At 41.2% G+C, this 143,515-nt stretch overlaps 10 protein-coding genes and 1 pseudogene across 13 annotated transcripts in view; 4 read left to right on the forward strand and 7 right to left on the reverse strand.

The window, feature by feature from the left end:
- Positions 1-15,113: 15,113 nt before the first annotated feature.
- On the forward strand, positions 15,114-34,012 carry LOC306780494 (chemokine-like protein TAFA-1; the record flags this gene model as incomplete). Its single annotated transcript, XM_079272892.1, has 5 exons — positions 15,114-15,244; positions 16,447-16,588; positions 32,691-32,831; positions 33,665-33,789; positions 33,980-34,012. The coding sequence occupies exons 2-5, from the start codon at positions 16,447-16,449 to the stop codon at positions 34,010-34,012; spliced, it is 441 nt and encodes a 146-aa protein (XP_079129018.1). The 5' UTR covers positions 15,114-15,244.
- A 3,800-nt stretch (positions 34,013-37,812) lies between these two features.
- On the reverse strand, positions 37,813-48,154 carry LOC306781173 (chemokine-like protein TAFA-4; the record flags this gene model as incomplete). The annotated part of the gene is made up of 4 exons (XM_079273917.1): positions 37,813-37,863; positions 46,525-46,649; positions 46,888-47,043; positions 48,040-48,154. The coding sequence occupies 4 exons, from the start codon at positions 48,152-48,154 to the stop codon at positions 37,813-37,815; spliced, it is 447 nt and encodes a 148-aa protein (XP_079130043.1).
- Positions 48,155-49,727: 1,573 nt separating this feature from the next.
- On the reverse strand, positions 49,728-55,909 carry LOC306781571 (NEDD8-activating enzyme E1 catalytic subunit-like). Of its 2 annotated transcripts, none has more exons than XM_079274472.1 (18): positions 55,873-55,909; positions 55,739-55,777; positions 54,231-54,354; positions 53,977-54,057; positions 53,786-53,868; positions 53,472-53,552; positions 53,326-53,369; positions 53,175-53,239; positions 52,928-53,083; positions 52,322-52,424; positions 52,109-52,219; positions 51,894-51,947; positions 51,156-51,192; positions 50,988-51,069; positions 50,782-50,882; positions 50,633-50,696; positions 50,480-50,534; positions 49,728-50,372 (listed from the first exon to the last, which is right to left on the reverse strand). In XM_079274472.1, exons 1-18 carry the CDS (start codon positions 55,890-55,892, stop codon positions 50,284-50,286), a joined length of 1,389 nt encoding a protein of 462 aa, XP_079130598.1. In that variant the 5' UTR covers positions 55,893-55,909; the 3' UTR covers positions 49,728-50,283. The 2 variants fall into 2 exon arrangements, with proteins under 2 accessions (XP_079130598.1, XP_079130599.1); XM_079274473.1 differs by having other exon boundaries at positions 55,715-55,777; positions 55,873-55,906.
- Positions 55,910-56,487: 578 nt separating this feature from the next.
- Positions 56,488-60,380, forward strand: LOC306781310 (PRA1 family protein 3-like). The gene is made up of 3 exons (XM_079274108.1): positions 56,488-56,752; positions 57,417-57,634; positions 58,581-60,380. Exons 1-3 carry the CDS (start codon positions 56,571-56,573, stop codon positions 58,754-58,756), a joined length of 576 nt encoding a protein of 191 aa, XP_079130234.1. The 5' UTR covers positions 56,488-56,570; the 3' UTR covers positions 58,757-60,380.
- Positions 60,381-60,489: 109 nt separating this feature from the next.
- lmod3 (leiomodin 3 (fetal)) lies at positions 60,490-63,230 on the reverse strand. The gene is made up of 3 exons (XM_079274107.1): positions 62,803-63,230; positions 61,046-62,629; positions 60,490-60,786 (listed from the first exon to the last, which is right to left on the reverse strand). The coding sequence occupies exons 1-3, from the start codon at positions 63,088-63,090 to the stop codon at positions 60,739-60,741; spliced, it is 1,920 nt and encodes a 639-aa protein (XP_079130233.1). The 5' UTR covers positions 63,091-63,230; the 3' UTR covers positions 60,490-60,738.
- A 798-nt stretch (positions 63,231-64,028) lies between these two features.
- Positions 64,029-84,483, reverse strand: frmd4bb (FERM domain containing 4Bb). Its single transcript, XM_079273406.1, has 24 exons — positions 84,347-84,483; positions 75,912-75,977; positions 75,104-75,198; positions 74,895-74,987; positions 74,489-74,573; positions 74,101-74,157; positions 73,979-74,001; positions 72,972-73,055; positions 72,729-72,794; positions 72,380-72,437; positions 72,207-72,293; positions 70,612-70,688; positions 70,258-70,396; positions 70,027-70,168; positions 69,688-69,821; positions 69,371-69,487; positions 68,410-68,638; positions 68,270-68,323; positions 68,007-68,154; positions 67,631-67,798; positions 66,675-67,453; positions 66,178-66,316; positions 65,690-65,809; positions 64,029-64,819 (listed from the first exon to the last, which is right to left on the reverse strand). The coding sequence occupies exons 2-23, from the start codon at positions 75,975-75,977 to the stop codon at positions 65,692-65,694; spliced, it is 2,958 nt and encodes a 985-aa protein (XP_079129532.1). The 5' UTR covers positions 84,347-84,483; the 3' UTR covers positions 64,029-64,819; positions 65,690-65,691.
- A 5,812-nt stretch (positions 84,484-90,295) lies between these two features.
- Positions 90,296-112,265, forward strand: mitfb (melanocyte inducing transcription factor b; the record flags this gene model as incomplete). The annotated part of the gene is made up of 10 exons (XM_079274300.1): positions 90,296-90,399; positions 99,765-99,993; positions 108,107-108,322; positions 108,433-108,528; positions 108,883-108,991; positions 109,177-109,260; positions 109,346-109,399; positions 109,607-109,682; positions 111,117-111,264; positions 111,820-112,265. The coding sequence occupies 10 exons, from the start codon at positions 90,296-90,298 to the stop codon at positions 112,228-112,230; spliced, it is 1,527 nt and encodes a 508-aa protein (XP_079130426.1). The 3' UTR covers positions 112,231-112,265.
- Positions 112,266-118,814: 6,549 nt separating this feature from the next.
- On the reverse strand, positions 118,815-120,298 carry LOC306781174 (annotated as a pseudogene). Its single transcript has 4 exons — positions 120,256-120,298; positions 119,937-120,015; positions 119,255-119,500; positions 118,815-119,071 (listed from the first exon to the last, which is right to left on the reverse strand). The product of its transcript is annotated as an uncharacterized misc_RNA (transcript).
- Positions 120,299-120,864: 566 nt separating this feature from the next.
- Positions 120,865-134,263, reverse strand: LOC306780808 (forkhead box protein P1-B-like). 2 transcript variants are annotated; one of them, XM_079273305.1, is made up of 16 exons: positions 134,166-134,263; positions 131,711-131,851; positions 128,392-128,529; positions 128,200-128,289; positions 127,179-127,299; positions 126,012-126,117; positions 125,808-125,915; positions 125,611-125,698; positions 124,737-124,811; positions 124,428-124,623; positions 124,118-124,194; positions 123,894-123,995; positions 123,655-123,782; positions 122,905-122,959; positions 122,654-122,820; positions 120,865-121,825 (listed from the first exon to the last, which is right to left on the reverse strand). In XM_079273305.1, exons 2-16 carry the CDS (start codon positions 131,834-131,836, stop codon positions 121,663-121,665), a joined length of 1,740 nt encoding a protein of 579 aa, XP_079129431.1. In that variant the 5' UTR covers positions 131,837-131,851; positions 134,166-134,263; the 3' UTR covers positions 120,865-121,662. The 2 variants fall into 2 exon arrangements, with proteins under 2 accessions (XP_079129431.1, XP_079129430.1); XM_079273304.1 differs by having other exon boundaries at positions 124,422-124,623.
- A 1,060-nt stretch (positions 134,264-135,323) lies between these two features.
- LOC306780905 (eukaryotic translation initiation factor 4E type 3-like) lies at positions 135,324-140,774 on the reverse strand. The gene is made up of 7 exons (XM_079273436.1): positions 140,328-140,774; positions 139,313-139,385; positions 138,370-138,464; positions 138,221-138,281; positions 138,072-138,138; positions 137,795-137,950; positions 135,324-137,693 (listed from the first exon to the last, which is right to left on the reverse strand). Exons 1-7 carry the CDS (start codon positions 140,486-140,488, stop codon positions 137,650-137,652), a joined length of 657 nt encoding a protein of 218 aa, XP_079129562.1. The 5' UTR covers positions 140,489-140,774; the 3' UTR covers positions 135,324-137,649.
- An 896-nt stretch (positions 140,775-141,670) lies between these two features.
- Positions 141,671-143,515, forward strand: part of LOC306780865 (serine/threonine-protein phosphatase 4 regulatory subunit 2-A-like) — a 4,730-nt gene continuing 2,885 nt past the window's right edge. Inside the window, exons 1-6 of the mRNA XM_079273377.1 lie at positions 141,671-141,753; positions 141,960-142,130; positions 142,563-142,656; positions 142,790-142,827; positions 143,000-143,074; positions 143,309-143,458. Of these exons, the coding sequence (XP_079129503.1) occupies positions 141,752-141,753; positions 141,960-142,130; positions 142,563-142,656; positions 142,790-142,827; positions 143,000-143,074; positions 143,309-143,458 (530 nt within the window). The 5' untranslated portion in view covers positions 141,671-141,751. The remainder of the gene's footprint in view (positions 141,754-141,959; positions 142,131-142,562; positions 142,657-142,789; positions 142,828-142,999; positions 143,075-143,308; positions 143,459-143,515) is intronic.

Consider the following 143,515-nt stretch of genomic DNA (forward strand, 5'->3'; position numbering starts at 1 on the left):
AAGTGAAATGTTCGGTGACATTAAAAGTATTGTGCATGTAACACCCGCACATTTATCATACTGTAGCTACAGGCCAGGCCTTGACATATTTCAGTATTTCACAGCTGCTGTTCTCAGTTGTTTCTCAGCTGATACACATTTATCTTACATGTTGTGAAGAACCTGACGATACATGATCAGGGATTCTCCCTGATCCAACAACCCACGGGGAAAGTATCTGAGAGGCAGAATTTGCGTCCTTTCCCGGCTCCCATCAACACATTACAGGTCAGACTTTATATTCTGACATACTGCCTTAGCCTATTACAGCCTCTCCGTGCCACACCTTCAGCACCTGCAGTACAAAGATACACAGTGGAGCCATTGAGGGAAAAAACGATGCCATTATTTGAGATGTATGCTTAAATGATCCATTGTCATCATGTCCCTGCTAGGTGCATATTGATTCCCTTTTTCAGATGGATGAAAATTGCTTAAGTAAGGGAATCAATACATTTATTTATAACATTATCTGAAAATCAGATAAACAGTGTGAGTCCATGTCTAATGTCTTCTCTGTGGATGCTGATTTCAGTTCAATAAAATAAGTGGTTATTTTGATCCAGTGTTACACACAAAAAGCTTAAGTTTTGCCACAAAAGTATATTTCGTTGTGCTCTATTACAAGTAATAGTTCTGCAATCAAAATGTTACTCTCGTAAAAGTACGTATAATCAGCAGTAATTGCAATCAAACAATATTTTAGTTTAGTGAAGCATGATAACATTATTTAAATCTGTCTTTTAAGCAAATATAGGTACAAACGTGGTTATGCAGATGTGACACATTTTTCATCGATTCCAATATTGGAAACAAATAATGAGTGGACACAAAGTGAGATCTCCAATTAGTGGCAGTTCCCATAAACTCTGCATCATCTCTTTACTGAACAGCTTGAGCATAATCACTGTGATAAACTGTGACTGATGTCAGTAAATCTGACTTTAATTGGGACCAAGACGATTAAATCCAGGCAGCGCTGCATCCAATCCCTGTGATGACTGCTACCATGCTGAGACGTAATGTTTTAACCATGCTGCTGGTTGAAGCAGTTGATCGCAAAGTTCTGTTTTAACCACACAGTTGGGATATCTGTAAAGAGGGATACTGTCATTTGAATCCAGCATGTTTGTTAATAATCTCTGCTAATCTTCTTTACAGCATCAGCAGCACTAATCTGTCTTCACAATGTTTGCACTCGGAGGGAAGGCCAGGTCATGAGAATACCAGAGACTTGAGAGTTTATTCATCAGTCCTGTGGACGGAGCTATTAATGACACATCGCTGGTCTAAAATAAACATGGATAGCCAGGGCAGCTAACATGGATACACATGTTGACAGAGGGAGCTCAAGGACTCAATCACACCTTCCGGAGACGAGAGACGCCATGTTTTGCAGTGTGCCTTAACTGACTGTCGGCCCTGATGAAGCACAAGATTTACTGAGATCATTTGGTGAAAACGAGGCACGGAGAACCCTACTCTCAAAATCAATCCTCTTTGCAAACAGCTGCCGTGACACTGATCGTGGTCACCTTGATATTTATGTAGCGTAAAATCGTCCGTATTTATCAGATATTTTTGAAAAATAGATTTCCTCTTGCACATGTGGTCAACATCTGAATGTGTAGAGGGAGAAAACAGAGGAAGTCTAGATTTTGTTTCAGAGCCTGAATCAGATGAGAGATTTCTGTTCTATAAAAACACCCAGATAGCTGATTATACTTGTTAATGTTCACCTTGAAAGAACAATTGTAAACAGAGGCTTTGTTCTACAGTGGTGGTCACTACCTATACTCAAGTAACTGTTCAGTTTTTGAGGTAAATTATCGAATTTGCTGCTAATTTATACTTCTACTCCATTCAATTTCAGAGGAAATGTACTTTTTACTTTATTTATCGAGCAGCTGTATAAGACTAAAGAGCAAATCGAGAAATTATAGAAGCTGAAAGTTTTGATCATTGATTAATTATTAGATCAATCAATTTATTGGTTCCGCCCAGAATTTAATTACCCACGATTATATTTATTATTATCGTATACTTTGCTCCACCTCAACCATCGGCAATATTACAATGATGCTTAACATGTTAATGGATCTATAATGATAAACAATGACATCATAATATAACATTCTAAAGTGGCCATGTCTGCATTATGATCTACTGGCTGAAGTTGAATATCATTTTAATGTTTTCTTTAATATATAAATACATGAAAATAAGAATAATTGTGTTTTTATTAAATTTGAATGAGCCATTCTTAAAAGGGATTTCGGGGGATTTATTGGCATAAGGGAGAAGTTTTCAGAAGTCGGTTCAACAGTGAGTCACCTCATTTCACTTGATATATTTCTGTTCTAAAATATTGATTATAGCTTTAAGTAAAGGATCTGATCACCTCCAACACCACTGGTGTATTGTACCGAGAATCAATATGAAGTTTAAAACACGCCAAAACTGAATGTTTATGTCTTTACCAGACCGAGACGGTTTGATATTGTATACAAACTGTGCCGTTGCTGCTGCTGGACATTAGGAATCCTCGTGGAATACAAATTGGGCAAAACAGGCCCTTCTGAAGACGGCCATTTTTTGAACTCAAACAAAAGAGGAACTTAAAACCCTAAACTACTCAATCATGACGAATGCTTGTAAAAGAAATTGAGTCGCAAAGCAAAAGGACTTAATGAGATTATATTACCCATAATTAACAAATCTGTGAACACACATTTCCCAAAACCGAGAACACTACGCCTTCTTTGTCCCTCGTTGAGCCTATGAATGTGTGAATTATCATCCGAACACACATTTACCCCACTTTTCAGAGTTGACAATGCAAAACCCCTGACCAATATCCTTAATCTGCCACTCAAAATACATTTAGCCTTTGTGGGAACAAATGTGCGCTGGTTGTGGAGACTCTGCTGCTTATTAGAACCATTCTTCCTCTTTATCTGGTGAACACAGACAACCACGAAAGCTTGCCTGGCTGGGGACGGTGGTGCCGTTTGCATGCATATTACAGGGAAGAATATGAGGATTGTCCTGTGTATTATAATCTATCCTTTGAATACCACACTGAATTGCATCGCTACATGTACACAATTTTGATTGAAGAGCTAAAGGACTGGATGACATAAACCATCCGCAGGCACTTCACTATTTACACATTGTGCACACACACACGCAGTCTCTAATGCAATCTGTGGCATGTGGAAGATAAAAAGTAAGTGGCTTGTGTTTTCAGTCTATCAGGGCAGCACACTTGAGTGACCAATTTGACCTGAGATAACGTTGTAAGATTTCATTTAATTCCTCAGGCTTGATTCGGAAAACAGTATTGAATCTAAGATTGTTCCCAATCCCCACATGCAGAGGCCTGAAATAGGCATTCAGCGTCATGCCCTCGGGGATCGACACCCAGGCCTCGGCTGAGACTGAGAGCATGACAGAGAGACTGGGCACAGAAAAGAGAGAGGAGCAGAAATAATTATAACAGCAACTGAGGCGTATCGGCTTGTCCTTGCCTCGGAATGAAAAGCAGGATGAAACATGATGCCGCAAATCAACCGCAAGCCTTTATTCAGTACCTGATTCACTGATAACGTCTGCGTAATTACACATCAGCAACCTTGTAATGCTGAGATTCTGTTACCGAATTGTGTCATCTGCACATTTCTTTCCCAGGACCTGGAATAATTAAACGTGTCATTGCTCTGAAACCAAACTGTTGATGAGCAAAGAGCAGTGATGACAGTCGCTCTCCCTGGGAATGTGGGATGCATTAATGAATAGCTTATTTTGATACGCAGAGTGCAGACATTTTAGTGTCGCTTGTCTGAGCTGAAAAGGGTTTGAACATGCTGGCCTTTGTAACTGCGAATGAGTGCGACAGTAGCTGAAGTGAATCAATGTCATCGGGGGTTCTTTGTGTTTCAAGGACAGTCTCTCCTGAGTCTGAGGCTGACATGACGAGGTTGTTGACAGTCACAGCTGCCTCGCTAACCCCCCCCCCCCAAAGGTGTGTGATTAAATGCCAATTCTTTTCCTAAAGAGTAGTGAAGCCATTTAGAAACCTATAAACCATATGGACAAGCCAATAAAGAGTCTTCAAAGCAGAGCCTATACGGGTTCTCTCAGAAGGAAATGACAATAGAAACTGGATGCATTTGTGTGCAGCACATGTTATAGACGAACATACGTCTTCTTTTTTCTGATATCATGTGGTTGAGCAACAGTTTTTAAAATGAGTTGTCAATAGCTGCACAGGTGGGGAAAAAGTCATTTAAAAGCTCATTTTCCTCTTTGTAGGTTTTAAAAGTATTATTTAGTCATTTTGAAAAACAGTTTCAAGGACGAGTGAAACTAAACGACTGAAATGAAACCACTCTTACAGGATAACGCTGTTGATGTTGCTGTCGCTAACAGTGCAAAGATTTAAGCACCCAGTCTTCCTGTCCTTCACCCAGTAAATTAGGTAAAGTTTGATATAATAGTTTCTGTTACCAAGGCAGACTACGTGCTAGGTGAAGGGCAATGTTCACAAAAAATACATTATAACCTGAATTCTTCCAACAGAATCTCATGTCAGTCGTACATGACATACATACTGACATCATGGAAAAACCAAACCATGCTAAATCTGCTGTGACATCCAGGGGGGGGGGGGATTTCCAACCTCTCTTTGTCAGTCATACTTTGATTGAACTTCATAACAGCATGACCTATTACACATACAGTAGCTCTGCATCTGCATCAGTGTGATGAGATATTATGCATTCATTAAACAGTGAAATGTTTGCAAAAAACGACATTAATGTTTATCAGTTTGCAAAACTAAACCAGCTAATGTTTTACTGTGTTTAATTTGTTTTTTTTAAATAATACATCTAATAAAATGCAGTCCTCGTGGCTGCCATTCAGTTGTTATGGTATCTGAGGTCTATTGGACCCTTTAACTAACAACCAAATATCAAAATATCCCAGTTTGTGTGGATGCATCTAAGGCTGAAGCATTACTGAATGTTTTCTTGATACTGGATCTTCTTTACCACGAACTGCATTCAGTGGCAGCTCAAATGCAGCAGTTTGGGTTTCTAAACCTCTCGGTTAACAGTAATGATTAGAGATCATTGCTGCTTTCGTCGCTGCTTTTGATGCTTTGGTTCATTTAATAACCGATATGTATATTTTCCACATAATTTCAACAGTTGTATTGTTTGCTTTTCTTCCCCTAAAATGTGTCCAATCATTCCTGTTCCTGCCAGGCAACCCAAATCAATGATCAACCTTTTAGTCAAGTATTTGTTAGTTCTGCAATACATGTATAGGCTCCATTGAAGCCAAAGGTAAGAATTAGAATACACAGCCTTTATTTCTCTCATGTGGAAAATTACGCCTCAAACAATTATGTGACATGATTTTCAGCGATTTCAGCAAGCAGTTGCAGCAATATCTATCTTTGTAATGGAGAAGAGTTAACAGCTAATGCAACAGAATGACAAACCCCATAACTCACAAACTGACTCCTGTGCAGCCAATCAGCTTTAATGTATTGTAATGTACGGTATTCATAAGGTCGTTCAGTGGTGATGGATCGGCTGAGCTTCAGAAAGTGGGAAGCTAATAAACTAATTTGTAAAGTCTTTATCCTCCTTTACTGTTGCAGCTCCAGATGCACAGCAACATAAACTGTTTTAAATATGTCAATCAAACATCATTTTACTTATAAATCGAGAAAAAAAAGCAAATCAAATATGGTGTGTATGATATGTAAGAATGATTCGTACAGCACGCTGTGGCAACGAAAAAAAGCATGAAAACCTAAATAAAAAACAAGTTCAATGTGATCTATTTTGCAGTTGAATTACACTGCTTATATAAAACAACCAAATAATAATAATAAGCAAAATATACACAAAAGACCGAAATTAACCTCAGCATTGCAGAGTGAAGTGCATGATTGCAAGCATTATACAATACCATGTTTCCAACAGCAGCTCTTTCAGCTGTCTAAACAGGATGATTGCTGCTGGTCTGAAGGGTCCTTCAGTGAGAGGAGCTTTGCAGGGAAGAGAACGAGAGGAAGAGGCAGCACATGCACATAATAAAACATCACTGATTAACTTGTTTAGTACTGTGCAATGATTTCGATGTACGAGCGTGTGTGTGTGGTTGCACTTGTTGTAGCCTGAACAAACAGCTACATTTTCTGTGCGTCCACATGTCTAAAGATGGCAGATTTACTGGCGGTTTTGATGAAGGGAAATGAAAGATGTCTGAGGCGCTCTTTGTTTTTTTCTGCCTTCTCTTTGAACAGCATTCACGGCCAGGTGAAGGACAGAGTCAAAGGAGGGCATCCTTTGTGCAAGATGCTGATCCTTATTATCTTTTAACAGCATGATGATCTAATTATCTCCCCATGTAACTGCTGAGTATAAAGCTAATAGCAACCATTTATCAGGACACATTAATTGAAGCAGACATTCACGATTAATCAGTTATTCTGGCTGCTGTCATGCGACACATTACTTTTGCACAGAACGGTAATGCACACGGAACCACATCGTACACAGTGGTAATCAAATATAAATAAATATATTTCTGTTTGTATAATTCAAAGGAGTGCTCTAACAACTATAACTTTTTTCAGTTTTTTTTAGACGAGTTCACCTGCATTATGAAAACGAGAGACCACTCAGGTCCTTTGTGTCTGATCCAGAGCTTCTTGTTGTGGATTATCATGCTCATTACAGCCCACGTCTATTCTGTTTTAGGCCATCGTCTGTGTCTCGTCAACCTTCATCTGAACCCAAGCGTCAAACCATGAAACCTGGTTCACGACACTGACTTTAATTTGATTATCCCATCATTATCATTTTTATATTTTTTTGCACATGACAATTCTGCAAGGGAATTGTTATTTAAAGTATGTGTGTGTTAAAGCTGTCCTCTGAAGTTTCCAGTCTTGAATGCAAAAAAATATCTAATTTTGTGTTATAAAACAAGAGTTGATATTTTCTTTAAATGTGCAAGATCCGAGATTGGGATCATTTTCATTGCCTCTCAACGGCTCTCAACATGGTGACAGTAAGACAGCTGCTCACAGCTAATGGTGCTAAAAACGCAAAAATTGCAATCTATGACAAAAGTGCTGGCAGAGCTAACAATGTTTAACTTAGGGGGACCGGAGGGTGGGTGCGAGGATTCGCCAGACGGCGCTTTCGGTCGGGGCGTCGTTATCAGCTGTATCAGCCCCATGAGAGCAGGGAAAGCAGCCGCCGTGAGCTAACGAGTGGGGCGCGCTCACATGCGCTCACATGTGCTCACATGCACTAAAAGCACGCAGCCGGCCCGGCTATGTCAACAAAGCAAATGCAGCTTCTTTAAGAGGGGTCAGAGTTGTTGGTACCATGCTTGGTACCGTCATAACTTCTGTTTAACAGGTGAAAGTCCTCGTAAAAAAAGTGGTGTAAAATACAGTAGAGGGAACAAAAGAGAGACTCACTCTATACATCTACAGTATACTGTATATGTTGTTTTCTGCTGTTGAGTTATGGCAACAGCACACAATAGATGATAGGACCATAGACTTATCAATAATGCATAAGCTAGTAAGAGAAATGACAGGCACTCTGCTGGTAGGCTCTCTCCAGAAGCAAGCCATAAATTTGCAGGGCAATAACAATGACTCTTCTCAGGGGAATAAAGGCCACCCTCTGCTCCCCATAATCATAAACCTGACTCACTCTTCCATTGGTTGGAAGAAAAATGATTCCTTTCCCACCACACAGGAGTCATACACAGTAGGTACTTCAACCAGCCAACTTGATATGCAATCATCTCTCTTTACAGAGGAAAGAATACAATTTCAGGTTTTATATTAGCTATTTTCCTATTATGCCTGTGAAGGTGGAGGGAACTAGTGAGCACAGTAATGGTGAAATGAAGTTGAACACCACGTGAAAATATTCAAAACAGACTTCCAGTAATTCTTTCACTTCGACCATCGTCTAATCGTGTTGTGCAGTCTGCTTCTTGCTTTGTGGTGGATCTTTCTGCATGTTGTTTATACCTTCTTTTTTCTTCCTGTGCAAGAAAACATTGATTTCTCTCCACATTTACAAAAAGTCAGGATGTTTCTCTCACTTTTAGCAAAGTCATATTCTAGAAATATCCTTAGTTTTTTGTCGAGGGTGAGAAGATCGATACCACTCTCGTATATTATGTCGGTTAAATATAAAGCAAGAGCCAGGGGACACTTAGCTTAGCGAAGCATAAATGCTAGAAGTATTTCCAGTCTTTGTGCTAAGCTAAGCCAACCAGCTACAGACCATATCTTCATACTTACAGTCCAGATATAAGAAGGGTATCAATTATCTCCACTAACTGTTGGTAAGAAAGCAAATAAGCAAAATGTCAAACTGCAAATCAGGAAATTGGTCCCTTTTACAAAAACATTAAAACGGGCACGAGCTTCTTTAACTGCACATGGGCAGCTTCCCCACTTCCTACCCCCTTGCTTGGACCACACCCATCTTCACACTCTGCATCCGTTTTGATCTTTACTAAAGAGCTGTACATTTTCATGACTGCATCTTGCACGGTTGTGACACTGTTGCAAAGACAAAATCTGTTCACAGACGGAAAAATAAACACCTGGGGAAGTACTCGAAACGGCTGGTATTCCTGCCACAGTGCGTGTCTGCAGGACCACAGTTTGTCATGAGGACTCACACACAGAATAACAAGGTGTAAACAATACCAGCCGCACGCTGTTACGCGGCTGGTAAATATTGCCGTTATAAAGAATACTGTTATAAGTATGAGATTTTTTTTACCATACTTATAAAAAAATATAGAGTGAAGCACACAACGTACTGTGAAGGGTAAGGCTTGATGTTTTGGTGATTTGTGATTTTTATTGAGTTGGAGTGTATTCATGAAATGGAAGTACTGACTGTTCCTCCTGAAGAACACAAATATACGAAGCTAATGACGCGAATACTGCAGAAAAATACAAAAACTTTGCTCTCGGAGGTATTTACAGTTTTGACCAACCAAGTCCACAAGTCAAAACACAGAGTAAATAAATGAATTTCTTTCGAATACAATTAAAAAATACATTTAAATTCAAGGTTGACTTTAAATGCAGGCTGCTCTTTGACTTTACTTGTCTTCACAGCCACAGCACACAGTTCGTCCTTCTCATCTGTAGCAGAGTTGCCAAATACCATCTATCAATTGTTGACCACCCAACCATCAGATAACAGACATAACATTATCACGTATAGAACAGCTGAGGTTTCTCCAGCTGTTCAAGTCATATTCAGCCAACAGTGGCCCAGAACAAATACTCTTCTGGGATGGAGAGCGTCGGGGTGGGTATCCACAGTCAACCCAAGTGAGCCGCCTTTAGAGTGCAAACAGCAGGTTTCAACCCATTTGGGCTTCATTTATTGTGCTGAGTGCTTTCCATAAAAGGTTGCATGAGGCACTCTGACCTTGTCAGGTTAGACTGAGAGTTCTGCTGAAATTCCTTCAAGTCTGCAGAGGAGATCGGCAGAGATTTGACATGTTTCTCACTGGTTTCATCCTGAATTATGGCTCTGTATTACGCCCATTTTATGACTAGTTTTTGGTATTTGGCAGTAGCAGCAAAAGAAAAGAGGATGTATTTATACAATCCGGCATCAAGTATAACATAAAAAGACACAACTCTTTGCATGAATGATCTGGTGTGTGCATTCCTGACGTACAACATACGGCAGTTACAGGAACATGAGCAAATTATTATGTCCGTGTCATTCAGGTGCTAATGTAAACATCCGGACGGCAAACGTAGTTTCATCTCAGGCGATGAATAAAGGCCTCAGAGGAAGACTGGCAAATTCAATTACATGAACAACCACAATTTCGGGGTTGTCATGTGTGATGAGATGGAGCCAACAGGACTTCAATGTGCCATGTCAACCGTATGAGAGGAGGACACTAAAGGCAATGACGATGATTGATTGTATGACTTTCAGGAGAACAAATGTCAAAGATATAATCTCCCTGTTTAACGTTTGTATCCGATTCTTCAATCTTAAAAAAATACAGAATGCACATGACACCTGGCATATACATTCAATCTCTATTATTAATACAGCCCCAGGCCGGACACTTAACCCAGATAATAAATAGGAATAAAAGCCACCTATGGTATCAGTGTTTTTTCGTCACCTATATGCCGGAGAGGCAGCAGGTTTTACAGTAGAAAATCTCAGGAGGCACAGAGGCGGTTACTGGAATGGAACGGTGAAGCCCAGAGCCAGAAGGCAACAGCATCTGCTCTCTCTGGAGACTGTCATCAGCAGTTTGAACTAAAAGAATGGCTACTTATGTTGAAATGCTCTATTTTTGACTTCCCGACACTGCAATACTGTACCCCTCTTTGTTAATTTGAAATTTTCATAATGTGCATGCAATGACATTTAGCTTAATGGTAAGATCAAATAGTGTAGCATTCAGTAAATGTCAATCGGTCCAAGGAACTAATGAAGAGAATTTCCAGTTTTAAATTATATGCTTTGAAATAAAACAGAACTAGGCATGCATTACGTTGGCAAACCTTTTACCTGAGTTTTCTCATATCAGGTGGAGAAACGTTTGTGTCTGGGAAATGAATGACGTGTTTGGCCTGAGAGAAATATGCATCACTCTTATCCACGGCAAAGATACAATGGAAAAGATTAATATCCTTAAAATAATCTATTAAATGTTAAGATCAACTGATGTAAAAGGCGAGACACTCAATTTCCATTAAAACATGAGGGGTTCAGTGAATTGAAAAAAAAAAAAAAATTCCGCTCAAGACTTCAGTTACTCTAATAACAGTTTGGGCTGATTCTACCCACTAAGAGATTAATACTGCTGAATAAGATTCAAAGGCCAGCTTCTCACACTGCCTTCTAAAGATGATCTTATTTCTTACTTGGCTGAACTTGTGAGTTGGCTCATGCAGATAAAGTAGACACCAACTTTTTCCCATTGACCTTTCCAGAGAGGAGCAGCGAATGCTTCAGAAAACAAAAACACTCAATGAAAATGCAAATGAAAGGGGTCCCTCACTTTTTCACTCGAGGTACTTTTCTGGCAGTGATTTATTGATCTCACGGAGAAGATATTTGAATTTTCAAACCAACAGCAAGATAACATTATCTTATTTTGTTGAATGTTTTCGCACCACTTGTCACAGCAATGCAATCAAACAGCCTGTAAGGCAAATGTGAGGATTTGTGTGAAATTACTGCAGGAATGCCTGTGGAAAGATATGACTTTTATCTACAAGAACTCCCCCCTCCTCCTTTCTTGTTCCGAATGCATTGCGTGGCGATGCATGACATGATCTACAGTATGTTATATATGCCTAATTGCAATTGGCCTCCTGGGAAAGGAGTTATTGTAATCAACATTCATTTCATCGTAAAATGTCACATGTTTTGTGGGGCGGCTCAACCTTCAGTGATTCCTGTTGTGACTCGATTAGGCACTGCTGAGGGGGAAGCGAAATAGAAATGCTAAATAGTTTTTCCCGAGACATCCCCTGCTCTCCCACCTTGAGCAAAACACAATGATTTATTGACATTTTTACTCTGCTTAGCCACCCTCGGCATAAAGTAGCAACAAACACCTTATCTTGTGGGCATGCCATTTGGAAAGGAAATTTGACATGGAATCAGACAGGCGTTAAGAGTAAACCCATATTGCTGCCATTATTTGTAAAATACATGACTTTATATTGTCTTTCTGGAGATGTAAGAAGAAGCACGATGTCCCTGAGAATCTCATCACTGTAGGTATGTAACATTCAGGCCAGAAGCCCGTGGGAGCTTATGGGCCTGTCCATGCTTCCTGGCCATATCTGTGCCGACCGTTTTAGATTTAGGAGACAACTCTTGTGAACATTCTTACAAAAACTGTCTCTTTTTTTTCATAGTTACTGTTCAGAGAGCAGCCGTCAGAACCTTTCAGGGAGGAGTCCATTGAATTAGCAGTGCATGAACCTTCTTCAGACAGAAACTGGTGGTCTGCGGGTCGGGAAAAAGTCAGTTTGATTTGTTTGTTGCACTGCAAGAATGACAGATCAAGATTCCTTTTTTTCCCAGAAATGGAATAATTTCAGTATAAAGTTAGCATTTTGTGTTTTAGAATTTAAAGTAAACAGGAAAGCACAATGCAGTTCAACACACTTCAAGGGCAGAGTCAGATTTGTAAAGTTTGCTTGTGCTTCTCCTGTATGAGTACTGAATGTCAAACATTTATCTGTATAGACATAATTTAGCTTCAACAAACAAGCATGACGGATCAAGAGGTATTTATTATCTTAATGTACATGGTCATTTTACCACTGAAGTTAAAGGATTGATATCTTATGTAAAGACAAAAAACAATGAATTGATCCTAACACATATTGCCTGAGAAGCCAAAGTCTCATATTAAATATTCCTCTGTGTCACATTGTTGTCTAAAATACAGCTTTGCACTGAATGCATCCTTCAATATGTGCGCTACAATTTATTTTAAGTCAATCCCTCCCACATAAACCGTCCTGCTGCCTGTAAAAGCCAGAAATATACTTACTTAGGTAGCTCACCACCAGTGGGCCGTGTAGGTACTGCAAAATGGTTCGATTAAATAAAAAATGTAATCATTTTGTAATGTTAAAAAAGCATGATTTTATGGGATGCAGAAATGTTTGAAAACCCGGTAAAAGTATTTGTAGATGTAATGCATGACTAGTTACGTTGAATATCATCACGCCAATCAAGACACAACCAGGTACAGAAAAACGTGTTTTGCTACTGTTAGCTAGCTAACGCTCCCTCGGATACAGTGACACAGAATGGATGGCTTTTAAAATAAAAACGTGATGGGGGAGACAACCCTGCGCATGTAAAAGCTCCTGGTGAAGAAATTTGACCCTGAATTTATAAAACTTGGATTGATAATGGCAGGCAGTAACGCTGAGCCGACAGCACAATGTTTTAAATGAATTCCTGTCAAATGAGACGTTAAAACCATCGAAGCTCCAGAAGCTCCTAAAGAACAGGGACAGTCTTCAGGCACAACAGAAAGTCATCACAACATCAACAACTCAGTCAAGAGTCAATTTAAAAGCTCGCTATATGGTCGCTGCAGCTTGTAGCAAGAAACAGAAACCCAGTGTATTTTTTCTCATTTTTTGGGGGTTTCGGCTTTACTGTTTTCAACATGGCGGCCGGGTCATAAACGTTCTCATTTTAAAGCTAAACAGTACACTGAAATATGTTTCAGGAAACATTTGAGGCAAGAAATAGGCAATGCAGAATCTTGATTCATGTTTCAGCGCTGCCTAGTCCGACAGTTTGATCGGTATTGGTAAGCCATTGACAGCTGTGTTAGAGACTCCTTGGCTCTGATTGGTTGTTGTTCTTCGGGCACGGTGGAATCTAGAAACTTTTCTAGACGCTTCTAAGGATTTTCCGCCATAGCTTTCGTTGTACTCTTAGCTGCTGCTCCGTCGCTATGGTCTCTCCCATATGGCCAACCAGAGGGGGGAGCCACTCCAGCTTTAACGGCTCCGTTACCTCCGATGTGCGCCAACAATTCTTTATATTTCTTAACAAACTCCCTGAGAAACAGATGGCTTGAATGAAATGCAGTCCTGTGTCAAAGCACAGTGTCAACATGGGAAAATCTCTATGAACAATTAATGACCCTATCTTCAGAAACCATTGTTCTGCACAGAACAACTCAGCAATTTATGCTATTTGGCTTCCTCCTATATGTCCCAAATCCCCTATGCACAGAGTAGATTATGCCAAAACCTCAGACGTTAATGCCGCATTGTAGTGTGCCTCCACCTCAAGCAGTTTCTTGCTGTTCCTCTCATTTCTTCTTCACTCCTTCCTGAGCAAGCATCAAAATAAAATGTGATGTCTTTATGCCATAGAGATGGCAGTGTGAGCTGCAGGCCTTGGGCATGTTCTGCATGCCAGCGATAAAAAAAAATCCAGACACAATGCAAAAGTAGAGCTCATGTCGTGAAGGCGGCGAGGAATGGGGAGGATCGAGTTGTTTCCCACACATACAGATCGCAACTGATTTACTCAAAAGAACAGCGCTCACTCCCCTTCTTTGTTACAACACCATTACATCTCCATCATAAGAACCCCCCCCCCCCCACACACACACACACACACACTGTAGGTGAAGATTACCTTCGGCTGAATGCACATTATTATTTCTTTTCACAATTCGCTTCCAACTTCCTCTTCTGCTCAGCTTGCTAAAGCATGTTCTTTCCTAATCTTCTTTTTTGCACCTTCCTCTAACGACACAAAGGTAAGCTAGGGACCGAAGTTTCCTTCTTTCCCTCCTCAAGCGCTTGCATCTAATATAACACCCTGACTCTCTCGTTAAGTTTCTTGGAATAACTTTTACTCACTTAAAATGATGAATTATGTTCTTGATTCTCTTTATGTGGGGCAGAGTAAATAACTTACAACAACAAAAAGGAAAAGGAAAAAAAGGGAAATGTTCCCTCGGGAGCAAAATAAAGCCATTCTAAATGTGTAAATAATCGTTAATCGTGTGGTCACATGGTGACGTGAGTGGTGCCAGTTTCCATGATTTGCATTTGTCAGAAGCATATCTGATCAGGTGGAGTCCCATCTAATCCAGAGGCAGTCTGGCTTTAAGACATGTGATACAATCTTTACACACAGCGAGGCTGTACGGGAACATTTGTTTCTTAGTGCTCGCGGAGGGGGGACTCGCAGAGAGAGTCGCTGCTCAGAGGCTGCCTCTCACTGGAAGGATGCAGATGGTGAATGGAGAGATTCCACTACAGTTAATTAAGGAGCACTCGGCACGTGCCTGTAAATGCGAAGGGGCAAATGAATTCAGTGTCAGTGGGAGCAGCTCCTCAAGGGGATGCAGTGATATTTCAAAGGTGGAATTGAAAGAGCTGTAAATCTATTTCCTGACTCCGGCTTGACGGTCATTTCTGAATCACTGGACTGTTGCTATCAAAGTGTGGAGCAGAGAGGCAGAGGCACTGGAGTTCCCTTCTCGAGCTAAATTCAGAGTTATTGGATGGGATCAACATGAGCAGTATTTTGGATGGATTTATGTCATTCTGTTGAGATATTTACATACTCTTTGTTGGGTTGCTAAGGTAAGATTTCTTTCTTTCTACTCTGGCCAAAAATAATAAAGCATGCCATTGTCAAGAGATTTAGCTTTTTTTGCAGAAAACTGGCAAATCATACATTTACCTTGAACATCTGTTTGTATTTTAATGCAAAATATTCACACATAATTATATTACATGGCACATTGTTGAGATAGACAGAAAGCAATTTTTTCTGGTATTTTATTCCAAGATATGATTTAATTTTGATGATACAGAGAATTGAAATCTCCTTCGTGATGTTTATTCAGCAATTTTGCAATTGTCTGCACTCTGCCATTGTTACTTTAGATGATTAAAGCACAGTGAAAATGTGAAAGGGCTGAAAAGTATTCTGCACTCCTGAGTAGAGTCTGGAGAATGCACTTATTTTATGAATAGTGTAATGGATGCAATTCATCATTTTGATCAAAGTTTGTATGCACTTAAAACAATTCAATATCATGCTGAACTCATATCCTGAATAATTAAATACAAAAATATCAAAAGGCTATAATAAGAATTAATACATTTAAAAAGATGGTTACTAATCTAATGCTTGTTGGCCATTTGTTGCTGTCAATATAAAACCGCTGAAACATTTTGTATTTTCACCTTCATAGATTTCCTTCATATCCACCCATCTCCTATGACCAGGAGCATATACCTCGCTGTTGTTCTACACGTCCTTTCCCTTTTTTAATTTCTAAACAGCCTGGTGAAACATTACAAGGCTTTTGATTCCTATTACTGCTGTGTCACTGTCACGTTATTCTGACAGATACAGAAAAGCCTTGGCAGCCAGCTGCTTGCAAAATCTTGTCTTTCTTTAAATTTGATTTAGGTGTTGAGGCAGGAGCACAGCTCAGGAGTTGAAGGGAGTCAGCCTGTCAGGGGAAATCTCTGCTGCATGGGAAAAACTCCCCAGGGATCACTCCACATTTGCAGCGTTGTGGCTCAGGGACAAGACAGGGCGAACTAGGAAGACGAAACAGTGAAGAAGTCATACTTATATAATCACGCTAATGATGAATTCCAATGACTAAAAGACTGAGGAGCGTTAAGGCCAATTATAGACCAGAGTGCTTGTACAAATATTATATTTTGTATACAAGTGTGTGCGTGTGCTTGTTGGGGGGGGGGCGGAGGTTTAAGGTTGAGAACATGATGTATTTTGCTTTGACTCCACCTCTGCCGGTCCTCAGCAGATGTGTCCTGTCATGTCCTGGCTGCTCTGTCTGTGCCTCTGGGTCAGTGTGACTGCCATTCAGCTGGGTCAGGCCACTTTCTACGACACCATCCAGCAGCATCATGGGACGAGGCCTGGACGAACCACCATCCACATGATCGGTGAGTCCTTTCTCTCCTGCTGTGGGTTCTACGGATCTCTTAATTAACAGCATCAAAATGAGAAGCAAATGTTTTCTTTAAATGTCATCTTTTCAGTTCCTGCCACTGGCCCTCGTTATGTTACTGTCGCATCCCGGGTGCGGTTGCTCCGAGATAATAACAACATCTTGACTTCATTACACTCATTGATATATTATCGGGTGAGCTTGGACTGACAACCACTTATTCAGCGAGCACATTTTACAGGGGCTATTTTTTCATTACGATTTGATCTTGATAGCATGAGAATTTCTCGACTAAAGATCACAAAGACAGACAAAGAATGCCTTTGCGCTTTCCTTCTTGAGCTATTACAGTTGATATTCATGCTACACTGCTCCTTCTCAATTTGATCTGTGCGATTGTGGTCCCTGTGAAATTGAACTGAATAGAATATCACCAAATCATTGCGGTCAAACTTTTTTTTTTCATCAGGCGGATGCGTGCCGTGGTTATGGTAAATAATTATGATCTCAGGACTCAACAGAGGAGAGGAAGCCGAATGCTGTCAGAACTTCAAAGGGAGAAGTGGCTGCTTGAGCGTGCTGGTCCTTGGTGTCTGTTATTTCCTCTATGTGCCGGTGCACCTCAAGCATATCAGCAAGGGGTCTTTTCAATACTCTCAATATTGTGAGTCAGACGACTTTCTGTTCCAACACCTACATTTCATTACCCACGTATGCACATGTGTATTGGAGGAGAAAAAAAATTAAGAAGAAAAACTACACTCGCAAATATCTTCTAAAAAGTGGTCTCATGTCAACAAAAGGGAAATGGAATTAATATTTCAAATGTGCATTCAGGTACATCTTTGGAGACAACAAGATCAAAGCGAAGAATTTGAATCCTTCAGGACCCTCTGCCACTAAAGGTGTAAATGCACTGTCATTCCGTTTAGCATAGTATGGCTAGTCCTCACTCCTGGATAAATGAGATGCCAGTTTTATGAGAGGAAGATGGGAAGCCTGTCTGGATTGATTCTGACACTGGGCCATTTGTTCTGTGCTGTGTGCCGTGTGCCTGTTGGATTGGTGGGAGGATTGGGGTTGACGGGTCATGAATTGGTGGCAAGAAGGCCATTGGTTGCAGACCATTGGGCCAATCATTAAAGGCAGCGAAACGCCACAAGTTCACGGAGACTGGTATTACCAGCGGAAATCGAGATTACAGAGGCCAGCGGGATCACTTTTGTCCTTGCCAATAGAAATTTAGATCGATTGGAGGATGTTGTTTCGAAAACTAAGTCAATCACGCGTAGCTACTTTGGAAACAGCCAAAGTGTGACCTGATGTCAACATACACAAACTCTACAAATTTTTAGGTGTAAATAAAAACACCTGTCGTGTGAAAAGGCATTCGAGAAAGTAAGATTACAGATTAATGAGCGGCATCCAAATGTGTTCTCAGTGATAATTACTTTTGACAGCATATAAGCAACTGTTCCACTCGTGCACTCAGATATTGACAGCCTTATTGCAAAGAATATGTGTCCAGAAGTCCATTAGCTGGATGACCCTTGAGGGGGTGCTTGTGTGTGCTCAGTGATTCGGACAAGGCAGCCGGTTTCCCAGGTCTACTTACAGATTGCTGCCTGCCACTCTCGTAGATATGCTTACGGCTGTTCTCTGCCTTCCTGGTAGAGACAGTGTTGCTTTCTGCGGTATGATTCATGAGGGGCTGTATTTATTTGGTGCAAAGAGCGTGAACTGCGCACGAAAGAGAAAATATTGTGTTTGTTGTGCGTCGGCGGAGATGTTTCTTTAGGGGTCATGCATTTCTCAACCCCTGGACATTGCCAGAGGAAACCACAGAAGAAGAATTCTCCTTACATCGGTCATTGACTTGCTAAACAGAAAAATAAAGTCCCACTTGCATCGATTTTGAAACTTAATCCAGCATGAAAATGTGCTTTGCAGGTGTGACAAATCACACTGTCAGGAGTAACATCTCAGCTCTTGTATGCTATTTGGTAAAGACTGAAATGTATACTGACTGCAGAGGGAACAAAGGTGCATTGAATGTGTGGAGCAGCAGTCTATTTCCCACAAGAAATCCTGCCATTAGTGATGCAGTGCATCATGTGCAGGTGATAACGGAGACAAAAAGTATAGCGGCTGCCAGCGGCGGCCTTGCTCTGCTTCTTGCTTACTCCCACCAACAGTCGGCTTTGTGGGGTCAACCTGTTCATAAATGGAAGGTCATCTCTTCTCAACACTGTGCGGATAATCTCTTGCTCGGTGGTTGCTGTAAAATGTGTAGCTGCGAGTGAACAAGCATAACGAGATAAGCTGTTCAGAGCAGCAGAACCAGGGATAAAAGCAGAAGTATCTCACTTGTAAATATCCACAGTAGCTTATAATTTATTCAGCCTTAAGTCATAAATACTTTACTCTGTGTGATATCCGTCTCACTGTCTTCCTCTCGCATCACACTACTATGATAGTCCGCTATAGCCGCTGAGTTATCCTCCCTCCTTAGTCCCGTCAGTGCCTCTTAAAGATTTACCTTTTCAACACAGATGTAATTTCCAATGTTTTCAACAGTTTTCAGATTTCTTTCCAGAGTGAAAATACCATTAAAATCCCTCAAGTCTCCCCTTCAGGAGCTTTAATGAGGAGTAGAGGATCAGGGCTTCCAATGCACTCAAACAAAAGAAACCACTCGCTGGTAAAGCTCACAATGAAACAAACATGAAAAATGTATTCCTGGGCTGTCACAAACAAAGGTTGTATCCTCTGTGCACGGTTTTAGACACTGACGATATAATAGCCTTATATAATGCATCCTGGAGGCACATTATTTTGACATGCATCTTCCTCCACCCCCTCCCGTAGACCTCCTCTCAACCATGCTCTCACTAGTGTCATTGCTGCTCCACTGCAGTGTCAATGGGAAGTGGCGTGCAGCCTCAGCCGGAGGCCTCTCCACATCTGGAGCTCTGCAAACCCACTTTGTCCTGATGTTGTTACACATGCAACTGAGACGCCGAAGGACCCCTGACCACTCTGTAAAACACGAGAAACTTCCTCTGGAGCCTTCAAAGTGGATTTCATTTGCTTTATTGGATCTGTAGTAAGAAGAGACAAGGCTGGTATATTTCACCAGAAATAAACGATTTATGTAATTTCCTCGGTTAGCCCGAAAAGAAAAATACATATTTAAGTAAATGAATCTAAGGACAATCAGTGGCCTAATTATTACTGTATGCTCACAGCTACAAATCTGTTTTACATATTTCAGTATTTCTCATTTATTTCCTCTTTCAGACTATGAATTATTCATAAGAGAGAGCTCCTCTAAGCTTGTGGATATTTGTTTAAACGGCATGTTTAATTGAGGTCTTTCAGCCAATTCTGTGCAGGGGCTGTGGTTTGTGGTCACAACGCTTATATGCAAAATTAATTCATCTGGCCCACAGCTTAATTAATGAGCCAGCTTTTTCTCTTAAGACGACGCCAGCTGACTACAGCAGCTGTTTCTTCTCTCGAATCCCTAAGCATTAATAAGAGGGGTGTTAACTGCAGGCAAAGTCCACAGCTCGATACAGGGTCACGGTTCTTTTTTCAAACCAAATTAAAATTGCCTGTAAACTCCTGAACATACAATTAACAATAGAAACCTTCACCCAAAAACACATTTTTTACAATTTATGCCGAGATATAAAATCAGTGAAGTAAATAGAGACAGTGCAGGCGATGCGGTTCTACTTGGGCCCTTGGGGTGGGGTGGGGTGGGGTGGGGGGACTACGGAGAGAGCAGGCCCTCTAACAATGTATTGAGTGAAGAAGCAAGTGATTCTGATTGCCATCCTGGAAATATACCTCTGTTCAAAGAAGTAGTCCATTTATAGTACTGTAGAAAGGTGCACTCTGCAGAGTACAGGTTTTCTCCAGGTGCGTCTTCAACGATCACTGCTGTATGGTGTGATTGAATGAATACAACCCACTGTTTCCACCCCGATGGGTCTCTAGGCACAGAGTGTAGCGGCTGGGGGTTGGCGATGCCCTCAGCTGTGTTATCACTAGCGGCCCCTACCGGCCGGGGGGCTGTTAAGAGTGTGAGTGAGGATGCCAGCAGGCAGTCAACGGCAGTATAAAAGAGGCAATAAAAGGTGTTTTGAGAAAGTGTGGGTCACCGCAAACAAGAGAGGCACATGGCTGGACACATTATGTGTTTGGGTAGTCTGTCCATCCGGTCAATTCTTGTGAATGCAATATGTCTGGAATCCACTGGAGGGAATTTCTTCAGATTTGGCACAAACATCGTGCTGGACTTGGGGTTGAACCTAATTATTACGATTTCACACACATGTCTTAGCGGATAAAAGGATTATAAGTGATGGTATTTTGGACAGACATGGATGTAAAGTGTAACTTGACAGGTTGGCGGAGGCATAAAACCGCAAGGCAGTAATTCTAGTTTTAGTAAATAAGACAATAGAGACAACAAAATGAATTCCTATTCCACATTAACTATAAAATAAAAATAAACAGTTAAAAACTAGAATGAAACAATAGTTTCCTTTTTTGATATTTTGTCAAATGTAGATATGTAATGATTGCTGGGTAATATGTATATTTCCATTGTCCAATGTCAAGTCTCCTTTGGGCGAGATTATTTGACAAAAGATACGATGGTGTGTGAGTGGTTGTGTGTGTGGGTGTTATTCAAAATAATAAAAAATAAGTAACTAGCATGCACTAGGGCCAATCGTAATAATGATTGGGGCCCATCTACCTTACGCCACTGTATAAGATAATATATATTAGAAGAATAATCTAAAGCAATGCTAGCAGCTCTGAGAGACTGCACAGCTGTGCTTTGAGCTAAATGCTAACATCAGCAACATGTTCACCATCTTTGTTGCCAATTAGCAGGAAACACAAAGAGACCCGTTGCAGGGTTAAAGAATATCAACATTGAACAGCAGTACAGGAGCTGGGCTATAGTCAACCACTGTTCCAATTTTTCATTCTGGAACTCAGACTTTTAAGTCCTGTAATTTGTAGGATGTAAGCTGTGAGTAGGGGGTATTATACTAAAACGATTATTTGAATCAGGATAGAGTGAACTGGAATAAACCAAATGTCCTGTTCCAAACGGCTAATGGGGAATATACTGTTCCAACTGAAATCATGGGGTACATATATGTTACAGCACTGCCACCATGAATGCCTCTGGCCAAAAAACGAAAAAGCATCAGTGCATATAAAAGAGTTTGCTTTTTAATAACTGCAGACCACATTTTGCCTCAGAACGGCATTATTAGTTGATCTTTTGTAAACCACTTTGCTCCGTTGGGTAGAAGAAGCGGAACATGATCTTGGGATCATTAGCAAGATTTTAAGACCCCTGTTTTGTTTCGTAGTTGGCAGCAGTTTTCTAAATATGTTGTTGTGACAGCCGACATAGCTGAAGGATACTTGACTCCGAAACCGTGAGTCCTGATAAAAGCGTTCAGCTTGCTTTAATCCAGAAATAGTCCAAAACAAAGCTCAGCTATCACAGACACTATTGTGTAACCAAATAAGTGTTTTTGCCCGTATTAGACAATGTTCTGGAAACTGATTGTACCTGCAGAACATTTAGAACTTTACGAGTAAATAAATCAGTGGCTTCTAAACAGAGTTTATGTCTTACATTAATCTTTCATATTGATAAATGTGTAATGATGGTGTCAGGTGTAATTGGTTTTAAACGGCCACTACTGTGAATCGTGTCTCTGCATTAGAACAGGGTTGTAGAAACCTTTGAAAAGGGATAGAGTTTTAAAGAAGGGGTACATTATATATTCATTGTAATTAATTAAAATGTAAACATTGTGGGAAATAATATTGATAAATAGCTGGTATGTTTAAGTCCAAATAGCTCACAGCCATAATGACAGGTAATGAAACAATGGGCCCTTTGCTTCACTTTGGGGTGTTTGTACTTTTCTTTTTTGTCGTTTCACATCTCTTGGAGTCTGTTTTCCTTCTCTTTGTGGCTTCACAGATACAGAAAAGGACCAGACCGTCTTTGCATTGAGTTTGAGTGACTTTCCAATGGGAAATATTACAGTCCCTTCATACAGAGGTTCTGGTCCAGGGACTCAGAGCCCGTTCCCGTTAGGCCCGTTCAGTAATACATGCGTGATACTTTGCTGATGCACGTGCAGTACACCCTGACCTCAATGCTCAATGCGTCCTCCGTTGCAGTATTCTCTGAACAACTGGGGGTGTGCAAAACACATCGCCTGTGCAGAAGCAAAATGTCATCGAGTGTTAATGAAGGAACGTCTGTTCATTAAACAATGACAGGAAAGTGAACGCCACAAATCTGAAGCACTTTATCGCACCGTACCGGGACTCTTGTCAAATTTCAATCTTGGGTTAAGCTTATTTGAAGTCACACCCTTAAAGCCACTGAGTTACAGGGTAACAGACTATTGTACACGCCGTGCCCGGCACAATGATAGCACTTCAAATTTCTCTTGATGAATAACACACACACAAAAAATCAATCCAAGCTCTTTTATCTTTTGTTCCCATGCCAGAGAATCAAAACAAGCCCTCACAATGGAAAGAATCCCATCATCACCACACTTCACAGTAATTGCTGATGTCAGCGGTTGCACAAGCCTGGGTTCATGTGTGAGCACTGCTCCTCTTTAATTCAACATTTTTTCCCATGAAACAAAATCTACTGCTAAACTAATGATAGCTTCGTGTCCCCACTGTTTGTAAATATTATATCAGGGAGCTCAGACCTTCTTGTCTTATGTGTACTGAGGATTGTTCCTGCCAAGGTGAAACGCTACTCTGCTGCCTATTTTCCTGTGAACCCACATTAAATGGAGAGTAACACGTTTGTCACGGGGCGTTTTTGTCCCTTTTTCCCTTTGTGGATGATGTTCAAGGTGTGGCAGTCGTCAGGCTCTCCCTGCTCTTTAGAAGGTGAAAAGGGTTATTGTCACTTCACTGATGGCCGTTCGTGGTGAGATTCAGATGATTTGGCGACACACTTGTGAGACGCCTCGTTTATTACAAAGTAGTTAAAATTGGGTCTGTAAATTCCGAGTAATCGCATGTGACTAATATCCTACCATCCCAAATGGGCTCAGTGTGAAGAAAAAGTACTTCTATTAATTCACCCTCTGTATTTGTGGTGGTGAAAAGGGGATCTTATATCCTAATTTCTTTCTTTTTTCTTGTTGAAAGAATTACTTCTTGCCGATTTGGAAAAATGCTTGAGAGATCATTTCATATGGCATTGCCTTTGTGATTCCACAAGCCTATTTTAAATGCTTGGCAGGAATATGAAATTCATTATCAGTACTTAGACCTCATTAAACTGAAAAGAGGCATCTCAACTTACTAATTGGTTCCAAGGGGGAGGATAGTGTGAGAAATAAGCAAAGTAATTAATATTGGCTTTATCAGGCTCTATTGCAGATTTTAGGGTTTTTTTCTGCTCTAATATCTCCACAGTGTGTCATAAGTCATCTGGCATCTTTACACTAAAGATCCAATTACCTTTCCTGGAGAGACTGGAGTGTGCATGTGTGAAAGTTGGGGACAAAAGTCGGGAATATATTTTGTCCAATATGAACAACACAATGGCAGGATAGACTGAAACGTTTCATGTCCTGCCTCCGTAGATGAAATTACAATGTAAAAGCAGGTAAATGTCGTACTTTTTTAAAAGGATCATATTATGATCTGATACTGTGTCTTGTAATCTAGCTAAATGTAATGAAGCAGTCAGTAAAATATACATAACTACAATTTAAAACGTGTTCTATCGGTGCTGAAAATATTACACCGTACAGCAACACATCTTCTATACCTCCCTTAACTGCAGATGTGATCAAAATGTTGATCATGTGACACAGCCGGCGCCGTTGCATCAGACCGAATAAGTACAGAACCCTCTCCGCCAATTTCTCCCTCTATCAGCTCGCAGGTGTTGCGTAATCGTCACAGCCGACCCTTCAGAGTACATCATACAGCACGAAAGGTCATTTAGCTGTGTATCATGCATTAATACACGGTTTACATGTTGCAGGCACATTGGTACACTGCGTAAATTGTCTGTCCGGCAGTGAGAAGGCCAGCAGTCACATCAGAGACTAGCAGCTGTTCTCTAAAGGTTCTCTGACTCGACTCTCTCTCTTTTTCCTTTTCTTCCTTCTGAATGTAACCCTTTCATCAGCACAGGCGATCAAAAAATATGAAATACCAGTTCGGGACATTTGCCAGTTGGGGAAAAGGGCTAGAGCGAAGGACAGGAACAGCTTGACATTTAAAAATGAGTGACATCTCACTGACAGAAGACGTGTTTTTACATTATTATTTTTCTATTTCAAAAAGCTCAGATGTGAATGTGAGTTAGAGGAGGATAGCTTAGATAGAGTGCCTTTGTTTATGTGTTTAATGGACGTGAAAGCTGCTGTGCAATTGCTGTTGTACAGTGAATTTCTGGCATGCTCAACAAGCCACACATCACCATAAAAGCCAAATAACCACAGGTGTTTTTTTTTTTGTGCAAATCAAAATAGCATTTAATGCCCTTGATCAGGACCAGACTTGCAGTGTCCTGGGCCTGTGTTGAGTGTGACAACAGAGAGGACAGACTTTAAAGCTCATATGCAAATGCCAAATCCATTCCCTATACCACTCACTGCTTCCTCTGTTCCATGCAGTTTTCATGCATCTTGAAAGAACAGCAGCTCTTCTCTGTGTGTAGTCAATTTTGCATTTCAATAGTGTCACCCATCTTTGGCCCACTGCACAGGACCAATCTTACGGCCTCCTTGTGTGACACGCTGTCAAAACCGCCAGCCGTATTTCAAGACTTTCTATGCTTTCATTGTCATGGACAGTGATTTTTTTTTTGTTATGGTAGCAAATAGTAGTTTTGTATGCCTTGTAAATTGTTCTGATTCTCTCCAGCAAACCCATGCAATCTCTCCCATAAACAAACATGCACACACACACACACACACACACACACACACTCACGTGTAAACAAAAACAAACAATGTGCATTAAAAAAAAGAAATCCAGCTCGTTCAGAAAAAAATATCCTCAAGTGTTGACACCTTTGCTATCTGAAGCTTTTTCGCTGTTAATTCTCAAAACATTTAGAATTCTCAAGTTTGCCGGAGCGTTTGGTTTACACTAACACACAAGTGCTCTGCATTTTCTTCAGCCTCAAAACTAATTTGCCTCGCAGTTTATCGAGCAACATGTCACTCACTTTCACCCCAGCGTTTGTGTAGAATAACAACAGCAGCTTCAGATGTATTCACAGAAGGAAAGGTAAAAATAGTCACTCAATTTGTCACCATGCAGTCATATGTTTTGTACCTCTCACTGTCTTCCATCTGCATTCATTTGACATTCTCTAATCTGGCGCTCCCTTTTCCTGTCAGCGACAGAACTGCTGTAGCCTGCTGGCTTGGATGTCTGCAGAGAGCATGCACAGAGAAAGTGGAGACTATTATGGGTCACCTTGGATGCATTTCCCATTAAAAGGTGACAGGCATGCTGCTCTAAAACACGGACTGCCGTGGTTTGGAAATCCGGACCTGCTGTCATTTGGAAATTACTTTTAAGCTATTAAAAACAAATTACCGCAGGTCGCACAGACCCGGAATTTGCAGGGACTTACATGGACTCGGCGCTTGGAGGGAGCTACCGGTATTCAGATGCCACACAGTTATCAGTTATATCATCATGTGGCACTAAGAAGTGTGAGCCGAGTGTGCGTATTCAGTCCAGGGTGTACAAATGGTGCCGTTGGCTGCCAATCACCGGAATCCAAAGCCCTAGAGAGACAATAAATGAAATTGAATTGAGTCCCTTGGGCTATCCATTTGGCTTGTATATGGAGTGTAACAGTGACTGCTCGCACAGCTATCCTTTCGATCATACACTAAATCCATATTTCACTTGGATTATTCGGTTTTACTCCAATGATTAATGTTCAGAATCCCTCTATAAATTGCCCATATAGTACATTTTCATGTACACACAGTGTCGGACGCCTGGAACAGATGGCAGAGAGTGTTGCCATTCAGACCATATACTTGCTATCAGGATGTCCAGAGACAAACCACAGTCTGGGCTCATTACAGTGGACAGCGAGTCATTGCATACTTATTGCACACTGACGTTTCTATTGAGATAGACTGACCATTTTCCTCTGTGCAATGGCTGTTACATCACATTTGAAGACCCATTTACTGGTCCCACAAGAACTCTGCTCACATTCATTAGGCAGGACCGCAGATCCGCAGACATTCAGGATCGGCCCGACGCGTTCATGTCATGCATGATTTGACAGCGTTTGCCTTCATCGAGGCTTTGCTGTCCATAACTCATCTGATTTTGATGCGGCGTTGTTGGCTTCCAGCGTGACTCATTGTGCCAGAGACCGTCGGCTCGATGGCATCTGAGACCCTGCTGCTGCCAGGTGTTGTTATTTGTGTCGATAATAGCATTAGGGTTAAATGCTCTGACAAATTTCCACGTGGTAGACTTGAACAAAGCAGATCCCTCTGTGAGAAGTTGTGTAGCATGTCAGAGGGGTTGTTATGTTTCGCAAGTCCTTTTACTTTCACCATTCAATTTATTTACTGGCAACACACTGTGCATCTTGATTTGCAGACATAAAAGGAGCCATACTGTGATCGGCAAAGAATAGAAAATAATTGAATACATTTGAATTGAAGACCCAGAAATACTGAAAAATGGGGTCAAGATGTGTCCAGAATCTATTTTAATCTAGCTTTTTTTCTTTTGGTGTCATATTTGTATGTATATGTGACAAGGCAATCAATCGTTTGACGTGAAATTCGATTATGTTTTTCGAACACTGAAAAAGCTCCAGAGTTGCTACAGTTGGACTGGAGAGTCTGACAGCCTGCTATAGAGTCGGATGATAGAAAATCATGAGGCAGGCCCGCTATTGAGGCAAGTTATTTATTCTTGACCTTGGAAACAGCAGTTAACAAAAGAATCTCATCTCACCACCAGGTTTATTTGCGATGTTTCTTCTTTAACGTAAGGCTGAGTGCTTCTTCTTGCATTGACAGTTCAAATGATTCTCTATAAGTTAAAGTAAACAAATGTCTGTCAAGTCACTATCTGTCACCGAAAGAAGGCCCTTATGTTCTTAACTTTATTCTATTTTATTCTATTATATGTTATATGTTCATGTCTATATTACACTGTGGGACTGCGAGAAACGGCATTTCGAATTTTCTGTATGCATAACACATGTGGAAACTTTGACAATAAAGTGAACTTTGAACTTTGAACTTTGAACTTGAAGAAGTACCACAATGGTGGCTGAGCCTGTGGCTCGCTGATGAAAGCCCTTGCAATTGTAGTATTACTGTGTCTGAACGAGTGTCTGTGGTGACTGGTGTTCAATCGCCCCAAGTTCTCCCACACAACTTCCCTTCTCCGTTCTCTACACTGGCTCCCTGTAAGAGTTCGCATCCAGTTTAAGTCCAGTGAAAGGAGCAGCTCCTTCCTATCTCCAGGCCGTGGTCAAGCCCTACACCCCGCCCTACACCCCCGCCCGACCACTTCGCTCTGCTGCCTCGAGGCGATTGGTCGCCCCGTCGCTCAGAGGTCCCTGCGGCCGATCGACCCGGTCGCGGCTGTTTTCTGTCCTGGCCCCTCAGTGGTGGAATGAACTCCCCACTGACGTCAGGACAGCAGAGTCGCTGCCCATCTTTCGGCGCAGGCTGAAAACTCACCTCTTCAAGAAGTACCGCCCTCAGCCTTCCACTTAGCACTTAATGTATTCATACTCGTTTGTTGCACTTCTTGTATTCGTATTAGTTTGTTTCTGTACTTTTGCTCTGGTTTATGCTCTTAGTTGCTTGTTTAAAAAAAAGGAGATGCACTCATGACTTCTGGTGACGAGTAGTTCTCTTGAATACCTATGTTGAATACACTTATTGTAAGTCTGTTAAAACCAGTGAGAAGCCTTGCTGCTGCATTCTGAGCTACATTCCACTGTGAACACAACCAAGCAGACTCCATCTGCCGATGAGGATGGACCAAGTGGTGAGACGGTTTTTATTACTACATCAGAATGCATCTTACTTATAATAATGAATAATCATTTGAATGGTAGATGCAGACTAGGAAGAAGCACTCAGCCTTAAGTAAAAGTAGAAACATCACAAATAAATCAATGGTGTTTTTTTTTTACATTTTGTTATCTGCCGTTTCTAAAGGTCAAGAATTCGTAACTTACCTCAATAACAAGCTGTCAACTTGAGTAGTCAAACAAGTTAGACAAACATAATCATAGAGTTTCACATCAAGCGATTGATTGTGAGCACTTGAGAGCCATAGTGCCGACCAGAAGTAACAATATTATCCCCATTGTGTACTCCTTTCCACCACGATGTAAATATAAGCATTTCGAGTGCAGATGCGACCGAGAAGAGACAATTTGGACCAAACAAAATACAGCAAGCTATTTTTTTTTCCACAGCCAGAACAGACCAACAAAAGAAATCTCTGCACAGGAGAGAGCTCAACAAAAGAAACACCGCTAACAAATCATCCCAGAGACTACGACAGAACCTCCACTAATACAGCACAACAGTTAGGACTTCTGTCAGCGTTTTCAGGCCTGAAAATGAGCAGCGGCCTGTTGGGCGCATGTCGAAGGTGGCCACCTTGTTGCCTCACAGCCTCTGATTCCTGGCTCAGAGAAATAACGAGGCAGGAGCACAGAGCGTGGCAACAAAAACAGGCCGGTTCCAGTTGAGACCCTCTGCTTCGGTGTGACCCCTGACAATTTCAGTGTGACCCTTGTTGCCTGTCCTTCACAATGTTGCTGGAGAGACAACGAAAACTCACACACTCGCACTCTGAAGCTGTCATTGGAGAGGCTGACTTTGTCTCCGATAATGGGGGGAAATGGAAATACAGAAAACAATTATACCCTTGCATGGTTCCAGCCTTCACCTGATGAGAGCGTTCATCTCCAGCCATGTTTATTCTCCGGCTCCCTCTGAAATATTCATAATGCAAAGATGGGGTCTCGGAGCATGCAGCGTGTTGTACTTGCAGGCTGGGTGAACTTGAAAAATGCTCATCCGTGTTGCATCGCTTCTGTTTAAAAAGGCACCCGGTACACCTGCCAGCTGGAAATACCACACTGATTTGCATTTTTATTTGATTTGAATGCATTCTTCGGAGGTGATGATTTCCAAATATAGAGTCTTTGCTCTGTTCGCTAGCAACAAGCATTGCAAGTTAATTCTGTTGCGTAGAGTGTTTTTAATAGATCAAAGAGGAAATCTAGGGCTGTCTTACGCAATTAAGGAGATGCATTAAGAAGAACAAACCCCTGTGGGCTGTTGTTTTCAAATGATGCCCCACTGCTTCCACTGGCACATCACGATTAAAGTTGCGCAGACATGCCCTTTTGTTGAGTGCATCAGACAGGAGGCAGCATTCTCCCAGACCAGATACAAGATCTGGATATTTTTCAGTTCAACCAAAGGCTGTTGATGTTTTCTGACATGGGGAGCCAGAAGTCATCATAACCCCCCGAAAAACTCGACAGACTTGGCAAGAAGCAGCAGGAAAAAGACATTCATTCTCTCCTCCTCTCGTATGGAAATGTGGCTATCAATTTTGAAACTTAAAACCGCCTTGTCCAATCAACACCTTGACACTAGTGTTGTTTATTAATACTTGTTATTTAACTCAGCAAGAGCAGATTTACAACCAGGCACCGCACATATTCTGCATATCCGCGCATGAGAAGCACACAAATCCCGAATGAACTGCAATCAAGTTTATTCTGACTTCTCTTAAAAGTTGTATGGACATAGGTGGAGATGATTCTTTTCTTAAAAATAATGCAATGTGGTAGATATTAGAGAATCCAGAGTGAATCAAGCCCACTTCTATCCAGCAGCTCAAGTGGGTTGGTTAAGCCCCACAGGAGCTCACACGATGGTTCAATTATTTCTCACTGGTCCTTACTGACTTTAAGCTACTTTATGGCTGAGTTTCCAATTAACAAATGTTCTATGTAACAAAACGATCTGAAAATGTATGCGTCCCCACTCTTGTAATCCCATTGGACATGACTTGCGATCACAAAAACACTTAATTTTAGCCCCAAATTAGCATTTACGCAGTAAATAAACACATTTTCAAACTATTTTCGAGGCCAAACTATTCATCTGTTAGTTGATTAACAGAATATCATTTTGCAATAAGAGTTTAAAAATGTTTTTCTCTCAGTTAACTAATCAATTAACCGATCACTTGTTACATACATATGATTCCAACTATGCCATACTGTGCATTGGAGCAGTAATTATCCATTCATGCATCAGCTATGGATGCGTCATAAAACAAGCTATAAAGGAGTATAGTTATTGACAAATTAAAATATTTTTATATCCGCTATACAACTATGTTATGGGTTTTATTAAGTGTGTTTACTTATTCTAAATGCTGATTAAGGAATGTTGAAGTAAACACGAATTAATGTTACCACTTGGATTTATATATTGATTGAATTATGATTGACTGAGCTGCATTGACTGACTTGCTGTTCTAACTACGGTCCTTCTACGATGCTGCATTCCTGCTTCTAACTCCTGACGAACCAAAATATTCAAACGCAGTGAAGCGATATATGCAAATCCAGCCATGACACATTTCATGAACATTTCATGAACCCACAGCTCATTGTCAAACATTACTTCAAATCACTTTGCAGGCAAAATACCGGCTACTTTTTGCCCCCTCTCTACAATTTTTCTCTCCTCAACCTCCTTGATCTTGTGTCGTGCTGACGGGTGTAATTGTCAGATGGTCCTTTGCTGCACAACTCTCATATGTGGAGCGTCTGAGCGCAGTGGGTGGGAGAGGCCAGTGGTTGAGGTGGGTCGAGTCCGTTCGGTCCAGTCCTCTTAGCCTTCGGGGCAAAGTCAGTAGCTCGGCGATAATTGCATGGTTGAGCCAGTGTTCATATTCATGATAACCCTGAAGCAGGCCTCTCACACATCTCTTCATCAATTCAACAAGCTGCAGGGGTCTCGCTCGCTCAAAGAGTGTAAAGCACAATGTTTCTTGTTTACAGCACACTTGTGTCATGTTTCACAGTTATTTTTGAGATACATGCCATTAAGGTACCCCAAAAATACATTGCACAAAAGTATTGTAATACACCTTTTTTAAAACATGGATATGACAGTCAGTAGTGGAGGAAGTATGCAGATTAAGTTTACTTAAGTAAAAGGAATTGCATTGCAATGTAATAATAGCTTGTTGCCAGTAGAATTACTCGATTCTAAATCCTACAGAAATGAAATGAAAGGATTCTTCACTTTATTTAAATGAAACCATGAGAGAAATGTAGAGGCGAACTGTCTCTTTGGTGGAACTGCTTACAACTCGCATATGAAACAGGACAAAGGGCCACAAGCACGCACAACTGTAATAACGGGTGTACAGCCAAACAGCTTAGAAACCACTGGTTTAATGCATTTTATAAAGTTATCACGTTACATTTTCATCCTAAAAGTAGTAACTACAGTTGTCGGATTCATTTAATTTAACTTTTTTCATGGCAAATGTTTCGTTGTATGGGAACGTAATTTTTAGGAGACAGGGCTGAACAATTGATCTGTCCGTTATCAAATATTTTGGTCAAAGAAATATTACAAAACCAAGACAATGTCTTCTAAAGTCTCGTTTTGTCCGACCAGCCGTCCAAAACTCAAAGAAATTCAGCATTCAGCGATATAGAACAGAAAAACCTTGAAATTGCTTATGATTTTCTTACAATTGATCTAGGAATAAAAAGTACAATATTTCTTTCTAAAATGAAGAAGTATAAGGAGCCTAATAGAAAGTGCAAGTACCGACAACTAGTACTTGAGTAAAACACTGATGACAGTCTATGTCTGGTCACAAATGTCCACACAGTGAGGAGTTCAGATGTTCTCAGAAAGCTCTATTGATCACCCTTGAAATGCTGATTTAATGCAGTTTGTCCTCTGTGTTTTCTCTTCCCTTATCAGAGGGGGGCACATGTGAAGTAATCGCGGCTCACCGATGCTGCAATAAGAATCGTATTGAGGAGCGGTCTCAGACGGTCAAGTGTTCTTGTCTGCCGGGGAAGGTGGCTGGAACCACCAGAAACAGACCTTCATGTGTCGACGGTGAGTATTTTAGCATATAAAGGTAATGTGTTTTAATACAATGCTGCCTAGAGGTGGCACAAGTAAAACAGAAATTGTGGTTTTGAATGCAAGTCACACTGCAGGAAAAGAAAGGGTTCCATTTATTTTTTTTGCAAAGAGATGCAGAGGACAGCGGCTGTTGATGACATATATGGTATCGTGTCGATATTTCATGACGGTTTTACACACGCTTTGACAAATGTCTGCTACACAGACTCAATCCCTTGGTGCCGAGGTCTGACACAACTAACACACATTTTGGCTTTAGGAAAACCTCTCACCTGCAGCTTTTATCTTAAATCCTTTTGCAAATGTGACTGAAATCTCGGAGCGGTCAGAGGGAATAGGAGGTTGCTGGATGTCAGCTCTGACAGATCCCTTTCCTTCGCCACACATTACAAAGCATTTATTGTACTTACCCTATATTTAAGGCAATTTTCTCTCCTGACAGTAGAAATGTGGCATGCATTGAAGTCAAGTCACAGTCACATCTATCAATCCACTCACTGCGTGAAAAGCCCCAGTTCCACCCATAACATTCACGTAGCCTATGACTGCATCTAACAAAGAAACTGCCTCGTAATAGGTAATGGTTTTGCACAGTAACAAGTTGCTAGAAGCCCATACATGTGACACATAGAGCCAACAATCCTACTGCCACCTTTGACACGACGCATTTGATGATTAGGATTAGACACCCCCGCCTAATGGCCATCCATCTGCAAAGTGCCGTGTTGTGCAAATTGGTTTCGCACTCTGTTAGGGTGTAAGGCACCTGCATCACCATTTCTCTTTGTCTTCGTTGCCTGTAGCATCCATAGTAATTGGGAAGTGGTGGTGTGAGATGGAGCCTTGCCTGGAGGGGGAGGAATGCAAGACGCTCCCTGACAACTCAGGCTGGATGTGTTACGCCGGCAACAAGATCAAAACCACAAGGGTAAGGTAACCTCTCTTGACCGCGGGAAACAAGACGGTATGGCGGAGAGGTGGGCGACAAATGTGCAGCGCTGCGACGCTCGCTGTGGAATCAACAAAGCAGCATCGTTAGCGCGATTGAATTTCACTGCAAATTGACATGTTGACAACACTGTCTGACCCCTCAATTTCCTCCTTCTTTTTCTTGTCAGAACACTCGGCCATACACAACATCAACATATTAGCACTTTGCGGAATGGATGCAAGGGAACGCCTCTGGTGGAAAGGTTAATCTGCAGGTCAGCCTCTTAATTTATCTCTCAGCTGTCTTAATTGCTAAGCTTTGTGGAGGGAAAACACACAATTTATGAAAGTTAATGTGATTTCACATCATCCTGAATATGTCTTTCCTTCTTGTTTCAGCACTGTCACAGGACCAATTATCACAAAGACAATGAACCTGGTGTTGCTTTGAGAACTGTGAACACTTCTCAGATTAAAGTGTAAAAAGATGTAGAATACATAAAGCACATCCTGCTCAAGGCCACTGAAAATACTGACGCTCCAAGATGCCTGCGGGGAACTTCATCATAACCTTGTAATGAATATATTTTTTAATAATTTCTTTCCAACTTTGAGATGGAATGTGAATGTCTGTGCATTTGAAATAGTACTCAGACATCAGTAGGACAGGCGTTCGCTACGAAGCGCCAAACAAGACAAGAATACATCAAAAGGACACGAGATGAGCAAGTACAGTAGTTGACAGCCCTCAGGTTTTTCTTTTTTTACATATATATTGTAAGAGGAAAAATATTGTACAGAAGTGTTTGTCCTTTTCTTGTGTACATGGACTTTATTTATGGTGGTGTGGAACAATCATTCGAGTCCCTGAATGCAGTCTTGACCATCCCTCTTGTGACCCACAAAACCCAACACAGCCACATTTTGATGAGTTCAAGGATGTGTGTGTTCAGATAAAAAAAAGATGAATTGTGAGGAAGATGTTTTGCAAATACAGCTTGTGTGTCTTGATACTGTACATTTTACCATTTTTGTTTGTATGGTACTTGTATGCCTTTGATCACCTCTTAAATGGCTTTACCAGTCGAACTTGGTATTGTGTCAGCTACCCTGAAACTGATTGACTCACCAAAAACGTGATACCAGTAGGTTGTTTTCGAGACTTGAAATGCCTTATTTGTGTTAAATCATTCAAAGATGATATTGTACATATGATTGAAATGTGCTGAAATTAAATTAAAGTCACTGTTCCTGTAACTGATGTGAGTGCATCCTTGCCACTATACCCTCACGGGTATCAGTTACAGTGCCAGCGCTCATAATATCTAAATACACCTTGACGCTGAAGTAGCCAAACCATTGGGTTTGACAATTTGGAAAATAGCTATACCTTTCTTACCAAAAGCTACATGAGAAGATGAGTACCACTCTCATAAAACAGTAAGCTTAGCTTAGAATAACAACTGGAAACAGCTAGCCTGATATTTGGTCAGGCTGTAGAGAGCCGAAATTAAACCTGAACTTCAAGGATTCATCCAGAGGTAAATCTCATTCAAAATCATGTTGACCAACAATTGACAAAAAAAATCCAGCCTTGTACGAACCTGGACACACGCCACATGTTTCATGCCTTCAAATCCACAGTTGTCAATGTAGCAAAAGCAAGAGTGATGCCCCGAAGTTATAGCGACAACTTAAGCTCAGGCTCAATTCAGCTGCTACTCAACAGTATGTCATGTTGTTAAGGATAAAAAAAAAAAAAACAAGATATAACATTGCTGTTTATTCAATAGTTCTGTTTTCAGAAGACCCGGTAACGATGCGGATACATTTCCACAGCAGCTGTAGTTTTTGTGTGTTCACAAAGGATGGTTGGAGTTTATTAAAATCATGTAGGTTGCAATTTCATGCTGCAGTGGATAATATAACTGCAGCTTTACATTTAACAGATATGAGAGTGGTGTCAATCTTACTCTCGGCAAGGAAGCGAATAAGCATAAAATGTCAAACGATTCCTTTGATCATAATTATCTCATCTCCTTTAGACTTGCATCTTTAAGCCAGACGCCAGGTTATCAGCTGTATTTACTCTTGTTCTCTGGACACACAGATATATATATAGCTATAAACGCTCATGTACATAGATGAATGGGTAACGGGACTCGCTCCTGTATTTACAACACTTTGATGCAGTATCACAGTGGGAGGCTGGCCGGCGCTTTCACAGCCTCTGCACCTTGGAAATGATTCCAGGAGGAACTCTGGATGACTGCTGGTGCTGTGCGTCATCCATCTTCTGGAAAAATGATTCTAGAAGAAAACAAGTTTTTCCTTGGATCCAACGCTTGTTTCATTACTTTCCACCATATTCAGCTTTCCTTAAATTTGTTTGTCTGTTCATTCAAATGCACCACTTCTTCCATTCATGAGATAAAAATATACAAGCGTGATTGTAGTCATCCGCTTTTAAACTTAAAAATAAATCTGCCTCAGCTTTTGACCAAAGAGCCTCTGTTTCAATAGCCTCTTGCACAGTTTATTAATGCATTGAAGAGGTTTCTTTTATCGTTTCTGTTCTGAAATTATGTGATATTTGGTATCTGCCATTGTACCTGTGAGTGACGTTTGATCATATTGTTATTTTAACTAAAAGAAACCGGTGATTCATTTGGTAGCATTCAACAATGACAGCTCTCATGAGTCTTTTAAAACCCTGGTTCCATTTTTAGGACTACACCATTACACCTTACGGGGGGAGAGTCAAAACGTTATTTTTTTCCAGGTTTCCAGGATGCAGCTTTAAATGCATTGTCCTGATATCACAAATGTCTACTTCCTGCCCCAAAAGATAAAATGGTAGAACATGCATTAAGTCCACTGCACTCAATTTTTTTATATTTTTTGGGCTTACAGAAGAAATCTGTGTGGTCACAAAAATGTCTGGTGCTTACTGCTGTATAACAGTCAGAAGAAAACCTTAAACAGTTTGACTTTCCCCATAAGTTAGAGTTGTGAGTACTCTTGTATGTGTCAAAATCACAGGGTGCTGATGGAGTGCTGAGAACACAAATCGAAGCCCCAACCCAGTATAAATCTCAGCTTTCTCGGAAGACTTGTGAAAGAAACCCACTGTGCAAAAATGCAGCGCAAAAGCAAGTGGAACAGAAGCAAACCTGGAAGTGTGGTGAGACTTTGGCTCAAGGAAACCCTTGCTAAGTACATTTGCATGGCAATAGAGTCAACTTGCAATTGTCATCCCCATTCATTACCATACACATGAATTGGTGAGTTTGACTCAGGCACTTTAATGAGGAGAGACAACCATGTTCAGCTGCAATGAGAAGGAAGGAGGACATTGGACTGGAAATCCAGGTGAGGCTGTATCAGCGATCAATAGTGAATTAGTAGGCATCTGAACGGCACGCGTTCAGTGTTTCTATGAATCTGCCCTTGCATGTGTTGTCTGTCAGCTCCTAGAAAGGCGCACTCAATAGAGTGCATATCTCTGCCAGGTGTGTCTGCAAAAACCACTGTATTGTGTGTGATTGAATGAATGCAACCCACAATTGGCTTACCCCCCATCGAGACTCTAATGGCCTGTAAGGCGCTGTAAAACACACTTCATCCAAACTCAAAAACCAGAGACGATACATGCAGGCAATCGGCTCGACATACACGTGTACGACGTTTCATTGGGTCTGAAATGCACTCAGCTGTGTTATCACAAGCGGCCCGTATCGGTTCTTGAGCCATAACTGGGCACTCAAAATATGAAGCAGTTTGCTGCAGCAGAATGTGAAATCAGCTGTGGTGAGACACAAAAGGTGCACACTATCTCACTCACAGAGATGATAATTACGGCACGCTGTCCATCATCCATTGCACTAAATTGCTAAATAAATGGCTGCGTGAACAAAAGAAAATGCTTTTGCAATTCAAACAAGCCTTTGACATAATGTTTCCTGTCCAACATGGGATTGCTAAATGGGCAGAATATTTGCATCTCATTTTCCGTCAGTCTTCAGTGTGGTTCTCTGGCCTGCCGCTTTAGGCTCTGATGTCTCACATCAAGCTGCAGAACAGTGAGAAATAAGACACAAGTGATGGTGATGTGCCCTGACTTCTTTTTATGATGCACCGGGGACGTCCTGGGAGTTGAGGCTCCCGTGGGTTTGTTCAGAAGACACATTTCATTCAAAACACTCAGGCAGTCGAGTCATGCTCCATTCTCTGCACTTGGAAGTTGCTGCTCTGTTTCTATGAATATCAAGGTGCAACTTAAAGCAACAGGATATAATGATAAGGTGTAAAGTGTGAAATAACTCCTCTGGAGAAAAAAAGATCGCCACACACACACCGGTAATTATCTGCTTGAGAGAGGATCAATGCTCAAGATGCCTTTTTATAAGCAGTGTTGTGTATAAAATGAACTGTATGGCTTTTACGAATACTAGATCTGCACTGGATACACATACAAAAAAACTGCAAAGGGGAACATATACACAAATGTACACAAAACACTTAACAAGATGAAAGCCATTAGCTCCTCTTTGCAGTGGTTATCAAGCAATCGCCACGATTACCCAGTCTAATCACATGCTGTAACCGAGAACTGTCTCCGCCGCCCCTGCAGGATTGTCAGATTTTAAAGTCAAGGTAATGCCGACCAAACTGGATTCTAATTAAAGTTGACACCAGGTGCCTCATGCTCCTTCCCCTCCCCCCCCTCCTCGGGCTTTCATCTAAATGATTCATGCAGAGAGCACCAGGCCTTTCATGCCGTTAGGTCCCCACAAAGGAATAACAACTTGATCATACATAGCAAACATAGACAGATTTACAATGACACCGGCACAGTGTCTGTTGCACCGACTTATATCAAGTTATGTCAGACCGATGCTGAGGCACTCAGCTGACATGTTGTGTCTTTGCACGGACGTTTTTTTTACAGATAATCCTGCCGACAAATGTGAGAGAGAAAATTAAATCAGAGGGCTAAAAATGGTTTCATAATAGAATCACATTGCCCCGTGGGGACAAGAAACACAGCAAAATGTTAAGTTCCCTGGTGGGATAACTTGAATAGGTGTGACCTGCTGTGAGCCTGAAGTGATTGTTTGGAAATGGATGTGACAAGTGTGTGTCAGCCATATGTTGTGGGGTGGAACGCTGGCATTGTGGAAGAGATCCGTTCGAGCAACTCAGTGTTGCTCTGGGTATAAGAGCATCAGCTAAAACGCCGAACGGAAACATTAAATTGAATCCTTGGCTGAAATTGAAGACGACATAGGTAGGCTAAATAATTGCCGAATAGAGAAATTAATACTTGGAGGTTTTTTCTTCTTCCTCTCATGAGTGGGAAGAGGATTTATCGCTGTGTGGGAAAGACTGCCTTGAATTAAAGATGAGCTTCCCCTGCATTTTGTCAAGCCATTGTGAACAACACAGCATAAAGTACACAATAACTACAGGTATGCAAAAATAGGTTTGGTACAATGGTTCAGCTTTGTAGAAAAGATGAACAGACTAACCATGGCATGGAAGTGCCCCCAGGCTGAGTAAGTGGGTTTCTGTGCTCTTATTATTGGTGAATTGGAAGGCTGGAAATGAGTTGAAATTGCACTGCTAATTAAAACTAACTTCAATCAGACTAGTTTGGTTCCACCTACGATGTCTATCCTTAAAACACAGATAGGGACACTATTGTGCTCATCACCAAGAAACTGTCTGTGTGAGATTATTAATGTGTTTGTTTCAGACAATGACATATAGTGAGCGTCATCTTCTGAGGCGAAGGACGTGAAATGAGCAGCGACCGACTCGTGTCCAATCCTTCTCTCTGACTGTGGTGTCTTGCTGTAGGTTATTTTCTCTCTCACCACTCATGGCCTCAGCCTTCTACGTGACTTTAATGGAGACTGACATTAAATCACAATTACCCATACGAGACACTTTAAGAAATAGTTAAGGAAATTCGGCTACCGCAGAGGCCCGCGCCGCTAAACTGCGTTCTGCGAGTCCACGTCATACGAGAGTTGAAAGTTCAGAGGAAATTTACACCAACAAAGAAACCCCAGATCTCTCTCTCTGTTGACTTGAGTTGACCTGGGATGCATGCAACAAAAGACATCCAACATCTGACATCTGACACGGTCCGATACAGAAGAGCAGGTATTGTAAATCTGCCATTTAGATGTTGCACGGTGATGGTTTCTTTTTCGTGAGGACATTTAGAAATGTTTTTACAAATCCATGGTTCACTTTTAAGATACAATGCAGAAGAAGGTCACCACAAAACCTGGTTATACTGCAGAAATACACAACTGGGAATATGATTAAAAAGAGAGAGAAATACAGCACTCTATTGAAAGGATGTGGAAAGAGTAGGCCTTCTAGATGTTTTAAGACAATATGATACCACTATTGAATCCTAGAACACATTTAGGCTGCAAAATGTATCGCAATAAATGTCGAGAGGAACAACATCAGCAACAAGAGCCTTTATGTCCGAACCACACACACACACACGCACACACAGAGCTTAGGCCACGCTCTCACCTATACAGTGAGAACAAATAACTGAGTGTGTTATTGTACTCACCCGTCTGAACAGCGCATTATGATGAGAGTCTCGTTACCGCAAAGTCCTCCACAATGTGCTCCGGGGTTCCACTTCTCTTCTCGATCATCCTCAAAGCGTAATATAAGCAGTCCTCTATACCTTTCCGTCCCAATATAACCGGTCCACTCAGCCTCGGGACTGCGCTCCGAAAAAGTTATTCAACATTTTGGGCTGAATGAGGCTCTGCAGTCTCATCAGGGCTCAACGGTCACAAACAGCAAAAGGTCCTGACACAACTCACTGAAGATAGAATCACCTGGAGGACACAGGGTGAGTACTTCAGCATGGTGCATGTTGGGTGTGGCCCCAGAGGAGCCTGAAAAGATTCAACCATCTAAAAAAAAAATAGCATGATCATTTTATTGTCACTTCCTTGTTTTAATCTGTAAATGAACAGTTTGACATTTTAGGAAACACACGTGGCCATTGGCTCTTTGGCTGGATTAGAGGATTAATGTCACTTTGAAGTAGTCAGTGGAGGGTTAGCCTAGCATTAAGACAGGAAACAGGCAGAAACATATAGCCTGATTCCGGCCAATGGTTAGAAATTCTGCCTTCCGGCACCTCTGAAGCTCGACACTGACGAGTCTCCAAGAAGAAAAAGAAATGGTCCTGCACATAACACAGTAAAACCACAAATGGTCTGCTGCAGCTTCATAGCAATTAACCTCATTATCACTTGGGTGAGGAAAGTAATTGCACTGTGATCCATTACACCTTTTTCACCCTGTTTCAGAAATACACTGAATATTTAAACAATATACATCAAAGTAACACATCTGATTCTCAGAGCAGTTTTGCCCTCGCCTCATTGTACCAAACAGTCTGTGTCATTAGTGTAACATGCAGCCATGAGGCATGCATGCATATGAATACATCACACGCAGCTGTTAACATTAATATCATCCAATTAATGTGTGTTTGTTAAATTGTTCAGCTCTCTGTTTTAATTAAGCAACACACTGTAACATATTTTCTAGATAGTATGTATGCATAATGACAAAATAAAAGAGATGAAACCTCTCAGCCATGACCAAACTACTTTCAGTCTGTTGCTCTGAGTCGCCTATATAGTTGCCTGCAGTAAAAGAAGGCTCATTTAGTTCACACACACACACACACACACACACACACACACACAGTAATACACAAAGAAAGAGAGAGACAAGGAGATTGGTGTTTACATTTTTAGTACAAGTGTCAACTCCATATGAGGAGAAAGTTGTGAAAGGGGAATAGAACAGCGTTTTCATTATGTTTTTCATGTGCCCCAGGACAGTTTATTTTCTATTAGTGAATATGAACTACTGTCCCCAATAGACACTCACAAGAGAGGGAAGGTTCTCTACCACATATCACCTGCAAACTGATATCAAATAAGCTGCCAGAAATGTGTTATTTGTGAGGGGTTTGAAGTACGAGACTCAAAGCTAAAGAATTGTTCCGGCCTTTGAAAACAACAACTTTTCTGTTTCATTTTGTGGATGGAATGGAGAAAATTGTGAACTTATTTCGTCTTCAGTTCATCTGTTATTGCGTCATCTGTCAAGAATGTTTCTTGTGTGCAACATGTTCAAGCTAAGAGTGAGAATTCCATAACTCCGACCTTAATTACCTTATTTTGGCTGCCTTCATTTTGAATTCAGGATGTGATTTTTGTTTTAAAGCCATGTATTGTGACAGGTGCTCAGAGGGTTTCTGCTCAATTACTCCAGACTAACAGAGATAAAGCTCTTTTGACTGGCTTTATGGTTATTTTAAAGATAAAAGATAATCAAGCAGTGTTGAAAGATTTCTTAAACTTTGCTAAGGAGTGTGTATGAACCATCTAAGTCACCCAATGAATGTCACACCAGCTCCTTTGAAAACAAAGTTGTGAGTGCTGCACGGTATTTTAGAAATATAGGCACAAATTTGAGGATTCTTGCTGTTATCGTTGACATAAATCCCACTGGGGCGCGAAGGACTTTTGCCTTATTTCAAACTTTTATCCCAGAAAGTTAGTTGTTGTTGAAAATTAGAAAAACGAAATCTCTTATTTGAACAAATATGGCCGTAAAGGTTACAAACAATATACAAGTGCATTATTTATACTGTGTGCAGCAAATATTGAAATCTCAATATGTTTGTGAAAAACAGAAGTGAGTGTAAGGACGGTATATGTAAGTCACACATCAGCCTATTCAGTTCAATTCCCAGTGGATGCATCGTCTCTGCAGCTTCTGTATCGTCGGAGAGAAAATGTAGCTCCACGAGTTCCTTTTCTTTCATTCGCTTTCTTGTCCAGATCTACTCAGATTTTAAGAACAGTCTTGGGACCTCTTCAATGAGCTCTGTATTTTTGTACAATATGAATGGTTCAATGAGCAGGAATAGCGGATAAGACTACTGTTGGACTTCTAGAAGCCAAACCCACTCTTGAGTTGAACTTGCAGTATTATATTAAACCTAACTCCTGTGTGTAAACTTCATTTTCAAGCTTGAGAAGCTAAATCAGACACCGCAAAGCATCTTCATCAATATACCAATCTCGATCCATTTGCATGACGACTACACTAATACTTGTTTGTATTTGTTGGTTTAGTCCCAGAGTTGGTGGAGACGTCATTAACAAGACTCGGTCTGCATTCAAGAGACGCTTCAGTTGCCAAAACTGAACCAGATCAAATCTCACAAATTATGAAAAACAACAAACGATTATTATCTGCAGGGTCCTGGATTAAACGTTCTATCTAAATATTGTCCGAAAATAATTTTAAAAATGCCTATCATGATTTCCTGAATCCCAGTGTGATGGCTTCAGATTGCATATTTTGTCTGACCAACGCTCGAAAAACCACATAAGAATAAAAAAAAAAAGCAGTTCATCACAATTTAGATGCTGGAACCAGATGATGTTTTTTTGCATGTTTGCTTGAAAAAAATATTTCCACAGTTAAAATTGAAAGCTGTATGTTCTGAAATAATACTGTGTTAATGGTTTCAACGCAGGTCATTGTAGCACTCCTTCACGTGCAACAGCTGCGCCCTAATCAAGCTTGTATTGTGCCAGAGAGATGCCCATTCACTTCTAAGGTAATTCCGATGCCACATGCAGTGGTTTGTGGCGTGGTTGGGGTGGACTGCATTACATTAGAGTCTCTATTCCTGCATCCACCCATTTTAAAGTCAGCACTCAAATTGAATGCACCGAGGTCTTTTGTAAAATGGAACCACCATCTTCATATATGTCACCTGACTGATCTTGTCACATCGTGTTTATAATACTGTTGTCAGCTGCATCACAAGCTTCTGATGAGTTCATAAAAACAGATACACAATGACACATTACAAAGCCCATGAACAGAATCACAGTTTGTTATGTGATCAGCTTCACCAGAGGCATACAGCTCCATCTTAGTGGATTGATTTAGAGAAAGGGTTTTCTAAAATATCCAACACATTCAATATCGTTATATGGATCTTAAAATGACATGATTTTGTTGACATTCACAACACTGCTAACATTAAATGACAATCATAACTTGAATGCGTACAAAGCAAAGCCATGCATAAAGTGACTTGAACTGCATGACAGCTCAGTGAAGGATCCCAAGACAACCATAATGTATAATTGCGTTGAGTGAATGTTGAACAAACTGCTTGGAATTCAGCTGATTTCAACCAGCACAGCATGAGGCATTCATACAAGTCTGATGCCTCCGACAGGATGATGTGCAGTCACTGCGTTAGTGTGATTATAAAATGGCTCTTCATCGCAAAGGTAAAATGCAAAGTGTGCGACTGAACTCAAGAGATAAAAGAGAGGCAATCGGGGTGGGACCAGGGGGAATATTATTCATGTAATTAGAACAACTGAAATGGTAATAACAGTCAACATTCTGTTCTGTTAGTGGTTACAATTTGCTTCAAGGCAGAGCATCGCCAATATTTCCTATCATTACTATGAGCAGAGTTTCCTCCACAGAGAGACAAACAAAAGCATGATGTAAATACTCGCAGCAGTGAAGAAGCTCCTCTTCTCCTCTCTCCCCCTTTCTCCCCATGATTAGCATTTCAAACAGTCCTTGTTTTGCATCAGAGCCTCATGCTTGTGTGCGTGCCATCACAGCCTTGCAGGTGGTGGCCTGTCCAACCAGTGGAGTTGAAAAGAGATGTGTGTGTGTGTGTGTGTGTGTGTGTGTGTGTGTGTGTGTGTGTGTGTGTGTGTGTGTGTGTGTGTGTGTGTGTGTGTGTGTGTGTGTGTGCGTGTGCGTGTTTGGGAGAGTGCCTCTTCGTGGTAAGGAGTAGTCCAAAGAGATCTGACCTCTTTACAAAGCTCAGAGTAAGTCTGCGGGACAGCATTGTTTACAAATGCTACATAATCATACATTTCTCAGTATTTGTGGTCTTCTGCTTTGATCGGCGGAGACAGTCATGAACTGACTGAATTCACATTCTGCCTCCTGAAAATCCACAAAATCTCTTTTTAAGTGTCTGCCAGCAGACCCATCCAAACTTTGATTGAGTGCATCACAATGTGCGCAGCATATCAAGCGCTGAAACAAAGATACAGACTTTGCAGTAGCTGCCTGTTTGGACGGGGAAAGGCCGATGCGTCATTTTATCTTAAGTCAGCTGCTAATAGATTGTCCACTCCGTGGGATTAACCCCAACTAAAATTGTGTTCCAGCAAAATGGAAATAAAAATAATGAGTTCCTGCAGTTTAAAGCACAGCAAGGAGATATCTAATGAAATCTATATTGTTCTTTGCTCTATCTGATGGGCTTTCAGTGTCCTCAGAGTCCAGAGTTAGTTGAGGTGACGGCAGCAGACCGGGACAGGCTTGTGCTGATTAAATGGAGCTTCTGTCGCGCTACCGCGCCACCTAAAACAACAATATATGAAAGTGCAACATTTCACAACTCCGGTTTTGTTCATTGATTATTTCAATATATTTCACGCAAAATAAGGCAGAGATATAACACATTTGTACTCAGTATATAAAGTAATTAGCTTCCCCTTTACCAGCTACAACATTAACATAATGTACAAGCATCAATAATTATAGTCCCAAAATATGCTAATTCTGAAATGGGCCATTCTGCATAATAAGTACTTTCATTCTTGGTACTTAAAGTATATTTGAATGCGTATATTCTTGCAGTTTTATTTAAAAATCCACTGTGTCGGACTTTTAAATAAAAGATTGCAGAATATTGCAATCAACTGCTCACCCCTCTGCTCACCCCTCTGCTCACCCCCTCTGCTCACCCCTCTGCTCACCCCTCTGCTCACCCCCTCTGCTCACCCCTCTGCTCACTCCTCTGCTCACCCCTCTGCTCACCCCCTCTGCTCACCCCCTCTGCTCACCCCTCTGCTCACTCCTCTGCTCACCCCTCTGCTCACCCCCTCTGCTCACCCCTCTGCTCACTCCTCTGCTCACTCCTCCCTTTCCAAGCGTGTCGGAGAACTACGGTGGCCTTCAGGTAACGTGGAAACGCCAAAGGCACTAGAGCCAGCCAATGATACACTAATAAAGACATAATCTTGAATATTATATTCCATTCCTGCCAATAGATCCCCCTAAACCCAACACAACTTGCCTCTGTTTCACTGTAAAATGTTTCCCCCAGGAATCGTACATACATGAAACAGTTCAACAAAAAGGCAACTTATAAGAAAGTGCATTTCTAAATGCAGTGGGTTTTCCGTTGGCCGTCAGATTTAATTACATGGGTTTTACTGTTCGGTATTAGTTCACAGCTTATTTCATGTTTGTCCTCTTGGCCCCATCATTCACCAGATTACATTGAACTGGGTTTTGTGAGCCGACTGTGCCTGGCGGAGAGAAAGAGTATCCATGTGGCCAATGGGAGCAGTGATTATGCTTGATTGTGGAATCATTCAGCATCAAAGGAGAGATTACAAATATGATGTTTTATGTTGAGTATTCACAACTCGGTCGGCCCCTGTTTAGCAGATGAGTAATGCAATAAAAGAAGAAGAAGATTCACTGAATGACTGCATTTAAGCGTCTATAAATACCATGCCTTTAACTCAGGCCATTTTGTGTCATGGATTGTGTACAGTATTGGTGTAACTGTGACTCAGACCAATGCAGGCTTTACCTTTGTGGTCTTCACTTTGTTCCCAGAGAAGCACGACCAACCAGTGAGGTCAGGGAGAACTCGGCACTCTTCCCCCTCCAGACACGGCGCCATTTTACACCACCACTTCTGACGAACTATGGATGCTGGAGAAAAACATACCAGAGCCGAAGGTCACTTTTTAGATGGAAGGACTTCAAAAAAAGACTTGTTTGGAAAAACATTTTGATCAGATGTCCCACTCTCTGGTCCTTGCCAGCCTAGGTATAAGTGGATTGTGGTGAAACTGACAAACCTGAATCTACTTTTACAAATAATACATTCCAGTCATGTCAGAATATTTCTGGTCAAGAGAGAAGAGGTCGAAGAGGGTCCCACTAATACCTTCAACACAAGAGGGCAACGCCCCCGTCGTCCCCGCCACCTGTCCTGGGAAGCAGGAGCACTTGACTGTTTGAGAGCGTTCCTCAATCTTCTTCTTATTGCAGCAACGATGAGCAGCAACCACTTCACAAGTCCCTGTCCTCCCCTGCAATGACCCTGTGGATGAGAATTTAGAGGAAAAGATGACCATTTTTACAGTGTAAGGGGCCCCTTGAGTGACTTCCGCCTCTACAGATTTCAGAATTATACTCAGATTGTAATGATTTCTTGTTTTTTTAATGTAAAATTGATAAGGACAGTAGTATTGTAGTTACACTCATTGAGATGACCAAATAAGCAAAGACAAAATAAATGTTTCTAAAGCTACAGCACCACCAAGTGGAACAAAAGCATCAACACGCATGCCCCAGTAAAGGAAAAGCACATTCCAATGTCAAAACATATGAGCAGCAATCCAAGAGAATTGAGCTGAATAAACAGCACGAGCAGAAATATCTGTCCCACAACTGCTTCTGCATCATTTCACTGAAAAATAAAAAACAAAAGGAAGTGCATGTTGCTTGTGGTGATTATTACACCGCTGATGGTTTGTGATGATACACTTAACCTGAACTTCCAACAGAATGGGCGCAACAAAGCGGAAATAAAAAGGTAAAGTGAGAAAAGCCATGTATGCATATTGCAAATGTGCACTGAGGTGTCTGTGTGGCTGCATGACTGGCTACACCTGCAGGAGTGGAAGGTCAATTCATGATTAAAGAAGGCTTTCAAATTGGACTACAATTAAAGCAAACTAATTAAACATGTAATTACCGGTAAACTAAATCAGGACAAATCTTAGGTGTAATGTTGTAGGTCGTGGCAGTGCGTTTACTTAAATGCTGTACAATTTAGAGTTTTTTTCCATTTGATGTCACTTCATGTTTCTACTCTACAACATCTCAGTGCTCATTGCTGTGGATTATCTGTTGTGCAGTCTCTGAGTAAACATGAAACAACGACGTCCTCCATCCTGATTGTTGTTTCTAATGAGACGCATTGGGTCTGAGGTTCTTGTTGCTTGAGCTGAACTCTCTACCAGGCGACCATACTGGTGACCATGATTCATAATGAGTCCCTCAGGGGAGTGTGACTGGTCTGGTTGGGTCTCACCTGTCTGTCCTCGGGAGCTTTGGTTGCCAATGGACACGAGCTGGCTGCACAAGCCTGCTATACAAAGAAGCAGGAGGCCCCAGTGTAATGGTCCAGCCAATATGTTCAGCTTCATATCGCCTGCACAGACAAAGAGGTTCACGCGCGGCAAAAAAATGCCAAATCAAGTATATTTGTCTAATTCCATGTCAAAATATCTCTTAACACCTAGACACGATCACTTAAGTAACATTTCAGTGAGATATAGGGACTTGTTTTCAGCAAATGCATCTTGTTCAGTAAAAATATACGACTTTTGAGCATTACAGGCTTATTATGACACACAGCACTTCCAAATACCAGTGAAATACAGCTCAAAATCTGTTTTCCAGCTAACTCAAGTTTGTTTTCCTTCTTTCCAGCAAAAAACATTTTATGTTCAGTATTTTTCTATTTTTTTAAGTTGAGTTTTTTTCAGTATGCACACTAAATCAATAAGACAATAGTTTCCCCTAAAGTGTGTGATCAAAAAGTAAATATTAAATGCATCTGATATATCCTGACATGATGTTCATAAGATCCTGACATCGATTTGCTCAACTGTGACTCGTGCATCACTGAGCTTCACCAAGGCAAATCAAAGAAATGATCAGGGGCTGGACTCTGGGAACAGACGGGTCCTTGCACTCATTTCTGACTCAGATGATCCCTTCAACTGTAAACATGTCTGCATTCAAAGTTAAACCCCCCTCCAAAACGAGTTGTTTTTCACAAGTCAAAGAAAAACTGTGACCTGCACTTTTATGTCAAATTACAGCAATAACTAATGCAGGACAAAGATGAAATGAAGTGAAACATAATGGATACAATAAATTAATCTGCAGATTATTTTCAAACATGAAAAATATACAATAAAGTTAATAAAATAAATGTCCTATACAAGTCCAAAGACTAGAGAAACTTATAAATAATTTAATTTACAATTATGTAAAACTGAGAAAAAGCAGCAACTCCCTACATTCAAGAACCTTTAACATTTAATAACATACTTTACATATTCGACCTCTTACCTCTGCTCGGGTTATTGATGTGCACGAGCCGCTGCAGTAGCCTCCAACAGTTTCTGGATTCGCATCATGCACACTATATATATATATATAATGATCCTTTCAGCAAGGATGCAAAAGTTTGCAGCAGATATGATCCTCCAGTTTCAAAAGTTTTCTGCCTTAATCCAGAGTAAGAGCGGGGGGGGAACAAAGTCGCGAGACCGCCTGTCTGCTGTAACAGTAACAGTCAACACGTCAGCTCAGTGACAACCTGCACTTTCACACTTCAGCTGCTCTGCCTGCAGACACGATACCTTCCAGGCAGGATGCGATGTGAGAGAAGTATGTTGTTCTGTGAACGCAACACTCCTTACGCGCAAAGCCCCGCCAGCTTTTCCCGTAAGGATAATTAAAACTTAATCAAGACAGAAACCATCTGTCCCGCGGACAATATGCGGCCACTTTCATCAGCGCCCTAAGAAGCTATATATAAAGAAGCTTTATTTATTATGACGTCACTTCGCCAAACAGCAACGGTGAGATGTCACACTTGTTTGTTTGCTTCATTTGCAAGCCAATAAAGACGCATGGGGCATAACTATTCAATTAGATCTCACTCAGCGATCCATATTCAAGAAAAAGTTTGACAATTTGGGAAATTAGTTTATTAACCAAGAGGTAGAGGATTGAGACTACTTCCCCAGTCTGTGACACAAAACATTTTTTATTTCAACAAATAAAACATCCATCTGTTATTCTAATCTTAATAATACATTTCCTTTCAAGGAACCAATGTTTTAAAAACAATGTATGTGCTGTGGGTGTAATGCAGCTGCTTTTAATACATTTTAAGTTCTTAAAGATGAACATTTAAGCGGCCCAGTTGCTTCTAATTAAAAACAGATGACAAAAAAATCTTTTAAAGAGACTTTTTTTTTTACAACCATGATAATAAAACTTGATTAGAGCATAGTGCACATCATTCCTCTCATTTGATTGACATTGGATACAGCTATGATGGAAGTCAAAACAGAGAAATAAATCGAGAAGTAACAGTTACCAATAAAAAACAAAACGTGGTTAAAGAATTTTATATTCATATGACAACCAGTCCAATCATCTTATTTACATTATCATATCAAAAGTGCTACTGCAGCATCCCAGTAACATCAGTTTGCATTCAGATGCATTCTGACCTCAGTTTCGTAACGAATGTTCAGGTGGTGAAATTGAGCTTGAAGAGAACCGTCTGAGGCGTGGTGACGTCGGCCACAGCCAGTTCCTGTCCATCCGACAAGCCCAGCTCTGCATCAGGGGGGAAAAAAACACATTAAATATGATGTTATCATGAAAGTCAGCGGCTTCAGGTCACTGGACAGACTGAGAATGATTGGAGTCGTGCTTCTTCTTACCTTTCAAAGTCTTGCAGAGGTTTGGCCTTGTTCGCTCCTCGATGGACTTAACAGACTTGAATAAAAATGTCATCGTAGTTTCATCGTATTGTGAAATGTGGGTGAACAAACACCGTGCAGCATTCAAATACGAAATAGGCTTTTGTATATTACCTGCAAATACAGCGTCTTATTCTTCCCTTCCAGAGTTGTGGTGATAGCCGGGGATTTCATTTGTCTGAAAAAAACCATTCATGCACAATTTTAACAGTCATTATATTTGCAGAAGACGCGTTACAAAATGTTGCTTTCTGAATGCTCACAGAGCGGCGTTCTCTGTAAGGTACTCTAAAACCTCCTGCAGTTTGGCAGAAGAAGGGAACTGGAGATCCTGAGGCACCTGGCTGCAAGCCGAACAATTTTCCTGCCGATCAAAGATGATGTAAAGTGGTTATTCTCTGTATGGAGAAATGTACATTTCACTGCTGACAGGACGGTTACGGTTAAAAACAACTCGGGCTTAACAAACCTTTCGTTCAGCTTCAAAAGTGTAGGTGTACAGTCCATCCACGTCATTGAAGACCAGGTAATTGTTTAAAGGAATATACGCACTGCAAAATAAAAATTGGATGCTAAGTAATGTTCATTTCACGAATCAATTTAGATGAGGAATTAAGACTTGTCATTTGCTCCTAACCTTGTTGCAATTTTAAAAACTTCAGTGGCACAGGCAGCTATGGAGAACAAAGACACAATTAAGTCCAGTTACGTCCGTCCATCCATCCATCCATTCATTCATTTGCTACTTCTTATCTTTGGCCAGGTTGCGGTGGCAGCAGGCTCAGTAGGGGATTCCAGACGTCCCTCTCCCCAGCAACGCTTTCCAGCTCTTCCTGGGGAACCCAAAGGCGTTCCCAGGCCAGATGAGATATATAATTCCTCCAGTGTGTTCTGGGTCTACCCAGGGGACTCTAACCAGTTTGACGTGCCCGGCAATCCTTTAAAAAAAAAAAAAAAAAAGGCATCCAGGAGGCAAGCTGGTCAGATGCCCGAATCCACCATTTTCCCATCTAGTTGGTACCACTCCAACTCGGCACCAGCTCCGGTTCATTCCCCGCCAGAGAGGTGACATTCAACATCCCTGGAGCCAGTCAGCGATGCCAGGGGTCGGCACGCCTCGACCCCCTCTTTGCCTGCCGCCCCGGTAAAATCGAATTCAGTGAATTGTACAACTGTTTAAGTACCATGTATAATAAACTCCTCTACCAAACAGCAACTGCCCTTTTAAATCAATGACATAAAACAGTCAGCAAATAAAAGCTACTGCTTTTGACATTTCCGCAAAGATGTAACTGAAATGTTTTAAATACTTCCATTCTTGTCAACATCTCTGAACAGCTACAGCTACTGCCTCAAAAACATGGGAGTGTCATACCAGCAATAACAGCGTTAGTTGATGCCACGGCAGGAATGATCCTCTTCACAACTCCTGCGGCAAAAAAACAACAACAGTTCACCGGTTTCATCCCAGCACACATTTATAGATACTTGTGAACACCAGAGCTGATGAAAAAGTTATCGGAAAACAAAACTAATTGACATACTACATTGGTGTTGAATAAATGATTGCCTGTTAATTCGCAAGTTCACCTTGAGTGAGTCGGTATGTCACTCCTGTAATGTTGAACTCTGCAGCTCTTTCTTGGGCTCGGTCAAACACCCACTGGATGTGCTCCGGATTGTCTCCATCTAAGCTGGTTTCTAGTTGAGAAAAAGACATTTGTGGTTGTCCTTTACCGTAATAATGTACACAGGCAGAAGGTTGAGTAGTGTGGTCAGATGTGTTACGGTAATTTAGCTCACCTCCAAATGTTTTTTCTTTGGGCCACTGTAAGATTCTGGCATATTCAACGCAGTGTTCTGGTAGCCTAGGCATTGAGGCAATGGTGCACATGGGGAAATTAATCTGTGGAGAGCAAAATTAGGGTCAAGCATGCAGATATACATGTCAAAACTATAAAATAAAAGCTTGAAGCACTTCATGAAAAGGTTTGTCAATGAAACGTGTACTTCATTTAATTTCTTTTTATGTGTTTCGGCAAACTCCGTGATGTAAAAATAAAGTCAGCGCTGTGCTGCTTTTGCACTTCACTGTATTCAACACGTTTTCCCCTAAATGTTCTGTTGCCGGTTCGTTTTCTGCCCGGTCTGGTAGCTAATCACTGCTTATGTTTATGACCCAAACAGCTGTTGCTGCAGATGGAAATGTGAAACAGCCGCTTCTGAGCACCACAGATTTCTTTCTCCCACCCAAAAGACAAGCGGATCAGCAGACGTAAAAGCTTTTGCAAAAAGTTAATAGGTCGATTAACTACTATTCATACTTTAATAACATAAGAACTGATCTTTACTGTATTCATATGAATCTTTGAAGTGAAACAAGAAGATAAATTGCGGTTGAAAAGTGACCTGTGGCGGGTACAGCTCCAATGTGCAGTCGATGCATGCCGTCATGCCGGGGAGAATGACACGAGCGTTTCCTTTAAAGCCCTCTGTTCCTCCATCAATGAGAGGGATGATGGAGCTGGGGTCCAGGACTCCGTCTTCATAGCTCAGGAGGGATATCTAGAGAAGGCAACGGCAATCATAACTCATACCCTCCTACTATGCACAGGTATACCAAAGCGAACACAACACTCAAATCTCTGTCTCCTACCAGCATCCCGTTCATCCAGCGTCTGGCAATGATGGAGTCCAGTCCGCAGACGATGATGTGGAACTCTGCAAAGAGATGAGCATTTGAAACCTGTGAGGTGTTTACTTGGTAAGCTCCGCTGGTGCATGGATCTTGTAAGAGGAACACTTACGCCTGTAGAAAGACTCATCAAAGTGCTGGATCTTTTTAAAGTGACTGCGTGTTATTAATGAGGAAAATAAATCACGGTCAAGATGTTTTTTTTTACACTGCAAACTAAAACTTTTCAGCTGTAAAAACTGTTGCTGCAAAGGATACGGGACAACTTTACATCCCGGGATGCGACTATTGATGAAGTTGGCAGCCACTTCTGCCTTTGGTCGCCCAACGTCTTTGGGCCTGAATGAATGCATACAGCAGTTAATACATGAGGGACATAAGAGATGCTGAATGTAATCTGATTTGATCGCACTGGAACAGACTGTTACATCACACGATGTTCTTTGATAAGCGTTACGTAAATAATCAACGGGAATATGATAAGAACGTTGTTTTTTTTTTATTTCTCAAATTTTAAACCACCGGTACTGTGAAAACTACGAGGAGGAGAATAACATAGAGGTGAAACCTACCTGAACAGAAACTGCCTGTTGAGGTTTGACAAATCAATGGTGTCCATGTCAACCACATGAACGAGGCGAAACCCAGACAGGGCCTAAAGCACAACAAGCCTGTGTGAGAACTCATCGAAATAGAGTTTGTGTTTGCTCAGCTTATACTTCAGTGGTACATGAATTAAACACAGATATACGCTATTTCCTACCAGATTTTTGAGGAGTTCACATCCAAGCCCTCCTGCTCCAATGACCAGAATCTTGCACGTCTCCAACAAGAACTGTAGCGACTGAAACACATAAAGAAAGAAACACATTGTTAAAAGAATAAGAACGCACTGTGATTTGAAATATCACTATCACAGGACAGCGTGAAGCTGCGAGCTCGATCGCACTAGACCGTTTCAGTTTAACGCACGAGAAGAACGCTCTCCGTTTCCATTACAGTGTTTCTGACTGTTACCTCAGTGCTTGGCTCAAAGTCAGGATGGGTGAACGGGCCAGGTCTCTCCAGAAACTTCGTCACATGATTCCACCGGCCATCCCAGTCGCAACCACCGTCCCTGTGTCCACCATCTACAGCCATTCTGGAAAGAAAACACACCATGATGTACTGAACCAGGACCATGACTTACATTAGTACATGTCTCCCTGCTTACCCCTCTATCAATGCCATGTATCCCATATTATAAGCATATTTCATTTCCGGAAAGTTGTGTGAAGAAGGCAATGAAAGAAAATGTTTGCTGTGTGAATGACATTGATAGGGATGAACAAATATGTAAACACAGATGAAAAAGCATCCATTCTAGTAAATTACAGGAACTAAACTGCTATTAATCACTGATTTATGGTAAACCAGCCACCTGCAAACACTCTCAGTTGGTCACGAGTCAACATCACCTGGATTTGATCTTATTTTGGCGATAATGGTGCATCTTTACGAATCTCTTGAGATTACACAACATAGTGATTTCACAACCTGTTAGTCAGGACCCCCACAAGGGGTTGAGAGATGGATTTAAGGGGCCACAAAAAAGATTAGCTATGTAGGAATAACATTCGGAATATTAATCATAATAATAATCATTCAGCAACACAAAGGATTAGTTGTATGACTGTTCTGTAATATTTTCTTCTTGTAGCCTCTAAAAGATTTTCAAAACAAACGGTGTGAGTGGAAAATCACTCTTAATTTAAACATCTCACATATCATAGACATGTACTCAGTAAGCATACAATAGAAATGACTTTTTCATACAAAGGCAAAAAAAGATGTGACTAACTGATGGCAGTGCAGCAAATGTGTCATCAGGAAACCAGACTTTCCAGAGAATCTTCATACTAACTGTATAGAATATGTGCTATACAGTCATCTTTAAAGTATACTGTTTTGTTTAGCAGCTAGAATATAACGAATCAATATACTGTGTGTAGTCTAGTGGTTCATACCATCGTCAAATTGCACAAACACGCCTCATCACAGACCAAAATGCAAATTTGTAATGCCACTGTCTATTAAACTTTCTTGTGTTTTCAGCTGAAAGTAGTTCCTCTGTTCTTTCTTTGGACACTGTGGGACATTAGTGTGCATCTCAATCATGGGTGAAGTTTATACATTACCGATTTATTTGAGTTTACTTGGTTGTCACTTTTCAAATGTGATACACACAGCATAACCTCAAACCCTGTTTAGGATCAGTATGACACGTTAGTGTGGAAGTGTTAATGTACACAGCTGCAATGTGCTGCTGGCCATTTGTCTCCTATGGAGGCTGCAGGATTGGTGCAGTGCAGGGTCTTTGCATTGTGTGTGATAACTCTGTATAAACGGATGAATTGTACAAATAGCTAACTGGGTTGTTGAATTCATGTTTATTTCCGTGTCTCTCCTGGTCCAGCAGCCGCTGCTCAGAGTGCAACGCAAACCTGCTGCCAGTCAGAGACCTTTATTTAGCATTCGTCACTAACTTCTCGGTCACGTCCTCTATTCGCCGTATTTTCTTCTCCCTGGAAGAAGAGAGTAAAACAGGGTTCAAGCATGCCGACTTAGCGATCAAATGCACCGGTTTAAAAATCATATTTTGTCATCCATTTGGACTTACGGCTCCTCGGCATCCGCCATACTTTCACGGTCCCATTTCCCCGATTGTGTCTCCTGTGTTTCATGAGCGTCAAAGCTGCACCCAGCAGCGCCAAGTGCCCATACATGGGTAATATATTTTTACTCAATCTTCTCCTCACCCAACCTTTGGCCATGCAAGGTGGAAGTGTCGTATCAGATTATATGTAAATGTATAGAAGACACACTGAATATCAGATTGTATGTAAATAGAAGAAACAGTGCCACATTTCTCATAAAACCAGGTACACCAGGTAGATGAGGGTCAGATTGTCAGATAGACAGACAGGTGACAACAGACAGATGGAGGGAATTAGTATTTGTATCATATTGTATTATATCAATAACCCCTGTGGAGGTTTCTTTTACTGTCTACATTGTTATTTAAAAACGTACATTGTCTATTTGTCTCTTTTAGATGTTGTTATAATGCTAAACGCACCTTTTTGTATTTACAGGTGCTGCTGCGCATTCTAGGACGCAACTGTAAAACTCGCAAAAACACTTCTTCGAGAATCCGAACTCTCGCGAGATCTTGAGCGAGAGCACGAAGCTTGTAATTTGACTCCTCTCCTTCCGGGGCTCAGTCGGTGCGATCAGCTGGCCTGTCAAAATATTACGCAGCGCGTGTGGCTATATGTTTGTGTTCGTGCGTTGCTACGCCAGACATTGAAGAAGACGATGGCAGCCAAGATGGAGCTCGCGCCCCTCAGGCCGTGGGATGATTTCTACCCCGGAGTGGATCGGTTCGCCAAACCCGAGTTCGGAGATTTAACAAAGTGGAACAACAGAGTGATCAGCAACTTGCTGTACTACCAGACGAATTATTTCGCCGCAGCTGTGGTGGTCTTCCTCATTGTAGGGTGAGTCCTAGCTAGCATGCTAACGGAGGCAAGCTATAGCATATGTGGCTGTTTCCTTAGCCTGCATGCCTGTTTGTCCACACCTAACATGACGGCACAGAGCTTAGCTAAAGTTAGAAAGATATTGACAGATTCGGACTTCCCGGTTCAGTAAATCGTTAACGAAACGTTGCTAAAATACAAACAATACCTCCCTGTAACCGTAGTGAGGTAGACAACAAGCTACAACCTTAATTTAATTAAAACGGGCCGTCTTACGGACTTCTCCGAGCTGGACAATCGGCATTGGTCTCAATGAGCGGCTGGCTGCGAGAAGAGTGCGCAGGGATCGTCTACAAAGTGCAATGCCGAAAATACTTAACGTTACTACAACAATATTCACTGTCATGCAATGTAATGTAACCAAAAATGACTTCACACACCAATGGGCTCCTATTTGGTGTACTACAAGTGTTATTTTGAAAAAATATGATTTATACATTTTTGTGAATATTTATCTAACTTTACCTAAGTCTATTACTGTAAGTCATCCTATGGTTTAGACAAGCTGACCAGGATGCTGGCTGTTGTTGTTGTTATTACCACCAGGTTGTGCTATTTAATACTAAGCCTTCACTCACTGGAGAACATGTACAAAAGGCCACTTTCATCTTCCAACATGCAGGTTCCTGAACCCATTCGGCATGTTTCTGGGAGGAGCTGTGGTGTCTCTGGTCTTCATGGTTTCAGTGTGGGCAGGAGAGAACCAGGCCATGGTCAAGAACTTCAAAATGAAGAACCCCACTCTGTTCATCATTGTGGTCATGGTCACCAGTTACTTTCTGCTGTCGCTGTGTGGCGGTGTCATGGTCTTCATCTTTGGAATCACCTTCCCATTGCTGTGTAAGTCACAGGGTTTTCTTGTTTACTTTCAAAAAAGGGAATGAAGAATTCAGTCAGATTAAGGCTGTGTTAGAGATCCCTTCCTATATGCCGTATATTATGCTACATTTACTGTCCACCAAGTGTGAAATTAATGCACTTCAGAAACTTTAAAAACATGAAGACAGACTTTTAGTCACATAACTTTGAACTGCTTTTCCAACAGCAATAATGAACATTCAAGTTTGACATTGTTGTTGCCATTACCTCTCCTGTATGGGTTTGACCTGCTATACTATAGACACGTACATCACATAACGCTAATCTAGTGCTTGGTTTAATCTAATTACAATTTTAACTTGTGATCCCCCACACTATATTGCAAACACTTGTTGGCAAAGGTATGATAAACTGTAATCGGGGACAGTGAGTCACACAGGGATGCGTAACTGAGGTTTCTCTGTGGGTGAACAAGCTTTTTCCAAGCGCTCTCTCATTCTGACTCACTCTAGGGATAGAACAGCATGTACAGTACTGCATGCGTTCACTCATGACACAGAATGCAAAATACAATCAGCATTACAGGGCGAGGTATGCTGTAGTTCAGAGGTATAGTTTTGGTTACATTTTGGGTCAGGCAGTCAGCGGAGTGGTCTCGATAATTGATGGTTTGGATCGTTGTAGCAGTTTTAACATCGTGGCAGATAGATGAGGCGGCTTGATCGGCTCCCAGGAGGCCGGCCCAGTGCTGCCTGTGTTGGCGGGTTGCTAGGGGGTGTTGATTTAGACAGGACTACATTCACTGTCTGATGTCATGCATTCAGTATCTGCCTGCCATGGAAATAAAAGACGTGCTGATCTTTACACCTGCTTTAATGTCAGAGTTGCAACAGTGTCACATTTAATTTTTCTTATTTCCCACATTTCGCCACATAGTATAAATACATTGCCGTTGTGTTTCCTGTAGTGATTCTGATCCACGCCTCTCTGAGACTGCGCAACATGAAGAACAGACTGGAGAACAATATTCAGAGTGTCGGCCTGAAGAAGACCCCCATGGGCGTCATCATGGATCTCCTGGATCAGCAGGAGGAGAAAATGAACAAGGTTCGGGATTTTCTTGAAAGCAAGCTGAAGGAATGAGGCTCGATCCAAACGTGTGCCAAGGGAAGTCAGTGTCATACTGTATGACTTAAAATGTCCACAGCCCACTCCCATGTGTTGAGTTTTTATCCCCTCTGTACATGTAAAGTTACTGATGTTTGCATTTCTGTTCTTTTATCCATTCGGTTTACTTTGTTCTCTCATACTTTTGTGTGACTTTACTGACAGATAGTTAAACATGTTAGCAAGATTTGCACAATCGCAGCGTGGAGTGGATGTTAAAAGGCAGTTGGGCACTAAAAGTTACCAAAGGTCATTCCTGTGTCAATTTTCTTTTTCAAAAAACTAATCGAGTATTTATTTTAGCAAAATAAAGTGTCAAAACACAATATCTAAAGCTGTTATTAGATACGAATTATGTTTGTTCAAAAGAATAAATCAGATCCTTTCAGTTTGCTACCTCAAAACAAGCGTGTTTAATTTTCCCAACACCCAGTGAACTGTTACCGGCTTATTAACCAGCAATAACGGCCGTCTCGTCACGTCTGTATACTGATCTGAGACCAGTTTGGTTCTAGAAATGGTGTCCCGGCCTGACTAATAATTGTGGAGTTTAAATATTTCTGACCTTACAGGCTGGCCTGACTGTATTCCTTCTAATCACAGCTATGCAATATTAAAAATCAATGGCGAGTGCAGCTTTATTTTTTTGAATATGTTATGTCAGGATATGTACACGTTTGTTATTTCTGATGTCTTTATTTTCATAATATAGCATGCAGACATGTATAAAATGGGCTACAGGATACAAAGTAGCCGACATCATTTTGGCAATAAGTAACAATTATTAATTAAATAAATTAAATTATCACGCTAGTATTTTCCCATTCACGGTTGGGATCAAATCCCTTATTCTAGTAAGAAAACAAATCTGAATATGTAATGTTAAGTGTTCATTTTCTACTGTCACTCCTGAAGATCTGTTTCCGTTTGCTTCGCTACACCTGCACATTAACTGCAGTTTATGCATGCTACCCTCACAAATGGCAGTTCAAAAAGTGTGTGTTACATTGATGCTATATTATATATTTTTGTTTTTTATGTGACTTTTTCATTCTTGAAAAGTGATGATTGAATCACAGAACTGGAAGCAAAACATGGCTGTCCTCTAGAAAACAAATAAAGATTTACCTAATTTATGTTGCAGTCATTTCCCAATTCCGTCTCTGTGTGAACATATAGACATTCATTATTTATATAATAAAGTGTTTGTGTTATTTGGGTTAAATCTTTCTTTGAAAACAAAGTAGTGAACATAAGCTACTCCTGAAACAAACGAAAAAGCAATTCATAACGGGGCTGAATAGTGAACGAATGAATATCCCCTCCAGGATAGTGCAGGCCGTTCAATTCAGTTCGACTAATTATTCGCTAATTATTAATTTTTCAGGATTCAGAGTCATCTCCCTTTAAGTAATTTGTCTATTTTCATATCTGCACCTTAAAGAGAAATAGCTAAAAGCAACTGTGAGAACCTGCAATGATTCCCTGGGGATCCATTAAGTTTGGCACTAGCTTTCCATTTTAATAATAAAAACAAAAAACCGACAAAGAATCCCCAGGCAAAGATTTGTTTGATAGCAAAATGCAAATATGTGGAACAGGTTTGTTCCAAAATAAATCATCTGGCATGTAATCAAACAAACCTACTCTAAAAATCTATTTTTAGCACACCATGTTCCAAGAAACATATGAATGTCAAAAGCAAATGATGAAAGAGGTTAAACATTTTAATGTCAATTGAATTTAGGGTGTTCTTAATTTTTATACCTTTGTTGTTACGACTTCCTAAAGACTACAGCATTTAGTTTGAGAACAACACAAGAGTTAAACAACCAGACAATATTATTTTTATGCAAAAGTAAAGTGTAGTTCAGTCTTATTTTGCACAGTTGATTAGAAAATAGGTGTAAAATAAACATACAGTCTGGTGAAGAGAACAAACAGCTGAAGCTGCAGCTTCAGAGGAGACTCGTTTCACTTGATTCCAGGACTTTAGGGAGCGGCACCTGCAAGCAGCAACAAAGGAGAAAGGAAAAGATGACTTTGGTTTCTAGTGCAGTGGTGCAACGGTATTATAGAAAACACCTTATAAGCTGTAAGATAATTTAATACATTCACATGCAATACATGCTCTTGTGATTTGAGAGCTTTCAAGACCATCAATAGTAACCCTTTATTTCAATAAAAAAACAGAACTTGTCAAATGTTAGTAAGCGCAGGATCCCAACTTGATTGATCACACTGTACAAATTCTTGGATACTCACAGATTTGAGATAGGCCACGCTGCTCTTTTTGATCGCACCAAGGAGCTGATCGCGGGGTGTGTCGTCAACCTTAGGTGGCAATCGCCTGCGAGGGACAGGCTTTAAAGTCTTAATCAAGTCAGTCAGGTTTGCTTTTTCCTCTGCCAATGCTCCATTGCCTACATCCTTCACTTTGGGAGTCTTCCTCAGTTGGAAACTTGCCCTCTCTGGTCGGCTGTTATCCCTCGGGTCCAGGTCCAGAAAAGGGTCGCGCTTCTTGGGAGTCCTCTTCAGCTGGACGTCCCTCAATGCGTTTGCCGGTTCGGCACTGGGTTGCGTAGGAGTGCTCTTGTGTTTGTGCTGCTTCTTTGGCTCTGGCCGCGCTGTCTGCCGTTGCGTTTGCGGTACAGTGCTCGGTTCTGACGAGGGTGGGACGAGCCCATGCTCCTGCAGGACCTCCAGAGGCGGTATGTAGCCGAGCATCTCAAGTAAACCAGGAGGCAGGTTTAGACTGCGCTCGTACATCTGCATCAGCTCCCTCTGCTCCTTCACCTGCTGCTGCCTCTGCTCCTCCTTCCTCAGCTGCCTCTGGCCGTCCAGATTCCTGGTTAACAGGTTGGTCACCACCATCCTGGGCCCCGGCTGCTCGAAATGGTAGCCCATCTTCAGGAGGGTGTTGTTGGCCTTGAGCAGGCGTGAGATCTCCATCTCTGAGTGGTGACCCAACATGTGCCTCTGGTTGTGGAAACGCAGCTCTGTGAGGGTCTCGTTGAATTGGAGGCAGCGGATGATGGCCACGATGCCCTTTCCGGTTACGAAGTTGGACTCAATATTCAAAGTCGTAATGCCGCGATTCTCTCGTAACATGTTGGCCAGGTTGTAAGCTATGTTTTCATCGACGCCGGTGTTGGCTATGCTGAAGGTTTTCACATGTTTGTTCTTCTTCAAGGCGTTGACGTAGTCTAACAGCATCTCTTTGGGAATGTTTTCTATGTTGTTGAGGTTGACCTCAGTGATAGAAGGGTTGTTGTTGCGGATTTTGTCCAGTGTCGACTCCAAGTTTGTCTCATTTCCTGAGGGTCTTGATGTCATTTTTATATTATTGAAGGCCAGCTTTGGAATATTTAACTTGTTAATTTGTCTCTCTTCTTTCTGCGGGAGCTTATCATTGGTTTCCTTTGTCTCCGGCTCCTCTGAGGCCTCTTTGGGAAGCGAAGAGTCAGTCGTTTTAATTTCCTCTTTCTCTTCAACTTGTGATGTGCTGTGTTTTGGAGTTACGCTCTCACTCTTCTGCTTTGTGTCTGAAACAGGCTGATTGTCACCTGTATTATTTTCTGGTACATTTTCTGTGTTGGTGTCTGGAGAATCTACATGTTTGTGAGTATTTTCATGTTTGTCTGTGTTCACAGGTGACTTTAACCCTTCCTTCTCTTTCACATCCATCCCTTTGTCCTTTTCATCCCTCTCATCAACCTCTTCAATAATCTCTGTCATTTCCTCTCCATCTGTACCATTAACAGCTTCTTCCTCAATGACTTCCTCTATCATTTCATATTCCACATCTTCTTCTTTGGGTTTCTTCTCAGTTTCCTCCCTCAAAGTGTTCTGATGAAAAAACAACAACATCAGACCAAGGTTAGAATTGTGCTTTTTCCAAACATTATGTTTTGTTTAAATGCTGCCTGTAACATTCCACTAGTAAAGGGTTATGGTTTGTAAATAAATATTATTATTCTAAATTGATCTGTGTCCAAAAATGTGAGAGTTTGACCTCTTACCTCACTGGGCAGCAGAGTAACAGGCACTCTTTCTTCCTCAAGCATACGGTTGGACTCTTTCTCCCAGTGGAGGTAACCAACCAGGGATCGGTGGTCGAACGACCCAGTCGGAGGCTTCTCCGTCTGGTCCCTTTGTCTCTGTCCCACCGGTACCCTCTCATCTGGGGCAATAATAACATCCATCTCTCTCTGGAGCTCCGTAAGCTCCTCCGGTGAAAGCATAGCAAGGAGTTCATCCTCGTCGATATCCTCTTCATTGAGATCCTCGGGGTCATTACTGTTTGACATGTTTGCCTAACTTCTTGCTTCTGTTGATATCAAAAGGTAGGATCACTTCTGTCCAATCTATGACTCAGGATAGAGCAAACTGAGAAGCCTCTGACTTTGACTTCAGCTGGGCAACGTTTGGCTCTGCCGCATGTGGAGTCTAAAATTAAACCCTGTGAACTGCATGGAAGATATTTAAGCTACCCCACAAGCAGGGAGACATGCTAACATTCTTCTTTCAGCCCCCCAAACCCAGCTGGCCTGGCCATCAGGATCTTTTGGGATGACAGTTGCTTCAGGCAAAGGAGAGTGTAGGATTGACAGCAGCAGCTGGACTGCTGGGCCGGTGGGGTGACAGCGTGTAAATTCTCATTTGCTGCGCAACAAACACATGAGATCGGCTCAGGAGAGGTAATTGAGAAGTAATTTGTGATCAGGGAAATCGATACCTTCAATTGTAGTTTTTTTTTAGATCATTACTAAAGGCACAGTTTGGTACAAAGCTAGGAATTTGTTGGCGCCCTGAAAATTCAGATTTTATTGAAAGAAGAAATAAAAAACTTATAGGAATCGTTTGACGTTTTGGAAAATATGTTTACCTTTGGACAGAGCCAGGCCGGATGCTTCCCCTTTTTATAGTATTTATGCTACGCTAAGCTAACCGGCTGCGGCTCTGTGTTTTAACGGACAGAGCGTTGTTAAACTTATCATCTTATTCCAGTATGAAAGCAAATACAGATACAAATATAGATATATATATGTACAAATACCAAAAAGTTGAAGTACTCCTTTAAGGAGTACTCACAAACTCAATAACAGAACCGGAACTAGTTGATTACCAGCCACACAGAAAGTGACAACAGCCGTCTATGTGTCACACATGTATTTATTCACATCCTTGTTCCCAGTGGAAAATATTTTATGACAACATCTAACATATAACTACACACTGACCTGTACAAATATGTGAGAAAACAAACTACGAGACATGAATATTATGGTTTTCACGGCAGTGGTCTTCTGTTAGTATAAAAAGAAGTTCTTATATTTAAAAAAAAAAAGATATTCTCACCATGCATTTTAAAACACATTACACCACCAACAAAGACAAATGGTTCTATAAACAATATTGACATAATACATTCTGATTGAAAGTTTATAAAAAGAAAGAAATGGAAATTCACCAAATAGTCCGCTCTATGTGAACATGGTCAAGCTCTGTTTTCAATGTGGATGTTATATTTAAGACTATTTTTGATCATACTGTACTGAGATGAAAGTGGTGAAAATCATTTTTATTCTATGACCTGCTGTTTTGTATAAGGCAGAAGATAGTTCCTGTTAAAATACACAGAGTTTGATTTCATTAAAAACACGTTGCCTCTTTTTTTTCCATCTTTAAAACACAATAGGGTTTGAATCCAGTGTGGTTGTGCAACATCTTAAAGTTCCATGGCACATTCTCATCTGCCTGTATAATTCGTCCAATCCAAGGCACATGGGAAAGTCATTCAAGAGTGTCATCACTGTGTTCAGAGGTTACTTTAACACGAGGACAGCGTACACGTAGACTCCGCCATAACAGATACAACATCTCCTAAGAAAAGGTTATGGCAGCAACAACAGTTTGTGTACAGCCTCTGTTTCAACTTCATCCCCTTCATGTGCTGCTGGCCATGGCTTTATTTGTGCCAAAGTTAGGTTTGGTCCTCTTCAGTGGATGCTCATGTAGCTTCCATCCAGGTGAAATCTGTACAGGCAGTGAGAAAAGAATGTTGAATATATTGTAGTTCAAAAGAACAATTGATTGAACTTTGTGGAAAAAACAGTGGGGAATGGAAAATGGAAATGCAGTACACTGAAAAGGCATGCAACGTGACTTCGGCTTCATGGAGCAAATGGAATTGTCTTTTAGACATGCTAACAGCTAAAAAGTGGGACTTTTGTCGAAACTGAAATAGCTCGACTGTAGATTGGGTTACCATGAAATTTGATTCAGATATCCCTGGTGTCCCTGGAGGATGAAGCCTTCCATCTTTGGTGATCCTCTGACTTTTACTCTCGTGCCACCAAGAGGTTGAAATTTCATTGGCATTCATGTTGGGACCCTTCAGGTTGATAACAATCACGTCAAAACTTTTATCTGTCCAATATTTGATTTGACGACCAAATACCTGCAAAACTAATGACATTCCGCATCAGTCTCACCTGTATTTTGTGTTCAGTGCTTATGAGCAAATGGTAGCATGCTAACATTGCACATGCTAACTATCCGTATTTTAACTTAAAGTCATTGTGAGCATGTTAGCATGCTAATGTTAGCATTTAGCACAAAGCACTGCTCTGCCAAAGTACAGCCGCATGGAGCCGCTAGCCTGCTGTCGACTTTTAGTCTTTTCACTTTCTTTTCATCACATGATTAGACAATTGCTGTAGGTCAGGTGCAAAATCATCAACATAATGACTGACAGAAAAATAAATCAGCGACAGATCACAACATGAAAAGGATGGATGTTTGATTAAATAAGCTACGCAGGAGTGACACACGAATGAAGACGGGATGTCAAAATGGAGATGACTGTCAACACGACACAAAGCAGCCGGCTGTGTTCGGTCTCACCCTTAAGTGCTAGAAAGGTTGTCTGATGGTTCATCTGTACTAGTGGCCTCAGAGCCAACCACCTCAACTGACTCAGACTTTTTAGGCATTGTGTCAGAGACTTTGTTTTCTGGAGGAGATCTGCACACATGAGCATTAATCATAAGTCAAGAAATGAAGGAAGAAAGGCAGGAAGAAAGAGAGATGGTCCACGTGGTTCGGGTTTTTATGAGCTCAATCGTTAAAAACTCTTTGCAGAACAATGACTTAAACTGCAACATGCATTACAGGAAACATTAGTGGCACTGACATCTGTACCTGCCATAGAGCACCGACGGAGGACATGAGCAGGCTAATTATTGTATCCATAAAATAGCAATCAGCATTTAAATTTAACATTCTACTGATAATTCAACTGAGAGAACTGCCCACAGTTGTCTGTGACTGGCTCACTTCCTCTTGCATCCACAACGTCTCAGTGTGGAGATTTAGTGAACTGCAGCACTCACCTGCAGTGTGAGGGACTGCGGTTGTACGGAGAGGCAGGCGCTCCAGGGTGTGTGTACTGAGGTGTGTCGGGTGTATCGTAATCTGTCAGGCCGACTGCCAGCTGGTTTCGCCAGTTACCCGTGCTTTCCACTGAGGACACTGCAAACAGGAGGCAAACACACTCAGCTGTTGTTGGTGTGCAGCTCAGTAGTAATTGTTGTTGAAAACACTCCTAAGTTTAACGTCACTACTGCAAAACAAACAATTACCCTTCACATGATGGCAATATGTTATTACAGTGCATTTTCTGGCACTTTACATATAAACTTCACAATTGTATGATTATACAGATCTAAAAACCTGCAAAACTTTTTTTTTTTTTTTAATAGTTGTGGGAGGGTTAGCAGCTCTTTAAGGCATGGTGGAGGAGTGCGTTTGTCTAATGTTATTAAATAAGATTTTGCTTCCTACGCCAATACATCTGACTGTTTCAAACTGCTCAAGGACTTCATCTCACCTGATGAAAAGGAGGCGGTTCTGCTGGAGTGGCTGAATGCCGCTGGCATGGTCTGGTAGCCCAGACTGAGCTGAGAGCCGCTGTCGAAGTCATACAGCACCCCCTTCCCTCCCTCCCTGGGGCCCCTGCTTCGGTGGTACCAGCCTTTCAGATGCTCCGCCACCAGGGCCTTCTGCATGTTCTTGGCCAACAGCTCATTTCTGGGCCTCTCTCTGTTCCGCGGCGGCCTCACAGTTGCGTAGGGATTCTGGGAAAGACTATCTGCCCGGTCACTGCTGTAGGTCCTGAATCTGTCATGTCCATGATACCCATTGATTTGGTAGGAAGGGTTGACGTTGTAGTGGCCTTCTACTTCATTCTCATACACGTAGGCACCGTTAGAGTAAGGCTCTATGTCCGGGCAGGGGTAGCCGGTGACGTAGTAGGCACTGGGTGCATAGTGTGCTGAGTTCTCACATGAATAACTACAACCAGAATGGTGCTGGACCAAGTTGGGCATACTCCCAGTATTTCCATACACTTCCACCTTCCTGTGGAGACGATGCATGGTTGAGGTTCGGGAATCCAGCGTACTGTAGTGGGAGTGGGCCGCCCCGCAGCAGTCAAGACTGGACTGGCTGGTGTAAGAAGAGCAGTCCTCTAACACCTCTGTGCTGTTGCTGCGGTGGGCTGGTGACAAGACAAAGACGGGCTTCTCTGAGTCTGTGTCTTTTCTTAGCCGGGGCTGCGACTCTAGACTTCCGCTGCGGTGCCTGAAGCAATGAGGAGACCCCTCCGACCTGGAGAAGGGACACAACTTTTAAACCGTGTCCTAAAAATCAATTACGGGATGATTCTTCCAGATTTCTTCGTTAAAATAAAGGTTAGGGAGGGGGTTTGAGAGAAGTGGGGATTAGGCTGAGGGGGAGTGTTTGTTGAAAAAAAAGGAAAGATGTTGGTAATGCAGCGGATCTCACCTGAGCTGGCTGCTGCTGTAGGCATTGCGGGTCATAATCGGGGTGGGAGGCATGCTGCGTGGATCTCTAGGAGGTCTGGGAAGGGTTTTATAGGGACTACTGTGGGTGGAGGAGACCTCTCTTGGGTTCTGGCAGCAGTGGGAAGTATCCTGGCCTTCAAAAGCGAATCTAAAAGGGTGTGGAGAGGATCCAAAATATAAAAGAAAAAAAGGGATGAGATGCGAGGAAAGGAATGAGCATGCATGACACAGCAAATATTAAAGTCTCTGCCAAATCATTACATCATTTTTTTCATTTCAAGAAGAGCTTTTCAACAAAATCAAAAGATGTGAAACAAGTTATACCTCACACTAGACAGAGGAAGGAAATCTTTTACCTGCTGTGGTTCTTGTTCTGGTGATTGTCCCTCGGACATCCCCGTCGTTCGGCATCATATTCGGGTCCCAGCGATCGCATCGGACTGAGCTGAGGGGAACCTTGGACCGACCGTGACCGTGGCCTCTGACTGACACCGTCTGAGTCATCTGAATACAAAAGGCAACCCACGGTGACAAGACTGACACTCTCTCTTTCAAAAGTTGTCATGATGATAAAGGTCAGTTGAATTTAATGCACCAGAATGTGTGTTGTCTGACTCACCATCATCCAGCGGGAGACTAGACAGAGAGCTGCAGTCTGAACGGACAAGTTCATCTGGAGAAAAGAGAAAGTAACTCCATGTTTACTGTTGAAATATATCTAAATGATAATCCAGCAACACCGATTAACATGCATCATACCTGCAATGATCACCGAGGCCCGCTGGGTGGGCTTTTTCCCCTTCTTGATTCTGTACTGGTTCATCTCATCCTCTATCTGCTGGAGTTTTTGCATGGCATCCAAACAGTTTCTCCTCCTCTTCTTCTTCACAGTTTTGCACAGTTCTGACTCATTTGCGAGCTTCTTAGCCGCCTCCACAATCTTTTGCTGCAGGGCAAATCTGCTCTCCAGGTTCCTCAGGAAGGGATCCTGCAGCAAAACACAAGCATCGCATCCAATAATTATAACTCTTCCAGACATAGTACTGAGTCATTTTCTGAATAAACTGCCGTCACCTGTTTTCCCTAAATCTGTTTTGACTGTAGTCTTAAGCTAATGTTAGTCAATCAAGAGTAACTGGTGCTTTTGTTGGGGACTATTTTCAGCTGCAGATTGGTGCACTAGCCAGTATTTGCGTCATCAGTACTCTACTGTAGGCCAATGTCAGACTCACTCAAAATGCTCTCTCTCTCTCTCTCGCTCTCTCTCTCTCTCTCTCTTCTATGCCTGTGCACTCATTGACAGCTGTAAGTACGAACAATAGCCATGTTCGTTGTTCGTATGTTCAGTATATATTCATGGATATAATGATAGTTTTAAAGGAGCGGCTTTGGAGGGAGGCTTGAGGAGATGGGCTGTCAGTGTTGCGAAGATGAGACTTTGCGACTTTTTCTTGGTAGTTTCTCAAGATAAACAACCTCAGCTTTAACAACTGGGCAACATCAAGGATGTTGTTTTTATAACAATGAATCTCTATGGGCACAAAGGAATAAGATATATCAGCTTATGGCTACACAGAATATACTTGTTAGTAGGATCAATTCATTGTTGGTTGTGATCTTTTTGTGGCATTTGTTGACAAAAATAAATACAAAATTGAAAAATCATGTGTTTTAACCCAAAAAGTGTAAATATATTAACTTGAAGGTACTTGATACAGACCTCATTGTAGGGGAAAAGGTCATCCAACTTGAAAGTAGTGCCAACTCGTCGTCTGACGTGTGGCGCTCTCTCACCTGAAGAGAGGGGATACTCCTTTGGCAGCTTTCCAGTAAGCTCCTGAAAACACAAAACAACAAGTCCTCTTAATACTTTGAGCACTTTGAACTGAACTGAACCGCAGAAACCATCAATCTTAAAAACAGGAGTTGCAGCTGACTGAATGTGGCTGTTTAGAGGGGAAAAACACACACACACACATGGGCCTTGCAAAATATAGTAACAGTGCAGAAGAAATGTCATTAAAAATATTTTCTCACCGCCTCTCTCAGGCAAATCTTCTTCAGTTCTTTTGTTTTCTTGGCCAAAATATCTTGGATCTCCTGCTCTTTTTTTCTCAGCTCAGAGAGTTTCTCTTTCTTCTGTTCTTCACTCATTTCAGAGTCTGCAGAACCTGTGAAACATTAGTCTTACTGTTCTTGCCAACAAGCTGACTTTTCACTGTCTTTTACATTTTGATACTCAAACAGCTCAGTGTTTATCCTTCATAGCTTAGTCAGAGAACTCTAGGAGCGTGAATATGATCTGAAATGATAACTTGAGAAGAAATACGAACTTAATAGACACTTGCTTCATGAACTGAAATAATAATAACCAACCTGTGGACACCAGACTCCCATTGCTGGCTGTTATGAAGTTATTCTTCAGGCCTGCGTCTCCCAGTCTGTTTATTTTTGCTCCTCCGTGCTCCGTGAGATCCATGGCAATTTCCCCCACAGTTCTTACTGTTCCTAATTTAGTCTAAAAGAATTCAAAAGAAGAAATGTACAACAAACATCAGTGGATGGCGTTAAAGGCAAGTATTAAAAGCGATTTTGACCGACACTTACTTTGGTTTGCTTTCTGTCCAAGTAGAACTGGTGCTGGCTAATAGCCATGACCCAAATGGTTTTGATTAAAGAATGGCTGGCATACCACGTGTGGATGAGTAGGCCAGTCTGCCCAAAGGTGCGTTTGGTTACTGCTCTCCTGTTGCAAGAAACACCCCCGAAAATGAATCACAGGTTGGGATGGAGTTTTATTTAAATCACAATTCAAATAGAAACAACAGTGATATAAACGATCTCTTTGGATAAATGCTGTTGACTCAATAGAGGCTAAGCAGCTGTAAGCAGAAGCAAAATGAAAACAACAAATGAATCGACTGGTATCCAGTTTAGAAAGAAGAATCTCCTGCTGCTCACCTGTGTGGATCGTTAACTTCTACAGCAAATTTCTTCTCCCGGAAGTACAAGTTTTCCAGCTGCTTCCACTGGTAAAGCTAGAGGTAGAAATAAGAAATATCTGATTAGGGAAATGGATAATATGCTCTGTAATCCACAACCTGAAATGCAGAGAGATGCTCGTCGGTGCAAGGCCAGACATAATGGCTTTAAAATGTGTCCATTTGTGACTTCAAGTCAGGTGGATGTTCACGTTTTATTCCCAAAACCCATCTGCTCGTCATGAGTGACATCACATCAACAATTAGAAAAAAAAAGATGAGTAGAGCAGGTGTTTTGGTTAACCCGTGATTTAAAAAAGCCAGACAGGAACATCAACTGTCATTAAAGTCTGGGCCGCCCAGCATGCCAGATCTGCAATAATGCAGGTGTTGGAAAACTAAGAATGCCACAAGGGAACATGAGACAAAGACTCATCTTTCCACGGTTCAGCACATCCATCCTCGTATCACCCAGGTGCTCACTGACAACAGCCAGATATGAACAATCTATTTGGGTCAGTGACTCACTGTGTGTCTGGACGAGATGCGAATGCGACACAGACAGCACACGGTAAACTATACTACTTGTGGTTGCTTTGGGGGGTATTTTCTATTGCAATGCTGTTACATTGTTAACATTAGAATGGAGAGGCAATCATCCACACAGTTTTACGGCAAAAAAAATATCGATAATTTCAGACATCGGTTGTTCAATATTTTAGATGAACATGCAAAAATGTTATTCAAAGAACAAAAGCCCAGTCTACTTGCAACACTGCTTCCAACCAGACAAAGAAGTGCAGTATCCAGACTTACCGGTACAATGGATGTTCACAGGTCCCAATTCTAAAGTTATTAAATCCTCCCTAACTTTGCTGTCAACACAAACACACTTTGTTCCTTCTCCTGTCAGCTCCTGACTTGTCTCCTCAGGTATTCTCAGAACATGCATTATAACCCTCCAAATCCGGCCCCTTGATCTGTGACATCACCAGCTCACTCCCTCTTGGCCGGTTTGGCAGGCCGGCTGCTTGCACAATCTTTGGAACACAGCTGGCAGAGATGGATTGCACCACGTCGAGCGATTACCAAGGCTATAACGGGAAGACGGTGCCGGTAAATGAATGTGAAGTGGTTTGAACTCTCCTCCTCGCCTATAACAGCACTGCACTGAACGACTGACACAGACTGGACCACATAGCTGACGGCTCACTCACATGGGTGTTTCTCCAATCAAATTACACGCTAAAGCAACACCAATGAAACAAGAAAAGCAGGTTCATATTGTATGTTTGATTCTCACACGTACAAAACTCACTTGCTGCATTATGGAAAGAGCTCTCTAGACTCAGATTCTGCTCCAATTTTACAAGTCTGGCCTCGTCTGCTGCAGCAGCTGAAGCCCAGCCTTTTGTTGGAGTGAAATAGATGATGCACGAATGTGAGCTGGTGAATCACCACGCTACGTGCACCAGCAGCAATCCTTACCCCTGTGCTATCATGTCCACAGTTGGATTAGTGAAGCAGAGAAATAGAAACAGCCATTTGAGAGGGGCAGCGGCAGGAAATGTTTACCTTTCGAGGTTTTAATTTATCCTGCAGGTCATACTGGCCGATGCCCTTATAGCTGATTCCAAGCCACCACGGGATCCCTTGTTTATCCTGTGAGGCCAGAACACAGCTTGATGGTTGACTCAGTTTCAGGCACAACAGCTGTCATTTCCCGTTAATCGCAGCAGGAGACTTACCTTTACTTCATAATAATGCACGCCATACGTGGGCAAAGATTCCACTAACGTCAAATACCTAGAACAAAAAGCAATTTTTATTACTGCTTATTTCATTTTTTTTACATCTGCATGTGGTTTACCTTGGAAATATGAAAAGACAGAAATTTAGACCCCTGTTCGGTGAATCAGTGTGATTCACCGACTCAGGAGGAGCTGTTGATTCCTTTCAGATGATAAGAAAAGGAGTGCCGGAGAGAGACGGAGAGAAGGGAGGGCTAATAGAGGTGAGAGGAAGATGAATCTACTTAAAGCGTAATAGCATTCATCGTCTAATTACAAGTGTTGAATCACTTTCTTCCACACTTACTTCACAATGGCCTGTCCTCGGGAGACTCCTTTCAGCTGTTTATAATGTTCAATCACTCGATCCTCACTGCAGTGTCAAACAAACAAGACACCATTTCACACTTTAAACCGATGCACAGCATCAGATCAAACCATTTTGTGTGGATGTAGTTTAGCTGCGTTTAAAAACGTACTTAAATGAGTGAAATCAGTTTGTTTTAGGCGTTATAGGCAAGCTCTGAAACAAGCTTTCCTGTGAGCATACCAGTATGCAAGTGATGGGTGTTCCTTGAGGACTTTGGTGGGAAGAGTTGGTTGTTTCTTCAAGTCAGCTCGAGTGTTTTCATCACTGAAACAGAAATAACAAACACAACAGTTACAGTTAATAACAGTTTAGGACAATCTATCTCTACTTCACTTCACTTCTTGGATGTTTCTTTTTTTTTTCGTGCAGTAAATGAAGTATCAGTGGTAAGTAATTACTGTCTTTAAGTACAATTTTGAAGTACTTTCATATTTCAAATGTTCTGCAACTTTATACTTTTATTCCACAACATTTCAAAAGGAGTACTTGTACGGTTTGACACTATAAGTGCATTTTGTTGATAATACAGAGTATTTTTACACTGTGCTATTACAACCTTTATAGAAGTAAATTATCTGAATACTACTCCAACCACAATTACATTTTGTGCATATTGCATTCTCCACACTGCTGGAATAAAACTCCGGTTAGACGACACTGAACCCTGTATTTTATTCGGCCGACCAGCTCTCAAATTCAATTGCCGATTGTAAACTCCTCAAGTTGCTTAAATCCCCCTAAAATCCCAGAAGAAACACAGAGGGCACGCCCTCAGTGTCCTCGCTGGTCGTCACAGCCCCGGCAGCCATCGTAATAAAGAATTGACTCATGTGAACAAAGATGCCAGTGTTCCGAAACCATCTTACGTCATCAGCTGTTCAAAGCCAGGTGCCGACCTGCACAGAGGCCTGCAGTATTCCCTCTGATCACTACATGTATAATATAATAAGGCAGATAACAGTTCCGCTCTAAGAAGTCTCTGCTCTGCAAGACTCGGCTTCTATCAGCACTATGAGACTCATTAGTTGCACGGTGCAAGCTTTACAGCGGTCCGTGGTAAACCTCACCTCACACTGCCATTGATTTTTCTTGTGACCTTAATGAATGCCTTCACTGAAAGCTCACCAATAACTTGCCCTGCTGCTGTTAAATACTTCTTACCCAGCTGATAATATGCACTTACTTACCTTGTGTAGTCTCCCTTCGCCTCCTAGTGATGAAAATAACACATGTTATCAGGTGACGTGCTTTAAAGGGATTCTAGATGTGGTAATTAACGTTTGTATATGAGCCTATTAAAAGCACTAACCTGCAGAGCATTTGCAGCTAATTTGAAGACGTTGTCACTTTCCACTTCTATAAACCCCTGAGAGACATAAAATATCAATATAAGACATGAATATGCATGACGCAGAAAATGTGGAGAAAGCTTTCCCGGTCCAAATATAGAATATGTTGCCCTCCAATAACCTCTGCTTATTCTCAGGATGAACCCTTGTGTTTTGCTTCTTTTTGTTTTTCTGAGACTATCTACTTTACATTCCAGCCGGCAGAGTGGGAAAACTGTGCCCTGCGGCCATTGTCTGCTAAGCTGCAAGGGGTCCAGAGACAGTGAATCATCAGGAAGCTGTTGAGAACAAAAACAACTTGCCGCATCATTTTTCAATGCTTCGAACACGAGAGAAAAAAAAACTTACATTGTAGACGGCAGACTTTGCATTCAGGAAGAATAACTCCACCGTTATGATGTCCTTAAGCTGGGTAATGTTTTCTACATAAAACCTGTGAAGGATAAAAGCAAATGCACACACAACAATTTAAAAGTTAAACAGCGATTACTCGTCACTGTGTCAATCTGCACTTTTCTCTGCCTATAGTGATTGTTTTCGTTGGCAGTGTGAGGTGTTGGTTAGAGTGATGGTTCATGATGATGTGCAAAAAATAAAAAAATCACTTGTATATTTATACTGTATATTTACAGATACACATAAGACAATCAGGATAGGAACCACCCGGGACATTTTGTTCACGGCTATACTCCATGTCAATAAAGTAGTGCTCCCTGCTGGAGATCTTATGATTTGCATGAGAAAAATGTATTACCTGACCAGGAAGTTTAGGGCAACAGGACCGGACTTCTTCAAAAAGTCATGTTCAAGAACTCTGCGGTCCATCTGCAACCACTTACGCCGACCACTGCGAAAAGCAAACAGACTGAAGCATCAGGAAGCTGCATTTTGCACACACTCGTGTATGGACATGATGGAAACAGTCAGACCGTTGAACATAAATAAACTCAACAATTTACATACTGGTCATCAAAAAATGCAATTCCAAAGAATTCCTTCTCTTTGAGGTTGAAGTGGGAGGAAACCAAGTCGAGGAGTTCGTAGGACAGCAGTTTAGGCTGCGGGAGAAGGTTTAGATTTAGTTGTCAACAATAGATTAGGTACATTAGACATCCATTGTAAAATAACTGACACATGTGTCAGAGATCCTTGAGGAAATAATTTTTTTTACAAATGTACCACTGAAAGCATGCCATATACAGGATATCATTACATGACAGTAACATATAACATTTTTTTGTAACCTATAATTACAGCTCACCTGGGGGCAGAGGACACAGGATGTGAGCACAACACTGACATCATCTCTTGGGTAAAGAACTTCTTAGCAAAGCAGCAGCTTAAGTACACGCCGAGCAGATATACGGAGCAACATTTGCATTTATTTGGAGTCGTGGTTTCTGACCACCTGATGAAGAAAGTTCAATAGTCACTCTTCTTTTAGCTCTGGTTTGGTTGCCACCGACTCTTGAGGGAATTATCTGGCTCGTAAGCTGCTAAATGCTCCACTATGGTCGCTGAATATCTGCCTTTAGTTTGGTGCTGAGCAAATAGTGTAAAGTAAAGAAAACAACTTAAAAACATAGTAAACCAAAACACACAAACGAAACGATGAGCTGAAGGATGCTCATTGAGGGGAACTGCAGAGTCGGATGATTTGTTTGTGGGTTCATTACTGCCAGAAAGCCCGTTCTCATTACAGATAGCCATTTGATCAATCGTTGTTATAAAAGCATCGACTATCGTCGCTTCACGTCGGGAGCAGTCGTACCTGAACCAGCAGCTCTAGCTTCCTGTCATCCAGCAGCTGCACTTGGCACAGTCTGCCCTCAGTCATCTGCAGGGAAATGAAAAGAGGAAGTGCAAAGCTTGTGACACAGAATGCGAGCGATTCATCATAACAAGGCAGAATGACATCAGGTCTTGTGTGTTGCTCATGTTTCTACAGCTATGACCTACAGCGCACACAAGGCCTGATAATAAGGGCTCGTAACTCTGAAGTAAAGAGTCTTAAAGATATGTACTTAGCAAAGGCCTTGGTGGTAAATAGAGGAAAATAAATGTACGTCATTCATGACAATAAAGCCATTGTCTCAAGGATTTATTGCCATAGCAACCAAAGGAAGGAGTTGCACCATTTTGAACCTTTCACATTTAACTTTTATTATTTCAGTCTCTCAGTCTCTCCAACATTTAAGTGAAGAAATATTCAGTGGTGGAATGTAAATGTACTTCTACTTTATACTTATACTCCACTACATTTCAGTGGGAAATAGTTGCTTTACATAATAACATTTTACACACAAAACATATGATCAGTATGTACAATATAATGCATTTCTACAGGTTAAACCACCCATCAGTTTATAAAGTAATTCAAATTAGTTTCACCTCCACCAGCGACAACATTACAATGCTGCTGAGCCATGAATGCAACTATAATTGTCATCAAATAGTATAATATGTGACAATATAAGCATTGTACAAGCATGGCAGGTACATTTACTGTTGCTACTTTAAGTACATTTTGTTTGTAATGCTTATGTACTTTTACTTGTAATGGAGTATTTTACACTTTTTTGTATTGCTACTTTTACAAAGTAAAAGATCTGAATATGTCTTCCATCACAGCTAATATCTTTATAATCACAAACTTTTCACCCTAAAATATGAATGGATCAAGTTCCAATCACTGTGTTGGTGCAAGATCATTTTGGACCACAAAGCCCTTCAAACAACGATTCTCATCACAGAATCAGCTTGACCTACCAAGAGACACAGAGAGCGCCGTACGCCCGATAAATCAAAAAGCTGGTAAAAATGACAGATTGGGGTTGACCAGTTTCACAACGAGACCTGCTCACAAACTGAAATAAAACACTTACTTTTCAAACAGATCAACAGCCTTCTCCTCTGACAGAATGAGGCTGATTTCAACTTGGTGTGACCCGAGCAGCTGCTGTACCTGGTAAACCTCTCCGGGGAGGGCGCAGGTGTGGAAGCATCCCTGACCAGACCTCATCCCTCAAACAAGAGCCTCCTCTTGGATCCGAACCATGAAATTGTCAGCTTTGACTGAGCAGCAACAGACGATCGGGATTAACTGGCAACTTGTTCCATCCAGGTCTATTGACTGAGCAGTGAGGCCGTACCGTAGCTGTGTGCAGCGACGGCTTACACAGTGTAGCCAGTTAATGAGAAAACAACAGCTGACTGAAGGCTGGGTCAGACTCCTAGCCACACTTCAGGGCTTATTACGTCTTAATACGAACAATAGGGATCAGACAGGAAACACGAGTCGTCAATATGGTCTGCTGAAATTACTGAGACATTTCAGATGCTTATTTCACTTGTGTGCTGTTCTGTGGCTGAATAGACTTTCATCTGGATATCAGGTTTCTCTTGCTTCCTTTTTATGTACATTTTAACTGAGTGATTTGATTGAAGAGGTACTAAAGTGATTGAAACAACTCAAAGAGGCTTTACTTTACACACACTCTACTTCTCATGTATTCTCTTCCTCACACTGCTGCACTAATAAACGATTAAACAAATGGCCCTGCTTCCTGAAACGGATGGGACACACCCGGTCACTTCTTTGAACTACACCATCTGTAATGTCTTAACGAGCACTCTGTCAATTACAGCCTCTGAATAATGTGTCAATCTCTTCGCCACAGTCATCAATTCTCTTTCAGGATCGAAATTAAAAGTCACATTCAATTAACACAATTAATTTGGAGTGTGGCTCTGTGTGCTGATCACATTATTACATTGATTTGAGCTTTGATTTAGTTATGACTGCATCATGGTGGGGTCACACGATTAGTCTCTGTGGCGTGACACGACTCTGGCTGGCATGTAAAGTGAAGACATTGGCCACTAGATGGTGCAGGGATTATTCTCCTTCTGTGTGGAGAAGTTGTTCATGTGGAGAAAATGGCTTCTTAAACAAGCATGTGCCGCTGAGGAATTTTCATAAGCAGTTATTAGCTCAGCAGACGAGAGTCAAATGCTGCTGGGATGACTTGTACTTTTGCAATATCGATGAAGTGAGTGGGAGGAGGAGCCGTGAGTTTTGGGAATCTTCACTATTAATCATGTGGGAGCTGTAATCACTACAATAACTGCTATTTATATCTTGACAGAGCAGCCCAGCGACCCTGACTGACCCAGCGGTTTCTCTGTCACAGCACACAGATGTTGTGACAACATGCTGGAAACCCAACTTGACATCTTCTAATAGCTTGTTTTGTCAGTCCAGCTGTCAAAAAACCCCAAAGACAACAAGTTTACACTCACATAAGAAAAAGACAAGCAGACAATCCTCACACTGGACAAGCTTGAACCAGCAGATATTCTCAAATGTGACCTAAAGAGTTGCCGATTCATTTTTTTGTTGATCAATTAAACGATTACTCGACTCATCGTTGCAGCTCTACTAAAAACTGCTAAAAATCTAAATTTTCATGAGTCATCTCATGATGTACTTTTATTCATCACAGCACAGCAGAGCAGACAGCGCTGCTCAATGAACCAAACGCAACCTATTCAACCTGAATAAAAGGCCAGCCTTGGACCCTGTGGGGTTAAGACGAGCACTGAACCTTTATGTAAAAAAAAGAGATGAAAGAACTGTCAGTCTTTGTGTTTGTCTCTCCAGAGGCGCTGCAGGGTGCAGGGTTGGCTCGAGTCTGGAGCCTGAGGTTGGCATATAGACAGCTTGTTATAGCGTGTTACAGAGGAGAAAAGAATAACCATGTTCATTACAATTAGACATAACCTGGTAAGATGTAGAGATATAAGGCCCCTCTGACATTGAGCAAACAATATAAATGAACACAGTTTAATTTTTATAAACAGACAACATCATATCAAACTTAAAAGTTGTACAATTAGCTAACAGGATCATTGATCTGCCTCCTGCGTAAACTGGCTGTCAGTGTTTAATACGTCACGCTGGTTAAATGTCATGTCCAGACTGCAGCCCGTCTTATCTCAGTTTCCTGTTTTCATGCATTATTGATGAAGGCTGGTATCACACACAAGTCAGCGTCTGCTCTTTATGCTTACATGCTCTTCGGAAGACACCCACTGCATTCAGACAAAGACAGAAATGGTTTAGAAACTATTTTAATTTAGATTTATTTATTTTTGAGAACACCTGTACAACACTAAAGTAACTATAATGACTGGATTGGCCCATTAAGAGAAAGACAAGAAGCCAAAATAAATCAAAATAAAACCTGTGCATTCAAGGATGTGACATCCAACACACTGGTGGTAAAGAGGAACACACGAAGTCATGTGTTTTGAGCAAATTAGATTTTACAGTTCCTCTGTGACAATAGCTGTAGCTTATGTAGCTGACCTCTGACCCTGACTGGTAACAACACAGAGACCTTCACGGTTAATCACGCCTTCACTCCACGGATTCAAATGGTTCATGTTTTATTGTGAAATAAGTGGTGTCGTCATTCTGTTTTTGGCCTTGCATTATGGGAAGAAAGTCTCCTGAAGAAAATCTCGCTGACAGGAAGCTTAATTAGGCGTATTGTAGGGCTGGGCGATAAATCGATTTAATCGATTAATTCGAATGTGTGCTTTAAGGCGATGTGTTTTATTGAAAATCGAGAAAATCGCCCCCACCCCTTTTTCCCGTAGTAGAGTGCGCGCGCATTGTTTACAAACTAAAACAATGGCGGCCAGCAGCTTCACTGCTGCCGCCGCCACCTCACAAAAACAACCCAGCATTTTGGAGACATTCACCAACTGTACTCCGCATGAGAAGAAGAGTGCCCGGTGGAAAGCCATCACGGATGCAGTCGCGATGTATATCGCAAAAGATATGGTGCCCATATACACCGTGGAAAAGCCGGGGTTTATTCACCGTCTCAAAGCTTTGGACCCCAGGTACGTGCTACCAAGCCGTAAACATTTTTCTGACGTTGCCTTGCCTCGGCTGTACAATAGTACACGCCAAAGGATCTCTGCGGAGCTGGAGGGGATGTCATTCTACTCCGCAACAACTGACCTGTGGTCCAGCAGGTTGACCCAGACACCGATCCACTTGACTGGTGGAAGCGTCACCAACTTAACTTTCCAAGGCTAAGTACTTTAGCAAAGAAATACCTCTCTGTGCCAGCTACAAGTGCCCCCTCTGAGAGGCTTTTCAGTGTGTGGGGGGGCATTGTTACATGCCACCGTGCATGCCTGAAGCCAGAGGTAGTAGACAGGCTTGTCTTCCTGGCAAAAAATATTTAGAAAAAACATGCACTACTGTTTAATACTGTTGGTTATGTTGTGAATGCACTTGATTTTGTTTACATGCACTTATTTACTGTGCAAAATATGTTATGTTGATGTTAGATCAGATGTTGCACTTTTGAAAATGTGAATGTTAAAGGGTCATATACATTTTATTTCATGCTGTGTTTGTATCAGTGTATTCAGTTAGAAAAGCTTACTGTAAAAAGTTACATTTGCACAGTTGTTTACAATGGAAGGCTACTATTTAATGTTATGTTTAATTTAATTTTATATTTAAATGATTCAGGCAAACAAAAGAGTGACCAAATACTTTTTGTATACTACAGGCACCTTTCTACAATGTTCAGGTTTTGTTTGCACTTTATTTTTATCAACCTACTTGGGAAAATCATCACAAAATAAAAGAAAAAATTGTTTTCAACAGCTTCTGTCATCTGCAAAAATTTTTGGGGGGAAAAAATCGATTTAAAATCGTGAATCGGATTTTTTGTAAAAAAATCGGAGATTTTTTTTTTAGGCCATATCGCCCAGCCCTAGCGTATTGGCAGTGCAAAAAAATAACAAACAGAACACACTGAAGCCAAAAACTGGTCAGAACAGCGAGTACAGAATGAGACGCCGTGGTTACAGAGGCTGTGGGCTGTAGAAGGATACGGATTATCTGAAACCCCATCTGATATCCCATCATGACTCATGTTGTCAGCGGTCAAAAGGTATCTGTGTCGCATCATCTCCCAAAGAGAACCAGCCTGGCTGTTTGTGATATCCGGGAAATTCATGAACACAATGAGGTCCAGGATATTATGGAGGAATCAGGAAGAAATACTTTTTATTTTTATATCACAACACCTCAGTGATACAAGGGCGGGTATCGCAGAGGAGTGATTCATGCGAATGATGTCATCATGCAGTACAAGTTCAAAAGGACGTCTACCAAAAGCAGTAGGACATCGTGATATAATGTTTTAATGGCTGTCCTGCAACTGCAAGAAGCAACATCAGACGACTGTATTTTATTAGAAGCCACAGTGACAGCAGGGGTCAAATCTGCTTCTATCAGTCGCTGCAGGATTGTAATGCTAGCAGTAGAAAAGCTAAAGAAGTACAAATATCCAAGTTAGCCTTGGAAGGGCTGGGTGATATGGCCAAATCTGCTATGTCATTTCATATCTCCATAACAATATACATCACGATAAAGACATCGTGATGATTCAATTAACAAATGAATAGTGTTCGAAATAACCACATGGTAAAGTCTATTTTGTATATTCCTGTGTGAATTAAATACTTGACAAATGAAAAGTGCAGACTCATTTTACAATGAACTTCAGTGCAAAATGAATGAATGAAAGTAACAGTTTCAAGTGAAATAATAGAGAGAAATCAATAAATATCTCCAGCTATATCTGTTTACATTACATGAGAGGAATCAGATCAAGACAACAGTTTGATTTAACTCCTGGGGTTTTTCCATCAGCAGAATTCTGATCAATTTAAGTTCGTATGTTCTTGATCAAAATAGACAAAGTAATTGAGTAACACGATATATGATTCAATCACAATATGGTTTTATTGAAAGAAAATAAATAACCACATTGAATAATCTCCCAGCCCTAAGCCTGAGTGATGTTTGTCATTGTACAAATATAGATATATATGTAAGATAAAAGTTTCTGTCGCAACATTTCTGCGTAGTTCTTGCACGAACAGAGGTGCAGCTGCTGTCGTAAGAACTGACCTTATCATTTGAGACTGTGTTTAAACAAAGAAAAGCCGCCACATATTTAAAGAAAGGGAAAGTTGTCATTTTCATTTATGCCGTTAGACGCTGAACGCTGCTCAGGTTCTGTAAAATCTCAACAAACCCGCAATAGTATTTGATCTGTGTGAAATGAATACTTGAATTTCTCTGCAAACCCTTAAAGCCTTTTTTTAGATGTTATCTAAAAAAACAAAATTAGAGTCCGCAGCCATGTTTGCGTATCTTTGACTGTGCTCAGCAATTCATGGGAACCTGTCGATTATGCTGTTGTAATTATTCTGTGTGCAAAGTTTACACTTCACACTTGCTGCAAAAGCTTGTGGAGTTTCCAAAATGAGATCAATGGGTTTGTCAAATGGGGAAGATGAATGTGTTTGTTGGGATGTCTTGTCTTTGGGTAGAATTTATAAATGTATTCCTTCTTTGGATCAGTCCATATCGGTGGAATGATCCAGAGGTGCAAAGAAACTCCACTTTTACTGATCAGGGTGCAGATACTCTGGTTACATATACTGTAAAACCCCCCAAATTGTCAAACACCAGCATCTCAGTGCAGAGGTGAAATATCCTTAAAAAGCACACAACAGAGCATATAGACAAATAGACACGTCTAAAGGCAATCATGAGAGCTTTACCACCAATTGCCCTCATTCTCTGGGTTTCGCAGCTATTCCCACTGGCACTCCTGATATCACAAAACTGCAGAGTTTCATTACAGAGAACTGCAGTGACTTTCTGCAGTGCTGAGGGACGAGGCACTGAGGCACGGACGCGAACGGGTGGAGAAAATCATGGAACATGACCAAATTTCATGATCTAAATGAATAACCAGGGTGCCAACCTGTCTCACTTCAGTGATGCTGCTCGCCTTTCACCATATATATATCAGATGTATTCCTTCAGTGTAAAGTGTATGAATACAAGATGACTCGCCTGTCCAAAAATAGATCTCTCCCCCTCTCTGTCTTTAGCACATTTCTCAGAAAGTCTCGGGAGGCTTTGATTTTTAAATGAACGGTTGCCAACTGAGTGCTGAGACATTTCTCAGCCGCTTCAAACACCGGCCTCTTTAGGCTCTCAAACTGCGAGGACAAGTGAGGATGTGCATGAAAGAAATATATTCAAACCTGTGCTGAGTTTTGATTCTGTTGAATGTGTAATGAAGGAGTTTACCAGATGCCTGACTTTAGTGACCCTTTAAAAGAGTTTGAAGTCAGAAATTGCCCCCGAAAGGTTGACGGGTGTGATAAAATGGCACAGGACATCCTCTCCATAGGAAGAGCAAGAAAGTTTCACACTGCAGGTGTGTCATACAGACGCTGCACCATCTCAACAACAATTCCTGTTTACAATGTCTGATGCTTTCAATACACACACACACACACACACACACACACACACACGTGTGTCGCTTCCTTCAACTCTGAGATAACTCAGCAGGTCAGTGTCAATCTTTGCAGGGCTCATCCGTCCAGAACAAGCAATTATAAAGAAAAATCACCTCCCTGCACCAAACAACGAATGTCCTTGTAAGCCATGACTAAACATGCTTGGCCTGGATCACCAGTTGTCCCCATAGCAACAAATCACAAACACTTCCAAATAGAAAATGATAATTATGCAAAATAAAAACATAAAAATGAGGTAATGCATTGGACACACTCTTTTCTTTGCTATTCTTAAAGTCACACAACCTAAATAAATGTATGAGCCCGCCTCTCCATATTAGATTCAATCAGACCAGTCAAATAGCTTAAACTATACTTTTCTTCCCTTTTTACTTAAAAACATCAAATACTACCATCTACAATTCACTACAAACAGCAATATTATCCACAGCATCCTACAATGAGACTAGCCCACCTCAGGGCCGGTTCCCACTGTGCAGGGAGAACAATGAATGTACTGCTACTGTGGGCTACTCTACTGTATGGGTGGTTTGCACCTGAGCCCCATTACTAACACATGCAGATGTGTCAAATAAAACCTCACTCCTCCTTGTTTTACTGAGGAAACACGCCAAGTCGCTGCGGAGAGCCAAACCCATGCCGTTGTAATTTCCATTGACGCTCTCTCCCCGGATCACATGCGCCCATGACTCGGTCTACTTTGTCTCCTCACAGCTCACTGAGGCGGGTTGAATCTGCTCCATCACACCATGCATATCGCCTTACCTTCGCGCTCCTTATATCCCGCTTAGGTATTGATAAGGTATAGCTTCCCCTGCATATTGATCACCCCTCTGTTCAGCTTTCTCCCCGGCTGCTTTTGCAAGGGAGGGGAGCCGCCGTGCAGCCGCTGTCCATGTTCATCCTCCGGTAGTACTGTAGCGCACACACACGCCTCGTATTGAGCCACACTCACCACGCCTTCACCCGCCGGCTATTATGTGAACGAGCCCCGCATCCCCTCCCTCCCTCTGCCTCTCATCAAGCAGCTGCCGGCCGGCCTGAATCACTCTGAATCCTCATCATAATGAAGCGTGATCGCCTGAAGATTACATATATCTGACACATATATATGTATTTATATGTACACATACTACATGCATACATGTATGTGTGATACATACATTCAATCTGACTTTATCACACCAAGTGGATTCTGTGTCATCTCCAAAATTACGACAACGCTCATATGGGAGCGACATTAAATCATATTATTTGTAATATTTGATGTATTGAGCCCTTATTGTATCATATAACTTCTGTTTATTGTTCAATTGGCTGTTAGTTATATTTCCATGACAGCAACAATGTCACCATTACACCCAACCCAATAGAATGATGTCAAAACCAAACATTTGACAGGCAATGACAGTAAACCAAAACAATCAATTCGGTAAGGTTTTAAAATCACAGACCGCAAATATTTTGTTTGTGAATAAAATACTTAAATAATTAAAATATTGTGGTGCCTGTATGTACAGGGATAGAAGACAAAAGGTTGGGGAAACAGTTAAAGTCAAGAGAGACCTAGAAATAAAATACACTGCAAGATTGCTGAGGACCTTACAGGTACAGGTAACAAGGCAGGAACAATGATGTAACAGTGTTGATGTGTTTACAAAATTACTTTGGGAAATTGCATGTAAACTATTGGTTAGGCTTATGTTTTTTAAATGTTCAAGTACCTGACTGGAAATTACATTGTGGTATATTAAAGTATGTTTTCAAGTTTGTTGTTTGTTTTTTAGCTGCAAGTTTAAGGGCCACACCTTGTTTTTCTTCTTTTCATGAAACATCTGTTGTGAAAGGAGCCCATTTGTACCTTGTAATTATTCAATATGTACTGGGTAATTAAAAAAAGTACTTACAATGTAATATAGTTTTATGTCCCCATGAATGCAAAATTGTTCCCTTTGTGTTTATTTTTGGTCGAGGCAGCATAATGTGACCTCTCCTGCCGTGTTAAATAACTGTGCATACCTCCAGACAGGAATATACCGTAGTATGTTTTACTGTATCCGTCTACTATTTAACCTTTCTTTTGAATATTTATATGATCTTTTAGTAAATATGACGAAAGGGTATTCCCAACAATCCAGCTAACAGTTTCTTTCTGTTTGTTTTTGTCTTCTTGGATGCACTGTATTTGCACAAGGTATTTATTTTTCCTACTTACATTCACCTGTGGCACTAAAACAGGATATAAGTGATTAAAAAAAAGGTGAGCTACTAACGAGGATGTATTTAGCACGTTAGACACGGACAAAGGACAGGAAACGGTAACCTCAGTTCATCTTTTTATCACAATTTGTATGACCATCAACACCAGCTGCAAGAAACGATGATAAACAATGACATTGAGTCACAAATGTCTCTGACTCTGAGGTTTGTTTTCAGCATATTAAATGGACGAAAACCACCGGCATATTAATAAGGACCTTAAAGTGTTAACCTAAGTCGACCTACGTTGAAATTAAATCAACATTCAGCATTGCAGAAGAAATTTTACATGTTGTTCTAAAGCACAACCTGATTAAATCTGCTATTTAAAACGTCTCTGTTGGCCTCATGTTGACATCTTTGACTTGTGCAATTCACGAGACACAACACTGTTCGACCAGACCATTGTGTTTCACATGTGATATTCATTTCAGCTTAGGAGTGACGGTGCCAGTGAAATATTCATTACTTGTCTTCACTCTTTACTCCGCTGGTCATTTTCTAAAGAAGCGAGCACAGCGGCCTTATATAAGGCCTCAAAACATAATTTTATTCTGTTACACAAATAAATATTGAGATAGTGTGTGACGGATACTCTGACAAACAGCATTTTGCAATTAAAACAGCTGAATAATTTAGGAACTGTATTGCTACTACTGTGCGTCCTCACAGTCTACAGTAAATGCTGCAGAGAGAGGCTCCCCCCCCCCCCCCTTTGCTCGTGGATTTCTGACATCAGACATGAATAAGTATCTCATTAAGATCCCCCAAAACCATCTGTCCAGTGAGTCGTCTCCTTACAGGAAAATCGTCTCATAGACAAAAGAGTGGGATTCCCTTGTTACCCCTCATTAGTAATTTAATGACATCATCACTGGCAACGTTCAACGCATTCATCATGATGCTATTTTCAATCTACAGGATATTGTTTGTCTGTATGCAACTTATCATCAGTCTGTACAAATAAAAACTTCATAACTGCTGCATGCAAGGTAACTATGTAAGTAGAGAATTATGTATATACACACACACACACACACACATGGGACACAGTCAATTATGCATAAAATAAAAATACATATATCATCACTTTTCACTCGTCATTCATGCATAGTCAAATTTGGCTTGGCAGACGCTTTATGCAAATGAACCCACACCAACAACAATAGAAACTGAAGTGACTGAACAACAACATAAAGTATCCATTGTCTCATACATGGAGAAATTGCTTATGGACAAAATAAATCTTCTAAGAGGGGGAAGCCCTATCTCACACAAAAATACTTTGAATAAAAGTGCTGCCAATTTTATGTACATAGATTTTAAAAAGATTTCTAATGAATGGAAGAAAAATGGAACGTACGTGATCAGAATGTTTTGGAAACGTGGGAAATGAATGAGAAAATGTATGAGCAAACACAATGTGACACGTGGGAGCAACATTTTGAAATAGCAACAAAGAGAGGAACCTTCGTTAGGCAGTGAAACCAACGAGATTCATATAAATGTGTCCGGTTTTGGATATGTTGTGTGTCATAACTGAGATTTGTAAGAATTTCAGGTTTAACTTTTCCTCACAATACACAAAAGCATCCTTATTCATATATCTGTCCCAAGAGAAGCAACAATAAGAATCAAGTGCATTTACTTCATGGAGTATGGACCAATCCATTTCCTATTATGGAAATTTGTTGTTGTTTCAGCTTCTTGTCGGCTGGTCAGTTTTCAAACACACAAACAGATCAGCAGACGACAGTAAACACGAAACTCCACTAATATCCTGGATCACCCGGACACCTTCGGCTCCTACTCCGATCTTGTGTTGACTGCAACATACAGGAAGTGCTTTGTGGCAAACCGGCTGCAAGTCGCGAACGATTGGCGGATGGAGTTCTCCCATGAAAACAAGGGGAAGAGGCCTGTCTGTTCACACCTTTCTCTTCCACTGTTGGCCTACATAGCAGGTCTTGCTCTGTCTTATGAGCCAGCAGTGTTTGCACTGGCTGCCACTGCTTATTAAATCTGCACAACACTGTGCAAACAATGATGTATTACTCTTGTCTATAATTACATCCGTGTGCTCAGTTATCTCATGGCACACGGCCAGTATGAGGATACCTTGGTCGCTGGACATTTGCTGTCCGTCTCTAACACTGTGCTACAGCCTTCATGCTTCATGTTGTAATGGCAGCATGCTGGATGTGGAAGCAGAAGGAGGTTAGAAATGATTGCACATGAGGGGATGGTCAATTATCACAAATGTAACCTGAGGAATTTCTGGGGCTTGACTTTACTCTGATTGCACATTTTGGCCGTCACACGTTTGAATACGTCCCCGGTTCAGAATTAATTGTTTTTATGCTGTAATCAAATCCAATTTGGGTCGACATAGCAGCGACACAATACTGGGTTCAGTTTGGCTTAGTATTCATGGGTTGGAAACCACTAGGTCACCAATCACAACCAATACAGTGGGTTGTTTTAACCCTGTGTTTTATATTATTGTTGGGATATTTACCAAAACTACAATATGGTTATTCTGACCCACTGTTAAACACAACAAGCTCAAGTTTTACCATGAAACTGATTTATTGTCAGTTGTTCAAAACAGTGTGCACCTGATATTCAAAACTGTAGGGGATATGGATCATTCACGATCTGTAACAAACAGTGATATGCAAGTTTAAACAGAGCCAGATTATATAGAACAGGTCTCACCGTGTTTTAGTTTGGGGAAATAACCCACGTTATTAACACTGGGTCAAAACAACCAATTGTCGTGGGGTTTAAAACAGATCCAGGTTTATATTCTTATAGGTTTCAACCAAATCATGCCTCGAAGACAGAACAATTTGAGCTGATGTATCAAATATTTATACCCACTTGAGGAACTACAAAGGGCATTGGAGTCTATAAACTCTGGGGGCCTCCCTCAGCCGGAGGCCCTTTGTAATCAGTGCCACCGTTCACCCCACAACAACACCCAGAATAATGTGTTGTCTAGTCTATTGTGCGTCTGGCTCCGTCCTCTTTGACTGAATGTGAAGCCCTGCAGGTCCTGCATCGTGTCTCCTGGTCTGACTGTAACTTGCTTTTCATATGCCTCTGGGCTTTTGTTACAAAGAAAATCTCTTGTGCAAATTCTGTCATTCTGGTTACATCCTTCTTCAAACATCATCATGCCATTGAAGGCTTTAAAAAAAAAAGTTCTTTAAGTCGGTACTTTCCTGCAAGAGTACATTTGCATGATATTTGCCTCAGTGAAATGCAGACTTGAACCAGTTGAGCAGGATGAGGTTAATGCAAATATTGAACTTAAATTTACATTTTGTAATAGAAAGTGCCCCCCCAGTGGGCCCACAACATTGGCTTCTCCGGCTATATACTGCCCCCGAGTGGTGGATAGGAGTCAAGTGAGGAGAACATACTTGATGAGCAGAGAGAAGAGTGAGAAGCTGAGGATCCGACGGGCAGTGAAGTCAGGTCAGGCTGTCTGCACAGGAAACAGAGGGAAACAAGAGACATGAGGCTCCAGGTTTGTTATGATTTTTTGTGCATAATTGCCGGGACGATACGATAAATGTATGGATTTGGTCTATAGGCAACAATGTAATGAGTGTCTGACGTTGTGTTGTTTTAGTGCCAACGTGGGCCTATTTTTAAATTGTTTTATACGCAGCAGTGAAGCAAATTCTAGAGCAAAGTAAAACAGCAATATATTCTCATATAAATATATTTTTTAAGATTGAAAATGACAACACATGTGGCTGCAGTTTTTTAAGGTCAGTCTATAGTATTAATTGAAATAATTGATCATTTATTGATTTTGTCCTCTCATGTGCTTTCACCCCATTTTTAGTGAAATTGGACAGGAATATAATAGAGGATGGTTCACCTTAATTCAGATTGTACAAGTTCCCAGCCTGATTCATATTTTAAAGACACATATCTATAACTGTAATATAGTCTGGTGTAATTTGGTTATTGTCTGTAAAGGCAATAAAGCATTACAGTAGGGGTGCAATTTACCATTAACCACTGCACGTCAGACTATTAAGCTTTTTGCAACTGAAATAATAAATTAAATGAATAATAAAAAAAGGTGTAAGAATAACCAGCTGCTCACACTGATTAATAATTACCACTGAAGGAAATACAACTTTATGACACTGTCTGTGCGAGCAAATAAGGCTGTGTGAAATCCCCCTCGCAAATTGCAGCCAATGAAATCCGTGCTTACACTGACAGCCGAGGTGCATGCCGGTCGTCGCAGTTCGTTCGTCGCCTTGCAGCGCTGTGCTCGCTGCCGTGGAGGACTACAGAGCTCCGGGTCCTGAACAGAGGCGGCTTGCGTTGACAGCGGTTGATACTGAGCGAAATACGGTGGCACACATATCGTCCGTCCGGGTTTCATTGGGGGCTCAGCGTTTCCAAAAAAAGTTGACATCTGTAAATATGCAGGCCGAATCGGGAATAGTTCCCGACTTCGAGGTCGGAGAGGAGTTTCAAGAGGAACCTAAAACGTATTACGAATTGAAGAGCCAACCCTTGAAAAACAGGTCAGTTCTTCAGCTGCGGACAGTTATTTCCCACGCCGGAGCGGCTTTGGTGTTTCAAGTGATAATTAGGCTGCAGACTTTTCTGAGTGTTTTGTCCAGGGTCCGTGCATGTATGAGGCTTTCTCCACTGATGTTATCAGAGCTGGTCCCGGATCTGGGCTCTGGACCCGGGATTCAACTCATTCCTTATGGTTATCCTGCTGGCATGAAGTCATGCAACACTTGGGTGTTGTCTTGTCAACATCAACTTCAAATATTAGCTTGCAGAGGAGCAGACAGGTCACTTTGGTGAGATGATGCGGAGCCTCACTTGAGTGGGTTGGAGTTTATGGATTCTCCTGAAAATGTATGAATAAATATGTCTGCTTTTTAATCAAGTGTCGTCCTTTACGTCAAGTGTTGGCAAATTAATTCTGCATCTGATCTTTGGAGATATTTTCTTACAAAACAAACCTTGTTCAGAGAATAAATGCTGCAAACATTAACAGTTTAAATGCTGCAAACATGAACAGTTCCCTTGGTGTCACAACCACTGACTTGTCAGACAGCTATTTTCAGCATTCGTTGAGGCCTCTACTAACAACCAGCGTTGAGCTGAGTCAGGTCTACATGGTCTGATTTGACCTTTCACCCTTTTCCTGGAAGCCCTCACAGTGAGTGTGCCGTCTGCTGCATCCGTTTGATGTGATGTGCAGATGACATTAGTGCAGTCAAATGACTAATAATCTGTCCTGGGATCTTAGGAATGGATTGAAGGAACAGTTTGGCACTTTGGGAAATGCACTTTTTCTTGCAGAGAGTCAGATAAGAAGGTTGATACCACTCTCATGTCTGTATGTTGAATATGAAGCTGGAGCCAGGAGGCAATTAGCTTAGCTTAGCATAAAGACTAAAAATGGGGGGGGGGGAAACTGCTAGCCTGGTATCAAAATTGCCTTCCAGCACCTCATAGTGATGACCATTAAAACCACCACTTCATTTTTTACACTTCAGTTTTTGTACAAATTAAACAAAGTTTAAGGCGTAGACAGCATCAGAGGTGACATACATTTGGACAGAGCCAGGCTAGCTGTCCCCCCCCCCCCCCCCCCCCATCTCCAGTATTTATGCTAAGCTAAGCTAACCAGCTGCCAGCTGCAGCTTCATATTAAACGGACAGATGTGAGTGGTATCAATCTTCTCGTCGAACAAAAATGTCAAACCGCGTCCTTCAAGCAAAAGATAACGAATCCGGTGCTCTTCTTAGTCGCCGAGACCCGTAACATCAGCAGTTAATGGATGCCTTTTACAAAATGCGTGCCAAATAATGATCAGTACCAGAATATTTTGAGTTAGTGACTAACTTACTTATGACAAAGAAACATGAGTTTTGGGAGATTTTAATACATTATGCAACGCTTCTCAGCTGTGACCAGACTGGGAAGTTGTGAAACTCAACACTTTGCCTCTGTGATTCCGACGACGGCGATGCCGATGCCATCTATTAACATAACGGTGTCTGTATTTTGTGTTTGTGCGTCTCCGTTATGTTGTTCAGCGGTAGTAATACATGGCTTCATTGTCAGGTCGAGACATACACAGGACAGTACACCACTGTGTTCAGACAGAGCTCTTATTGCAGAACGTTTGGTCGACTCCGGCTTTATTTTTTCCCCCTCTGGACATTTTGTTGTTGAATGGAAGTTTATATTTTTCCAGATTTCAGCAAGAACACCAGTTCAGGGAGCGAGAGAGCGAAAAACAAGTTGTCATCTTGCACAGTCCTAACCTTTCACCCAGTTCTGCATTTTAAACTAATTTCTTCATTAGTGAAATGTCATTATACTGCTGCACATTCAAGGGGCTGAATCGAGCTGAGTTGTTGCTGGCAGAGCAGCACTGCCAGCCAGTTTCAGTACGAGCAAAGCATCACTGATTATTTCATTGCATGCCATTTCCGTTGGACTATGTGAAGTCTTCTGAACAGTTGTTTCGATTGAACGAATCTCACTTCCTCTTCCCATCACATGAGGCTGATTCGACATAATAATCGTCACGGTGCCTGTGTTGGTTTGAGACGTTGAGGCGCAAAACGGGTATTAGTTTGATCGATTCTTGAGGTGTGCGGCGTCTTGTCACCTCCCCTCCTCCCCCTCGCTGTTTTTAAATTTTAGTGTGACAAAATGTCGTTTTTACCTTTTCAATAATATGTTTTGCTGTCTCTTTAATACTGCAGCGACTGCTGCAGGCGAAGTGCCAGACGTTTTGTGCCCAACATAGACGTGAGGCAGATGGTGAAAATTGTCTATGCGGTGTAAATAAGATGTGTAAATTTAGTACTGGATGTGTTATATCTGAAACTGAGAGTTGGGGGATCATTACTTGCAGGCTTACTTGGCACGCAGAGTCCAATTGAGGCTGAAAGAGTAAGTCATGCTTTCCAATGCTAAATGTAAATTGTGTCAGATATTTTGTAAAAAAAAAAAGTTTTTGCATCAAAAAGAGACTCTTTACGTTACTTGTATTTCTACAGTTAGCTTTTTTTAAATTTCATCCAAGCCAAACTTTTGAAGGGTAATAACGTTTAATGCCGAGCTGTGCCTAAAATATATTCAGTTTGAAGAGACAAACAAGACTCATATTTTCAATGACAACTTTCAATACTAGACAGGCTGCTGTGCAAATCGGTCAGTATTTACAGAGTCTTGAGTTTAAATACTCATATTTCAGTTTGGCTGAAGGAGATATATATTGAAAAATGACAGATTGGCTATAAACTTGTGAAATTGGCACTTGAAAAAATAATTACAGTTAAATCTGCCAGTGACAGAAAGCTGAGTCAGGTTGAGGGTTGTGAAGGATTGGTTCTGGGAACAGCCCGGTCCTGTGAGGAATCCCGTAAAGAGATGCCTGAGGGGGGAAGCGTAGGGAAGAGTTTAACGACACCGACAGGTGCTGTGGCTGCAGGAATGACTTGTTCTGCATGTCGGCATCACTTTGTTGCGTCTTAACCTCTCCTGTGACTTTTTCAAGCACATGTGTAGATTTGTACTTTATAAAATCTTTAAAAACCTTTTTTTTTTTTGGAGATCATGTGATATTTGTCAGCCTCTGTTGGTGACCAGTAGGGACTGCAACAACACTGAAAACATAGCACTTCCTAGGTCACATCCTGCCTGATGCTACACACTGCAGTGCTGTGGCTAACTGTCGTTCTCAATTCATCTATTGGACTTGGTCCATGGAGTGGCAGAGAACAGTGAGATATGCAGAGCAAAATAGAGCAGAGCCCAATGTGATGTCTACATATTGCTTGTTTTGACTAACCAGGACCCAGTTATGTCAATGAAGATAAGCAGCAAATCCTCACATCAGTTGACAAATTGTTTCAGCTCTAAAATGTCGATATGGTTATATGAGTACCGGTACATTGACCGTTGCTTTCTGAGTGAAAAGAGAGCTGCATGTCCTCCACTGTCCGAAAAATAACTTCCTCTAAAATAATTTTACAATGAAATACCGTAATTGTCATGTTAGTCCCAAACAAAACAAATCCTCCTTATAGAGCCTGCATAGATTCTTGCATTTTGAAGGGAGACATCGATTACATTTCTTGGGACTCTGCGGGCTCTAGAAGGACTTGGACTAACCTTGTGGACGTCCAAGTGGACATTAAAAAAGAATCAAACTCACCGGACGTAGCAGTGGGAATAAGTAGACCGGCCTGGAGTTGGTCTCCAGTCCTCTGCTCGCTTGTTTTCGTCATCACATCTCGCAGGATTCGTTTTTTCTTCACATGGATGAAGAACCATCATAACGATGAGAGCTGAATTACTTTATCCATCTCCTTTGTAATGCAGGCCACGCCCACTTACACCTGTTGGCTACACGGTTACGGTGTTTCTTGTTGCTGATAGGTTGATGGACAATTCAGGATTAAGAGGCAATTCATTGGCTACTTTACCAGAGAGGCTGGTTTAGCTACTTCTCGAGGAATTTTATCATTTCACAAATAGATTTTATGCTGGGTTGAACATATCGATGTTAGATATATGTTAGACACATATTTTGACCCTTTGTTGGAAGAAAACAAGACATTCAAAGATGTGAAATTTGGGCATTTTTCATTTCATTTTTGACATTTCAAACTAATAAGCAAAAAAATGATTGGCCGATGAATCAGCAATAACAATGTGCATTCAAATGTTCCTAAAGTCCAAGATTTCCTCTAATGTCCTGTTTGTCCACAGACAGTCGATAAGAAGTGGACATCACTGTGACCCATTGGTTAGCGGACGCCGGTTTGAAACATCGAGATTGGCCTTTTGGCATTTAGGACTTGCAACTATAGCGATTGAGACCTCATGTTCACAATGTTTACTGAGTATGTTTACTTCTACTTAAATCAAGTGAGAAGTATATATTTTGTCGACAACGGCCATGTTGATGCCAGCTGCAGCACGCTGGGGTGTTGTGATCAGCGGGGGAGTGCGAGTGGATCAACGTACTGTCGTGTCGGGTCATGATCACTGAGCTGTTCCAGCTGAGAGGTTGTGTTCTCGGCTTGATCTGCTCCGTGAACGAGGCACCTGCAGTCTGGTAGAGACACAAAAGGGGACGGGATCACCACGAGCAACTTTTGAAGGATTTTTGCAGTGTTTTTTTTTTTTTTGGCTACAGTCCAACAAGTCATTTTGTATTTCCACTTTTCTTTCCCCCCAATACACATTCAGGCCTCAATATTCCACATCACAATTGTGTTCTTACTCCCAATACTTCAAATACTGCAGCTTTGTCAGTGCTCCTCGGCGCCTTAGACTGATGCACGAAGACTAACTCCAATGTAAACACAGGACTTTCATCCGGGAGGACGCTGTTCGTGTCCCGTGCGTTAGTCAGTCGTTAGTCACGTGACTCGTTAGTCAGTGAAATTAACGTCAACCACCGTCTTTTCCCAAACCAAACTAAGTGATTTTGATGCCCTAAACCTAACGTCTTCTCTTTTTTTTTTAAGACACTATGTATGTAACAAGCGTATACGTGATGTTAGTGGAGTACGTCAAGCATCCAAGATGCGGCATACTGGACCATGATTGGCTAACAAACTATTTGAGATCACACAAATCACAAATCACACTTTGAGGCAAGCAAAGAGAAACCTCCCCCCCCCCCTCCAGCAGATAACAGTAGAAACGGCCTTCTGCCACCAAACTCTGCACAAACACAAACATCATTCTGCACAGTGAAGCTCGAGCATCCAAGAAAAACATTTTTTTTTGAAGAGGAGCTGAACTTTAAGCTAATTCAAAAAAAAGCAGCCTGTTGATGGGCAGTGTGCTGCCAGTGGGCGCTCGCCCTCTCCCCTGCTCTGCTGTAGCCCTGGACGGGGCTGGTCCTCTGCCTGGGACTCTGTGTGGCGATTGGAGATCCCAGGCCGGGCCCCCGAGCCGCCCCCTTCTGACACACTTCCCGCGCTGCACCACCGGCATGACTTTCATTTCTCTCCCAAGGGCGGGTGGTGCACCTTCAGGAAAAAAACAAACAAATATGGAGGCTGTAGGAGTGCAAGTGTACAGACCCTGCTCATTTGACTGTTTGTGAGTATGGCGCCTCAGCATGCTGGCATGTTTTAAGGCATGATTTTGGAGTGTATTGGTGTGTGTACAATGCCATATGTACACATGAAGGACAGTGTGTGCACAGTGTGGGAATGTGTGGGAATATACAATCAGCAGACCTCTCCCTGTGCAATGTGTTTCGTGTGAAATAGTTTGGCTGCTGGCTCTGATTAACAATCGACATCGTATTTAGTTGTTTTTCGAACAAGCATAGACTTTAATGCAGTTGGTTATTGATTTTTAACTAAGACGTAAGCAATTAGAATTTTTTTGTGTCACTTTGACGAATAACACTCACCTTTTCTAAATAGATAATCGCGAAAAGAGTTTAAAGATGTTTGTTTTGTAACAGTAAAATAATTGAGTTCCCAATGGAGTGCCATTGGTTTTAAGATGAGGTTGTTGTTGTACCATTATTGTCCATTAGGCAGAGCTATTAGCGCCAGCAGTATAAGTAATAAACCAGCAGTAGTATCTGTTCTGCACATTCTTTTCCTTTTAACAGCTCAGTGCTTTGACTCTGATCGGGCTTCTGTTGCTGCACTGAACATTTTCCCTTCCCTACTTTTCTGTCTCTGGCCTTCTACCATCTCTCACTTCATTGCTGTCCACCAATATAAATCGTCAGAGACTCAGCTCTGACTATTCGACGAATGATGGAGTATGATGGAGTAGCGTAGTGAGCAGAATCAGAGGAATCATGAGCTGGGTGGGTGGGGCTCTTCAGCACTGTACAACCATTGCGTTTTTAGTTTTTTTTCATCTTTGAGATACACACAAACACGAGAGGAGGTGTGCGCACACACACACACACACACACACACACAAGCGGAAAGGTTAAAAAGGACAAAAGAGCTTTTAGAGAAGGGAGGGGGGGCTTTGCTTTGTAGAGAGGCTTCTGGTCACACACACAAACACACACAAGTCAACCTGATAATCAGGAATGTATAATAGAGAATCATGAAGTGCTACAACTCTCTGTAGATCTCTACTGTGAACCATTTTACTCTATTTGGAAACGTTTTGGAATTAACTTCCTGTAATCATTCAAGTGTAAACTCTTCTTATTTTGAAACGATGTCAAGAACAGCCTGACCAATCCGGCGACATGGAGCATTTCATTGGCTGATTATATTGATATTGATTATATGTTGGCTGATAACAACAAGAATTCCAGTATGGAAAAAACAAAGGTTTATTTAAGGTAATTTAGTCGTCGGTACATATTCTGTCCACCAGAGAGCACTGACAAGTTTATATTATAACGAAATGTATCCCTCAGTATGTTTGAGCATTGAGCTCAAAGCTCAGCTCTGCCTCACAGAGCTGCTAGCATCACTTGACATGCATTAAGTTAGGCTTTAATTGTGGTAAATGTGGCTAAAATCTGACTTCTAAAGCCTCACAACACAGTATTTATTTTCCCATTAAAATGTCCACTTAATTTTATATAATTATTCTATTGTTTTATATTTTATTATAAGTCAAGCGTGTCGACGTTGCTCATAGCTCTGAATAGCATTTACGGCTAACTGGCTTGGCCAGTTGCTGCTAGCACAACAAATGTGTATAAAATAATGTACAGAACAAGGTGCTGCTAATAAAGATGCTCTCCTGGGTTTGTACTTAATTGTACTTAAACGTGTTGGATAAAAGAGATCCTGTGTGTTAAATACACAGTAAATGTTTATTTAAACTAAAGCAGTTCAATCTGGACGTCAGAGACATCGGGGTCCATGTGTTTCTGTGGTTTCCTCTCTTGTGCATGGAAGCACTGCAACGCCTTCAAAAGCTGTTTTCGCTCCGATTGCCTGCGAGGGTGTGAAGTTTCAATCAGAAGACTCATTGCTAAAACTAATAACACTGAAACTGACTGAGGGGCAGGGGAGCTGTGTAAACATTGCATTGTTCTTTGCTGACTTGCGTTCTTCTTCTTCACTATAGTGAAGTATAGTTTTCACCAACACAAGTATACCGGTACTTGGTATACAAAACCAAAGTCAGATGTAAAACTTGGTACCACAAAACTGTACTTTTAAATTAAAGATCATAAAGCTGCTCAGCTTCTATTCAAATGTATTTATGGCAATGCCATCTGTATTTTAACATTTCTGATTTCTAAAGACATTCACTTTTTATGTTTATTCTAGCTGGAAATGAAAAGGAAATGAAATAGTGTTGTCTTAAAATTCAACCGCACAAACAAAACAAAAAAAAAAGGATTTAGAAATGAGTAAAAAAAACACGTTTTTCACTTGAGATCCAGTGACTTTTGTTTGAAACGTCAAAGGATTAAAGGAAATACAATCACCCGCAGTCACACAGACAAAGGAATTATGCACAAAGTACAAAGTAACAAACTGCTGCAGAGCTTTCGGAGACCAAACTACAGTCTTTGTTCTGCTGTAATTCATTAGATCTACTTATAATCACTTTATCTGTATCAGCATTGTCTTCAGAAATGAATGGGACAGTTCTGGGCGTAATCTTACGTGACTAGAAAATGTGTTTTTTTCCGTTTTAACGTAGAGCATACAGTGTTTCTGCTCTTGTGCAGGGTTCAGTGGGTGTGGTATCAGACAATGAGATTATATGCAGTACTGAAGAGAGAATTATGGTATGTTGAGTGCGCAACACCCACTGAACACGGTGTAGACCGAAGCAGTGTTTGACGCCACTGGCTAATTAGTGCGATTACTGCACAGCTGGATTGGCCAGACGTTTTGCTGTGTTTGGTCAAAAGGATCACTCACTCGATGAAGGCTTCATCCAGACAACTTCTGCTTCAGCAGAGTCTCTCTATTTTAGGACCGCCGGCTCTGTCTGGGGAGCAGCCGTCTAAATTTAAGAGAGTGGGAAAACTGAAGCAACCCTTTTCATGAAAACTGTTCCTCTTTTCTGTTGTGTTTAATTCCGTTCGTGTAAAAATCCTTGCGAGCGCAGCTGGAGGCTCGATGCTCTCCAAAACCATCAGAATCAGATTGTTCAGCCGTTTGAAGTTTTATTGATGCTCTGACCCTGAAGTGGTTTCATTTGGAGTATTTGTTTCCTCTATAAGATTAAACAATTGCAGAAAAACAGAGGCCGTAGGCCTACTCATTAAGCGTCCCAGTACAAAGAGTTGCTCCTAGTGGCGAAATTCCAAGAAAATTCTTGGAATTATGACTTTCTCTAAGAATTGCAACAGTGTTTGCTGGTTAGTAAATTTAGACACAGAAACAGTATTTCCCCATTTTTACTTCACCAATTATTTTCTCAATGATCCACGAAATGTCAAAAGATAGTAAAAAAAATACAAATCACAATTTCCTAGAGCCCCATGCGACGTCTTCATATTGCTTGTTTTCTACGTCCAACAGTCCAAAACCCCAAAACATCTTTTATTTACAGTGATATAACTGACAAAGTAAAGCGACGCAAATCCTCACATTTAAGAAGATACAAAAGTGACAAACAATTAACAGATTGTCTGAATATTTTCCTTGTAAAACCAATGAATCGACTAATTGTTGCAGCTCAGTTTAGATTTCCTTTTCATCGTCTGCATATTAACCTTTTATTCCATCTGCTTTCCCTTCATCTTCTTCTACCTTTCCGATCTTTCTCCTCTCTCGTCTCTTTTGCTTGACCTCTCCTTCCCAGTCTACCCTCTCTCTGTTATCACTCCGTCTTCTCGCCTCACCTTCCCGATCTCCTTTCCCTCGCCATCTTCACATCTCTCACCGTCCCTGCTCATTTATCTGTCATCTTTCTTTCTCCCCTCTGCAGCGGCCCGTCGGACCAGCACGGCTCCTCCAAGCCCCCGCTGAGCTCCTCGGCCATGACATCACGCATCCTGTTGCGGCAGCAGCTGATGCGGGAGCAGCTTCAGGAGCAGGAGCGCCGGGAGCACCAGAGACAACGAGCTTCCCAGTACCCACAAACCACGGCGGGCCAGACCCCTGCCATCAATGTCAGTGTCCCGCCCGCATCCCAGGTGCCAATGGAGGTGCTCAAGGTAAACAACCGTGGTTGTAGTTTGTGATTGTAGAAGAGGGATATATGGCAGCGTGTATAATTCGCAAGCTGTCAAAGTTTTTACAGTATATGTATAAAGTTTCCACCCCTGGAATTAGAAGATGCATGTGTCATGGTTGCAGTCTGAATGGTCCAGGCAGCGCTGTATTTATAGATTGTGTGTGTGTGTGTGTGTGTGTGTGTGTGTGTGTGTGTGTGTGTGTGTGTGTGTGTGTGTGTGTGTGTGTGTGTGTGTGTGTGTGTGTGTGTGTGTGTGTGTGTGTGTGTGTGTGTGTGGACAGTCAGGCAATCGTGGTTTTACTATGACTGTGTAAAAAAAAAAAAAAAACACAGGAGTGAGTGAAGTGTGTTAAAATGCGTATATGGGGATTATCTTTCCTGGGAGAATTCCTCTTTTATGCATGCTGTGCTTCCAGCCATTCGGATTTAGCCATCTTTAATCCTATTTGCTCAGCTAGATTCACAGCTTTTCATAGCTTTGATTCCCTGGCAGTCCGAGGGACAGGAGACTGTTAAGATTTTCTGTACGAGTGGAGACCGTTTTGTTCGAGGGATCATTTTAACAAGGCAGTTTGGTAAGTTTTGTGTTTTCAGAGAGTTAGCCTTTTATTTTGAAATATCAATAGAAATGTGTTTTGCTGTGTTGTGTGGTGGTGAATATTTTGGTCTAGTTTTATTTGCTTAATTAGGTGATTAGAGGTTTAAAAAAACGTGGTATGCGATTGTGATTTTGAAAGATTTGCACAAAGATTTTGTACAAAGATTTTAAGGATTTTTTTTCTTTGGTGTTCCTCACAAAACGTTTGGTGAGTCGCTTCATTAGTTTCATTCGTTTGTACCCTTTTGGAGTTCTTTGTTTTTACATCAGTGCGAAGTTGATGGAAATGTTTGTGGAGTTTGTCATGAGGACACACACATGCCTGCGTACTCCTGTGTCTACGTATCAACCTTTCCATGTGTTTTAGGTTTTCTACTTCTCTGAGAAAGACACAAATTAAGCTTTTGCTTTTGTCCTCAATTTCCATGTGTTTTTTTCACGACGTCGATCTTTGAAAGGCTGTGCAGTCACGGCTGCAAGTCTTTCATTTTAAAAGAATATGCCACACTTTAGGGAATCTTTGAACAAATATATAATTGTGTTTGTGCATTTGAATTTCCAAGAGGATGACATCTACACACTTAAAATCAGAAGTGGTTGTTTAGAACCCTGAATGGGGGGAAAAGGAGCTTTGATTAAAGGTTAGCTGAAAGTTTTAATTTCATAACTTCACATTAGGTGTAGTAGAGCTATACTGGGGGCTATTGAGTAATCTTTGTTGATCTAAATCCATCCACAACACAATCAGAGATTTCATGGTTACTAGCTCAGCCCCACTTTCATCACCCTGGATGTGTGTGGCATGGGCCAGCAGCCACGGACAAATACAGTATATCCATTGAAAACAAGCAGCATAAACATTACTTACTCCCCATAATCTGCAGCTCTTTGAGAGGTTTAGGGCACCCCCCACCCCGAACCCTCGCCCTGTGTACAATACATCAAGTTAGAGTAATTTCTCCACTTTGGCGAGAGCTTACAGACATTCTTCATTGACTGAAGTCCTCAAATGAAAAGAACCGTTCCAGCTTGGCGCTGTTGAGCTGTTAACCTACTCACCTGTCTGTGGGTAGATTAGCAGAGTCCACAAAAAGCTCAGGGGTACCAGGCAGAGCTGCTGGACCTCAAAAAAGTGCAAACATTAAGCTCAAATGAGTTTATCTAAAGACCGATTGGACCCCTAATTAACCAAGTGACCTCTGACCTTCTGGGGAATAAGTAAGGGATCAGTTCAGGGATCAAGACAAAGGCGAGCACAGCCTTACCACACACCGAACGCTAATTCAGTGAAGAATGCTCGTAATTGGCCCCCACTGCCTTCATTCCACGGCATGTTTAAGAGGGAAAAATGACTGCTTTGAAATGTTTGTAGGATAACTTCCTAAAAGGGTTAAAACATGATTTCTCTTTCAAAGGATGTATTGTGCCATGAAGAGAACAAAGTACTCTTCAACCCTGTACAAAATGTACGTTTCTTTTGGATTTACTCAAGCGGTGCAGCTCGTGACTATCAGATAGTATACAAAGATGCTGCGCAGTTAACGCGTCAGGACATTCGGTAAAAACAGCACACTTTGTAATCTTTAATCTAAAAGATCGCTGTACCTTTTATCGGGTAAAAAAACAATAATTTGAGTGTGTATTGTGCAGTGTAATTATGACATTAAACATGCAGTATAACCTTACGCGCATTGCTGTCTATGTTTGCCAATATTGCCTAATATGTGAAATGAGTCACAATAATTCATTATTAGCTTTCTAATTATTACAGCTGGATATTATGAGCGTATAAAACAGCAAACTACACAGTAACGACAGGAACGACAGGAACGACACAGTAACGACCGCCTTTTTAGTTTTTATCTTCATTTTAACACAACAATTATCGTTTAATGACACCGGGTTTGTGTTCCACTGGTAATTTGCCACATTTTTGCATAATAGCACGAGAATACACGATAGGCGGAAAAGACCACAGGTCGCTCTGATGTAGCCCGCTCACATTAGCATCACAGTTGTCGTCTGCAAGTTCCACAGAGCACGTTAGCAGCTTAACTGTGAGACAAAGTGGCCTATTCTTCTCGGCTGCATAGCACATGGGCATTCTCGTTAATGTATCCTGGTAGGACCATCATGCAATGCCCAAAGCATGCAAGTAAAAAAAGAAATACAAATCAGTGTTTGTCAGCTTGTCAGCGTCCTCTCTCAGTACAGTAGGCGGCTTTGTGCGTGTTTCTGCAGACTGTTTTTGAGGGGTTATGTTGCCCAGGGCTAAAAACAAGCGGATAAACAACAACAAGCTGTCTTGGTTACTGCGGTTGCACATGCTGTGAGTTGGCCCTTGATGTCACATTTCCAAACTGTGTATTTTGGAAAGAGTACATTAAGTGAAGTTGGGCGAATTAAAGTTAAAGTCCCGCTGGCTAAGATCTCTCTAGAATCCATTGTTCTGCTCATTGGCTCTTAACCAAGCTGACAAACTCAATGATCAGTATAAGAGATGTATCACTGTCTGAAACCAAAGCTTACATGCACATCACTGTGTTTGGACTCCTTATTTATAGCTACAGTGACTAAGAGCCTGTATAGATGTCATAGGCTTTGTGAACACGCTACAAGAAGGATCCTTTTTTTCTCTCCAGGGTCTCTAAAAACAGATACTTTTTCACCCTCAGACCAGTTTGCCTGAACAAAAGCTATACTACATGTAGCCTATTGACGTTCCACCCTGAGGTCTGTGGCCCCCAGGGGGCTCAAGTGAACTCAGAGCAGTTCGATCATCTAATTACGTGTGATCATGTTGGAAATCCCTCTGGTTAAGTAAATGTAAGAGGTCTGCTACTTACTGCAACAATGAGCTAAATAAACGACTCACGGTTTATTTACATATTTCATCATTGATTGATCTGCTCAGTATTTTCTCTACTAATTGATTAATTGTTTGGTCCATAAAGGAAGAAGATAGAGAGAATGCAATGTGCAAGAACCCAAGGAGCCTTACGATTTAGACGGCTTGTTTTGTTCGGCCAACAGTCGTTATTCAGATTTTCGGTCATATGAAACAAAGAAAAGCAGCAAATCCTCACATCTGTGAAGCGGAAACGATCAAAGAAAAAAAAATACTTACTCAATGAATCACGTTAGAGCTGTAATCCATCATTTTCATTGTCGTTGAATCTGCTGATTCCTTCGCTCATTCTATAACATGTTGATTGTGATAAAATCCCCTTCATGGTTTTCCTGAAGCCTAGACTTAAATGCTTTATTGATTATAGAATAGAATAAAGTTGGAGATACATTTCTCAGTAGACCAATCCTTCTAAGCATGAACAGACAGTCAGTGGGTCTTCGTAAAAAAGAGCTTGTCGTAGCACTGGTTTCCAACCAGGTGATCTGCGATCCCCAAGGTGTCATAAAATACATTTGAGGGCTTGTGAGATGATTAACAGACAAAAAAAACACTTTATTTTCCTTAATCATTGCAATTTTTGTGAATTAAAAAGATTCATATAATTCTGTGGTTGTTAACATATGCAACCTGTGATGAGTCCGAAAAAATAGACATGAAATAACCCAAAATGTTGGGAGCTATTATATATTCGACCAGCTCTTATCATGCCATGAAAGGTTAAGAACTTTCCCACAGGACCAGGTCTTCCTCCTGTACCTGAAGGTATGTATAGCTTATATTTGTATGCTGGCTGAATGGAATTACCACTGGCATCCACAGAAAAAAGGACTATTTGACAAAAATGACCTCACCACGTTATCATGGGCTGAGCCTCTAAGTAACAGCCAGGAAACGACAGAAAAGCTGACACCAAATCATACTTCGATATCTGTGCGTACGACACAATACTGCTACTTGTACTTTTCTGCATGTTTTAAGGCTCAATAACAAAAGTTGTTGTTGCTAAAGCAGCTCTGGAAATTGTTTTTCTCAAAAGCAGCTGCTATGAAATAAAGATTGCTCCCACACTGAGCGGGGCAAAACACTCAGCGGGAACGCCTCAAGTGTTGGAATGATGGCGAGAACCAACCGATGACATGAAAAGGATGAACTAGTTTCCTACGTCGGTTTTCCCACAAACTAAACTTTGATTTTCAATATTATGACAGCAGCTGACTGACCGCAAATTAATGCCACTTTGACTGAAGTGGGAAAAAAGGTAGCACCGTGTGTTTATGGCTGTGCTCTTGCTGGAATAAAGAGATGAAATAACATTCAAAACAGGTTAAGTATAACACAATTCAATATCAATCCTTTCAAATCCCTCATTCAATCTATTGAGGTTGGACTTTCAATTGGCATTCAGAAAAATATTGAAATGATTTAACATTCAATCACTAATTGAGATTCAAATAACTGATTTTCAAGTCTTGTTATTTATCTGAATGACGACCTGAATGTTTTCTGCATTGCTTTCTGCTGATAAGTAACTTAAAGGCTCTAAATTCCACATTCAGAGCATTTATATAGCAGCAGAATTGTTCATTTTGAAGATTTTTTTGGTGTGTGGAATTGAAATTCCAGTGCATAATGTCTATAGTATAGAAATATATCTTGGAATAGATTGGCCGACTTGTCACTGATACCTGATCCAGCTATTTGAGTCAGTATAGGCCCGATATTAGTATCGGTGTTGGTGCTTCCCTACTTGCTCTCCGTCTGTGTGGGTTTGTTACTGAGCTTCTTCTTGCTTTGTTCACATACCCAGGCCGGCATCAGCTGCTTTTTAGTGCACGTTTGTGCACGCGAGTGTGCCCCATCGGCTAGCTCACGGCCGCCACTCTGTACTGCTCTGATAAGGCGGCTACAGCTGTCCCGACCGCTAGAAGCGTAACTGCCAGCCTCTGGCTCCCCCTCAGGTGAACACTGTTGGCTGTGCCAACCGCATTTTGCACTGTTAGCGCTGTTAGCACCGTTAGCTGCAAGCTGCCATCTGTCACCATGCTGAGAGCTGTTTTGAGGCAATAGAAATGCTTCCAATCTCGTCTATATATCACCTTCAAGAGCTGAAACGACCACTAGACTGAGAGACAATTAATAAAGCATCTATTTTAGTTATAAGTTAATCGTAAAAGCAATGTAATCGGACAAAACAAGAAATTTGAATATGTCAACTTTTACTATTTACTGACATTTTATGGATCAAACAATTAATCAGGTAATCGAAAAGAGAATTGACAGATTAATCGAAAAACATCAACAGACCTAAAACACATACATATAAGAAGAGAGACAAATTAAAATCGTTTAAAAATAAAGTGATAACGAAATAGTCAGATTTAACCCAACCTGTATTCAGTCACCTTCCAGTACAGTAATAGTTAACAAGTCATTGTTTGTTTAGCTGGATTGCTCATTTACGACTCAAGTATTATCCATCTGGATTAGGTTTCTAAATACTCTTTCTAAATACTCATTACGTGTGTTCAGTCTATTTTCAGGATCAACGTCCCTCTGGTCCATAATGTTAAAGTATATAACTTTTGGTACAGTAACGCCTGCGTGCCAATGATGTGTTTGCAAGGGAGATGATTTATTCTTGATGATCTGATGACATTGGAAACGCTCCTTTAGAAATGATCATCAGCAACGATACTTCAGTTGAGATAAACACCATAATGAGAACAAAGAGAAGACTTGATTGTGGCGACCAACATCAATGAATCTCATTGTTTTTGCTTTACGACCATGCAATGACGTCATACCAGCGTGGTACATGTTAATGTACCTCTCACATGAGTAAACCCCCCCCTGCAGAACAATGGTACTGTCTCTGGGCATGAAAAAGACAATCAGGTAAAGAGGTGCAACAAGTATCTCTAAAGGATACAAAGATGCAGATGCATGATCACAAACTTGCATATGTGGACTTTTGTTGAGTTATGTTAATCATCGCTATGTTTTATGAGCAGCAGTCCGTCTCCACAGACGATGAGGGTCCATGCGCAGCAACAAAATGATGTGTCAATGCAGTTTTTATCTTTTTCTTAGCCTGCACGTGTTATAATAATCATCTCAGCTGTCGAGTGCAGTGTGCAGACGACAGTTTTTTTTTTTTTTTTTTTACAGAAGCACTGGAAACACCAGCTTTGAGTTTGTCTGGAGCCTGTGACCTCCTCCGCTTTGTTAAAAGCCATACACTGATCTTTAAAAAAAAAAACGATACACACTTTTATAAAATGAAGGCTGTTTTTCGTTCGTTTTTAGATGCAGTATGCATGTTGTTGCTGATTTTAACAACGAGATGAGAGGCAAACCGTGGATAGATAGGGATGGAGACTGTATTCTTTGGGCCGTTTTGAGCTGGGGACTCACGCCAGGCATCCAACAGCCCGAGGCAAGTTTCAGTAAAAGAGGTGGCCTTGCAAAACAAAGGCACTGACTGTTAGCAGCACATCCTGACATCAAGTGATGAATTCAGATTTTACATAAAACAACACAAATTTGAAGAAGCTCATTGTACTTCCCTGATGTGCATAACTAATTACTTTTGTTGCCTTTTAAAAGATGAGCTGGATGTGTGTCTGTCCTTTGCAGGCTTAGTCTTCCGGTGCAAGCAAGACACACGCAGCTACAGCACTCAGTTCAGAGAGAAGTTCAGCACAGAAGTGTAGGTTTGGTTTTTTAGTTGGACGGGTCAGTTTACTTTTAGTTTTCATTTACTGTAAATGATGCTTGAGCTGCTTGGATACCCACCGTATGAGGTATGTTTTTTTTAGGGCTATTTTTTTTTTATTATCTTAAAGCCATCACAGTTTGTAATAACTAGTACATGTGTCATGTATCTAAATTTACTCATGAACTATCTGATGTTTCGTTCTGTCATAAACCACAGAATTAGTCAAGAAATGAGATTCGATGTAGACTCTAAATGTGAGCTGGAATGCAGCACTGCTCAATCTAAAATGTGTCACAGCCTGACAAACGCTGTCTCTGAGGTTCGTTTATGTGCCTGCTGTATTATTTTGGGATCATGAACGCTGCGTGAGGATGAATGAAATCAAATGTATCCATAACCGGGGGAGTGCAGAGATGGGTGTGCGTGTCATTTTTGTTCCTTAAAAACATGTGGACTACAAACGCGGAAAAGCAGAACGTCGTCGCTGAAGAAAATATGTAGAAATAACTTTTCTGCTGACACTCTTTTAGATCACAACACCTGACAGCGTCTCAAGAGAAACGCATAATTCATCGTCTGTTTTGAACCCTGTGCCGAGTTTATTTTTATATTGTACTCAGTGCAGTGCAACACTACGACAGGCTTTGAGGTATATTTAGTCTTTGGTCTTAATCTGTGTACATTTATCTAAAAATATTTCTTCTTTCTAATCTAATAAAAGACCACAAGAATAGTATAGCTGTCGTTTAAAGGAGGATTATTTGAAATGAACATTTATGATTTATTTCCCATGTTGCATCTGTAACCATCAACCACCTCCCTACTCGGCTCTCTTGCCCTTTCCCCTTCTCTCCTCCCACCAACAGGTCCAGACCCATCTGGAGAACCCAACCAAGTACCACATCCAGCACTCCCAGCAGCAGCAGGTGAAGCGGTACCTGGGAAAGCTTGGCTCGCAGGTGTTGAGCTTGCCCTGCCACAACCAGTCCTCTGACTACGGGGGCATGCCGCCAGGGCCGGGCAACAGCGCCCCCAACAGCCCTATGGCCTTACTGACCCTGAACTCCAACTGCGAGAAAGAGGTGACCGCTTGTGACTCGTTGTGTTTTTCTCACAATAACACACGGAAGAATGCCTTTTTGTGATCTTTCACTCACTTAATCGGCCTTTTCTCTACGTCGTCTTGTTTCAGATGGATGATGTCATTGATGACATCATTAGTCTGGAGTCCAGTTACAGTGATGATATCCTGGGCTTGATGGACCCAGGACTCCAGATGGCTAACACGGTAAGTGTGTGTGCGTGCATTTCACTTTTTTTAAAGGTTCCTCACATGAGGGCGTGTCATTTGGTGTGTAAAACATCCAAATAAATACTCTTAAGAATACACTTAAGAAAAAACAAATGAGCCTTACACGAGAGTGGTATCTATCTTCTCATCTTACTCTAAGCATGGAATCAAGGCAGCAAATTTCCCAAAATGTAGAAGTATTCCTTCAACAGTGACATCATGATTATTTGCATATACCATGTGTGTAAACTTGTGTCATCACCCTACCTATGATGCTCATCTTGTGATGCTGATTAGCATCTATACAGGGCAGGGTGATCTCTGCTTAATGTCGCTGCCGCGTTCCCTCAGATCCCCGTGAATGCTAACCTCATGGACATGTATGGTAATCAGGGTATGTCCCAGCAAGGTCTGCCCATCAGCAACTCCTGCCCCGCCAACCTCAAAAGGGAATACTCTGGTAAGAGACGTACAAACGCTTCAGCGCCTGGCTTCTGTCATCAAAATATATGAAATGTTTACAGATCTGTGAGCTGTGACAATAAACACGGAATGTCCATTCAGCTTCTCTATTGCATGGAAACATTATACAGGAAGCATAACTCTCCAGGCATAATTTCATAATGAAAACTTTATTTATCACAGTGTCACAATCCCCGGCCATCATGCACATGCTGGATACGTCTGGATCCTGCGGCAACTATCAAAGGCCTGAAGGGTTCCCTGTGGGTGCGTATGGTTGATTAGCTTCAAGATCATTTTTGAGATTTGTATTTATATTGTTCAATCAAAGCATTTTCTTTCTTTCCATAAGCTGAAGTAAGAGCAATGGCAAAGGAAAGGCAGAAGAAGGACAATCATAATTTGAGTGAGTTTTAATTGTATTTTTATTTATCTTAATTGACATATACATAATATATATATATATTATATATATATGTATATATATACACTCTGTAAATGTGTAAATGTAAATACTAATATAATGTCATCTTCTTTGTTACTCTACAAAAACTTATTTCAGATGGGGTTTCGTCAACTAATCATGGGTTCTGTTCTGCATTTTATTCTGTAGTTGAGAGAAGACGACGGTTTAACATCAATGATCGAATCAAGGAACTGGGAACTTTAATTCCCAAATCGAATGACCCGTGAGTTACTTATATTATTCACTTTCTCTTTTTATTTCACTTTATTTCTCATTCAAAACAAAGATAGTAACGCTCCTTGACGACAAGAGGACATTTATTTTACCATGTATAACCTCACTGTTAAATCCTCGTGATTGATTTGATCCCCATCTCTTACATATTGCATGCGAGTATATTTAATAAGAAATCTCAGTTACACACAGATTGCAAATGTCCCCGCTGTGGGACTAATAAAGGATAATCTTATTTTACTGCGTCATCATGTGATCGGTCAGATTACGGGTATATTCATCTTTTCTTTCCTGTATGTATTGACACTTCGAGGTTAGAAGCACCGCTTAAAGCTCACTCTTCTCTTCCTCTGGCCTTTGACCTCGCCTGTGGCTCTGGGAAGATCCCAGCAGCCCCTTTTGTTATGTCTGTGCACCCATGGTTGTTTTGCTAAACCCCGGCTGAGTGCTCCACCCGCACATAAACCTAGATAGACACAAGCTCAGAGACCGCCTTTTACAAACAGACCTGGCTTAACATAATTCTTATTGTAGATGACACTTAAAAACAACAAAACGTACAGTACCTGTGCTTGTTAGCATGAGAAATCTAGAAATCTTCAATACTATTAATTGATTCATCTATCGGACCCCAAGGCTTCTGACTAATTCAAGCCTGAAACACCTCTCAGCGTAATCGTTGGATCTATAATGCAGATTTTTCCAGTTATGTTGAGTGAAGATCGATTTCACCCCTGCAAAACTTCCAGTGAAACCTTCGATTGTTCAGGGAGCTCGGGGTCATCCTTATGACTGCTTGTGATCGCAGTGACCTCCCCTGTACACATTAACGATGGAGCATTCAGTTCTGCAGAGAACTCAGACTTTCTTTGACTGCCGGTCACCTCTGTGACCTCCGGAGCAGCTGTACTTCCCCTCATTATCCCCGTCTGTCTCTTGTTTTTCCAACTGAACAGAGCTAAATGCAAGCGAGCGGCCTGTTATAGAAACCTAGCATGTGTTTTGTTTCGTGAGTAGAGATGGAGTTCTGCGGATTGTCTGACATTAAAACTGTAGGAACAAAGAGACTGCACGTAGGATGTACACATAATAGGGGTGGGGGTAAAAATCGACACAGCATAGTATCGCGATATTTTGCGTGGCGATATTATATCGATACACGGACGGCAAGTATCGATATTTTGGTCGAAGTTGGTCGAAACAAAGATGGAGACATCAGAGAAAGAACTCAGATAAAACATGTTGTTGAAACAGTTTTCCTTTGGGGACATAATTTGAAGTTGAAAAACGTAATATATCGCAATATATGTTATCACAATACTCAGAATATCGCAGTATTGTGACAGTATCGTGATAATATCGTATCGTGAGATCTCTGGCGATTCCCACCCCTCACAAATAATGGCTCCTCTGTGATTTTCAGGGACATGCGCTGGAACAAAGGCACAATCCTGAAGGCATCGGTGGACTACATCAGGAAACTACAGCGGGAGCAGCTGAGGGCCAAGGAGCTGGACAGTCGCCAGAAGAAGCTCGAGCATGCCAATCGACATCTGATGTTGAGGATACAGGTAAAGAGCAACTTTCATGACCGCTAGTGATTTGAAGGTACATTCACAGAGTTGTTGACTTGCATCATAACCATCCTAGTTGCAACATTGTTTTATTAGCACCTGATAATGAAATTAAAAGAGAAACGACAGCATGTTTCATGTGTACAAAGTGTAAAAGAGAGTGGATTGTCGGTATTCGCGATTTCCCTCCGCTATCGTCAGAACAAATCATAACACTTTATGAAAAATAGGTCAAGCTTCAGGGAAAACGAGCAGAGCAGCTAATTCACCCAGCGCAGGCCACGTACTGAGCAGGAAGGCGGCTGTTTGGATCCGCCATGTAACTAATTAGTCACAAGACAAGAGGAGTCGGGATCTGTGCGATTCGGCTCGGCGGACATGGATTGAGTGATCACACTGTGCGTTTACGTCGCGGTAATTATTTGGAGAAGCTGTGTTGTTTTTTTCAAGTGGGGGGGAAAGTGAAGAAGAGTAGAAGACTGTGATAGATATTATGGCAGAGAGTGCAACTCTTCACCGACTAACCTAAAAGTGTGTCTTTCTCTTTTGCAGGAGTTAGAGATGCAGGCCCGGGCTCACGGTCTGGTCATCACGTCTTCAGCGCTCTGCTATGCTGACCTTGCGCCCCGGTCCATAAAGGAGGAGACCGCTCTGGAGGACTGTCGCCAGGACCTGTACCCGCTCCACCACCAGCACCAGCACCACCCGGCCTGCACTCCAGAACCGCCCGGCGCCCTGGAGCTCAACGAACGCCACTCCAACTTCCCAGAGGGTCACTACAGCGTTCACGGCAAGCCGGGCTCCAAACTCAACGACATCCTCATGGAAGACACCCTATCCCAAGACAACCTATCCCCGGTGAGGGAGGGGGACCCTTTGCTCTCGTCCCTCTCCCCAGACACCTCAAAGGACAGCAGTCGCAAGAGCAGCCTAAGCATGGATGAGAATGATGAGTGCTGTTAGCAGCCCCTACTGGACGACACCTCGCCTGCATCTCCACCCTGCTGCACGTGTCCCTGTCAGCAGCGAACACACTCCCAGCTGCTCGAGAGATGCTTTCTCCTGTTTGTGTCATTTGTTCTGTTGTGGTTTTTTCCTCCCCCGCCCATGTTTACATGTATTGAATCTTTTCCATTCATATTGTTATTTTTTGTGATGTCTTTGTCTTTTCAAGCCTTCAACCTTGATTTCAAGGACTGATTCTAAAGTGTGTTTGCTTTAATCTATACATTGACGACAATGGGTTGCAAGAAAACGTTTTTATATTTAAAAAAAAAACACGCGTTCAACTTTGAATAGAGGCTTGATTATGTTTATTTCTATTGATTCCAAAGAATCTAGGGAAGTTATAAATCACGGTCAGAGATGTAGATATAACACTGCTTTTTAAATCGCTAGCAATAATAGAAGAAAGACAAATCTATTTATTACTGTAGTGCTTTACACTCCTTGTGTCTTAGATTGAACTTGAATGTGCCAATGCCTTATTAAGATGTGTATACATCAATGTTGTACTGCTATGCACATTCTTTGGCTGTTAAGTCGTTGTCTTCCAGTTGAAATGTCTTCCTTGATGAATATTAATCATTTGTAGATTTGATCTTATTTATGTATCTGTTATGTACACATTCCCCAAAAATGTATTTATAACCAGGCATTTAAAAGAGCCTTTTTGAAACGACTGAGATAAGAAACTAAAGCACATTAAGAATAGGGACCTAATAAGTCTCCTTTAGGATAATTAAAACGAACAGAATCAGCCTTGATAATGGCTGATTGTAATCTGTTATTCAGTGTCATAATGAGCAAGAAGCTACACAACAAGTCAAGTTTCAACACACTGATGCATCCTATAACCATCCAGTGCTGACTGCTCAGATATTTTATCAACAATCGTTCTTCACTGCCAAAACCACAAAAATATATACTTATTTTTTTTTAAATGCAGTCTCAAAACTAGCAGAACTGTAGTTCAAATCAAAAAGAAAAAGCCTGTTGTGGCCCTGACACACGCACAATAAGCTGATTCTGCTCGATAGATCTGATTGTTACGTAAAGATGAAGATGAATCAGTTTTTATTGTATTCTTGTCTGTCGTGATCAGAACTGGTAAACTGCTACTATTTCAGCACACTCAGACATGTGTGGATGCAAGTGCTGAGTTTTTATATAATTGTCCAGTTCCTAAATTATTATAATTTTTTTGTTTTTTTTACACCACTGTGGTGACATTTCACATCCAGGATGTTTTTTGTCCTCCATTATGTGAATGTTAATATTGCCAAGGAGTGAAAGGAGACTGCTTTGGGATTTTGTATGACATGCACGACGTTGTCAAAACACTGGAATGACTTCTGTAATTTGAAACGTGGTTTGTTCACCTTTTTTTTTTTATCGAAGCATAAACTATTGTATTTGCCTTTTCAAACGCATGCAGAATATTGTATGAGATTGTAGATTCTTCATGGCGTGTATGGTTGTTGTATATTTCAGCAGTTTGTTTTCAACAGTTGTAGCACATTGCATCAGTATGCCTTTGTTTATAACGACCTGCCATACATTGAGAGCCCTGTTACAGCACAACCTCCATTTTGTTTAAACTATGCAATGGTTGACGTTGTGCCTGCAGAGCGGCATCATGCCTCGACAATGTGATGTCCTTCGGAATTAGCCTAAAACAGTGTCAAAGTAATTCTCTTTTTAATTGATTTAAGTGCCTTACAGTCCTTTCTGTTACCCTGGTGATGTTAGCGGAGTTAAAACAGTGATGCAAAAATGTTGTTGATGTTTATACTGGTGTTTGGTGCTTCATGTATTAGCTGATGAGTGCCAAAGTACTTCAGAAAGCAGTAGGAAAGGGCCGTTAGTCGGTACAAGATGACACTACCCTCTCGGACTCGAGCCACAAGAAGTGGTTTGTTATGATGAAACCCCAAAGTGTTCAGTACTGAATTAAGGCATTATGAAATAAATGATCATAAGAGTAAATACAGTCAAATTCATGAAGTGAATTCTGAAATAATTTAACATATTATTTCAAACCATAATCAACAATAAATGTTATTTCATTATTGTTTTCATATGAAGTGTTATATTTATTTAAGTCTGTACAGAATTTTTTTTTTTTTAAGTGCCCTTTTTCTTGCGTAATAATGGCATAATCCAATGACACTTTTTTTCAAGATAGTCACCACCCCTTCTATTTTTAACAACGTTCACCGCCCCTTCACAGCCTCAGGCAGTCACTGGATCCTCTATGCAGACTTGGCAACAGCCACAAGCTCCTGTTAGCTAGAGCAACCACAATGCTAAAGCTAACACTAGAGGCTGTAGCAATGGACAAAGTAGCAAACTGCCGCTTTACTTTAGCACAACATGGCTACCAATGCTACCCAGCTAACTAGCTAGGTTGGCTTGTGACCTTTGATTGTACGGAGCCAGTGTTAACAGTAGCATCTAACTCATTAAGTCAGAGTTACCGTGGCAGTTATTGTGCCTTTTAAAGGTATTTTTCAGAGAAAGAAACATTATTATGAAGAGCAAAAGCATAAATGTGTGTGTTTGTGATAAGCAACAGGAGCTACCTCGCAGTTGTTGTTCCTGCTGAGAGGGTCATGTGATAACATTTAAAAAAACTAAAAGAAGTGTCATTGGGGAAATGTGCAATGCTGTGAAAATAAGAATGATGAAGCAACCTTTTATAGTGAGGTGAGTTTTGATAAGTTGTAAAATGATTTCACGAGCGGAAATATAGCAACAGTTAGATGGACTGCCATGACTTTTTGTACATAAATGCATGGTGCCCAGTGGATGAATCCTAATTATTAGGGTGATCCTCTGACTTTTCATCGAGCACCACCAGCAGGTTGACATTTCTGGCTGTCAGTGAAATGTCCTGTGCCTCACAGAGCCGCTAGCGTGGCTATAGCCTCCTAATCTTGTATTATTTTACTTGTTTATTCATACGATTATTGAATTCATAATGTCTCTATGTATTTAATGTTGAACACATTGGCGTGGTTGTTCATGTTTTATGTTTATTAAGGTCAAACTCTACACTGAAGGGGATGTTTCCAAAGTTGTACTGAATATTCAATATCCTTTTGAGACTAGTGTGAATGTAGTTCAATGTGATGACTGCCAAAATGCGTTGCCAAAATTAGATGCATATAATACCTTTATTTAAAAGGTATAAACAGCAGCTTTTTTAACAGCTTAGCTGATCCACCTGTTAGTGCTGTTTCTCTTCCATAATGACTATATAGCAATATCTAAAATATGATTTCAATCAGGCCTTTGCGGAAGTTAATTCCCATCTTTAGAAACAGTAGTTTGGAAGAAAACAAAACTGAAGATCTACTTAATAATTGCCTTTCTGGAGCTTTCAACTGCATCCCACAGTCTTCATCAGCAGATGGAGAAAGCTCAGCTGTCGTCACATGACAGTGAAGTAGTGTGAAACTTCTGTCGATGTGTTTGAAAGCCTAGAACAAGCTAGTAAGTGGACCTTGAGTTGATTTTCTTTTGTTTTTGCCATGGGTGAATTACAGCTAGAGTGGACTGCAGAATGGCCTTCATGGTTCCAATGCCAGCTACTGAGCCTTAATTAATGAATGCAATAGACACAGGTAACATTGCCCTTTGACTGAACCCAAATAAGCTTTATTTTTGAATGGAACATGAATCATCTAAACCCCTGAAATGTGACAGGTTAGAATGAACCTGATGGTGGTGGCACATCATTTAAAGCCATCACTATGACCGATTCCTCTTGATGGATCTTCCAGCTGTTAATTATGATGGCACATTATGGGTAAACCACTAATGAAGAACCATGTTAGCTCAGTTTAGATCTCTTCTGCTTAGTCTCATTCCTGTGGTTTATACAGACAATGTTTCCTGCTGATGTTGCTACTGTTCTTATTGTTACAGCTCATATGAAATTAATGTAGCAATAGTTACTGTATGCATTGGTTTCAGAGGAGTGAACTCAAACTCATTGGTACTCAATGTGGAAACTATCTTGTGAGAAATATTAAAAGTTTTATTTGAATGTTTGAAGAGTTTGTGTTTTTCTTGATAATCAAAATCTGCTAATGCATTGTTAGCGAGCAAACAAGCACTGAAGAAATTGTCCAAATCATCTTCAATAGCAATATTTCTTCCATACCAGCAGAAACTACAGCCCACAATATGTCAGTAGTCAGTTTATCAGTGAAACAACTTGCTTTAAAAATGGTTGGCAGTAAGGTGAAAATATACACTGTTACAGGTGTAATCTAATTGTTGAGGGCTGGAGTTGAGGGACATCAGGTTTTGGACATGAGGCACCAGAATTAGGGTGAGCGAGCCAGCAGATTCCCCCAAAAAGGGGCTTTATTTTGACATGAACTTCCCCTTTAACTTTGTCAAGTGGTGGGTTCGTATTAATTACACAAACAGGGAAAGCTGTATGACATTGTTCCATGCAGTTACCCGTCTTAAACACGTAAAGGCTAATCTCCTTCTTATTGGCTCTGAGCAAAGATAGATTATATTTAAACACAAACATCAGTTAAACACTGGAATTAATCCTAAAAGGAACTAAACACATGGCATTATCAAACTGTTAAACCTCAAAGTGGAATTTCGCAAAATCATGATTTAAAATAATGCTGAAGGAGGTAACACAAAGGTGATTGAGCCGATGGCTCACTGATAAAAGACTTGCAATATTTGTATTGCAAGCAATGCAGTATATGTTTTTTCTCCATTGTACACACACAAAAAAAGGAACTGTGCACACATTTCTGAAAACTCGAAGCTTGTGTATCAACAAAAGGACTGCAGACTGCTAAACTCTGAGCCTGATTCCATTGTTTTCACTCAAATTGAAATTCTAAATCAACCAGGACTGAACTCTCATGAATTGCCACTTTTACGAATAATTCCCCTTTGAAAGCAGTGAACAAACATAAGGCCGCTGGGGGCTGAGCAAACAGAGCAATGTCTTCTCTTCCAGGTTATCAGAGCACTGATTCAGGGTGGATTCAGTTCACCTGTGTCTCGTTGACTCCAGACGTCACAGGTGAGCCTGTGGCTCCTCCCAGAGCTCATCAAGATCATGGCAGACATGTAAAACTTTCAACATTCAGCAATTTAAACCAAACGATCATTTAAAATGGTAATGTCCGGCCTAGCAGTTCATGCAGTGCTTTATGTTCCGTAGCATGAAAGCATGGTGACATTAGCAGGCTAGCTAGCTCACCAGCCAAGCCTGCAAGTGTGTCAAATTGAACATCTGAATGCTTCATCCACACACTTGTCACAGCAGAGGAAACATTGCTTTAGCCAAAACAAATCCGTGAATAACACAGATTCGGTTCAAGTGAGAAAAAGCTTGTGCTGTGCTGTAATTGTGCTACACTGGTTACAAAGCTGACAATAGAAGGGAAGTGTAACATGGTGTTACACATTCAAAGGTCAATTATATCCTCCAGGTACACTCAAAGCAGGCACCCCAACCAGCCCGTAAGAGCTGCTAGTGCAGCGACTCGGACAGTATCCCCATCTAGCGTCCCACCCACCAACATAACCAATTGTATTTGGAATGCATGACCAAGTTGCATGCGTGCCGGTCTCTGCAGCGGTAGGAGAGTGTTTTGTGACGCACGTTTCACATGTGAGTGACAGCAGCCAAAATAGAAAGGTATTTTACCTCCCCAGTCAATGGAGCATACCACTTGACGTATAACAACAGTTGACCAACGAACCTGAACAAATGATCAATTAAAACATTATTTGAGAAAAAGTGAGCATGCCATTAATCTGCTAAATAATGTACTTCATTTGTGTAAGATTCTAATCAGATTCATTTGGAAAGGCATTGAACACATAAACCAATTAATGTTAGATAATACAGAAAAACGTCTTCCTGTAAATTACAAAAGGAACCATTTTAATGCATAATATGAATCCATTTCCATTCACTTACATTTTACCATCCGATAACTTCCCCTTGTTGTCGAATCCATGTTCTGATCACTTGGACCAGATTAAACCCAGTTTGTAATTTGTGAATGTCTGGAGTTGTTGTTTGAAAGCATGCTCCCAGACCCCCGGTATCCTGAGTGACTCCAGCCCACTCGGTCGTGCTGTATGGAGAGGCACCGGAAACGTACAGGATGTCAGTGAAGAGGACGTGGAAATGGCTCAACATGCACACTCTCCTGCCCTCCCTTCCACCCTGACAGGACAGGATGTTTGCATTTGATGACTTTGCTCGGTGGGGCGAGTGTGGCTTGAACAACAAATTAGCTATTTGCATCTTTCGTTGTGACAACCAACTCTGCACGGTTTCACAGGGTGGCAGTAGTTACCTGCTTGAAGCACACAAGCCTCAGATCATGCGAGTTTCCACATGAGGCCGCCATAGAAAACTCTTAACATTGCAGGCATAGATTTGAATAAGATGAGACAGTAACACTGTTTGTTTCGCATTCAAGATTTCAACATTCATAATGTTTGTGATTTTTCATTGTGTTTGCAGGCCAGAGGTGAGGAACTTCTCAGCGATAGCAGACCTCTGACATCTCCATGGCCAGCTCTATAAGTTCTCCTGCGTCCTGGCAGGAGCCACAACAGTTGCAGTCCAGGTCCAGCGTGTAATTGCAGCAGTCCTGTCCCTGCTGGTCACTGGACGCCATGATGTATTTGTACGAGGGAAACCAGCGACTCACAGCCCTCTCGCATGTATCCAACAGGAGATCCGTGAATTCGTGAAAACGACAATGCAGACAGGCAAGAAGAAGTGCTGCACATTCATCTGGTGGATGTGAAGAGTAATAGAAGAGAAAATCAAAAAGAGGAAAAGGTCATAAGAAATCACACCCTGTTAATCATAGTGCACCTCTGACCAGATAGCAACTATACACCATTCATTATCTTGTCAATAACACTACAGATCCATTGCATCTCAATTTGATCAACTTAAGGAGTTAAACAATACCTCCACTTGCAGGCTGGTGTGAATCATCAGAGGAAAAACCACTGCTGCTGCTCTTAAACTTGTCAGAACACATGGAGAGGCTGGATCCACCCCACTCACTGCCACCCGGGGGCTCATGGGAACTGGGATCGGTGTCCAGCTTGTCCGGTTCTTGCTCTGATATGGTGCTCAGTCTGCATACCCCACTGAGCAGCTTACCTGTCATCTTTCCCGGTGGGTTGTCCATCACTAGCCTGGGGATGCTGCCTTTGAAAGAATGATAAAAACACAAAATAATAACAGGAATGTTTTTGGAACAAAATCATATAAATTCAGCAGCACTCGGTCCAATCTCTGGTAGATACGTTTTTCAGATCCTCTATGAGGCAGTTTTAATAATTCAGAGCACCATTAACATGCAGTATGTCAGGAAGGTGAGACCTGAAGTGTATAATGGAGGAGGCTTGCTCAATAAAACTTCAGCGAAGAGAGATTATTGATTTGGAAGCTTTTATTTGGATCTAGTTTCCTGGACTGAACCGGGCAGGAGGAAAATATATCGTGTGAAAATATACTCCTCCACTAACATTTGGCATGCACCACATACATCAATCATACTGCAGTTTTATTGTAGTAGTGATTAACAATAACTTCATCTGAGCAGTATTTAGTCGGGTCAGACATGGAATATACAACAACCTACCATCAGTCTCCTGGTCCTCTACTGTCTCCAGCTCGATGCCATCTTGATTATTCACAGGAAGCTTTAAATGAGCTGTCATCTAATGCAGAGCAAAGTGGAGACAATATAGAGTGAGACACAAATGCAAAAGCACACATGCCTTAATAATGGTATCATACCGACCTAAATAACTTGACGAAAGACAGACAGCAATACATCATTACTGCAACACCCAAGTTAAAGAATTGTGCAATAAATGTGCCTGTATACTAAAGTTGTAAATGAACAAAACACATGTTCATGAATTAATTCTGCCAAATATTTTACTTTTTAAGATTACCTGTCTGTAGTGGTTAAATATCCAACATTGGGATCGGTGGCATCTGCAACTGTGAAGCCCCCCGTGAGCTCGAGCGCCTCCCATCACCATGCACACACCCACATTGTGAGCACACTCCACATCAATCAATACTCGCCAATCAGGAAGCACAACTACAAATCGTTGATACATAATGCATAGAAGATCCATTCAATTATGGCATTATGTCGATAGAAAGTCAAGCCGGGCCACTTATCAAACACCTGGATACAGTTAAGTAATGACGGATGATAACAGTACAACAATAAAGTTTACATACCGTTATCTTACCGCAGTGTATCATGTTGCTGCAACCTGTGCTTCTACCACCACAATGGTCCGTTGACACGGTCTGCTGACAGCACACAGGTGAATTTATAGCATTTATGAAACTGACATACCACAGTACCACTCAAAACCATTTGTTTCTTCCGTTACCGTCCATTAAGAAGTCATTACCGTGAGAGAAGTGGGGCTTTTATCAGGTCAAAACTGCAACCTGTCATAATAACCTTAATTATGAGAAAAACCGAGGAAATCATAAATCTGGATCAGCGACACATACACGATTCACATTTTTCATGAGGGATTTATTATTCATAAAGATGCATTACTTTACAATAACAGTAAATCTATATTTTCTACTCTTACAAGCTCAATTAGAGCGGAATTCAGCAATGTTTGAGGAAGGGGTGAAAAAGACCAAACAGTAGAAAGAAGCTACACATTCTTTTCATCAATTGATTTTCCCTTAAATACAAATATATCAGATCATGTTGACAGTGAACATTTTCATTTTTTTAAAGAAACATTTTATATATATTATGACTACTAAAATAAAATCAGGTAGCGAGGCCCCAACATAGCACAAAGTAGCTACACAGGAGGGGGAGACGTTTCATTGTGAAGTGCTATCAATGTTCCTTTGGCTTCTCTGCTCATCATGGTCCTTTTGCATGCATGCATACATACATGCATGCATACATGCATGCATACATACATACATGCATGCATGCATGCATACATACATGCATGCATGCATACATACATGCATGCATACATGCATGCATGCATGCATACATACATGCATGCATACATGCATACATGCATGCATACATGCATACATGCATGCATACATACATACATGCATACATGCATACATGCATATAAAAAATAAAAAACATGAACAGATGTGTTTCATGAGCTCACTCTTTACAGAAATAATTGGGAGCTAGTTTAACAAAAAAAAGAAAAAAAGAAATGCTGATAAAAAAAAAATTCCCCCAAGAAGAGAGTGTTTGGTTAAGTAGATGAAGCGGTTGTTTTAGGAAACGTTTGGAATACAAAGTCACACAGGCGGCCTTGCAGTGGAGAACTTGGGCCTCATGGTCAGAGAGAAGGCACGCGGTCGATGTGAAGGTTGGGCCTCTCCGGGCTGCCGTTGTCCTCATCGTGGTTCATCTCTGGGCTGTGGCCATGCTCGTCTGTGCTCTCCGGGGATTCATAGGGATAACCTTCACAAATCTCCTCGTCCTCCTGTTCCTCTTTGATGCTGGTTTGTGAACATACAGAGAAGAAGAAGAAGAAAAACATGTAATCAGGTTGTTATCACATAATTACATTCAATCACAGCTCAGCAGAGGGACGGTAGCTCTGGAGCAGACACTGTTATGGGAAAATATGTCATAGTCTTATGCTTTAGGGTTAAAGCCAGGTGTCTTGTTAAGTCTCTAGAAGTGCAGGCACCAAACCTTGTTTATCTTGTTATCTGTTTGTTCCTGTGCATTGTTTCTGTCTTCAAAGACGGGGACACACAGAGGTCTTGATTACGGTATTTCCCTTGATGAGCATCAGCTGAAGGGCATGACCCTCTGCAGGCATATGTGATGTGTGATGGTAAAACAGGTTCATTCCGTCTCTGCATACTGTGACTTAACTCTTTGACCAGGTCACAGTGACATCAACGGACGCATCTGGCTGGGTGTATCCATGGTTTATTGGGGGGCAAACTGATAACAAAGGGGTTTGTAAACAGGCCTTAAAAGCGCCTTCAGGTTATCGTAAAGACAGGACACTATGCTTCAAAGAAAAACATCTGCCTTGACTGGTTTCCTTCTTCTGTTTATTCTTGTTTGCGAACCAAGATAACAGCATGCTGACTGAGTATAAATGTCCGTGCATTTAACTGTGTTGTCAGAGCACCTCTTGCAGATGACGGTGATGTATCTGTGAGACTGTGTTCTCTTTGCTTGCAAGCAAATAAATTGACTATTACAACTTTGATCACTCATCAAAACTCTGTTTCATTTGACATTGATTTGAAAACACTTTGACACTCTTCTCCCGACTATTCATAGAAATATTCCACAACAACACTCACAAAGCTTGAGGAGGAGACTGTGTTGCACTGCTGTCACTTTGGTATCCAGATCCATTAGCAAGGGCTCCGTTCATCTGCTCTTGGAGAAGATGAGGCAGGGAGTGAAATGGGATGCTGCCCATGAAGGCCGGGTTGTAGAGAGAGTTGTTGCCGTCTAGACCACCACTCTGAAAAAGTTAACACTCTCATTACAACACTGCGTCATGTTATATTAGTATACATACACACATATATAGATTCATTATATTAACCTGAGGAGCAGACCCGGCTAAGCTCTGATGGTTCTGTGAGTTCTTCAGCAGAGACCTATAAGTGTAGAGAAAAAAAGAAAAAGTTATATTAAAGTTAGTTTCTTTATTTGTTCTTCAGTTTACTTTATTCTTTTAACACTATCATGCGTGGAGCCATTAAATGCATATTTTAAACCCCTTTTAAAACAGGTCAGTTGCAAACATTAAAAGGTCTGCATAAGAATGTATTTTAACCAACTTTTAGAATTTCAAGAGGTAAATCTGCAGACGTTATAATCATGACATGCACATGTGCCGTGCTAGATTGGGAAACGTGACAGCGTAGCAACAGTAACAATGGAGGACAAGGCTTAGTCGGATATCCTCAAACTGCTGCCAACATACACACATACGCACTTCCAGGTCTCTTTGTTTGCTACAAAGTTAAAGGTTTGAGTAACCGTGGCAAGTAATGACACAAGCAAACTAAAACATTCACGAGTCATTTAGCATCGACACCATAAACCTGCCGACAGTATCCCAGTGTGTCAGAGCGATTGAGGTTTTGTGGAATGCCACTTTGTTCCCACATGCTAAATCTAATTTTGTTTGTAGAACACTCAGACTTAGCCTACGAAACTTGCTTACAGTAAATATTGTCTGTACTTATTAGGCGGCGCTCGAAGGTCAGTAATGTCAGGCTTATCTGACGTCTAGTTCTATCTGAAAACACACACACACACACACACACACACACGTCCCGACACCTACCCGCTACCGGCAGTCTTCTGGGGCCTTCTCCTGTGGAACTCAATCTCATCGACTGTCCACACAGCTCCCTTCACATTCTCCAAACGTAGAAAGCATTTATGGAGGCTGAGATTATGTCTGACGGCATTCTGGAAGATTTAAAGAAAGAAATAATATCAGGACTTCTACATGCCTAAAGTATTGCATTTGTACATTAAAAACACGATCCAAAGACATTGAAAATGTAGCACAGCTCATACCTTCCAGGTAGCTGCATTGCGCCTGAAATATGCAAAGTTTCTTGTGAACCAGTTGTAGATTTCATTTAGTGTCAGCTGATTGCGAGGTGATTCAAATATCGCCTGAAACAAAGAGAGAGCGTGTAAGAAATGATAGCAATAAAAAAACAACATGGATCTGCTTCACTTAGATTAGGAAGGCAGTATAACAGGTTTTTATATTTTTGTGTAAACTCAGCAAATACCTGTCTTATGAGAGACGCATATGTAAATGGAGGTCTAACTTCTGTGCTCAAGTAGAACTCCTTATTATCAACTATATCTGTGGAAAGACATTAACAAGCAATATTTAAATATACAGAATAAAAATGGAACAAAGAATCGTGGAAAAGAGAAGCAAGAACATGAATATGATTGTGAATAAGAAAATACGCCCCTTCTCTGTGGCCCTGTGAGATTATCTTTAGGCGCATCTTTGCAGAGGCTTCAGCTCGAAAACCTACAATCTTTCTTTCTTTTTTTAAAAGAAGTTAAAATTCATGATCTCACCGTTACCTTGGCTCACTGAGCGACTATATCGCCGGCGCACAGGGGCTCCAGTGAACATGCTACTGGGAGTGAGGACTGAAGGGGATTCAGAGAGCGGCGTCATGGGTGTGGATGGAGCCGTAGCGCTCTGGGACAAACTCATAGGAGGCGAGGCTTTCGGCAATGTTGCCTGAGAGAAGGACACATTCGACACCAGATTCACCTGCAAAAAACAACAACAAAGCGGTTGAGTCAGGACGACGACAACAACCGCGTAACTTCAAGCAAAACAATATTTTATTCTAATTGAAGGAAACAGCCACAGCAGGTACTTACAGGCTGTGCTGGTTTGGGTTCAGAGGACTTCAGATGAGCCATCATAGCTTGCAGTCGCTCTTTGTCCTTTCTCAACTGGGATGGATGACAAGACAGAAATAGAAGTTGAGAGTTGGTGAATTCACGGCGCGTGTTAAATGACGGTTTCTGGCACTTTCAAAAGTGTAATTATCGAAAGACATCACTTCTGTTTCTAGCACTGGTGTGAAAACACACCGCTGCTAACAATCTGTGACGCATTCACTGTCAGAGTTCCTCTTCTTTTTCTCCAACAGTTAAGGAAAAGGACCGAACACTCCAGTCTACTTGTCGTGGCCATTTGTCGGCTAAATCAAACTTAAACAAATAATAATCAAACGCCACTGATGCACCGTGGTCGGTATCCTTACGCAGCCAGAAGAGAGTAAAATGTCCAAGCAGGATTCCATTTTGGTGTATTTATTAAATAAAGCAAATAAAACACACAAACAAACTCCTGTCGTGCTGTCTCTCCTGTCCTGTGCAATGCAATGCTGCTGTGTAGCTGGTAAAAACTATACGCCCACCCCGGTGCATGCTGGTCCTATCTTTCTCCTCGTTTAAATAGCAACAGGTGCCCACAGTAATTACCCAAAAAATAATAGAACTAAACAAATTACTAGTAAAGAGAAAAAGAATCTTAATATATGAAACATCTACAATAATTAAACAATACTACTTATAAATGACATAACAAACTACAATATCAAATAAATAGCTCCAACACTACTTAATAATTGTTAAGTTGTACGTGTAAAATGAAGTGCTGTTAATAAATCAAAGATGTTTCGTCCCTTCTGTTGTGCGATTTAAAAAATGAAATGTTGGCCGTAAAGAAAACAGATCAAATGCGTACCTGCAGTTCCAACTGCTGAACCACTTGCATCTGCACACGGCACTGCGCCGTGCTCTTGTCATCCAGTGTATGTTCACTGTTCAAATGTCTGCAGACAAAGCACATTCAGAGTCACGGCACGCTTTAGAGAAACCATGTGTTGTACATGCTAAGAGCAAAACATGCTAAAATAATTAGAAGTCAGTTTCCCCACTCACTTGAGAAATGCCTGAAAATCTCCAAAGACAGTTTCACAGCCAGGCCATTTACACATCCCATTTCCATACAGCGCATGGCTATTCTGTGTGTTTTCATCCAGCGGCCCTCTGCAACAAGAACAAACCAACCGTCAACGATGCATCTCAGGGTCAACGTGTTGGTGCAGCTCAAGACGGGATACATAGAATCATCCGCTAACGCACCTTTCTGTCCTCTTCAGGAGAGAGTGATGGCCGTTGGTGGTAGATTGTTGACTGGAGGACTCTCTGGCGTTTCCACCAGCAGACAGGTTGCTGCCAGTCTCACAGCCTGCAAATGTAAATGAACCGTTGTGTTACAACACACTGAGGCGCCACTACCTTTTGCATGAGCCCCTTTGTAATTGCTAACCAAATTAGCTTAAGATCATAAGACCGGAGTATACACAGTGAGTTTATTAGGTACAGCTACCTCAAAGTAGCTCCGTCTGATTCAACAGTCCTGCGATAAATCCTATCTTCACGAAGGTAATAACGCTCAGTTTGTGTGGAAACTGCTTTAGAGAGACGATTCAACTTCATGATCATTTTGGAGGATTCTGTTTGTGATGCTGTTGAACCGGTGTTTTTGTCACTTTCATTGATAAAGATAGAGAGATACTTTATTAATCCCGCAAGGGGAAATGTTTTCGCTACAGCAGCATTTATGGTACGGTATGATGAAAATTTGTCAGTATAACAAATACAAGGCTCAATAGATCTCATGCAAGAACATTTTCACATTCTTATCTTTACTTTCTCTTTCTCTCAAAGGATGGGCTCGTGTGAGCGTGCCACGTCAGATACAGCAAACACGTCTAACTTCAGATGACTCTGTTAATGACCATCGTACACATGATGATTGCCACCTGTGCATAAATGAGCGTGCGTTATGGGGATTGTAAATTGCAAAATGAACGCCCATATAATACCATACAAGGCTCTGCATCCTGCCCCATACGACCTAAGTTACATGTGCATGTGCCCAAAATCATTTTTAAGAGTGTGATATATTTCGGGAGTTTTCAAACTCAAAATGGCTTCAAAGTAATGAAATATTCAATCCATTAGTGGATAACAGAAGACTAAATGCACATGACTCCTACGACAGGTCTGGACCACTTCATACCTAAGAGAAAACTCAAAATACGAGGAATTTGGGGAATGCAGCAAGTTCTCCTAATTCACTCGTACATGCCACTGTCCAACCAATCTGTTCGTACGAATGCTTCTTGCATGAGGCCCAATGTTTGAGAGTTTACATGGAGCCCTTGCCTCAGTGATGTCACCTGAGAGTATTTCAAGTGTTTAAGTCCTCGACCAGCGATGCAGTGGGGCTGTAACGCAGCGTACCTGTGAGTGCAATGGGGCTGGTGGGGAGGACAGACAGCAGGCCTTGTCTCTGCAGGTTGAGGAGATGTTGCTGCTGCACCTGAAGAAGCTGCTGCTGGATGGCAATCTGCTGGGCTGTCAGCTGTGACACAGAGACGACACAACGTCCGTCAGTAAACGCCTTCCTTCGTTCGTCATACTGAACACAACTTGTCCACAGTTTGAGTCACGAAATAAACCTGTGTTTAAGATAAATCAATGCTTGGACGATACGATAAAGAATGTGCAGGACCAGCAGACGTCACAGTGGAACTATTCTGAGGGGTTGTGAATGTGGCTCACACACGGATCTGTCCATAAGGGCAGGTTCTGTCACTCACTTAAAGTAGGAAGATAATGAAATGAGCTAATGTTAGCTATTCAAAGACGAAACCTATTAAATCTATTTCAGCAGTGTCTGGTGCGGAGATATTTTGTATCAGAATATTCTCTGCTGGTCAAACACTAACCAATAGACCTAATGGAAGGAATGCCCACTTTGGTTTTTTCATCTAATTGGATGAAAATGCTGTCGAGCACATTTCTGCTCACAAATGTAACTAATTATTTTTCCTCGTCTCAAACACCTGCTTCCTTTTGCACTTTGCCAAGTGCGTACTATGTGTTATACATCTCAGTTAATTGATGATATCACGCAAATACATGCACACAAGCTGACGTGTTAGTCACAGAGAAAGTGGACACTTTGAAAGTGATATTCCAGGCTGTGCGGTATGAGCAACTGGTTATAATAATGACTATCATTTTAAGTACTTACGCCGTACGTCAAGTAAGCTTTAGTCCCACTGAACTGAATCAGACATTTAAGAATGAACTACGCTTGTTACATGATGAATATTGCTACAATGACCCGATAAAAACATGCGAATACATTTTACTTAGGAAGCACTTTTCAAGAAAGTCAGAGACACTTTACAAAAGGAGATGAAATAGAGAGAAATCAAACATACATCACAGGAAAAGGTGTAAAAAGAAAAGTTACCTCTTGACTAACAATCCCAGCGTTCTTCTGTTGCAGCAGCTGAATATTTAGCTGCTCTTGCTGATTCTTGAAGACCTCCTGAATTTGTTGCTGCAGAAATGTTGATGACATTTTGAGTGAAGAGGAATAAAAGCCCTGTGTGTTTGATGTGGGCTCATGCAGAACGCGTGACTACAAGAGACTAAACGTTACCTGGTGTAACATGAGTGCTTTTTGCTGCTGGAGCAGCGCTTGGAGCTGCTGAGGACTGAGGACCTGCTGCTGTGGTGTCTGTTGCAACTGCTGAGGAGCCTCTGCTGGTGGGGTCATCATAGGTAACGATACTGGAACCTACATCGTAGAGGAGAAACAACAGAAACAAAATGTTAATTATATACAACACAGGTAGGTTGTTTTGGGGGTGTGTGTGTGTGTGTATGCGTGGAAGCTACTTTCATTCCATCTACTTGGGCCGCATTCTAGTGCAGACAATCAGTGCGTTTACATGTAAACGAGAAACCGTATCTCTTTAATCAGCGTAAAGGATGACGAGACACAGCTACATTTCTGCTGGAGTAACATTCTTCTTCATGTATGTATATACAGAGTTTTTACAGTGATTTTAACAAGAGCGCACACACACACACACAGGCCTCAGAAAGGAAAAGTTTCACCATGACAGGATAAAAAGGAAAACTTGAAGTGGTGAATCCTTGTATCCAAAATAATTCAATCCACAGTTCAACTGAAACAAACCGCTCGAAACACGTATCCACAGCTGGACAGTACACACCCACCCACACACACACACACACACACACACACACACACACAAATAAATAAATGATGTGCTCTCTCACTAAAGACTTTGTTCTCTCGCTCAACAGCACCGTCGGTCCAAGTGGTCTGATGTCAAACCTAATACACGTCTGCCTTGGTTAATATGGTAGAATCTCAACACATGTGCATGTGCCCAAAGTACACATGCAGTCATACATGTGTTGTACCAAAGCTTTGTGGTAATCAGTAATAAGTGCATGTCAACATGTTGTCCAATGTAAATGTAATTTGTTTGACATTGTAGTTTACAAAAATGACGAAAGCAACGATTCTATGATGATGAAAATAATTGCCACTTATATTTCAGTGGACAGTGAATCAATGAATTGTTGCCGCGCTACTCCTACAGCTGATAGTTACTGCTTATGTATTATTCTCAGTTCACTGGTCAACCTAACAATGTGAACTTCCTCCTGCCATTTCTGCTCAAAATGAACAACAACAACATTGGATGTCTTGGGGGAATGAGAACTCCATCAAAACAACAACCAGTACTGCAAAAACAACAACAACATCCTCTGCGAGGCATGCAGCAATTACCACACCATCCCCCTCCCTGTCAAGCCCCACAGCTCAAGGGCTGTGTACAGTAAACATAAACAGAGCAATCAAAATTGCACAGACATAAATAATGATTTTTTTTTTTAAAGCATACAGAGCCTGTTTGTGAAAACAGAACTCGAGATTCATATTTTAATTAAGGTCTGAACCACAAACAAACATTTCTCTCCGAGGCAGAGTCTGTTTTGAATCGGGTAAACAAGCCGACAGCGGCTTTCACACAGGCTCTGGGCTAACAACCACAGACGACTGCCTCCTACTTTGTCCTTTCTTATGAGATCCAATGCTCCAGAGGTGGCCACCAAAGCAACCAAAACAGGTCCGTCCCACAAACAGAGCCAGTTGGCCCCTCTGTTTTTCTGTAGACACCATCAACACAACAACAGCCTCTGCCTAATCCCTGTTGCCATGGCAGCCAGCAAGTCCAAACATCTACTGCTGTTGTTATTGTTGAAAGTCATACCAGCGAGCGACCGAGTGTAAACACAGATCTGTTCCCGCAAGACTGGTCTTGTGAACCCCGAGATGACTGACAGCAAATAGGAGTGCTGAAAACATGGCTGAAAAACAAACACTGTCTGCTTTCCCTTATGAGATATAACATTTAATAATACGATGGGTGTGGCCCAAGAAAACAAAAAAACTAACTCAAGTAAAGATTGAATAAGAGGATAGCTAAAAAATATCACACAATACAATATCACACAATAAAATAACCACAGAAATGTGACGTTGTTTTCATTGACACATTTTAACTACGCTAAATATAAAAAAACGGGATTCAAAATAGCTCGCTGTCATACAAGCAAACAGAATGAACAGGACAAACCTGATCACTGCAACAATAACAGTCTTCGTTAACCTACATGATGTGAGCGTGAACACAACCAACAACATAACACTGATCCCTCGGCCCAGCAGGAGCTGAGCTCTCCCTCCCCCACCCCCTCCCCCACCCTGTGTTCCCCTTCAGCACAAACACAAACCACAGTTTGGAGAAACCGAGACATTCAAAGTGAGATGTTCAAAGTGATACCTTCACCGGTAAAAAAACAATAGCAAAACAAAGTACCCCACATTCTCATGTGACCGTGTGCTGTCTGCCCCATGTTTATGACTACTGGCAAGAAAAGACATGATGTTTGGACACCAGGCCAGCTGTACATAAATGCAAATGCACCAGAACTAATTGTGATTCACACTTGGGAGGTAAAAAAGCAGCTGCATCAGTTGCAAAGCATATTTTTAGTGTTGAGGACAAACGTTTACACTTGCCCCCTATGCAGCTGTTAATAGAACGGCACTCAACTGCAAAGAAAGAAAAAGAAGCTTTTGCTTCAGGACGCCAACTATTCATTATGTATGAATCAGACGATTTTTGTATTCATAGTTTTGCTGAATAAAAAGTCCACCACAGTTGGTAAGTTTTTGTCCAACAAACAGTCCAAAAGCCAAAGATATTCAGTTTACGATCACATGCAGCCAATCCTCACAACCGAGGAGCTGCTTGTCTCCAATCACAAAGGCAGTCAAAGATCCTGTCATACACAAACATATGTGTTGCTTGTTTTCAATGCCACCATCGAATTGTTTTATCTTTAATGTTTTGATAAAATGTTTCTAATAATAATAATAATAATAATAATAATAGCAGCAATATCCTATCATAATGTAATAGATCTGACTACATTGCGGGCAGAAAACTCCTAGAACATATGTAATATGAATGCAACTAAAGATTATTTTGATTATTAATCTATCAGCTATGCATCTTGTCAATCTAGTAAATGTGAGAGAACAGTTAAAAACCATGCAGGTGGCACGAGGGGACCTCTTCGAATGACTTGTTTTGTTCCAAACAGTCCAAAGTGCAAAAGGCATCCTGTTTACTAGAATGTAAAACATGAAAAGCTTCACATTAATAAGGCTGGAGACGGGATATTTCTGACGCCTCGAAAGAGGACTCAAGCAAAGAAGCAACTATCAAAAAAGCTGCTTTGACTACTAATCAATTAATTGACAAAGCATTTCAACTTCAGCATCATTTATTGTTTCATATTTTAGTGGAAAATGCGACGACTTACCACTAAATATATCACGATATTTGTAATGAATAAATAAAAAGACTGACCCTCGGTGCCTCTGGAGGAGGAATCTGGCTGCTCCTCACTCGACTCTCATTCTCACAGTTATTCCCGTTCTCTGTGTGACTGGCTGGAATGATGTGGCTTGTTGGTTCTGACCCAGACTCATGCATCTGGACTTCACTGAGCTGAGAAAGGAAATACATTTACATGAAACCAACCGGACAAAGCAGAACAATATCATGACACACAGGCAATTAGAATACCAAAATATCTGAGTGTGTTTGACAAGCCTTTTAATTCACACCGTGATAAAAATATATGCGACAGCCTCTCAAATCAACCAATAACGTATTCAGTCACTATGTTAAAGAAACTTAACTTGTGTGGAATGTTGAAACTGAATTGAAAGTTAAGAACTACACTGTTATAAGCTCGACCCACCAAGACAAACATTCTCTTCAACAAGTGAGAGAGGAACATGCTATGTCTGTTTGTTGAATAACCTAGTGCTGCCATGACTACTGTAAACACAGGGGCCCTGGGTCCGTGTTTATGTGCAAACATATCTTCCTTCTGGAACAATTTGCCATTAACCAGGTGGTGCGATAAACGGCTGTGGCAGGTAGTACAATGCACAAGTAGGCTTTTATGAATACAGCTTGGGCGTGTTTGAGTCAAAAGCTAAGCAGCATAAACAAAGGTAAATAAAGAAGGCAAACAAATAATGTGAGCAGATGGAAACCTACACAGAGAAGCCTCAAATGAAACAGGCCACGTAGCCTCAAGTATAAGCCCGACTACATTCACATATTAAAATCAATCAAGTAGTTAAGCACCACTGAGAGCCAACATCGTCATCTGACAGATGATCTGATGAGCCTTCCCCTCAAGACCAAGAACTGTACCAACGGTCAGCTACAAACACATTAAAGACAAACAGCATTTCCTGCCTTTGAGACTGACGAATACATGAAGAATGAATGGCAAGTTGTGTCTGGCTACAGCAATGTGTGTAGGTGGTGGAAACTGAGGCGACTCCTCCAATGTAAACCTAAAACCTATCTAATCAAAACAGGCAGTTGCTGATGAGGTTTCCACTGCGTTTACTTTTGCTTTCAGGACCAGGATTAGTTCCAAAGACAAAGGGCAGTGTTTCCTGTACACATTTTTGAAGACGTCAGGGGAGATTTGGGTTGTATGAACCAGGGTGATGACTGGGGTCCATTCCACATTAGTGCCACAATTCCAAAAACAGATATTATCTGAATACTGTGGGAATATGATAAATGAACAGTCAACATCTGCTGGGAAACTGTTTTCAGGATGGACTGTGTCAATAAGCCCACGATGATTTTTGTTGGACTTTATTTAAAGAGCTCCCACCACAGGGGCGGCGAGGGGCACCACTCCTCAAAGAATGTAGAGGAAACACTGCAAAGAGGCCCAGAAAGAGCTGACGAGTAAACAATATACACCCTCTCTCTGAAGAACGCACTTTTTGACAAATGGTTTCACAGGAATCCACAAGATTCTCACAGCTTATCAGAATAAATGTTATGTTTAAGTTGGCATGTGTGGATACTGCAGACCACACAGTTTCGGATCAACTTTAAGGACAAATTGTGTCTATGATAATCAATTGCATACAGTTTGTTGCTGCAGTTGCATTGAAATATTAGCATTAAAGAAAGACCTATTACAACCAATTATGAAACACCACTGTTACATGTCCCCCTAGTATCATGCCAGTGTTATAAAGTATATTACAACTTGTGTGGATCAAAAAGCCCTTTAATAGTGAATCAACATTGTCATTTGTGACGCGATTCTAATTTGTGACGCACTTAAACATTTATTTGGTCTAGCTTTCAGTCTACATTGTTTTAGTCTCCTCTGTCCGATTAACAATAGTCAATGCGATCATTCACAATCACATATTGTTTTAAGTTAACTTAGCGTTACACCGAACGTTGTCTCCGGAAAAACAATGTCGCCCTCCAATCAACTCCTAAAACAATACACCTACATCTCTGAATGGACGTTATCTGACGGCCACGGTAGTTTAGTTGATAGTAGAAATGCGGGTTGACTATCATTGACTGAACGTTAGCTTCAGATGAATGGACTCGATATCCGTTAAACCTTTGCCGTCTGAAGGTTTGCGTTGAGAACTTGAGCTTTAAACTGGGCATGTATGCGGAGAATACAGCGGGGTTACAAGTTAATATATTAACATATATGGATAAGATAGTGTTATATATATCCGCTGTCTTTAATGACCTATGTTAGCGAGCCTGGAAAACTGTTATCGACCAACCTTGCGGGAGACGCTTAACGTTGCCGTCAACAGCACAACAAAAGCTAGCAACCTTTCCTTACGCTAGCTTGTAAGAGCCGTTCCTCTCTTCCTCTCACTCGGAAATTTCACAATTAATCTAAATTATACTCTAACAATCATGCGGTGAGTGCCAGCATGCGGTTTAATCAACGTTTACTCACCGAGTTGTGTACGGGGCCGACAGTCTTTGACTCGGGGTGGTGTCTGAGGAGCAGATCTCGGGAGCACTGCCTTCCTCCTCGGTAGCGAGTTAGCCACAAGTTGCTAGCAGAGGGCGTGGCTAATGTAAAAGTAAACACAGGTGACGTCACGTGCTAGATTTTCAGATTACATCAATTATGGCGTTTAGCCAAAGACCCCCCCCCCTCCCCCAAAAAAGTAACAATCCTTTTTATAGGAAGGGTAAAAATAACAGATTTTATGCCAAATGGATTCCTCTATTAATTATATGCAAAACTTGCATTCTGCCCATTTAAAATAAGAAAAAAACTGAACAATAACAACAATGTGAGATTTGTCACTCGTAGGGAGGCTTCTCAGTCCAGTGCCAAGGCAGATGTGCAAAAAATGTCTCCCTGTATCACTCATCATCCATAGTTTCCTCCATATTGTGAACATGTTTGGAATAGAAAGGCAAGCTGATCCGAGTGCAGCAGTGGTTACTGCAATAACTACTTATCTTTATGTAATTATATAATGACGTGCAATTACAGTCACTGTAAGGACAATGACTTCACGAGGGGGTGAAATCAGTGTTTTGACGTTCCGAGTGTAGCCTTCTTGTAACTATTTCTCATGTCTATGCAGACTATAAGAGGGAGACATTCTCCTTCTGGCCGCCATTAAATGGTCGCCTCCTATTCCTACAGTAAATTAAGGGCATTAGCCTATTAATGCCATTCAGTGCCTCAGTTTAAAATCCCCCGTCAATGTTGTTCCTTTGAGACAGAGTTGCATTTATTAAAATTTGTGCAATATCTGCTGCATAAAAAACTCCCCCGAAGTTGTATTTTACATTATCTTACATTTTATTCAATGCAAAACTCTACCTGGAGGAAATGAAAAATTACCAAATTCATGTAGGCGTGTGTATCTTGGACCTTGAAGGATTTACTGACAATGAACAGCCTGAGGACAAAGACCTGACAATCTTTTGTAGAACAACTGGTCTAAAAGGTCCAACGTAATATGCTGCTTTTCATTCAGTGCAATATTGATATTCTCAACACACATATACAGTAAGTATTCCAAACAGTAAGAAATAGTAGTTTCGGCGTCTTTATTTTTCAAACACGTTTTAAACTGACGAGAATCATGACTATATACAAGTTCAACATGCTGAACACAGGCGACATTCTAAACTGCTGGTAAACACAAGGCACCATCCAAGATCAACAATCAGTGACAAAGTCTGAGATCCGAAGTGACTGATAAACTGTATATGTGCAAGGGTACAGTTCTCTCTTATCCTACAGCATGTGCTTATATTACATGAAGTACAGCAGAATAAAAGGGACAATAAAGTTTGGCAAAGTCGGAGGTCTGAAAACTAACTCCTCCTTGTGAATATTCTTCAGCAGCGAATCAAAGCCAAGACACCAGCATCAAAAACACTCATTTGATTTGATTGAGAAATCATAGCAGCAGTCCTTCTGTGGGTTTCAATGCATACCCCATAGCTACATATAAATGACCTCAACTGTGTCAGTATCATGGTACTAGTACTTGCTCTGCTCTATGCGCCATAGAATAGTCACTCTCACTCACTCTCGTACACTCACACACACACAAACAGGGGAAACGTGCCTTTCATGTATAATGGTTCAACTTCCTAAATTTCTCATATTTTTCGGATATGATTACGTTTTTTCAATAATACAAATACAGCATTTTACATTACCACAAAAAACATCTTAAAAGCTATACATTTGAGAGACACAAAAATGTGTTTTGCTGCAGCAATCGTACATTTCTGACTACGGTAGCTTGTTTGAGATTTGACCCTGCTTCAGTGGTTGCATCACGCCCACAGTTTGCACAAAATGCACTGAAATAGGCCCAGAGTAATCCCTCAAGGAAAGTGACATTTAGAGCCACATCTTTTTTTTCTTCTTCTGGTGTCCCTCTCTGTGACAGATTTATGGATGTTCATGCGTTTGTTTATTTTTCCTGGGGGCCAATATTCTCCAAGAAAGGGCAGGCTTCAAAAATCCAATTTAACACAGGTCAGATGAATAGATGAAAAAAAAAACAATCACATAAGATCTGTCACCTACACATCTCAAGTTAAGACAAGAAAAAGAAACAAGAACAGCTTTACACTTCACCAGAAAAGGTGACACAAAACCAAAGTGGGTTTGGTCTCAGTTATCACAGCTCACACACACACAGTAAGAAACAAAAGTGCTTGATTTGGGGCAGATACGAAAATGACAACGACAGCAAATTCTTCAGAATAGAAATTATTGCATAATATATGTCTCAGCATCTACTCTTGTTGATTTGTGTACTGAGGTTATTTTATTGTCACCTATTCCTTTTACAATCCGCTCATATCCTAAAAAGGAGAAATAAAAAAACAGAATGTGCAACTTTCTGCTCATATATTAGCATTACAGCATACTAAATATTGATGTTAGGCAACAGTATTTTGGCTGTGACAAAACAAAACAGAGAAAACAGCTCACTAGAAAAGCCTTGTATTGTATTGTTAAGATAAAGGTTTGCTTTGTGGAACTAACCTTCCTCTTAGATCTAAAACTGAGATTTAATTCAAAGACCTAGCTTTGTCTGTCAGGCAATGGCACAAAATATGCTATAATACATCAAAAACAATCTGGCATGTACATGATCTGTTGTTTTGGTTGAGGATTTGAAAAAACGTTGAAGTATAAAACACACAAACACTGCCACGAAAAAAAATCAAACTAAAATGTTTTTCCCTTCGACGTCTCTGATCTGCTGCTACCTTATGAACCATCTGATCTGCTGCTACCTTATGAACCATCCCGACCCCTCAGGTCGTCTGGGACCGGTCTACTTTCTGTTCCCAGAGTCAGAACTAAACATGGAGAAGCAGCGTTCAGTTTTTCTGCTCCACATATCTGGAACAAAGTCCCAGAAGCTGCAGGTCTGCTGAGACACTCAGCTCATTTAAATCAAGATTGAAGACTTTTCTGTTTGCTGCTGCCTTTAATTGAACTACATTCAATTAATATATTCATCAATTTCCTGCATTTCTGCATTTTACTACTGCATTTTATTTCTTACACTGTTTTTTAATGTTTTAATGAATATTCTTAATTGTTTTTAAATCTCCTTTTCTTTTGCCTTATGTTTTGATGCTTTTAATGGTTTTATGTGAAGCACTTTGAATTACCTTGTTGTTGAAATGTGCTATACAAATAAACTTGCCTTGCCTTGCCTTCGACGATAACATTTGGATATTATTATGAATGATAGCAGTGCTCTGAATATGGGAAATTCAATCGATTGAAAAGTGTAATGGGCAACATTTTTTAGGTAAATAAGACCATTTAGTAAGCAACTATGAACTTGATTGATTCAAAATGTCCCCAAATATTATCCAAAATATGTTTGTAAGCAATAAAACATGTACATATCGTTCTGACGTGCAAAAATGTGCTAATGTCTTCGACCTCCCTCAAAAGCGTGGTGCTCCTCGTGTGCTGAAATAAACCAAAAAGAACAATGACTCACATTGTATAGCGTTGTTGTCAATCAATTTTTGAAAACCGCTATGCAATCAACATTCCAAGAAAATACTCACGCTTGTAAAACACTGCTTTGAAAGGTATTTGAGGAAGGAGCTCATTGATCCTTCCTAAGATGTTTGACTCGTTAGCACAAGAAGCGTTTCCGTTCCAGACCTGAAACACGTCTTCTCTGTCTCGCACACTGACGCTGACGCCGACCACTTCATCGTCTGCAAGAACAGATGCACAGACTCAGACGAATGCAATTTGAAAATGCAGTATTCTGCACATAAAAATGTGAACTTTTGCAAAAGCCGCTGCATTTTCACAAAACTCAATCAGGAAATTTACCTGAGGCACAATAGTCACTGAATTGCTCTCCAATAAAAGCCAATAGCAACTCCTTCCATACAGCAAACTGTTAATATGAAGGAAAATGTGTTAATTCGTAAATCATCAATCAGCAAATAGTACATAAATATATTGATCATGTCACTCACAGTGCATTCTTTTGGTACTTTCATCTTCCAAACACCCCCTTTAGCATTGCTTTCTTCTTCCCTGCAAACCAGCAGGCAACATTCCACAAATTCAAACAAATTCAAATACTATAAACACGAGCATGTATTTATCCTAAATTCAAACAAACCAGAGCGGTTTTCTTTCTCCTCTCATCAGATGATAGCTGCATCTCAATGGCAAGCTGGAGACGCCGGGTATGTTGTTGTAAACTCTCCAAAAGTTCTACTCCAGTGCCGTGGTGAAGAGAAAAACAGGTTATTTTATTGAAACATCCACTGGCACAGGGAGCGCAGACAGTTGGCCTTGTTAATATTTCACGTGTTACGAGGTAGAAAAATCACTGCCGAAGGTCTTTTCCTCATTGCTCTTAACCACACACACACACACACACACACACACACACACACACACACACACACACACACACACACACACACACACACACACACACACACACAGTTGTGGTTAGGATTTATTAAAGTGGTATTTGAGCTTTTTAAAGTCCTGCCATAAACACAACGATACATGAAAAATAACCTGCCATGCTAATTAGTTCAGTCATCAGTAATTCAGTTGTTATATCATGTTAATTAGCAGGTGTTTCCATGTATACAGACTTGTTTTAACATGTTGTCAGTAGCTCGCTAAGCTCTTTATTAGTAAGGTACATCACATAATGGCACACATTATTGGTGGAAAACAAAATGTGTAAAGCTGCTGAATGTTGTAATGCTGATGATGTGGTTTGACCCGTATCACTGCATGCAGGGATGCTACTGCTAAACCCTGCATACTCTTTACTTTCAAGTACAGAGACATCACTGGGGCATTCAGTTTCTCCTGATAGCTGTCTCAATTTAAGTTTTGGCGCATTTGGGAGAAAGACAAACTCCCAACAGTAATGTGGCAAGAAATCAGCATATCTTAGTGGAAGTAAGGAAACGTGCTATTGAAATGTGTCCTCACATCCACTACTCCTCCCTAACCCCAAAACCCCGAGCGTGGCAGAATGTACCAACACTGTGCCTGCTGGAGCTTTGCTCTCGTACCAACACTGTAAAGCATCTTACCTGGACGGTGTCCACGGTGTAGATTTTCTTCAGGTTTGACTCACATTCAGCTGCCGTTGTTCCTGGGAGAGATCTGACAAAAAGAAACGGGTACATACGTTTAAATGAATGGCATTTATTTGATCTGCTTCTTTAAAAGTGACAAGCGTGTAGAGATCTCAGGTTCTTTCATTACTCGGATATGTGTCAGTGAGCTCCCCTCTGAGCAGACAGGTTGGGGGGGGGGGGGGGGTTGATCAGATGACAAATAAGCCAGTAAACAGTAAACAACACTGACCCCATTTGACCACAGCACCCTCTGATTTCAAAACGTGGTGGATGATCAGGATTGTGTAACCCACCTTCACCTGTGTTCAACTCTGCTGTGATTGCTTAAACAGTAACTCTGAAAACACTGTGTCAAAAGGTCTACATTTTAAATTGGGAACTTTGTATAAAGCAAAGGTACATTTGAGCCACATAAGTGTCAATTCGACAGAAGAGAAAGTGCTTCACTGAACCGTGGCAAGAGGAGTGACACAACAAAGTTTCTCAGAATAACACCCATGCTCACAAGAATCGAAACAAAGGCTGAACTCAAACTGACCTTTCCTGAAATCAGGTTGAGTTATGATGTTTTACCAGGTAGTCCTAAATACGCCCGTTTGGATTGTTTTAGGATCCTTACAAGTGGAGGACTTGCGTTTGTAGGTCACAGAGAAAACAAGTTGACTGGAAAGCTGCATCGACACCATTATCAAGCAGTGTTTGTTGTAATGTTAATATGGGATTTATTAAGACGGACATTCCCTGCCATCGCAGCTACAGCCATTCGCTGTTATAAACATCTATAATGTTATTATGTGATCTGCAAAGGCCAATATATAGCAGGCCTGAAACATTCGCCATGTCCCTTCTTTGTTCTTACTAAAAAGGGTCAGCAACAAAGAGTTCACCTTTTTAACACTATATAAAGATGAATAACATTACAACAGGGGGGGGGGGGGGGGGGTAAATAAAAAAAGCTGTGTCTTACCGATCAAGCCAGAAGGTCCACGGAGAATGTAAAGGCAGAGTGTTGTTTTCATTGTCACTTGAAATCCTTCCCAAATCTCTGTCGCTGATGTGGATGTTGTGCTCCAGCAGACCCGGGCTGGAGGACATGTTCAGTTGTAATGCAGCTACTGGAACTGCCATCGTTGCCGAATGACTTCGTAAATAATAAGCCCAGCAGGTTTTCTTGTGCAGATGTTTTCACCGGGGCCGTTATACGTATATATAGGTTCGTTAGGGTAAAATTAACCCCGATCAGCTGCTGACTTCACCGGGTTTATGCTGTCACAACAACAAGAGGAACGATGACGCCCAGCTGACTGCCTGCGACATCTAGAGAGCAGCAGAGCGATCCAGAAGTTTCTGTCACTGAACTCAAAATATAAGTAATTGCGCAATAACAACAACCTAATATTTAATTATGGCTGCATGTTCCATTGCCACACGCGCATTCAAGTGCTTTGTTGATCTCTCAGGTACGCATCTTCCGCAAATGTGAAGACGTAATTTCAGACATGCGCAGTCTGAGTCTTCCCCCGCCACCAGCTTTTGTTGGGTTGCTACATGCTACATGCTAACTAGCGAGCAAGCTGTTTCCTGCCCTGTGACTGGACACAGCTATGGACATCGACGCGTTACTGGAGGCGTTTCAAGGCAATATTTACAGTTATTTGTGAAGTGATTCGTTATTCATGAATGGTTTTTTTGGCATGCGGAACAAATCCGTAGTGTTTGCTTTACTACGTTACGTGTGTTGCTGTAACTTAACGTTAGCTTACTAACAAACATCAACCTAGTGTGTTTAGAAGAGGCACATATGGACAATCTGATGTCGATAGTTCAATGTTATTCTCTACAAGAAAGAAGTTCGTCACATTTGACCCATTTATTCGCGTAGTGACAGTTGGAGATTATGTAAACAGCTCACGCTAGCTGGATAGCATCACAATAAACATGCTAATTTATGAACTTTTACAAGAACTTCCGCAGTTAGTTAACTGGAATTGGTGTTTTATGATGTTATGATGCGGTGTTTCAATTATAAATTTTTCTATTTAGCATATTTCCACTTGATACAGATGATAATTGACTCTAGTTTGATCATTGTCAGTTAATGTGGCAGAAGATTTAACATCTCTCCAGAATACATTGTTATCTAACAGCCAAATGTTTCTGGGTTGTTTGGAAAGTTTGAATTCCAGGTTAAGGTTAACGCAGGGACACACATTGTTTGGTTCGGTCTGGGTCAGATCAGTTTGTGTGCTGTTTGGATTGACGTTATTACCAATAAACTAATTTTTTTTGTATTTCATTTGGGAATTTACAGATTTTGAGAAGACAGGCAAGAAAGAGACCTGTCCTGAACTAGAGCAATTCTTGTGTCATGTTGCCAAGACAGGCCTGCCAATGTGAGTAGTCCTCTCGGGCTCACGCAAAACATTAAGCGTAAACTCCTATAAATCTTCACACACAGAAATGGAGACAGTTACAGTTTTCCTGTAATTGAAGCCTGCGTGGTGAACTTTTTTTTTTAAATTACTCTAAAAATGTATTCCAAGACTTTCAAATATTTTGTGTGTGTGACGTGCAGACTTGCATTTCCAATATCTTCCAGGATCTCGTGGTCACAGTTGAAAACATACTTTGTGTTTAAGTTGGAAAAAGTCATGGATGATTTCCACTCTTCAACACCGGAACAGAGAGCGACACATAATCCCAATGTGGAGTATGTTCCCTTCGAGGAGATGAAGACGAGGATCTTAAAAATAGTGGATGGTTACAGTGGGTGAGTGAAGCCTTTTATCATCAACCCTGGAAATCTCATCTTGAATTTCCACATAGAGGTCTTTCACACCCAAAGTCAACAATTACTTTTGCTTAAGTAGCCTCAAACAACAAAAGAAAACGGGAAACAACCCCTCTTTCCCTTGGTGCATCAGTCAGGCCGATCTAAACTTAGGATTTTAACATTAAAACATATCACTGTGTAAACTTTTTCCTTGAATTTAAGAAGCATGTTGATGAACGATCATGAGTAATGATGTCGGAACGTGTGACCAGCTGTGATGAAGGTTGACCAGTTCTGTTCAGATTGATCCACGTTTGTTTTTGTTGTCCTCATTCAGCTCAAGTGCTGCCAGGTTTGGCAGGTGTTGCTGCTGGCTGTGAGATGGATATGTGTAAAATCCTAAAATACATCTCTTGATAACTTTTCCAGAATCCCATTCACCATCCAGCGTCTATGTGAACTCCTCACGGACCCCAAGCGCAACTACACAGGAACAGATAAGTTTCTCATGGGTTTAGAGAAGGTGAGCAGTGCTTTCTAACTGCATGCAAATGTTTTCACTCAAGATAAACCATATTGATGAGTGTTGTTTTAAAATGTACTTTCCAAGGCTTTAAATTGAATTGTAATATATATTATTGTTGTGTGTATTGCAGAATGTAATGGTGGTCAGCTGTGTGTACCCCATGTCAGAGTAAGTACAACAGCTGTTAAGCTTTTGCTCCCCTTGCTCTGCTGGCTGCAGTGTTTCTCTTCAGCTGCTTCTGATGCACATTGACAGCTCCCTTGAATTTGCTTCTTCAGACACACTTTACAAAGTTACAATTAACAGCCAGATGTTTTGTGCCTTTCTACTTCTTCTGAAGGAAAAATGGGGCATCCAGTGTAAACAGAATGAATGGAGTGATGTTTCCTGGTAACTCTTCTCTATATTCAGACAGGTGGGAGCCACATACTTGTCAGTGTTTGACTTCCACAACTCTAAAATAGCCTCGTACACCACCAAGTGGAAAGTTGAGTTTGTGTAAAGGCAAATATCCAAAATACAACAAGGCTACAGTAAGGGCAGTTATCTCTTGCCTGTCAGTTGGGTTTTAGTAGTTGTGCTGATTTTACCATCTTGTGATATGACTTGGATAACAAGTCATTGTTTCATCTTTTTTTTTTTTTTGCAGCCGAAATGCAAATGGCCCCGACACACCAAAACCGCTCAACAGACCGAAGTTGTCATTGTCGGCTTCGCTTTCCACCAACGGGCTCCCTGACTGCGCAGTCCGTAAAGAGCCAGAGCCAATCACAGAGGAGGTGGAGGAGCACCATATCGGGTAATTGAAATGCGTGGGACAGATGTGTGGCACTGTGAGTGAGTGTGTAGTATATTG

Source organism: Melanostigma gelatinosum, assembly GCF_949748355.1.
Source record: "Melanostigma gelatinosum genome assembly, chromosome: 8".
Lineage (NCBI taxonomy): Eukaryota > Metazoa > Chordata > Actinopteri > Perciformes > Zoarcidae > Melanostigma > Melanostigma gelatinosum.

Bases quoted from the DNA above. Each gene is read 5' to 3' on its own strand.
- LOC306781571 (XM_079274472.1), bottom strand. From the start codon at position 55,892: ATGGCGGATGCCGAGGAGCC. The intron at 53,084-53,174 runs GTAGGAGACAGA...TGCCTTCTCTAG, and splicing joins GCTGGATGAACGGGATGCTG to ATATCCCTCCTGAGCTATGA. The intron at 52,220-52,321 runs GTGAGCTAAATT...TTTCTCAACTAG, and splicing joins CAAAGAAAAAACATTTGGAG to AAACCAGCTTAGATGGAGAC.
- LOC306781310 (XM_079274108.1), top strand. From the start codon at position 56,571: ATGGCAGCCAAGATGGAGCTCGCGCCCCTCAGGCCGTGGGATGATTTC. The intron at 56,753-57,416 runs GTGAGTCCTAGC...TCCAACATGCAG, and splicing joins GTGGTCTTCCTCATTGTAGG to GTTCCTGAACCCATTCGGCA. The intron at 57,635-58,580 runs GTAAGTCACAGG...TGTTTCCTGTAG, and splicing joins AATCACCTTCCCATTGCTGT to TGATTCTGATCCACGCCTCT.
- lmod3 (XM_079274107.1), bottom strand. From the start codon at position 63,090: ATGTCAAACAGTAATGACCCCGAGGATCTCAATGAAGAGGATATCGAC. The intron at 62,630-62,802 runs GTAAGAGGTCAA...TTTTTTCATCAG, and splicing joins TTACTCTGCTGCCCAGTGAG to AACACTTTGAGGGAGGAAAC. The intron at 60,787-61,045 runs GTGAGTATCCAA...TGCTGCTTGCAG, and splicing joins GCGTGGCCTATCTCAAATCT to GTGCCGCTCCCTAAAGTCCT.
- frmd4bb (XM_079273406.1), bottom strand. From the start codon at position 75,977: ATGACTGAGGGCAGACTGTGCCAAGTGCAGCTGCTGGATGACAGGAAG. The intron at 70,689-72,206 runs GTAAACATTTCC...TTCTACCTCTAG, and splicing joins ATAAATTAAAACCTCGAAAG to CTTTACCAGTGGAAGCAGCT. The intron at 69,488-69,687 runs GTGAGAAAATAT...TTGTGTTTTCAG, and splicing joins AGATTTGCCTGAGAGAGGCG to GAGCTTACTGGAAAGCTGCC.
- LOC306780808 (XM_079273304.1), bottom strand. From the start codon at position 131,836: ATGCATGAGTCTGGGTCAGAACCAACAAGCCACATCATTCCAGCCAGT. The intron at 124,812-125,610 runs GTACGCATTTGA...CATCCATCCCAG, and splicing joins TTCAGCAGTTGGAACTGCAG to TTGAGAAAGGACAAAGAGCG. The intron at 123,996-124,117 runs GTATTTGCTGAG...TCTTTGTTTCAG, and splicing joins ATGCGTCTCTCATAAGACAG to GCGATATTTGAATCACCTCG.
- LOC306780905 (XM_079273436.1), bottom strand. From the start codon at position 140,488: ATGGCAGTTCCAGTAGCTGCATTACAACTGAACATGTCCTCCAGCCCG. The intron at 139,386-140,327 runs GTAAGACACAGC...TCTTTTTGTCAG, and splicing joins TGGACCTTCTGGCTTGATCG to ATCTCTCCCAGGAACAACGG. The intron at 138,282-138,369 runs GTTTGTTTGAAT...GCTGGTTTGCAG, and splicing joins GGAGAAAGAAAACCGCTCTG to GGAAGAAGAAAGCAATGCTA.